General features: G+C 49.3%; 4 protein-coding genes across 4 annotated transcripts; 1 reads left to right on the top strand and 3 right to left on the bottom strand.

Moving 5' to 3' along the window:
* The first annotated feature begins 9,087 nt into the window (after window positions 1-9,087).
* LOC119100300 (glutamate receptor ionotropic, kainate 2-like) lies at window positions 9,088-47,121 on the top strand. The gene is made up of 18 exons (XM_037223406.1): window positions 9,088-9,196; window positions 19,958-20,113; window positions 21,592-21,776; window positions 22,315-22,475; window positions 25,973-26,114; window positions 26,641-26,784; window positions 30,188-30,334; window positions 30,766-30,984; window positions 31,714-31,917; window positions 32,260-32,344; window positions 33,353-33,396; window positions 34,650-34,744; window positions 35,057-35,194; window positions 35,559-35,613; window positions 41,436-41,578; window positions 42,179-42,411; window positions 42,672-42,787; window positions 46,951-47,121. The coding sequence occupies exons 1-18, from the start codon at window positions 9,088-9,090 to the stop codon at window positions 47,119-47,121; spliced, it is 2,547 nt and encodes an 848-aa protein (XP_037079301.1).
* A 7,877-nt stretch (window positions 47,122-54,998) lies between these two features.
* Window positions 54,999-57,069, bottom strand: LOC119101236 (F-box protein SKP2B). The gene has a single exon (XM_037224539.1). The coding sequence runs from the start codon at window positions 56,960-56,962 to the stop codon at window positions 55,559-55,561; it is 1,404 nt and encodes a 467-aa protein (XP_037080434.1). The 5' UTR covers window positions 56,963-57,069; the 3' UTR covers window positions 54,999-55,558.
* A 6,821-nt stretch (window positions 57,070-63,890) lies between these two features.
* On the bottom strand, window positions 63,891-81,977 carry LOC119101255 (uncharacterized). The gene is made up of 4 exons (XM_037224556.1): window positions 81,918-81,977; window positions 68,360-68,488; window positions 67,713-67,851; window positions 63,891-65,772 (listed from the first exon to the last, which is right to left on the bottom strand). Exons 1-4 carry the CDS (start codon window positions 81,955-81,957, stop codon window positions 65,412-65,414), a joined length of 669 nt encoding a protein of 222 aa, XP_037080451.1. The 5' UTR covers window positions 81,958-81,977; the 3' UTR covers window positions 63,891-65,411.
* Window positions 81,978-87,943: 5,966 nt separating this feature from the next.
* On the bottom strand, window positions 87,944-92,825 carry LOC119101766 (putative RNA polymerase II nuclear localization protein SLC7A6OS). Its single transcript, XM_037225184.1, has 2 exons — window positions 92,750-92,825; window positions 87,944-89,665 (listed from the first exon to the last, which is right to left on the bottom strand). The coding sequence occupies exon 2, from the start codon at window positions 89,589-89,591 to the stop codon at window positions 88,617-88,619; it is 975 nt and encodes a 324-aa protein (XP_037081079.1). The 5' UTR covers window positions 89,592-89,665; window positions 92,750-92,825; the 3' UTR covers window positions 87,944-88,616.
* Between the last annotated feature and the right edge of the window lie 26,864 nt (window positions 92,826-119,689).

Below are 119,689 nucleotides of genomic sequence, written 5' to 3'. Positions count from 1 at the left end.
CTGGAACAACGCTCTCGCATAGTTCTAACGAAGGGTAGCGTCCAAATGGACTGGCTGCCTCATAGAACAACTCATCATACATTAACAGGGTTGGATGTCGCATGGTACACGTCTGGCAGACCCAGGTATTACACTGCGCGCCTCCGTATCAGAGTTCCGAGAGAACTCAATGGTGCACGATTACCTCCGTACCAGACGCCTGGGAGAGCTAGATGTGGCACCGTACACCTCCGTACCAAATGCCTGAGGGAGCTGGGTGCTGTCCCGTACACCTCTGCGCCAGATGCCCAACGGAGCCAGATCTCGCGCCGATTCTGCCGTGTCGGAATTCCAATACAGCTAGAAGTCGCACAGTAGACATCGGTAGCCGCGGTCAGTAAAGGTCAGCAACGACTGGAACCCCGCTCCTCTTCGCCTGAATTCATTCCCTCCGTCACGCCCAACTCAAGCAGGCCCAAACCAAGTTGAGTAAGGGTAAAAACCGGCCAGCGAGTTTCGATTTGGAGATAAAGTTAAGAATGTTTTTAGAGAAGGGGTTTTAAGGGAGACTTAAAGTAAGTTTTAAGAGTTTAAAGTTTAAGAAACTGAGTTTTCGCCCAGACTCGTGGTCGGGGGAAGATCAGTGTACCAATCGTAACGCAATGCGCGCAAAGCTTCGTCCAGAGTACGATACTTTGCTGGGGAGTGGCGTGATGCGAGTGGTGAGGAAATTGTGGAAGATATGCCAGGGGAAGCGTGACCTACGCAAAAAACGAATAATTTGTGTAGTCGGGGGAGAACTAGGTCCATCACGCCATCGGCCTAGCACCTCGCCTGTCTGGTGCCATGAGCGCACGCAGGTGGGGTGAGCTGTTATCCAGGCACGGTACGCTGCTATATGCTAGACCGTATGATCTGCTCCAAATGGCAGTCGCTGTGGCGTTTTTTTCGAGCCGTCAGAACGATTGGATGTGTGGGAAGTCCGCGGAAGCGGGACACGAGACGTCAGACTATACTTCAGGCGCCGTAAAATGCGCACACTGGAGAGGGCCACCCGGCACGGACTCGCACCTGCCGTGCATTCGTGAAAGAAAAATAGATCCAATCAAAGTGAAAGCAGGCGCGACTTACCCAGAAGCCGAGAGAGCCTACCGTGATGCCCCACTCGCAGCCCCCACAACGTTGCAGCCCAACGGAGCAGGTCACTTCCAGGTGAAATGCCAGTACCAAGGGATTCCACGATAGCAACCAGATTGGGCACCTTGCATAATATGACTGTTGATGACTGGTCTGACTGCTTTCACACTTTCTCAGAGGACAGCGTATGAGTTTGAATCTCCTTAGTGGTGTCGGCAAGGAACTTACTGCCATAACACAGCTCTAAGCCGTTGTTGGACTGAATTTTATGTATCCCCCTGGCGAGCGTTAGCGCATAAAGCTATACAAAAGTTTGACATTTTCATTTTGTATTGATGGTAACACGCGCCCGGGTGGGGGTAATGTGGACCCCCAATGATGTCATATCATAATTTTCTAACAGCACGGCGTAGCCAAGCAAAGGTTTGCATAGCTGTACGCAATTGTATAGCAGATCTTTTGGAATAAACAAGTACATATACCTTGTAAGGTCACTGACCTATGGCAGGCCAAAGTCAGGCTGAGGCCGCCAGCGGAGGTAGTTTCTAAGGAATCATTCAGTCTGATGTGACAACGTCGTGTTAGATGAGGTCATGTATCTCTGATATAGCTTTTTCGGTAATAAAACAGTTCAATTTTGGATAACAATAAATTTCACTGACCTCGGGTGAGGTATGAAGGCCAAACCGAGCCCAAAACCAATCTGCTGTTCTATGTGAGAGCTTGCTATATGAGGCTGTTTCTAGTTTTCGTTTCAAATTTATGAATAACATGGACCACAACATGCATCTTCCATGCACATCTTAAATGTCAGAGAATGTCACTGGCCCAAAATACCCGGAGCAACACTTTTCTAGGAACAAACCGCCTGGCGTAATGCGTGCCGCTTATCAAATGCAAACGTTGAAACGATCTGGTAGGATTTTGGTGACCATGACCTTCTGATAGTCAAATATACTTCTTATCCATTTCTTATATTCGAACAAGGTCCCTGACCTTGAACGAACACCGGTAAGCTTTTGCATAGAACAGATATTTAGGCTCAAGGCCTTCGGGGTAGGAACAGGGGGACCAGGGGGCCATGCCCGCCCTCTTTTCAAGGTGGGGGAGCCAGCAGTGTTGACTGCCCCCCCCCCCCCCCCGACTTTTCAGATAATGGTTGCATTTAGATTACTTTTGCACCATATCTAACATACATGCTGATTTGCTTAGTTCACCAGTCATCTTCCTCAAGATGCGTCATCTTTTTCGTCTGCTCATTGGCCATCGCTTAGTGTCACAGCCACGGGCCGATGCCGCGCGGCTTATGGAAACTGCAACGCCGGGCGTTGCAGTTTGTCGCTATGTCTTGCGAGTCTTATCGAGTCTGTTGTCGCTATGACTTGCGAGCGCGCATGTTCAAAACCATGTTACATAGCTTTTTATCAGTAATCAATTCTGACTGAATCTTGAGCATTCTAAAACGCACATGGATTGGCCATGCTAATGCAAATTCGGGACCCCATTTCATCTACAATCTACGTGCAGAGTCCTCAATACCTCTGAAGAACACAGAACAACTTGGAACTGTAGTCTGCGTGATAATTATCGGACCACCTGCAGCCATCAGGAATGGTGTTGCGTCAATGAGGGTTTCTATGCCGATCCGGGGCTAACTGCGCGGGTCAGAATGCCTCCCGTGTCAGGGAGGAGACAATATGATATGATATATCCCTCTAATGACCTTCGGATCGACCAGGAGATTCCGCCCCGTGTGGCCAGAATGACAACCAGAAAACACTTCGCGATGGGACGGAGTGGCCCTTCAGCCCTTGACGGGAACCGGTAATGTACCCCTGGTGTTCTACTCAAGGAGCCCCTTGCCCGGAAGGAAATAAGGGGTCTCATTTTTGTTGAGTAAAATGGGGATCTCATTATCGCTGATTAGCGTGGAACGAAATGAATCTAAAAGAAAACGAACAAGGTCATCCCATGCTTGCCTGGGAACGGTCACTTCCTTCGGAATGGATTAGTGAAAAAATTACATCAAAAGTTGTAAACAGGCCCGCCCGCAACCTCGAGCGCAAGGGCAGAGATGGCCTTTGTTGCAGCTTCCGTGAAACCGAACAGCGTCGACCACTGCAAGGGCCACCAGATGACGGGCACCGTCTTAATCTGTCTTCTGGGCGGATAAATGGTGACAGAAACATGAGCAACAGATATTCTACCTTTACTCTTCCAGTTCCACTATCAGATGCCAGCACAACTTCGCGGCGCTTTAATGGCTTACATGTTCTTACCATCGGTCTAAAAGTCGAACACATGAAATAGGCGCCCAGACTGCCTTCTAAATGTAACATTTGATGTCCTGAAGCGTACAGGGGTACCTCTTTCAGAAACTTCACCATTTTCGCGCGCCCATTGGCCACGCCTGAGCATTAGCTGCTGGGCCGACGCTGCGCGGCCTACGTTGAGACTGCAACGTCTGACGCCGAGGTTTCCGTTATTGAGATTTGCGAACGCACATGTTAAAAAACCACCTGACATGAATTGTATCACTAATCAATTTAGACTGAATATTAAATATTTTCAGACAAACATGGCTTAACCATGCTAATATGCTTTGTTGACCGCTCGATATGCAACCAAATTTTCATCTTTAAATTTCGATCAAGCATATCGATCTACAATCGACCTTCGCGATGTCCGTAATGGCTGTACAACGCAGATAAAACATTCTTACAAAGCTTCTGAATTATATCGGTTTATAAAGAGCCCGCATAATCATTGTAAATTACGGACACATTACACACACATGAGGGCACACACATAAGGACACATAATACATTAAGGCGATTTATTCTGTGCGGTCGTACAACGCCTGATTTCTGTAGACATCAAAATACAAGCAGTATTGGTCTTGCGGTAGCTTTTGGTTTCTGCCCTGGTTGCTGGGCAAAATAACAGTGAAACGAAAAAACCGTATCCCTTGCTAACAAGTAAGCTATATCCGGGGATGTTTGGGGGCGTCACCATAAGAGGGGCTTTTGTCAACCCTGTGCTCCCCATTAGCAAGGCTCTGGCTACGCCCCTGCCTACACACAAAATCAGATAAATTTGTCTACGTTGAATGATGGGTAATTAAATGGCCGTTGGGTCAATTCATGCCTAAGGCAAGCAACTTACCGCAGGCTTTTTCTGGGGTGGTGAAGTGAAAGTGAAGATGATTTGGAAAACATATTGTTGCAGGTGTCCAACATGTTTTACACACCAATTATTACCACTGCTTATCCAGAAATATGCAACAAAGCAGTCATACGACCAGTTCGCAGCCAGTCATGCAGGGGACAGCCGGGCCTAGGCAGTGGCCGCCGACTGCGGACGGGGGCGCGGCCCAGGTAAGGAATATATGACAGAATGGCCTTCATTCTGTGGCTTGGTTGTTGAAGGAGATTCTCCAGTTGTATGGCTCATCGCTTGTCACATTTGTTTTGTCACATTCGTCACATCGTTTTTGGCAGTTTCAAGCTTCCGAATTTGTTTCTGCCTAAATGATGCGACAAGCCTCGTCTCCCGAAAAGCAGCCAGCAAAATGAAGGCGCACGAAAAATATGTCGCACCGAGAGCCATCGATTCACATTCAAAATTATCACCAGCCCATGCCCAGGCCGTATTTTGGCATCAGCCCTGTGAAGGAAATGTCTCCTCATTAACTCAAAATGCCTACCGCTCGTGGAATTTCGTGTCCCCAGGAAAGACAATGTTGAAATGTAAGATAATTTTGGAAAACTGGATAGCCTTATTTTCCATATGACATAGATGAGTTGAATAGGCAAGATCGAGCACGAGTGAGAAGCAGGTCTAGATGCATATCTAGCATAGCAGACATGACATTTGATTGAAGAGCGATAACAACCTCCATCTCAGGTTGTCAGGCGCCATGAGTGTCGTCCCCAATGTAGAGTATGGAATGAAGTTTGCAGCCTTCGAGATCTGAATCTGAATTGAACAACGGATGGTGCTTAAATACTGATAGTGAATCTACTCAACGCCACAAAATTGGCATTATAACGTCACTCCTTAGACCTGCCTTTAAGTATCGCTCTAATTGAACAGAATTACATTTGGAATTGGCACGAATCAGACAGATCTTGGTGAATAACGGTTTTCAAATTCCGACGATGAAAACGAAATATGACATATAACAAAGCACTTCGGTGACAACCCAAGACAAGACAAGCAGCCAACCGTCCATCTGGATCATCAAAATCAAATGATGTCTGCCTATAAACAAGACAGGAAAGCTTCACGGGAAATCCTCTCTCGACGTGTAAAAGGCAAAAACACTACCCACAAAATTGGCATTGCCACTTATTATCGTGATAGGAAAGTCTCCAACTTTCTTATTAGAAACAGCACTGACAAACCCAACGACCTAAAATACACCTAAGTAGTGAATCCCTTGAAATGCAATCCTGAAGGCTTCCAGCTCCTTTCCATACGCACACGTTTGGCACAACGACAGCGACACTCTCACTACGCTTGACAATGCACTCACGTGAAGGGGCACCTCTGGAGCACATGACAGTGCACTTACGTGACGGGGCACCTCTGGAGCACATAACAGTGCACTCACGTGACGGGGCACCTCTGGAGCTCATGACAGTGAACTCACGTGACGGGGCACCTCTGGAGCACATGACAGTGCACTCACGTGACGGGGCACCTCTGGAGCTCATGACAGTGCACTCACGTGACGGGGCACCTCTGGAGCACATGACAATGCACTCACGTGACGGGGCACCTCTGGAGCTCATGACAGTGCACTCACGTGACGGGGCACCTCTGGAGCTCATGACAGTGCACTCACGTGATGGGGCACCTCTGGAGCACATGACAGTGAACTCACGTGACGGGGCACCTCTGGAGCTCATGACAGTGCACTCACGTGACGGGGCACCTCTGGAGCTCATGACAGTGCACTCACGTGATGGGGCACCTCTGGAGCTCATGACAGTGCACTCACGTGACGGGGGACCTCTGGAGCACATGACAATGCACTCACGTGACGGGGGACCTCTGGAGCACATGCGACACGAACAGGACAGGACATTGATGAGACAACTGACGGAAAACACTGGTACTCTTCAGGTGTGCATTGACGGAAGACGCCTTCAGCTTTGGGAAGGCAAAGTAAAGAAAGAACTCTTTCCAGCCCCAAACAAACAACTAATTATTGCACAAACCTTGAGTCATTGGGTGCTGGGCGGCAGGTACTGTACATGTAATGGTGGCGCTGTGTCTGCATTGTCTTTATTATAGATGTATTGTAGATATATTCAGGCAACGATAAGAATAGTGGTTTGCTATTCACAAAAATATGTTTTTTATGATAATGATGCACACCTTTCATCCTTAAAAGCTCAAAACTTAATTACTGTTCCATTTGCATTTATCCGACAGTGATATAAGGTTTCGAGACGCTAAAATGAACAGATCGACGAATATATGCGTGATTTTGCACGAACAGTCTTTTACACTGGTACGTTAAATGCCTGGAAACTCGAACGATGCATCAAAAAGTATGTCGATGATCAACGATCGTTTTTAGTCACACACACACACACACACACACACACACACACACACACACACACACACACACACACACACACACACACACACACACACACACACACACACACACACACACACACACACACACACACACACACACACACACACATATGTATATATATATATATATATATATATATATATATATATAGCTTTATACCTTATACATGTATATATATATATATACCTTTATATATATATATATATATATATATATATATACCTTTATATATATATATATATATATATATATATATATAATGACATAAAACTACAGTTTGAAATATCATGTGCGTAACAACAGCAATCACACATGCAAGCCAGGTGGCTCACAGCCTCTTATGAGCGGACCTGATTTGTGAAGTTGACAGAGTGCACATCAAAAGATGCATGATGCAATGCATCATGCATAATGATGCATTGCGTATCAAAAGATGATGGTTGGGCATATTTGAGGGGAGACAAAACACACCGATTTGGTGGATAAGTTTGGCAACAAAAATGCATATTTTCATGTGGCGTTTGGTACCAAAAATGCCTTTGAATGAATTTTTTGTTGACGGCCACGACAAGATATTACAACGTACTATGCTCAATCTGCCATGAAATATTCATGGAAATGCATTTGGTACACAACATCAGCAAGCCTTTCCGTCAAGACCCTTCGCCGTACTCTATAGCACCTTATCGTTTGTTGGCTTCATCCCGATGAAGACGATGACAAAAATCCTATGATATCTAGTCGGTCGCTCGACTTACTGACAGGTCGGCGACAAATCAGTGTATTTTCTATGACGCGGCTGTTTGGCCGATTCGTTGACTTTGCCATCCAACTCTCAGTGTCCCAAACTAGACAGGAAAAAGTACCAAAGAAGACAAATATGGCGGTTCATTTGGTCGCAAGGGTATGATTCATTCATTGTGATGCGACTTGTATAAGACAGGCGGTGACTTCCAACGCACTGCGACTTTGCAAGCGGCCTTTGCATGGCAGCTCCCCTTGCAGTTCTCATCACACCTGCCCAGCTTTAACTTTCGACCACTTCTGACTTCATTGGCGATGCCGCGATTCAGCATCCTGCCCTTCTTCTTCCTTTCCAGGCAGCGTAGAAGCCCAGTTTAGGCCTGTATATATCGATTGTTGGGGCGCGGCAAAAGGCGCCCACAAGAAAGCACATGGGGCAGGATTGGAACATGCATGAGGCATGGTGGAGAGTGTGACGATGGTTGAGGTGGGGCTCGAGGTGCACACGTGGTTCTGATAAGGGGACATAGCTATCTCAATGAGGTCCTCGTATCGGACGCATCCCCAAGTTCCGCCTGTCACCGGGCCGACTTCTGTCCTGTAATCAGCTGTCCAAGCTGTCAATGTTCTCCGTAATCTTTTCGCGGTCGAGGAAAACAAATCCAACTGCAGATCTACATTAAATGTGAGATCCTGGCAAGTCCCGAAGGTGGAAGAGGTCTATTTTTGTGATTGGACCATCCCATAGTCTAAGGCCGATATACCTTCACTCTTAGTAGTAGCAGTGGTCCTGAGATTAGCTGAAACTTTAATGATATTGTGAAAATGAGCGTTTCGGTTGTGTGCATGACATTGACATTTACGGGGACGAACGGACTTTCTGAGATCCTCCGATTTCTAATGGCGCTACGGAACATTTCCTTCATAGCCATTTTATGTCAGATGGTGTCGCGTTACGTTGCTGGCGGCAGTTTTGCCAGCATAAATTTGGTCCATGACAAAAACACACTTTCCCACCCCTGCATAGATCTTTTCATCTTTGGCCCTTCTTTTATCCTTGCCGGCAGCAACGATCCCATTGTTTCAGTTTCCCCGTCGTTCTCCTCCCTCCAATCGCCAGTTTGGCACCCAGATCATCAGCTAGCTCACCAGCATGAAATCTGAGTAAAACCCAGATTTGCACTTCCCAATGTTTCTTGGTAGCAAAAATGTTGTTGCTTGAGGATAGTTGCGATCATGCACGATGCAGATGATGCAGCTGTAGTTCATGTATGATACAAATACAAATTGATGGAAGAACGGATACATGACTTCCGTAACAAGAAATTGACAGTATGACAGCGCTGTTGTGACCCGTTCGGGTACAGAGTGATAACGAGTCATACACGTCCACAAAGGCATCATTCGTGTGCGGTCGTGTTATCACACCCCCCAGAGACAGAGTCTGCCTGGTCGGTGCGTCAGCCGGCACCGTCCACCACCTCACGTGCGGAGGGCCCGGCCGGCTTGGTCCTCCAAGAGAGCGAGCCGGGCCTGCGCGCTGACGTCGTGGTTGGACCGGCCGCCCGGACGGCGCAGAGCGTGGGCACGCGCCGTCCGGGTCGGTCGGCATGGCAGCCGTCCGCGTCAGGCCTTCGGCACGGGCTCGGCTCTGGACGCGACTGTGGCTCGGGGCGCTGGCAGGCGCCGCTTCGGCCGCGCCGGACCTGGTGCGGATAGGTGAGCGCCTGCACCAGACCTGGTGGGGAGAGGTGAGCGGCCGCACCGGACCTGGTGCGGATAGGTGAGCGGCCGCACCGGACCTGGTTCAGATGGGTGAGCGGCAACGATGGACATGATTCAGATGGGTGAGCGCCTGCACCGGACCTGGTGCGGATAGGTGAGCAGCCGCTGTTCTAGCAGACTGAACGCGGTGCGTGGCGAGACGACCTGGGCAGCAGCAGCACTTAATGTCCGTAACTAAAATCAAGGCTTTGCGTAACCCTCATCATTGCCAAAAGCATGCTGCTACGAACCTATGTGGTGGGGTAGGGATAACACTTTTTAAAACTGGTTGGTGGGAAATGGCTGAGCCGATAAGGTTGACCTAACCTAATCCCCAAACCTGCTTTTTGTGTGATGAGGGCGCTGGCGCCATCTGCTCAAAATCACATGACAAACCTATGGGGATATCTGTCAGCCGGTCACCAGGCTCAGGTCGGTATAAACAGCACTTTATGCCAGTAAGGGTCAGTGACATCGCAACTTGTGAAAGGTTATGGTGGGAATGCGTCTCTTTCCCTGCAACGCGGTAGACGAGCACAGTTTTCGACCTCGCAGAAGTTGGGAGGACCAGTTTATTCTCGTTTCTCGGTAGCGGAGCCCATGTTTCGGTCTCACACTACCGGTTTACGAATGATATCATATGAAGCTGACGGTTGTCTTCACCCCGTACTCCTGACCAGGCGGTGCACCTGCGGGACATTCTTTACGGTGTTTTACTTCCTTACCCGTGGTCTGCCGATGAAGGCGTAAATCACCCATCGTTGCATGTCGCCCGGGCCAGGCCCCTTGTCTTCCAGAGAAGCTGCATAAATTGATAGACGTCTCAGCACCCCCGTACGATGCTCCCGCAGCCCATCGTGGAAACCTTTAAAGTTCAGCCCATTGGCGCCCGACCTCCATCGGACTGCGAGCTAATAAGGCCTGCCTATACGTTCGCCGCGGCCAGCAGCCGCCGTAAAATTCCTGCCGCTCTCCGCTGCGGGCTCGCGGCCAATTCTCTCTCGGGGGTGTGGGTGGGAGAGGGAGAGGAGTGATGCACGATATGTTTGCCGCAAAAGGCGGCTTAGTGACCCAAGTCCGACTCCCGCGAATTAAATTTGTGTCAGACTGACTGGAAGAAGCCAAAAATGTCAGTTTTCGTGGCCGTACTCGCATAATGTGATACAGGATCCGTACAACGCTTCCAGTCGGATAATGAACAAATATTTTTTCGCCGTAAAACCTGGGTGATGTGCCATAAAAGGTTCTTTCACATGGATCCGTTCTGTTGGTTGTCTAAGACACTTAACGGGCAACACACTGCAATCTTAATTTACATATTTAAACCCGTACAGTTTGAAATATTTTGGAATTGCTTATAACAAGTAACACACATTTTAATTATCTGAGTATATTTCGTGGCTTCTAACCCACATTTTAAACATCTGAGTACATACCGTGACTAGTAAGACACTTTTCAACATCATGGTACATATCTTGGTTAGTAAAGCACGTTGTGAGCGTTTGGGTACATGTCATCGCTAGTGAAGCACATTTCGCACATCTGAGAACATACTGTGACTAGTAAAGCACATCTCGAGCACTTGTGTACATATCATGACAATTGAGGTAAAAGTTGAGCATCTGAGCACATCGCATGGCTCGAAAAGCATATTTTGAGCATTTAAGAGCATGCCATGGCTAGTAAGGCACATTCTGTAAATATGAGTGCATCTTACAGCTAGTAAAGCATATCTTGGACATCTGAGCATACCTCATGATTAGTAAGACACATATGGAACATCTGAATACACATGATTGGCTAGTAAAGCACACTTTCATTGTGACGCCATCGTCGGTGTTATATTTCCGAGAGAATACACCCGTGAGTGCAAAAGTCTGTTCGGTCTGTGCTGACAACTTAAATACGCACGGTGATGGCCATTTCGGCTACGGCACAAGATGAATGCCGTAAGGGATCATGTATACTGACCATATGTGGTCAGGAACGTTTACAGCCGTCATTTTAGTCAGATATCTGTCATTCCTATCGTACACCAACCATGTGCAAAAATGTGCCTTCCATATGTCACTTTGTCATTTTTGTGTAGGTGTTATTTGACAGCATAAAAACGAGACAACCTGACTTGCAAAAAACATGATTATTACAAACAAACCATAAAGTCAAAAGCAGATGAATGAAAGAGGCGGATAGAAATCAAGAAACTGGAGCGCTGCATAGCACGGAGAGGATACCCTGGAGACACGCCATCAGAGGCGGAGGGGGGGGGGGACAAGGAGCATCTAGCGTGCTAGGTGTAACCATACATGCAAAAGTCGGTGGAGATGGTTTCAAGCCTTGAAATCGAAGGAAATGTGTCATTTTTTGCATATTGCTAACTTATTGCACGCGTTCGCCAATCCAGTTATTTATGCATGCATCCTAGGCTGTCCCACGGGTCTAATATGGGGTTGGGATTATAAAAAAACATTTCTTTGGCATATGTTCCCCGCAGACCTCATATCTCAGCATACGGATCCAAGACGCCAGTTGACAAGGTGCTTTAAGTCAACACAGGCCATCATTGCAAGATTACGAATATATTTGCGAGTTGCTGGTTCGTCTTTGTACCACCCACGTAGAATGCATTAATTATTTTCCTATTTTCTTTCTTACCTTGTTTGACCTTTCTGTGTGGCCAAAATCCATCCAAATGAGAACACAAGTGTGCGATTTCACAGCAATGGTGACCTGTAATATTTTGGTCAACGTTCAACCATCTGAATATGTAGCACTTGACTTTGGTCTATGGAAGCTGTTTGCCACCCTCTCCCAGCATTGAAACGCAGTGACCTAACGTAATTTCTTAACTTGAATCTGACTGGACTAGCCAGTTGTAAAGCCTAGCCATCTATTGCGACTGGACATGCATATCTTTTTGGTATTGAAACTACTTTTTGAAAAATGACAAGTCCTTTGAGGCTCCTTAGTCCTCGTTTGAAAAGCTGGCTGTTATCAGGACGTGCGGAAGTAACTTAACCCTCATTGCAATACAGCTGCGAAGGAAGAGATTGAACGTCTTTGTCATTCTGCTCGATGAATGGTTCTGTATCAAATATGGGGATGTTTTAAAAACACGAGGCTGGCAAACACCATAGCTGAAAGCATGCTGAATCGTGCACAGTTACCCTGAAAAGCAAAGAAGGTGCAGATGTTTTCCTGATCAGTAAAACAGGTGCAGAAATGCTCGTGATCAGTGAAAAATCGCGCAGTTTAGAGGCATGCTTTTAATAAAAGGTCAAAGTGTGATAGGCAAAAATACAGTAACTGTACAGAAGACGCGTCCATCCATATATGTGCACAAATAAAAGTGATGCGGAAAATCAACGGCACAGCTCCTTTTGAATTTTTTTTCGCCCCTGTAGATATAAGCCATTTTTGTTCAATACATGATGTGCAAAAGAGAGCTTGCTTCAGCGTGATTATCCTATTTGTGCCCATTTTTGACCAATAGGAAAAACAACCAGTGCAAGCAAATCCCACATTCCAACACGGTGAAAATGCGATGTCGCGTTTGTTGCAATAGATAGCAGTGGAGTGTTCTTGGTGTTTCAGTGGTGTCCAGATAGAAAGTTTGGTGTTTTGTATATGAACCACATATATTTAAGAACATCGAGAGGATCTGAATCCAATCAAGGTGAACAGACATCGAACACTAAGTGTGTCGTTAGCTGACCGCTTAGCGAAAGTGTACCAACTGTGGGGCATGTCTCAGAAAGCACGTTCTGGTGGCACCTCAGGTCCAGTTATATCCGATAAAAGTACTGGGCAGTGCCAGTAAAGCACCAACAAGGCACAAGGACCAAATTCATTTTTGCTATTTCTGAATAAAAGTTACGCGGTCAGCGCCTTGTAAGAAGTAGACTTCTTCCTCTCTTGGTACACCAATAATACAGCCTTAGTTCGCAACAGCTCATGACGAAGGAATCTGCTGAGAGCCGCCGTCATCTGGTACCGACTAGACGTACTTCTTTTGGGCTCTTTTAGTCCGTCTTTTACGGGTCTGCCGGCTTTAAAGTGGCACCTTTATTAGTAGGAATGATATCAAGGGAAATGCACACTTATTATTGATGCGGCGGGTGGCATAAGTCATTGACCGAGAAGTGTATTGGCGTAAGCTCGGGCCGGCGCGTCGCTGGACGATGTGACATGTCTGCTTTACAAAGCCAAAGTGTGTTTCGTTGATACCCGAAGTGTTAACGCCACAGGATGAATAGAGAAAGTTAAATCGAGAATTTCGAGAAAGCTGACATTCCGATGAAATCGGACGCGTCTGATCTAGCAATGCATGGAAAGTATAAAAATGTGGCATGATACCTTCATTGTACCGAACTGAGGCAACCTAGGCACCGGCAAACAAGTATTTCTTGTTAGACATCGAATGCGAATGTCACTGTTTTTCTGTTACTTTTTTTAGTTCAACTACCCTCGTAATACTGATGGGTAGGACCTAAAACCCGGATACTCCAGATAGCGTAGAAATACTGTCTCCTACCAAGACTTCGGCGAGACGGCGAATCTAGTAATCCCTTCCCTGGTGTCATAGTTTTTCGTTTAGCATTACACTTCAACACAGGAAAGCAGAGTATGAACCAATTCGGAATGTGCTTTTCTGACAATAAATGGTGTCTTGTATAACCGTTGAGTGTTAATCCTTTTTCCGCCTACTCATTCTGGATGCTATAAAACCAAGCGCGAATTAACATATATGGCCGCAATCTGCAACGGCGTTTTGCTAATTGATATGCGGCAGAGGCTGGCGAGCATTGGCTGCCCATGATAAGTAAAGGTCCCGCTCTTTTGCCAGGGGATGTATATTCCTTTGGTGTGGATCTTTTGAGTGGGGAACAGGGCTGCCAGCCAAGAATTCGGACTACTCGGACTGATTTCCCCGCCGAGCTGCCGTTTTGGATGAGAGACGGTGCGGGGCTGGCGGGCCCGGTTTCGGCTGCAGCCCCCTGATCATCGGATGGTCCGACCGTCGGCCGCCCTCGTCTGCGTGCCGTCACGCACGACTGAACGCCCCCGCCGCCACGGCCGGGTGCGACGAGCCGCCCGTTTTATTGGGCCGCCCGGCAGGCCCGCTGCCAGAAAACCCGGCCGAGTAAAAAGGCCAGCCGAGAACAGGTCTCTGGCGCTGCTGAACTGCAGGACTGGCAGGTTAGCCAAACGCGAATGTGTGAGCCAAACGCTGGGGGCGTCTTGAAGTTCAGCCCAGTTCCAAGTAAACGGCAGGCTTGCGATTGGTCGCAGCATACGCGTGCCAGAAAATGCTGTACCGCAGTATCCATGTGCTCCACGGTACAGTATATGCACACAGGTCTTCCGCTTGACACCCTGTCGCGTGGCTGCTTCCAAAATATTATCCCAAAAACATGAAGGCTTCTCCGCGGGTCGAAGGTTGGGAAACTTTCCATGGAGTTCCGAGGTTTTGTTTGAGGCAACGCTCACAGCCCCAATCAAAATATTCATAAAATTGAAGCTATGCCTCCTTCCTCGAAACCCATGCGGCTCGGACTCATTTTGATAGCATGACTTTACAAAAACTTTTAATGAATATGAAATGGAGCAGCGTCGCGAGGTTGCACCGTTTTGCTGTGGCGAGCTTTGATTTTGTTCAGTTTGAGTTATTCACTGATCGATCAGATAAAAGCGATATAATTCCGCACAGTTGTGCGCGTGCCACTCTTGTTGCTGACTATCCACACTGTGTTTCTTGAAAGATATAGTGTGATATTGGTAATTTTCACCACATTTGGGCGTCATTAAAGTAGCAGACAACTTTTCCACTCAGGTTTTTATCAACACCTCTTACACGTATACAAATACGTCACCACATTTATCCTGAACGGAAGCGCATCGAGCGTGAGGACGCTCGCAATTACGCGACGATGTAAGACAGTTCATACATCGTGACGGAGATTGAATCTTGCGCGCCACATACCGCGCTACATCAACAATTAACTGCATCCGCTCACATACGCCAATAGTATTGACGCTTAAGTCAATGGCATTGATATGACTACGGTTGTAGATGCTGTGAATGGAATATTTTTTTAGGTTTTTGATGGCGGTTCAAGTGTTTATGAGGCGAGTGATATGTTCCTTTGTCAACGTTGCTATTCGTGCACCCGTTGTTCACTAGTATTTATTTTACACGGCTCAGTTCAGCGTGTAAAAGCTCATAGTTTCAACACGTACGCAGTGCCCTACGAACAAGGCCTTTAACAACGCTCTTAAACAACGCTCTTTAACAACGCTCTTGATTCAGTTGGTTCAACCCGTTTAAGGAAGAGCAAGTCCTACGCCGACGATAACGGAAACTTAGAAGTCTTGAGTGCACTCCTTTTTATTTGGTGGAAGATACTGTCTCAGCCATGTGGGGTCCCCTGTTGGCATGATGGGACCTCCTGTCAGTGTGATGGGCCTCCTGCCGGCATAATGGAGCTTCTTGATGGCCTCCTAAAGCTTTAAGCGGGAATATTCTTTTCGCCCAGATGGCGCCGGCCGCGAAATGGTATCACAGGCCGGTTACCGGTAAAGCTGCATCGCGACATCTGGCACAAAGACCGCTTGATTGGCATGATAGGATCACAACCTGCATCAGCAAATCTTCAACTGGGCATACAATTGACATCAGAGACGACACCCGTTTGGTACATGGAATCAAATTGGTGGACAAATTTCATAGGAATCCGTACACTGAACTAGCGGGCAGAAGAGGACATAGAGCTGTTTTGTTTTAATACTCCCTCAGCAGCTTACAGCCCGGGTAAATTTTTTGAACTACTAACGCTGTGATGGGTGTAGAAGGATATATGGTGAATGAAGGATATATAAGGATATATATGTATGATGTATGTAGAAGGATACATTCAAAAACAAAATTTAAGCTAAAGACATGGCGTGTATGCACAACTTTCTGCTGAAAACCTAAGCCAGTAATCACTACTGCATGATACCAGCCATTTGCTATCACTTCCTCTAACTTTCACGGCCAAGTTGATGTGATGCAATCACGTTATTAGGAGGATAAATGTTCGGTTACCTTGCTTGAGGAATATAGGTTAATAGCCCATATCTGTCTTTATTTAAAGGGAATGTTCCACCTTGATATGGGGCTTTGAACTGAAATAGTCATCGTGGGAACCTTTTGATGCAGTTCACGGCCATGTCGTTTTTAAAATCCAAAGCCCTCTGGTTCCGGATTTACTCGCCCGTAAAAGTGGCAAAAGCTATATTGAGGGACTATTTTAAAGCCACCTCCGCAATGATGAGGTCAAAGAAACGTCATACGATCGCTGTGATCTTACAGGGTGTTTTCTGCTTATGGTCAAAAACAGCATGGCCGCTGATCCATTCGCAAAAGCGATGATGCAGCGCACATGGTACAATCAGCGGATTAGCTAGTTTATGGGTTAGCTAGGCCTTATAAATTTAGGGAACATCACAGTAATTTTATATATATATATATATATATATATATGTATCTATATATATATATATATATTGTTATATTGTTATATATATATATATATATATATATATATATATTGTTAAGTCTTTGACACACATTCCACGACAAATTTAAATTTTGAACAACAAATTGTGTCCCTCAAGTACAACCTCTTTACCTGCATTTCCATGAACCCCCCCGTTGGGACTTGGTTTAGAAGGGAGCTCACGGTGAAATGCGATGTTATGACCGGAAACCTGTGCAGAACTTGTGAAAAAACCTGCAATTTGGTAGTCTCGCGAGCTGTGCAAGTATGAAATCATACTTATTTTACAAAACAGTGTGAATCAGGGGCTTGAAATGGGTGTGATCACTAGTGGTGCGTGCCAGTGGTATGTATTGATTTTGATGTGATGGGGTGTGTGCGTGCGAGGTTTGTACTTCTGAGAGAGGAGCATTGTTTTGGTATTTTTTAAGTCTCCTGACCCCCAATAAAATGCAATATGTGAACACTTGCCTCTATCTTTTTGTTCGTGTTTGAACAAGACAAGGTGGTGATGCTTGCAAACTGAAAGAAACACTAGCACCTATGTTGCAGAGGTATGCAAAGACATTTTGCTACTTCATTATGACCTTGCCAATATTTTGCACCTATTGAAGCATTACAACATGTAATTAATCCATTGCATGCCATTATATTTGCAATTCATTTTGGCAGTAGGGGTTGGCCTGCACAGCTCATTAATACACATGCTTGGTATAAGTTCACATGATACAGCTATGCAGAATTGTCTTTCCCTTAAGAATTCTGAATTTTATATGCAGGCAAGCATTGCTTGTGAGTGATCAATGTCATAGTCACTGCAACTTGTGAGATGCTGGGTGCTGATAAAGGTGGAGAAGTATTGCTTTCGGTCTCGTGGATAGCACTTAATGACATCTTTATCATGAGCCTTGTGTGCATTAACAGCTTTACTACTTCCTCGCATTTCGCCGATCTAACCATAACTACATGCGCTTGCCATGTCTCCAGAATTTTGCAAGGTCAGCAGGTTTGCAGTGTCATTTCACATGTAATATTTTCCTGTTATATATGTATTATTACTTGCGTGAACATCATTTCTGAGTGAGGCAGCCTGATGGCTGCAGCATGTTGCATGGCTGTAGAAGCAGAAGACGTATTTGCATCTTTGTCACTCGTGTTTTGTGGATTTCCAAAGACGGCTGAGCAAGTGATGTCACTTATGTGTTGTGTGCCTTGCTGAAAGTGATTTGTTTATTGTATCACGTGTTGTGGCCAGCTCATATTTCAGATGCAGAGTTAATGCAAGAATGCATGCTTGACCCATCTTTTCACTATGGAATTTATTATGAAAACAGCAGGGATTGCAATACAAAAACCATATCATAGTTCATTACGCCATGCCCCAGTACAGCACTGAGGTAGTGTCTCAATGACACTGTTGACCCGTGTCATTACGCAATGTATCACATTGGTTGACTACTCTATGTCAAGTCTATGAGATAACAGCTTATTATTTCTGAATTACTGATAAGAACTGATTTGACAACGCCAAATGACAATCAACAGTGAGAATGCTCTTGCACCACATCGGTTATATCAGGGTTCACTAGGAATTGCATAAATAATCCTAAGCAAAAGAAAAACATTTTTGGTAACTCAACCCTACCATCTTTACCGTAGAAATAACAATGTTTTGGCAATCAATTCGTAGCAATGTTACAGATTTATTCCTTTTTTGCATGCAGCTGCATTTCCAGCTATGAATAATAAAGGAAGTAACTACTGTGCAGATCGCATGATATCAATGTCAGGACTACAGCACTGCAGGCAAGGATAAGTTAGGCAACACAGTATTCACATCCTCAACAGCCCTTGGCAGGTTTCGGCACGAGATTCATCACAGCCTTCACAGCATATTGTGCATTTGTATTAATAATCTGCCATAAAAGCTGGCGATCGTTACGTCGCGTATGTCAACCAGCCCACCAAAACTTCTCTTACGACCGGTACCAAGACAAAACATCCACAAACAAGCCATTCACTAATCCGCCGCTCAACACAGCACCCGTGACGGGAATGGCCTGTTGGCGTCAGCTTTCGTGCGTTTCGAGGTATTCTTTAGGTCTGGTTGCTAGATGCTGTCAGGTATTGCTGTCGTCACAAAATCACTCCATGAGGCCATCAAACAATGATGTAATGCGGCGCATTTTTATAAACCTTAAAATTTTGCTACCTAGGGTGTTTTTTAAAGCTTGAAAGCCTATCAATAATTACAAGTAAGCTTTTCCCGTCATATCTGATGCTCATCTCAATATCTCCAGATGTTGAACATTCTCTTTAACGGTCGCTCCGGCGCACTGCCAGAGAGAAACAGAAAACTGGGGTATGTGCTTGCGAAATATGAGCCTTCCGAATTTAAAGAAACCACGTCTCAAAACGCTATTTTGCTAGCTTAAAGAAAGTATCCCACATTTCCAGATATCAAAGGTATTGAGGCAGGCATGAGGTATTGTAGACGAAGCTCACTTATAACTATAAGTACCCTTTAAAGTGCAAAGGGCTGCTCTCAATAACCGAATTTCATAGTCTAGGCAATGAACTCTTCGATACAACACTATTTGAGTACGGCATGGAACGCTTTTCTGACGTTAAAGTCACCGCCAGACTGGGTGTTTGAAATTTTTCTTTGTAGCGGACGGAGCGCGTAAATGTGTATTACTGTGGTTATGTGCGTGCGTCTTGTCCATTTTTCATTGTAGTTTTGTACGTTTTTCCTTGGTGCCTAATTTTTTACTACCATCTGCATTTTTGATTGCTGCACTATTATCAATGCATTTGATTCTCTCGGCATGATGTCTGCCATAACTAGAAGTTGCCTAAATACCATTGTTTTAGTGCCGAAAAATTATGTTCGTTATTTTGCTGGTGATAGCTTTTGAAGGCATGTCACACGGTATTTAGCGTGGAATTTTGCATGCGCGTCCATCGCGCGTGAAAAATAAATAAACGTCCATATACGAGCGTTCCACATCTTTAGACTAAGCCTTTCACTGTTTCTATTTGTCATCGAACTGTATGTGGCCTTTCGGCAAACCCCCTTATGCCTCTAGATTTACCTGTGGCCTAACAATATATGCACGACTCTGCTGGCTCAGTTTCGTAGTTAAGCATGCCCGCCTGACGACGATGTTGCAGTGGGTCTGTTCGACCCGGGAGACGAACGCCAGGAGATAACCTTCCTGCACGCCGTGGATCGGGTCAACCGGGAGCCGGGTCTTCTGCCGGGCGTCCACCTGCAGGGGCTGGTGGAGAGGGTGCCCCTCCACAACAGCTTCCAGGCCACGCGACGAGGTCAGTGTCTTCAAACAGTGCAGTCGCACCCGGCTTGACTGCGATCTTTGCACTGCCCGTGAAAGATCGTCCGCAGAGTAATGTGAAATCCTCTCTTCACCGACGCGTGACGTTCACGCTACACGCAGGGCGAGTGATGTGATGGTCATCATTCCGCAAGGCTTCATCGGGACACAAGTGCCTGTATCAGACTTGTAGGGAGACCCTAGAGGCTTGATGCATTCCATTTTAGCTATGGGTTGATCGAAACCAACCCTCACCGAAGTACGTTAGAAGCATAACCGTCCCGCAGCATGCTTCTCCAGCTATCCCATAGGGTTCACGTGTGAAAGGCCTGCTCTTGGCACAGCTTAAACCGAGTATCATCAACCATTTTCCGTCCAGAGAAGCCAAACTCTCACAGCGTAGTGGACAGGCTGTACTGTCTTCATACACAGTGCGCCGTTGATGCTCCGACTTTCGGGACATACCGCATGGCTTCAATGCATCACGTTAAGTGCCGGAATTCAGAATTGAATGGTTTGCTCAAGGTTGTGCGGTACTGTTTGTTAGCAGCCGATGCATGCTATTGGTGCAATGCAGTAGACCATTCCTTGGGAGTTTCTTGCAAAAATTGTGGAAACAGCATTCATTTAAACTTTACATATCCTTCATCATTGTAAGTTTGCACCACGCTATCTTCAGGTGCAGGTTGCCGAACACAAGCTTATGTTCTATCAATCGGAAATATAGTAATTATTTAGAATTATCTGGTACATTTTTCGCATCACCCTGCAATTTACATACCAAGCTTCAGGCTACCGACACATGTTACGAGAATGGTCATTGACTATTGACATATATACATCATTGCTTTTCTCTACCAAAGTAGCTTGTCTTAACATGACATCTCCTCAAGGCGTTGCGCTTGCCCTGGCTTGGCTGGCTCTGCTCTAATTTGCCCCGACGGGATTGGCTGTGACTGAGGCTGTCCCGGAATGACCAACTTTGCCTCGCTCAGTCCGTCATGACTGGAAGCCTGCCCAAGTCTGTCTGTCCTAAGCAGCCGGCTCAGCGTCAGTCTGTCTGTCCTAACCAGCCGACTCAGCGTCAGTCTGTCTGTCCTAACCAGCCGGCTCAGCGTCAGTCTGTCTGTCCTAACTATCCGGCTTAGCGTCAGTCTGTCTGTCCTAAGCAACCGGTTCAGCGTCAGTCTGTTTCTCCTAGGTGACCAGCCCTGCTCTAGCTTGCCCTGACAGACCGAACATGTTTCAGTGTGTGTTGACTGACTAGTCTGTCTCAGTCTGGTTTGAACGATCAAATCTGTTTTCGTCTTTCTCGACCAACCGGGTGTGTTTCATTCTGTCCTGACTGGCCAGGCCTGTTTCACACTGCTCAGACTGCCCTGGATCGTTTTCTCCATCCTGGCTGACTGACTCCACGCCAGTTTCCCCTGACATGCCGAAAGTTGCCTGTTCTGTCAGTCTGGTCCGTTTCAGTCTGCTTGGCGCTGGAGCGTGGCGTAGCGGCAGTTTTCGGTCCGCAAACCGCCTCCACCTCATGGCACGTGCAGAGCATATGTGACGCCATGGAGGTTCCACATGTGGAGAGCCGCTGGGACTTCCGGCCGCGCCGAGCCGACTTCTCCATCAACATACATCCGCACCCGAGCACCCTCAGCAATGTACGAGCTGGCCTCCTGGTCGCGTATCTGGGCGCCTAAAATGGGTTGCGACCGCATATGGTTTTTTGTGACTGGTTTTTACCAGAAACTCAAGTGCAGTGATCTTTGCAGCTGGATTAGTAGCGACGTAGCCTGATAATTTGGGAGAAAATGAGTCTCTGATGCAGGAATTTCTTGCCAGTCGGTGTCCCATCTGCAGGCTCAACCACTTCCCCTCGCTTTTCCCGTGCTTGATGACACCTGGACCTGTCCTGCGCAAAGGGCAAAAACAGGCCGCAAACGTTCTGCCTCTAATCACACCCGGGCCTGCCCCACGCGACGGGCGAGAACAGGCCACGAACGTTCTGTGCCTGATCATACCCGGGCCTGCCTCGCACGATGGGCGAGAACAGGCCACGAACGTTCTGTGCTTGATCACACGCGGGCCTGTCTCGCACGATGGGCGAGAACAGGCCACGAACGTTCTGTGTCTGATCACGCCCAGGCCTGCCTCGCACGATGGGTGAGAACACTTTGACACCGCTCGGTTCTCGGCCAGGCGTACGTGTCGCTGATCCGCCAGTGGCACTGGCATGCCTTCACTATCGTGTACGAGGACGCCGCAGGCCTGCTGCGCCTGCAGGCGATGTTGCAAGCGCCGACACCCTCCGAGTTCAGCATCACCATCCGCCAGCTGCCCCCACAGTCAGACGACTTCAGGTAAGACCGGTCAGGCGCGCAATGGGCAGGAGAGGACCGAGGCTTTAGGTTCGGCAGGACAGGAGAGGACCAAGGCCTAGGGTTCGGATGGACTGGAGAGGACCAAGCCCTTAGGTTCGGATGGCCTGGAGAGGATCAAAGCCTTAGGTTCGGGTAGACTCGGGAGGACCAGGGCCTAGGGCTCAGACGGACAGGAGAGGAGCAATGCCTAGGGTTCGGATGGACAGTAGAAGACCAGGGCAACGATTCGTATTATCAGGAGAGGACGAAGGCCTTAGGTTCGAATGGGCAGGAGAGGGCCAAGACCTTAGGTTCGGATGGTCAGGGGAGGACGAAGGCCTTAGGTTCGGATGGTCAGAGGAGGACGAAGGCCTTAGGTTCGGATGGTCAGGAGAGGACGAAGGCCTTAGGTTCGGATGGTCAGGAGAGGACAAAGGCCTTAGGTTCGGATGGTCAGGAGAGGACGAAGGCCTTAGGTTCGAATGGTCAAGAGAGGACGAAGGCTTTAGGTTCGGATGGGCAGGAGAGGGCCAAGACCTTAGGTTCGGATGGTCAGGAGAGGACAAAGGCCTTAGGTTCGGATGGGCAGGAGAGGACGAAGGCCTTATGTTCGAATGGTCAGGAGAGGACGAAGGCTTTAGGTTCGGATGGTCAGGAGAGGACGAAGGCCTTAGGTTTGGATGGTCAGGAGAGGACGAAGGCCTTAGGTTCGCATGGTCAGGAGAGGACGAAGGCTTTAGGTCTGGATGGTCAGGAGAGGACGAAGGCCTTAGGTTTGAATGGTCAGGAGAGGACGAAGGCTTTAGGTTCGGATGGGCAGGAGAGGACGAAGGCCTTGGGTTTGAATGGTCAGGAGAGGACGAAGGCTTTAGGTTCGGATGGTCAGGAGAGGACAAAGGCCTTAGGTTTGAATGGTCAGGAGAGGACGAAGGCTTTAGGTTCGAATGGTCAGGAGAGGACAAAGGCTTTAGGTTTGGATGGTCAGGAGAGGACGAAGGCTTTATGTTTGGATGGTCAGGAGAGGACGAAGGCCTTAGGTTTGGATGGTCAGGAGAGGACGAAGGCCTTAGGTTCGAATGGTCAGGAGAGGACTAAGGCCTTAGGTTCGAATGGTCAGGAGATGACGAAGGCCTTAGGTTCGAATGGTCAGGAGAGGACGAAGGTCTTAGGTTCGGATGGTCAGGGGAGGACGAAGGCCTTTGGTTCGGATGGTCAGGGTAGGACAAAGGCATTAGGTTCGGATGGTCAGGGGAGGACAAAGGCTTTAGGTTCGGGCGAGCATACAGCAGGACGGTATCAAGAAAATTGATAAGTTGGTGGAGTTACATACAGTGCGCTGTCTGTATGCTGTCTGCAGGTATTTGTTTGTCGTTTGTTTTGCTCGCTCACTGCAGGGCAATTTAATGTGTCTCCGCTGCAAAAATTTCTGGACTGAGGTAGTGTGGTAAACGGGAAGTGTATTAAAACTACGCGCCTAGAAAACGTCTGGAAAACCAAAGGTATGGGGTTTAAATCCCAGCGGTGCCTGCACATCCCGCTAGGGTGAGAGGCAGGCAATGCCACATAGCCTCAGCAGCTCAGTGTGCGGTGAAGCCACAATGACCTAAATTACTGAATTTGAATAATTACCATGACGCAGAAATCAACGGGCCTTAGCCACGCTTGCGGTAGGCACACGCTCTTTGCTCCATATGTCACATCACTATATGCTCAGTCAAAAGGATATCCAGATAGCATGGATCGGTGCAGAAAACACCCGGTAACCAACACTATGCCGCCAGAGGTGGTTGCTCGTACTCAACACTACTTGCGCTCTCTCGTATCTTCAAATTGCTTTTCTCAGATATCCTTGCATTTCGTGAGTGCTGAAAAAGTTGATACCATTGCATGACACTCAGTTGTGTGGTGACCACAGAGGCAAATTCCATTACACCACAAGTTCCACACCCTGCGGATGTCAACGCCTAACACTAACCACGTTTTTGCTTTACTGCAGTTGGAGTTCTTCATCCTAGTTTCTTTTACTGCGTTTGTGTTTCTGTACGGTCATTTTTGCTCTGGCAACGGTACAAAACAGCCCTCCTTTCAGTGATTTGCCTGGTATTTCCCTTTCAAATAAGGAGCTACTCATTTTTAACGTTGACAAGAGACCATTTGCATGAGATGATGGTAGACTTTATTATTTATTGCCTACGAAATTTATGTTGGCATTTGGTAGTTGCGTAGGCCAATTTCTCTAGATCCAAAGCGTGGAGCTTTAATATAAGAAATGCCTTTTTGCACACAGTTTTATTTATCACAGCATGACCGGTCTTATTCCTATGTTGTTGTACACAATTTTGTTCGTCACAATGCGATTGGTCTTTCATATGGTCAATGCTTACCAAAGAATCCGTCGCGCTTTGCTCAGTGTTTAAGCCCTCTGTACTCAGGTTGTGCTCAATGGGTACGGGACGGGACTGCGGCGTCAGACCATGACTCTGAAAAATTCTGCGGCGGTAATTAGTTGTATCGATCCTTGTCCAGGGCCTGACGTCACCGCGCCCTTCTGGTGTGGCGCGTGTGACGTCATCTTAGCATAGCTCTGACTTGTTGACACCATCTCCTCATCAAGAAGCTCGTCAACATTTGGCTCCGTGCCATTGACGCCAGTGATACGGCCTATTCACGGCATCCATCCGAGTGACGTCACTTCTCGCAACCCTGACGCAGACGGCGTCGTGCCGGGCTGCTTGCTCCTGCTTGTGCGCGTCTGTGTTACCTGCGATGAAGAGAATATCAGCATGTCCCAGAAGGTAAAGACCCCATGGTGTCCGGGCGAAGGAAATAAAACGGAGCAAGGGCTACGAATGTACGAAGGCCCAGAAACTCGTGGGATAGTGCCAGCGGGTCACTTTACTAGACACAAGCGATGAGGTGCGGAAGCGCAATGTCTGGTCTAACGGGAGAAGGACGTTTGGTCTTCAGACCAGGACTCTGTAGGATGGCGGAACTGAGCGAGTCATTGGGCCAATCATTCCGAGGCTAAAGCACTTCCTTTGAACTCGCATTGGATCGTGTTCGCGGACGTCTTGCCAGGCGCACCGGTCTACACTAGTAGTTGAGATAGGTTAATCGAAATGCTTATCTTACGCGTCCAGTTAAATAGCCCACGCGTCAGCTTCATCCTGTTTTAGCCCTCTCCGTGTTGCTGTTTTGCACTTGGTAATTAACGGTGGGAGGACACCAACGAGTGTGACCGCTAAGTGCGGATGTCCCGCAATAATTCACTTTTCCACGTTGATGGCGTTACAATGTAGGTCCCGTGGCTCCATGCCGCCGTTACGATACAGTTCGAAGCATAACAACTCCGAGATATTAACCTGAGTATAAAGATGTCTAGCCAGCGTCTCCGGAGTACTGTGCTGTGACAGAAGCCATGTGCGTTTAAATCCCACGTCTGCTATCAGTTCAACCTGTCCAGCGAAGTGGCATGATATTCTTTGTCGGCACTGCAGACCGCTGTTGAAGCGGATCAAAAAGAACGCCGGCACCAAGATCCTTCTGGACTGTCGGCTGTCGACGGTGCCGTCTCTGCTGCGGCAGGCCCGAGAGCTCGGCATGATGAACCAGTACTTCAGCTACCTCATCACCTCGCTGGTTGGTGGCTGGCATCGTACGGCTGCTCTGAACGCCGCGGTGAAGCTGAACGGTAGAGTTAGAGCACGGTCGCTAACGCTTGCCACGTGGATGGAGAAGCTGCCGTACAACGACTTTCAATCACAAAAGGTCGGCAGCAGGTGCCGCCGCGTCTCCCACTCACGGCAATAAATGCAGGCGTTTCTGTCCACTGGACCGGGATTGTCTAGATATGCCACCAGCGCATGCGGTGTCGCCGCCGCGGTCCTTCAGATATGCATGGACCTAGTCGGCCTACAACCAAAAAGGTGATGTTTCAAACAAGACGGACAGGGTTGGTGTGGATTCGAACTTATGAGCGGTAGGCAGACACCAAGGTGTACAATTACGCCGAAATTTGCTAATGGGGGGCGTAACGAAACCGGAAAGTTCCCAGCGTTGCAATTGCGGACGTAAAATCCATCGAGCACCGCATTAAATCAATGCAGCATACCTCACACTGACCAACCAACGTACCGGCACTCAGCGACCTCTGGGCTGTTCTCAGGACGTGCACATCGTGGATCTGGACGAGTTCAAATACACCGGCGCTAACATCACTGCCCTGAGACTGGTCAATCCGTCCGATCCGGCGGCAGATGACGTCATCCGGCGCTTCATGACGCCGCCCACCGCGGCCCAAACACGCGAGGTAACAAAATCCGGGCTTTCTGTACAGGCTCTGCACCAAACAGGCCCTGACGACCCCTCACTGGGCGGGATAAAGGTGGGTGTGACGGATGGGTCCCGCGTGGCGCCGGGCGCGGGTCAGATCTCCCTCCGAGCGCGTCCGATCCGTGGGCGGTAGCTGTGTCCGGGCGGATTTCCGACGACGGAGAGGGGCGCGGTTGGCGCCGGTCCTGACCGCGAAGACGGCCGGTATTGTGTGGGCGGTGTGGCTCCGGCTCTATCAGCGAGCGGCTAGACAGTGTTGCGCCGTTCCTGGCCTTCGTGTGACTGCTGGGTGGATGGAGGGCCTGGATAAATGGAGCAACTCAACGCTTGAGCTCCGGCTGAGTTTACCTGACATGCTCCCGCACATGTTTCATGTTTAACTTATCATGAAACCGTTTCATTTCTAATGCGCTGAAAACAGTGCATCAAGTATCATCAGGTCGTCAAAATCCGCATGTAGCTTTATAAAAATTTGACCTTGACATTACAAGCTGGGGTCAATTATTTATCTAACAGCATCAAACTTGGTAACAATCGCGAGGATTTCACTTGAAAACAATCTACAGGGGCTTTCTGCTAAGCTCTATATTGATTTGTTTGGAAACGGCAGGCGGTTCAAGTGATCAATGACTAAGCTGGCCATCGCGGACGTCTACAAAAAGTAGCTTCCTTTTAGAAAAAAAGAGCTGAAAAATGCGCTCATATCCAACAAGCTCATTTGTGACTATCTATTACCTTATTTCTTACCACCTATTAGCTCATTTCTAACTACCTGTTAGCTGATTTCTGGCCGCTTCTATTGAGTCGTCACTTCATTAGCCACCATATTCCCATGTTATCGCTCACGTTCAATTTCGTATTTCAGACTAGTAATTTAGCAAGAGGACCGCACGTTAATGGCTCAAGGTTATTGGTGAGTAACGAGTTTCCCAGGCCTTGTAGCTTTTCATTCTATTTATATTTTGTTATTGGCGTTCGTGTCATGCATGATTAGGGTGCTAGAATGTTCCCTATGAAGTTTTTGGGGATATCTCTCTGGCATGTATGAAATCGCGCCGATATTTTTAGGGAACCTATGGGGCATCCATTGCGCATGCTTCAATACAAAAAATGTGTTTCTAGCTCTTTGGTTTCAGAGCAGCGGCGGTTTTTTAAGGAACGCTGTACAATGATCTGTTGCCTGAGCTGGCGGAGGGCGGTAACCGACGATGCCGTGGCACGCGCGTGGTGACCCGACATGATGATCTAGCGGAGCCACGTATCATACATGTATGCTGAAGCATAACAATAAACACCATGGTACGCAGAATAAACTAGATACACGCTTGCATAAATTTATCGTCGCTGCAAGGCACGGTCTCGTAGGCATAAGCTTGGGAGCTGAAAAAGTGCGAATTTCGAGGAAATTGGACCTTTGACCTGGAACACGGGATCCATTATGAACCCAACAACATATCATTTCTTATCAATCGCGAGATCTCCCCGAAAATCATCCACTGGTGTGGTTTCAGCTGGGCTCTATTATCAGTTCGCTGAGCTCTTCCACCAGTTCGCGTTATGAAAACCGGCGAATCAGAACGAGGATTAATTAATATGCGTGCATCCCCGGCGTGTAGAGCTCGTCCCTCGCATGCACAATGTAGCGTGTATAATTGCATAGTGCATAATGCCTTTAGGTATGTGAGTGGTTCGGAAGGAAGTGACTGCGACTGCACCTGGGTGACGGAACCAACACCGTCACGGTACCCATATATCCAGTCAAGGTAACTGAAGCAATAGCTCAATATCCTCTGAATGGCCTAATGGCTGAATATCCTCCGTGCTGGCACCGACGATGTGCTCTTTTGAACAAGTTTGTGAGATTTGTCCCATTGCTACCACCTGGGTCTCGGTTGTTCAGGTACGGACTATGGGTCTGCCTCTGCATAGGTATTGTAAATACCGTCCTATAGTATGGATGACAATAAGTCATAACAATCACGTCAGTCAATCATTGCCAACAAATCAGTCAATGATATCAATGTCGGTAGGCTGTGTCATTCAAACGACAGGCGTCAGGCACAGTTGACGCATGCATCGTCCGACATCTGGGAAGAAGGCTCGGCCCCTCCGGAATGCTTAACACGCAGACGTAAAATGTCTGGCGGCATACGCGCTTCACATACCTTTTACCATACGGTATGGCATTCATATAAGCCCGGTTCCATCGTAAGACCTTAGCCCAGCATTGACCAAGAGGGGGGTCTGCCCCCTTGTCGAATGCTCGCGATATTTAAAAAACACACTGGTATATTGGTGCGACAATATACCAGTGGTCATGGATCAATTCTATGCCTGGTGACAAAATTCGGCTTTGAGGTCATAATAGATTAAACGTGCGTGACGACGGAGTGACGCCATGTTTGCCAGCTTTTTACAAAACGGTATAGTCATAGGCAAATAAGTAAAATATACTCAGGTACATGACATATGTTGACGTAACACGTGCTCATATGTTCTGTTGACGTGTTGTTTTAACTTTGCACAGAGAAATCAAATAAATAACAAAAAATTGCTTAAATCAAATAACAAAAAATTGCTTAAAAGTGCGCTTATCATTTTTAACCTTGGCTTAAACCTATGACAACAGGAACAGAACGTTCTAACTAAGCCTTTGCAGAATGCCTGTACCTGGGCTGAACCAATTATCTTTAACAATGACTAAACTGGTCTTGAAACGCGTCCCTGCGCATGTTGCCCTTGCCTAGGTGGTCCCACACCAGCGGCAGCGGGCGGCAGGGCTCATGTCTGCTGCAGTGGCGCTGTGACGGGCGGCCACAGTTTGGAGAGCTCGTGGAGTTTGTCGTGTGGTCTGAGACCGTGTACCACGGCGCCATCGATTGCCTAACGATCTGTGTTTTCGATTCGGCTTAGTTGTTCTTTATATAAGCAGGGGAGGGGTCCAATCTGTTCCTGCCTAGCTAACAGTGTGCCACCGAGGACTTGTATACATTTCCGTCAATTGCAAGTGTGCACAGAGATATGCAAAATCCTATTTGTCGCGCACATCCAACACGAATTCGCTTACGCAGCCTGAGGTACAATGAAAGATAGGGGTGATGCTGTGGGTACGCTGAGGGGTTGAAGACTGCTATTTATGGCATGCGTTTAGAGTAAATCGCCCCCAAGTCATGTGAAAATGAGATGCGTCAACCCACTCTCATTTTCCCAGCTTATAAGAGTGATGATGATTATATTGATATTCTTCTGACTTCTGATGCCACCAGTCGATACCGACACTTCTCGTGCGCAGTTACGCTTCTGCTGAGGAGATCATGCCGCTGTCCAGCTCCCAGAAGCCTCTGATTTAGGGTGGTCTGACTTCATTCTGGTAACTCTAGACGGAGGTGGCGCTGATCCATGATGCAGTGCTGGTGTTTGCCCGAGCCCTCCACCAGTTCGGCCGGTCTCTGCACACGCAGTCGCTGAGCTGCGGCACCGAACGCGGATGGTCCCAGGGCAGCTCACTCCTCAACTTTATGAAGTTGGTAAGTGTTCTCTTCACCCTCGGTCTTTGCCTCCCCTGCCCTGGCTTCCGGGTGGTCCTTGGGCCACTCCACTTTCACTTTGTGTCTCTTCTCTCTCTCCCTCCTCTCATCTTCATGTTTGTTGGTCGTGCAGTCCTTGCATGTTGAGATGAGCGACGTTGATTTGCTCTGAGGGATTCAAAAATTTGTACAATCATCATACCCGCAGACTTCCTTAATTTGCATGAGCTGGCGTCAGCTGACAGGCTCACTGAAAACCCGGTGATATTTTACTGAGTGCGAACCTTGATCTGTTTAGAGATATTCACTGCATATGCACCAAACAAAACGATATGTAACTCATCCACAATGGGCGAGGCGTGGCTGCCAGCTCAGTCGAATTTATCCAATTTTTACAGGAGGGTGTGTGCCGTTCCTCTGTCCTGCTGCAGGTGCGTCTGCCTGGCTTGTCCGGACCCGTTCAGTTTGACGGGGAGGGCTTTCGCACCGAGGTCACGCTGGCCATCACCGAGCTCTCAAAGGACGGGCTGACCCGCGTGGGCACGTGGTCACCTGACCAAGGCGCCAACTACACCCGCAACTACGGTGACAAGATGCAGGAAATCGAACAAAGCCTGCGCCATAAGACGCTGGTCGTCATGACTACCGTGGTAAGGCTGGCTATATGGCTTTGATTATGAATCGATGGCCACTCCATATTTGACGTAGTTCTGTGTAATGAGCGGGCATTGCGAGAACGGCGTTGCTAGTTTAACAGACCCAAAAATATTTGCTGCTGCGACGCTAATTTCTGCAACAATATGTTAATCAGATGTGATACCAAAATAAATCTATTCAAGTAAATCCAAGTAAAATCACCGGATGTCGACGCCTGTCAAGCCAGGCAAATGAATGCAAGTTTGTTCCATGTTCGGCACACTTGTTGTCTCTTTGAGTACAGAACCCATCTGTGTATCGACTTAGACCAGAAACATAGCATTCAGTCAGTTTCCACGCGCCTAACGTAGCAGTTTTGTTTTGTTAATGCTCATAAAACCTCCTATTTGTTGCTTCCGAACAAGCGTATGCAACTGCAAACGCATCACGTCTCCTCTTTTGGTACGTAGCCAAGCGCTTCGGTATTCAATGCCATCAGTGTGTCGATGTGATTGCATGAGCGGTCATCGAGCCCAATAGGCACTTCAAACCGCCGTCGCCTTAAAAGACCAGGTGTCAGGCTATTTATCGACACATTCAATGCTGAGTTGCATTATACCTTCTGCCTATGTTCAAATACGGGACGATGGAAGTTCTTGCCTGCCGGGGCCACGACCGAACACACATCCTTTGATCCAAATTCTGACACCTTGTCCACTTGGCCACCCGCGCCCCTGCCTCAGAACGAGCCGTACGCGATGCTAGTGAACGAATCGGACACCACGCTGACCGGCAACGCCCGCTTCGAGGGCTTCTGTATTGACCTCGTGAACGAGATCGCGCGACTGCGCGAGTTTTACGTGCAGTTTGTGGAGGGCGGCAGCTATGGCGGCATCGATCCCATCACCGGCGAGGCCAGCGGCATGGTCAAGGAGCTCATGGACCAGGTAAGCGCTGCCGCGTGCTCGTGCTACCGGCAGAGGAGACCCTCGTAGGAGCTGCGCAAAGTGTTCTCTTTGCGGGAGGAATGTTCGGCCCTGATGAATGCAGCGCCATTAACGAAAGGTCATGGGGCGGGCCCGGAGAAAACGCTCGTGAGGCTTTGAGCGTAATCATGTGTTTCTGTATCAGGTATGTTGATGTTAATGTCGCCAAACTATCTTGTCTGTCTGTGGGGAGATACTAATGCTACGCCAATGAACTGTTTGGTTCCATTTGCCTCAGTAACTTATTGCCACAAACCGTTATCGGCTTGTCGTAAGAACTAAGAATAAGTGTATTTGTTTCAGAAAGCTGACATGGCTGTAACTGACCTGACAATTACCTATGAACGCGAACAAGTGCTGGATTTTACAATGCCCTGGATGAATCTCGGTAGGTATAACTTGGAGTTATCTCTCGTGGTACATCTCATGGTCACTGCTACTCGCATAACATTCCGCAAGGTATCTATGCTATTTTGTACCTAAGATATGAAAAATGTGCGCTATATTTGCTCGTATATGTTAGTACAACTTCCCATATTTTCATATCAGTTTTAGCGTGCAATCTAGAGCGTTAAATCATCGCGTGATGAGTTAATTTTCCGCCCTTTTTCCGTTTTTTCTGTTTTGTTTGGCCGTCGACCCGCCAGGAAAGGCGTTTGCTGTTATGAGCGCGGCGCCCAGAACCGGACGCCTGAGCGCGGGAGTGTCGTCGGAAGACAGTGGGTGGATTAAACGTGCGCTGGTGAGCAAGATCAGACCGAGGCGCTGAGTGCACTGGAAAGAAAGATTGTGTCTGGTTTGACAAAAAGATTCGTTGGAACCCACAAGCCGCATCCCTGGTTTCATCGTAGTGAGAGATCAAGTTTTCCACAGCAGCATGCATGAGGGTCACTCATTCATATCAAGCTGACGATGTGTTCATCATAATTTTTTTGTGAAATAGGTGGCTGAGTTACGTATTTTGTACCCGTTTGTGCATTGCTTTTAGTTGAAGCTGCTGTAGTGTGTCGGTTTACATTTTCTTTTCCGGGTTGATGTCTTAATTCAGCATTTCACGGCCATTTCAATGCTAATTTCCAGTCGATAAGTTTTCAACCCGTTCAATCTACGTGGACTGGCAGATTTTGAAATCCGGCCAGGTCCTAATCCATATTTTGGTGGAAGTTTCTGATGCGGCCCTATCCGACCCGTGGATTGATTTACAATTCGTGGATTGCTCCAACCTATGGTGTGCTCCGGTGTTCAGTCATCCATCATTCCAAAAACAGGTCCAAAGGCCGTTAATAAAAACGTCGCGAGCCCAGTATTTAAAACGAATCCTCTCAAACTCCCACGGCTCACCATCTAATGAGGTGCTCTAGTAAGCTGACAACAGTAATATTCACGTTTGTTTCAGGCATTGGAATCCTGTATTCGAAGCCTAAAAAGGAACCGCCTCAGGTAATGCAATCTTATTTCACTCTGGAGTTTATAGCGCTCAGCAGACGCCTAGCATACTAAGCACATATTTCTCTACCTGGATGACTCGTGAAATAATTGCTTTGCTTTACTGGCGGTCATGGTTTAACAAATGTATCGGAAATAAATGTCAGTTCATGGCATAACACAGACCACAATGTTGAATCGGCTGCCTGGAGCATGGAGTTTCCTGTTGAAATCTACAGATGACAGTAAACATATACTTAATTATATTCCACACCGGACCACGTAGCGCCGAAAAGCATGCCCACTGTTTTGTTCCTCGCGCAAGGTAAGTGCACGGCAGCATATGTGGACACCCGTGCGACCCGCTCTTTGCTCCGCTTAATTGAGACCGTTCCATGCTGGACATTGGTCTCGAGTTACCTTTCACGCACCAATGTTCATTTTACCCCGTGGACAAAGAGGGGGAGATGCGAATAAATTTTATTGCAGGCACTTAGAATGTACATAAGTTTCTCAAACCAGCAGGTTTGAAACTCCTATCGAGGCGTTCAACGTTGTTCAGTGTTCCAACCGCTGCCAGCTGTATGGTTCAACTGATATAAAACCTTTAAAGTTGACGGGAAACTCTGTTTCCGGCTTAAGCGGAAGCCTCGAAAACCCTGGGTGGGATCAAAACTGACACATGTTTAGGGTCATTTCGAGCCGTCCCGAAACCCATGTTCACACGCATATGTCACAACGGTGAGCATTCCTGTCAGCCAATGGGATGTCGGGTCCAAACTTGGCTGTTTCTTGCTTCAGATATTGTCTTCAGACGTTGCTTGTTTCTTTTCTTTCCCTTTGTCTTTTTCTTTTCTTTCTTCTTGCTTCAGATATTGTCTTCAAACGCTGGTTAAACAGCTTTGGTGAATGAAATGAAAGAAACGAAAAGTGCTCGTCTGAATACCGAAAAATGTAAGCGTACCAACTGTTCCTGTCGCAGCCCTATGGGATTTGGCTCGTATTAGAGCCATTTCGGCCAATAATGACAATGTCATAGTTTCTGAAAAAGTGGATGGATAATGGTGGGGCAAAACTGCATGCACCTGTCGGCTCTCCACTGAGACTTCGCCCGCACAGTGAACCCTGAATGGGATATGTGCCAGGCGCTGGGAAGATTTGAAGGCTCGGCTTATACAGCCGTCCCGGATAAACGGGGCGTCGCCAGGATGTAGGATGAAGCGAGAATGAGGGGAGCTGAAGTGTGACGGCGCACCATGTGTCTGCAGCTGTTCTCCTTCCTGGCGCCGCTGTCGCTGGAGGTGTGGCTCTACATGGCGGCCACCTACCTGGGCGTGTCCGTGCTGCTCTTCATCCTGGCCAGGTCGGTCGCGCTGTCAGGCTCGGCGGGACAACATTGGACAGTCGGCACCGCCAAAGCGTAATATTGAACCTTCCAACCCCAGACGGAATGTGTGCTGTCGGTTGTGAGTCGTGTTCATCAGAAGACATGCCCAAATTAGGTGAAATCATCTCCGATCGTGAAAACCTGACATCATTGGTAGCCTAGGCTAGCATGCAGTGCGCAGTCAGCTCGCCAGTTTTGCAGAGGCGCCTCAGCCCCTCCGTAGACTGCAGGAGGCGCGGCCGCTTTCAGGTTCAGTCCGTACGAGTGGGACAACCCGCATCCTTTCAGGTTCAGTCCGTACGAGTGGGACAACCCGCATCCGTGCCGGGAGGAGCCAGACGTGCTTGAGAACCAGTTCAGCCTGCCCAACTCGCTCTGGTTCACCATCGGCTCGCTGATGCAGCAGGGCTCCGACATCGCTCCAAAGTGAGGATCCCGCTCACCAGGCGGCGCCTCGGTCACTGACGACGGGGTAACTGGGAGCGGAGCAAGCAACGGACGTCTGTGCTCTGGCCATTTATGTGAAACAGAGAAGGACTTTGCCCTGCCAGATTTTAGAAGCGTATTCTAGTGACGATATGGTTAGAATAAAATAAAACTAGCTTTTAATCCCATTCTTCCACATTTGTGACTGATTTAGGAGTCATCCTGTTCACGGAATTATTGACAGCTGATATAGGTTGAGTAACTTCCTCTAAAAACGTACGCATCAAAGCGCAGCACGTTTTCCGATGTAACCCGAGGTCGTGACATGTCACGGAGATAATCCGGTGTAATCCGCTGGTTACAGGGCACTCTCGACAAGAATGATCGCCGGCCTGTGGTGGTTTTTCACACTGATTATGGTAAGCTCAGCCGAGTTGACGTAATGTAAAATGATATGCGCAACTTAAGAATGGACTACACGCCTCTTAGCATTTGGTACGAGGAGCTGCAGTTGAAATGGTCATGAGTAAAATCCGAAACATGTCGGCCTCTACCGTGCGTTAGACTGCGAATCGGGCAATAACTCAACATGCATTGGAAGCGCAGTAGTGAGAGCGCTAGTTTCATGCATCTCTCAATCACTGGAAGGTTCGGGTGTCCACAATAGCGGTATAAAACTGTTTCTGACAACCCACGGAGGGGTCGGCAATTGGCATTTTGGCATCGCCTGTGCCAACACGATCCCTCAGACCGGCGGTTCCATCGATATCAATACATATCACCTTGCTACTTACAGCTCAATCTTCTTAAATTTGGAACAAATGACTGGATCAAGTTGGAAAATGGAATTGGCATGAACGTTGATTACTCTATAGCCTATCAAAATAGTGTTGAATAGTATGGAAGTTTACCGACAGGGACGCAGCCAGAGCCTTGGTAAGGGAGGGGGGGGGGGGGGGCCTGATGTCGACAAGGTGCCACCGGATGGTGAAAGCCCCCCCCCCGCCCAAAAAAATTATCGGATATGACTCACCTTGTTTCAGGATACAATTGGTATTTTTGTCAATTTTCTTCTTACCTTATTTAACGGAACAAAGGCCAGGGGCTCCCGTAAGACAAGATTGTCCTGTTTGTATTTTGAGGCTATAAGCTGAAAATAGTGGACGTTAAATAACTACATGGAAAAATCTACCGACCCATTTAACCTAACGGCTGTTCAGCGGGCACTTTTTACGCCGGTAGAGCTCAGAGATTTCGCTATTTTTTCTGCGGATTTTACATTTATGTTGTCGAATCCGTGTAGGTAGATTGTAGATAGAAATGGGGTGACAAATTTGCATTACAATGACATACATGATTGTGTGGAAACATTCAACATTCAGTCAGAATCGATGAGTGGGAAAATCATGCAACATAGTTTAAAACACGCGTGAGCCTGAAAAGCGAAAAACGACGTCAGGCGTTGCAGTCTCCACAGACTGCGCGGCGTCGGCCTTGCAATTAATATAGGGTGGTGCTTAATGGGTAAACAAAAATGATGATGGATATAAAATAAACACTTCTGAAAGCTTTAAAACTTCAACTACTACGTTTAGAATGCAGCCAGGGCTTACATTTCACTTGTGCCATTTTGAGATTGATAATAGCCGTTTTCACGACGGATTAATCCGCTGAAAGGTTTTAAAAAGCTGTCTTAAGTGTTTTTACACAGTTTAAGTATGCACTTAACACTATCACAGGGAATTTGTTGTGTTTATTCAATGTCCTTGACATTCAATGGCTGAACCGCGTGTATTAATATTTGAATAAGCTTATAGTATAAAACGGAACCCTCCAGTAAAAAGGAACTCCACAGACATTTGTTTCTTCAGCCCGCGTCTCAGCTTACTTTGGGTTTACTTCATATGTGTTCGTGTTTTGGCCCTTTCTCGTGGCTCTCTTGTACATTTCCTAGTGATTTTAGTATAATGTTTGCTTGCATTAGCACTCTCGGCTACGACATTTAAGTGATTCGATTCTCAGTCTCATTTCTGTCATACCCAGTAACACTGTCCAAATATCTACATCACAAAACGCGTTTTGTGTATGAAATTTGCAGTTATCGCATTATGCTGGTTGAAAGCCAACTACTGTCCGCTGATGCCATGATTTGCACCAACGCGCTTCAAACATGAATAACTCGATAGTCCTATCTGCATTGCCCTTGAACGCAACATGGCCACAAGGCCAGGCGGGATTCGGGTTACTTTTCTATTGCGTCATGCATCTCCGGTTAGCTTCAAATTAGGTGGTGCGAAATAGCCTGTAAAAGGGTGCGTTCGCCTAGCTCAGAAGCACCTGAATGTGAATTTACAGCTATATGGACATAAGTGTGAATTGCAAGGAGTTATCTTGATAATAGCTTATTCAATTCCAAACAAATAAATGTGGAAAAGTCCCTTTAAAACGCATTTCTGACGATTTTTGACCATGGATCACCAGGAATCAGGGACTCAGAAATTTGATCCTGAAATATACGGAGCCATTACGCCACGGACCACAAAACGGACTGTGCACAATCAAAATAGACCTCTCCGTAGTCCCAGACCAATTCTGCCCTAGAACTTCCAACGTTTATGCATCCTCAGCAACAAGTTGCTGCAAAGTTGTTGCCCAAAGATGAATCAAAGCGTCAGAACAAACGCTTGTAGCTGGGAAAAAGCTGTATATTTGATGGGGGCCACCTCTATCGTGGCAACAGCAGCTAGGCAGGTTCATAGGGTGCTGTACAAAAAGGCGAAGGCGCTAAGACAACAAGAAGGAGACCTGAGAGGCCGCCGTGGCGGCGGCAATAAATGATCTACAACATGACAGAGAGCCGTGAGATAAGCTTTGCGAAAGGGCATAAGCTGACCTTTGCAGAATGCCGTGTAGCATCAGCACGATCAGGCGGCAAGGACAACTGCTATATGATTTGCGTATAGACTGTGAGGTGTGCTGATGCGTGCATTGATGTTGACTTACTATCGCTCCATTCAAATTTAACTCCCGTTTTGTGCTTTATAGGTGGAAAGTTACGTTACTTTCCGCTTCTTCGTAGCTCGGTAAACACATCTTGGCAACATCACATGATCCTAAGACCTGACATGTCACGTGAGCTTTCTTTCTGCGTCACCAACTGATGAATGAACTTATTTTCTTGGAAAATGATGCTACGATTGATGCTGAGACTACGCAAGGACAGAGCGCATCAAAGGGTGAGAAAAAGGAAGGTGAGAGGGTCAGCAACAATGGGTGTAAAGGGAACAAGTCCTCTAGCTACCATCATCGATTGATTAGCTTATTGATCACTTTCATTGTGCACGCTGGATTGCGCCTCTGTTTCCAAAATCTTAGGTCTTTGCTCGAGTATGTGTCATTTTCACTTACCTTAGGATGTTACATAACCCAGGCGGCTGTTCTCGAAAGATTTCAAGAATCATAGGGGATGGTGCAGGACGACTTGGGGAGGGAAGCAAACTACCCAAAAGGTATAATGCTCCATATTGAGTGTTACAGCATTGTGAGCATTGAGTGCTTCGCATAATTCCACTTGTGCCTTGTGAACTGTTTAAGAAATTAAACCATCGGAATGGGCATTTGCTCACGCTTGCAACGCATGTGGGTGTAACTCGCTCAATATTGCAAGCCGTTATACAACAATGAAATGATAAAATAGCCCTGGTTTTGGAAAGTGACCTGTTTTTCACGTGTAATGAAAGACAAATGGAAGCTCTTGATTTTTTTCTGTCAAAGATTCACATTTCAGGACACACTGATTCGTAAAACCTGGACAACAGCATGGTAGTTTTTCATGCTCACATATGAAAACGCACGTCTCATTGCACCACGTATTTTCATGGAGCGTGTGGTGCTGAAACATGTATATCGCTGCATCTGATCATATAAAATTCAATTAGATTGCGCTATGTCGGCAGGAAATCATTTCGGTCATCACCAGCACTGGACGGCGCATCCGCAAAATATTATGACAACGACAGTACAATAACAATATATGCATACACATGATAATATATAATTCCTTACATGATTATTTGTTACGTTCGTTAGGTCATAGCGTTATGTTGCATCAGTTTCGGCAAAGAGAAAAAGAGCTTTGCCGGGCTGCCGGGGCTTCGATTCGATTTTTTGTTTTGTTAAAGCCAATATTCTTTATAGCTTTTTTAACCTACATGGGACACTTTGCAGTCCATTCGTATTTGGTGTCAAATATTGGTCGTTAAATCGACATTCTATGAGAAAAGATATCCGTATGAGTCCAGTTCTGGGGTACTCTTGTTCGGTATTATTATACTGTTTGTATTACATGACCAGATGATCTATAGACGGATGCCTGTGCAAGCAAAGCTTTTCCCGCGCAGAGTCAATAGCAATACCACAGAGGGACGGTAAAATATTTTTGCAGAACCGATGACCGGCATCCTGAAAAAGCGACCCGAGTGTCATATCCGCCGATGCCACTAGATAGGCAATAGGCAACTAGATACCTAATGCCACTAGATAGGCAACGTCTATGCTGAGGTGTTAGCAGACATGTACAAATTGAAAGAGGGGCATCAACTGTAATATCTTATAAAACAAAAATAGCAAGAGTGTTTACGTATTGAATTTCTTTAAGAATCCCACTTACCTACATCACAAAATAGTTAATCATCAAATATTAGGGCCACATAAAACTATTAAACTTCAACCATCAAGTAAGTTTGACAGGGCTGCGTCAAAACGTCCAAAACAGACAGACTATTAAATGTATGCAGTTATTGCATTACAGTGCGTCTAGTCTCCCTTTTCTATCAGCCCAACGACTCATGCAAGGAATTCCACTCACGCATATGGCTCGTTGCTCATTTTTCTTTTGTTTAACGAATGTGCGCGCAATCACTTATGTTATCATCGTCGATGGAGGTTGGAGGAGGTCGACGTAATCATCGTCGATCGATGATGTAATATTCTATGATGTACCAACAATGTTCATATTGTTATCTGTGTATTTGGGTGTGTTGACGCAATCCTGGTGACTTGACCTGATGGTTAAAGTTGAACAGAAATAGTTAAACCGCGTCGGGTCGGGCTCGGCTCGGCTGGGAATACTATGAGTTATATTCTTCCGCTGCCCAAGACTATTCCATTCTGTATACGTGGCCATAATTTCTGCTGCCATGCCTTTCATTTAGCCGTTACATTTGCATAGTTCAAATTTATTTGACGTATGGGCGGTGCTTGTCGTCACAAGCTCAATAATTCTGCTCTACTGGCTGGTATACATAAGTAACCTGTAATGCGTCTATTGCATACTTATTGATGCAATAACATGCATACACTGAGTTTTTTACCTCCCTCACATCGTCTCAACTATCCGCACTAATCCACTTTTAGTCCGGGCTTAAATCCAGAATGTCTTCTGGGTTCAAACATTCCTGTCTGAGCGGGTCCACCTACCATCCCAGTCATGGCCATCCTAAAGCACCGTCATATTGTCCTTGCATGTTTATATCATCGGGCTATGTAGTGCCATGTGCAGACGTTGTAGCCACGTGATCTCACCGCCGGCCGAGAAGGTCGTATTGGCAGACGAGATGCCAAGATAGATGCCCCGCCACGAGGCTCGTTGTTTGGAAGAGAGAGCCCATCCGACCAGAAATTATCATTTCAGGGTTATGGGATGAAGGAGAATGGATAACGGTGGGGCAGAACTACATGCGCCTGAGGGATGGGGGGTCAACCGCCGAGCCTTATCTTGCGCAGGGATAACATGCGGGGTGTGCGCTAGGCACCCGGTGGGTGTGCCCTCCAGGGGGCCTCTCGGCCCACCCATGGCTAACGCGTGCAGCCTGCCACGGACAAGCGGGGTGTCGTGAGGATGCGAGATGAAGGGAGGTAGAGGATAAGAGAGTCCGATGCCCCCACCCCCCGCCACGGGGTGTCAGAAAAAGTTGGATATCAACGTTGCAGACGTCCGGACGATGCATTCAGTGAATGATACATTATGATGACGCTCTCACTGATGCGCTTCCAATGAATGTATTTTTATCGTCCAACTCACGGTTGAACGCGCGCTGTAGGCCAAATGCGGACCCTAGTCATGACCATTCCAACTGCAGCTCCCGCACGTCCTCCCAACCTTGCCATTTGAGCTGCGTCCTGCGCGAATTGCGTCGCCGAACATAAACGTGGCGCCTGCGGCGTCGGGATCGGCCCGCAGATCTCATCGTACACGGCGAACCTGGCGGCCTTCCTGACCGTGGAGCGGATGGTGTCGCCGATCGAGAGTGCTGAAGACCTGGCCAAGCAGACTGAGATCAAGTACGGCGCACTCGAGTCCGGCTCCACCAAAAACTTCTTCAGGTGAGTGGCGGCCAGGGGTGCGGGGCATTGCCTTTTTTGAATCAGTGAGGACAGTTTTGGTCAAACAGCCACTCATGGGTGGCTGTTTGACCAAAGCTGTCCTCACAGTGTCTCGCGTGCCTGACAGTGAACCCTTCAGACACGGAGGCTGCTTGCAGGCAAGGAGAAAAACGTGAAATTTTGAATTGAATTGAATTGAAAAAAATTGAAAAAACGTGAAAAAAATTCAGCTCCTGTTAGAGCTGCCAGCAAGCATTTTTCTTCATAGAAAACTCAAGCGACCACACTGTATCAGCCATCAATATCCGCAGGTCTGCGAACTCCCAGATACCACCATTTTGGTTTACTGGTGCTAGACATACTTGGGCTCGTTCCACTCCATCAGAATCAGGCACGAGTCAATTTTTAAGTACAGGTTTAAGTTCGATGGAGTCAAGCCAAGGCTCATTAATTTTACAGGAATCAGTTGACCCTGATTCCACGAAACTTTGGTTGAGCCCGGAGCCGATTGACTTGTGTTTTGCTTCATCAGAAGTCAAGTACAGATCTGGTACCGCGGGCCACCAGAGTGGCTCAGCCTCTGCCCTCTTCCGGTCACAGGGACTCCAAGATCGCCTCGTACCAGCGCATGTGGTCGTTCATGAAGTCGGCGAGGCCGTCCGTCTTCATCAAGAAGGCGTCAGAAGGTGTGGAGCGCGTGCGGAGCTCGCAGGGCCGCTACGCCTACCTCATGGAGTCTCCGCAGCTGGAGTACGTGGTGGAGCGCGACTGTGACCTGGTCCAGGTCGGCGGCCTGCTCGACACCAAGAGCTACGGCATCGCCCTGCCGCCCGGTACGGCCGGGACGGGACGGGACGGGACGGGACGGGACGGGACGTTACGGGACGGGACGGGACGGGACAGGACGGGACGGGACGGGACGGAACGGGCGGAAAGCGGGGTCGTGGGACGGGCGGCGTTGAGCGGGGCGAGGCTGTGGGAGTTGTTTTTTCTCGTTGAATGCAGTCATTTGTCAAATATGCATCCATGTATAATGTAAGGCTTAAGTTTGCCGCGTTCCAGGCGTGTACAATACTGTACTTTGTTCTTCCAGGTTCTCCATACACTTCAACGATCAGCAACGCCATCCTGATTCTGCAAGAAAACGGCACATTGCACGCGCTGAAGACCAAATGGTGGAAGGAGATGAAGGGAGGCGGGGCATGCAAGGTGACACTGAAAGGATTGACCTTAGTGTCAGGCAAATCTTCACCGAGGATCTGCCTTTTAAAAGGAGTGTCCCACCTTTTGAGCATATTCCAAAAGCGTACCCTGGTGCAACTCAGCACCATCTAGTTTAGTAATAGCACTGGGCAATGCCACCACACACCGACAACATAAGATGATAAGGATATCAATTCTAATTATTTTCTTGTCCAAACTGCGCTGGCAACGCTGTGTAACAGCACTTCACTTCTGCAACTGCAGATGTAGCGACCACCGTCGTCATGACGGCGGCCAAATGTGCTATGGGCCGTTGTCAGCTTTGGCGGGCTAAAGGTACCAGTTTTGAGCTGTTTTAGCCCGAACATTGTGGGCCTAGAGGCTTAAAGGCGGTATCTCGTATAATGTTTCGTTTAGTTTGCGGGATAATACCCCGATGTTTGCAGACCTTTGCCTCTAAAATAGGGTGTTTCAAGCTTCCGTATCAGTCATCACCCAAGGATTTTGACAAATTAGTGTGTTGCAAACATAGAACATAAGCGTTGGAAAGGCAAGGAAAATGAAATGCATCACTTTCCTAGGGGTGGACAGGGAGTTCAGTACGATATCTCCCGCAGGAAAAGTTAAAATTGAAAGTCTGAGCTATTCAGATGGATTTCGAGGCAGCTGGTATTACCGATCAAATCGCACGCGCCTGATCAACAACAAGAGAAAAGTACAAAAAAGTTGGTTTGCGTCTTTTAATGGAAGTGCTGATTTTTACATCAACCGATGAGGTGTTGGCGGCAGCACACGACTCAGGAATATCTGAATATTTGGCTGAATATCTGATTGGCTGGCTTCTGCGCGAAGAAAATGAATTTTCAGTCGAAATCTACCGCTGTCACTTATGCCGCATTTCCTGTTTGCTCACAGAACTCCTCCTTTGATAACAATTCGGTGCAACGTTCTGATACCTCTTTTTGTCGAAAGCAATGCGCATATTTAATTCGCTTGATAAGTTGCTGATACGCGTCTCATTAACGGCTTCAGCTACATCCATTACTTAATCACAGAGCAACATTGGCTGTCGCAGGCATGTCCGGAGCAGAGTCTGGCCCGACTGCCGAACACGGCGCAGTGCTCCGAATGTGATATATATATATATATATATATATATATATATATATATATATATGCTTGGGCCAATGTACTAGTGATCTTCAAGTTATTATGCCACTTTTGTCTGCCCACGACCACACAACGACGCAACTGTAGTGTCATCAACATGCAACAGTGTTGCGGCTGCTCACAGTCACGTCACCTCCGGGGACGGGAAGAGGTGGATGACCTTCCATTTGATGTTCACGGGTGGTGAATGGGTATGGAGGCAAACTAGTTTTGCTACCTCTGCGATGTTTAGAAACCTGCAGGAAAGGTGCAGTTTATGTCTCAGAACAAGGATTAGTTTGGTTGCTGTCTTATCTCCGTGCTGGGCACTCGGTACAATCGGCAGAAAATTAGTCGCTCGCTTTGGTAACCTGCGAACTCAACGCAAACAGCTTCTTGAGCAGTAACTACTGGGGCTTTCAGTTGGTGAGGTTTAACCGCTGCCGTCCGGGTAAGTTAACTTCCCCCTACGTTTTTTCGAGCATAGGTCAAAAACAAACGCTCGCAGCGACAAGAAATTTTCAGCATCTGTTCATCCATCAATTTGGCATCCTTTGTGCGAGATTGGAGTCTTGATCTACTAATATTAGTGACCCAGGCCAGGTCAAAGTGGTCAGCCTCTAGAAAATATGACCACACGCAACTTTTGAGTGGGTCACTGCCAATTATTAAAAAGTGGGGTAGTAGTAGAAGGTAATAGTATTGATCTATATTTCAGATCTTGGAAAAACGCAGGTCATTGACCTGAAGTCGGGTCAATTTTTGCTATTTTTCGTAAATGATGCAAATTTGTGCGCGTTTTTGCGTAGTTTTGGAGTTACAGATGAGGAAAAGAGTAATAACCTGCATGCGCCACCATCAAATGATCACAGAGCACATGGCCTTGGCCCAGATCATGATTTATGTCTGTGGGTACCTTTTTGGTAAAACACATGCTGAGCTCAAACTAGGCGGTTTTGCTAAGTAATTTTGGACGCAGAAATGAAAAACTTCACTGAAAACATGTTGATATATAATTGCAATGCATAATGTGGTTACAATAGATCATACAAGGTCATAGGAGGCTATCTAAGGTCAATGACTCACGTTACCAGTCGCGGAAAGGCTAGATGAATGAATGCGACCGTAAAACCACCTACCTTTCGTGTTTGTCTGTGAAGCTGATGGCGTCTAATTTTGTGCGCCAGCGTACATGCTCTCAGTCTATTACAAATATGTTTCGAGTGTCGAAGGGATTTGTGTAATACAGACAATACCTACGCGATCTTGAGCAGATATGAATGTCCCATACGCTGTTTCTGATCACAAAAAGTGCTATACTGGTCACATAGACCCAGTTGGCCCTTCAAAATGTTTTATCGGGATGGTATATATTTGATTTAAGTTGGGTTCAGCTGTTCTCTAGATCACCTGAAAATGGTATTTTGGTGTCTGGAATGCTATTATCCCACAGCTGCACAGAATAAAATAAATTTAACCAGACGGAGATTGTGAAGAAAGGCATCGTTCTTGTAGGCTACTGGTAAACCAATTTTGAGCGGTGATCTGATTTGACTTGACGCATGTGGGGCCATGTCGTTAATATCTATTGTAGTGTGTTAACCTAGGTTTTGACCGTCTGCATCGGAACGATCATCTGTGACCTTTCATCGCCTCTGGGACATTACATTTGGCCTAAGGTCAAAAATTTGGGATGAATTGTTAATGATTTGATGGGACCTTCAAAACGACATCTCTCTTTTTCTTATACGGCGCCTGGAAGTTTGAGATCCCAGGGGAAAGTCCCCCCCCCCCCCCCGGCGGGGCGCGGTTGTCTCAGACCCCCAGCCGGGCGCAGGAGGTTATTAATGACAGAACGCCGGTTCAACTCGTTCGTTGTATTTACTGTCTTGAAAAAATGAGCTGCAGCCATCGAATACACAACTTTTCTAGGCGGTTCGTGACCCATGTTTTTGAAAATAGCAACAAACCGTAACGCCTCTTTCGTCTGGTTAAGAAATGTTTAAACGCCATCTTTCTTATTGATCCTGGAGCGAGCTTTGAGGTACAGGTGGTTTAGGAGTGAGTGATCTACCTATTTATTTACTTCTTGGCATGTGATAAATTAATATGAAAATATCAATTTCAAGGATGTCCAAGTTTTCTGGTGTCTGGCTTCTGGCATATTTACTGTTACAAGGTATGCCAGAAACCAGAATTAATGTTTTATTACGCAGGGAGATCGACTCTTAACACGCGCACGGATGGCCGGCTAGATACCCTTCGCTCGGGTAGGAGGGTCAATTTGACTACCCCACCAAGATCTCTGGAACTAAGAAAGCTAGAGACACAAAATTTACAGGGTGTATTGGCCTGTACGTGAAATCACTTAGGTCAAAGTTTATGTTCCTTGTTCATGACATTCGGGCCAAAAAAGGTCAGACAAGGTCAAGTTACAGGCTGGCCTCCAAAGTGTCCCCAGAACCTAGATAACCGTTTCTAAGCAGAAAGTCTCATGGTCATTCAAGGTCACAGGTTTGTTTTGACCTTGGTGTGACCTTTATAACTGACCTTAGGTTGATGCAATCGAGATAACAATAACACAAATGAGATAACGCAACATACTGATCCAATAAGGTAGATAACTTGGAGAAAATCTCCCTGCGTCACAATGGTAACGATTGGGACCCGGTCCACGCACGCCCACGTACGATTACGATTATCACTCGGGGCTGCATAACATAGCTGTTTTCATGAAAACATTCCATTACATTATAAAGATCACTTAAAATGCGTAATATGGTGGAGATGTTTATGTCAGATGTGATACCGTTTGTTTGAAAGGATCCCTAATCACTGAAAAATAGCATATTGACCGCAGATGAACCGTGGTGTCTTAGGACCGTTGTCATGTAGTGATAATGTCCAACATTAGACACAGCTTAATAAATTACGAACTGTTCAGGGATGAGGGGCTCAACCGGAATCGCTTCCCTCCTGCTCACCCAACTAACCTGACCATCGGGTGGCCTGCCGCGCAGCGGAACGCCAAGAAGAGCTCGGCGGCGGCTAGTGAACTGGGTCTGGACCAGGTGGGCGGCGTGTTCGTGGTCCTGCTGGCCGGCATGGCTGCTGCCTGCTGCATCGCCATCTGCGAGTTCATCTGGAAGTCCCGTCAGCTGAACCAGGCGGCACATGTCAGTACGAGTTGAGGACCCGGGCAGGAGGGTGCAGCTTGATGGTGTCTTTTCTCGCCTGATGCCACAGGCGTAGGAAGGTTTCAATACGTGGGGGGCAAGCTCAGGGTGTACCTCAGCATCTTCCTCTGGAAAGCGAGCCCGATGACCTGGGGGGGGGGGGGGGGTTAGGGATGGAGATTGTTATCGCTCTTTATTCAAATGGCATGGCTGCCATGCTAGATATGCATCTAGAGCTGCTTCTCGCTGGTGCACAATCTTGCTTATTCGACTCGTCTGTCATTTGCCAAATAAGGCTATCCACCTTTCCAAGATCATTCGTCCACTTTAATATCGTCTTTCCCGGGGATGCAAAATTCCACCAGCGGGCAGGCATTTTGGGTCATCGAGGAAGCATCCGCCTTCACAGTGTGGACGCCAAAATACGGTCCGGATATAGGCTGATGAGAATTTTGAAAGTGGATCGATGGCTTGCAGTGCGACAGATGTGTCTGCTCCTTCATTTCGCAAGCTGCTTTTCAAGAGATAAAACTTGCAGCAGAATTTTAGTCGGAAACAATATCTGACACTTGAAACTGTTAGAAACAATGTTACAAAAGCCGTAAGACTGATGATTCTCTTTTAAGAACTAAGCCACATGATGAGGCCCATCTGTCATATGTTCCCTATCTGGACCCTGCTCCTGTCGCAGTCGGTGGCCACTGCCCTGGCCCGAATGTCTCCCGCATGGCTGACTGCAAACTGACCGTATGGCTGCTTTGCTGCATACTTTTGGATCAGCTTTACTGCTACATGGCGTATGAAACATGTGTTGAACACCTGCAACAGCATCTTTTTCTGAATTATCTCCCCTGACACCACACCATCGCAGAAAAATAGCCTCCGGGAAGTTGTCTGCCTTAGGAATGAATTGGCCCAACGGACACTTCATTGCACATCATGGAACGTATAAGACTTGATCTGCTTTTGCGTGTAGGCAGGGGCGTAGCCAGGGCTTGCCAAGAGGGAACACGAGGTTGACAAAAGCCTATCTTAAGGTGATCCTCAGAAATCCCGGGATATAGCTTGCTTGTTAACAAGCGACACCGTTTTCTTTGTTTTATGGTTGTTTTTGTCTTGTAACCAGAACAGAAACCAGAAGCTACCGTGAGCTCAATTTTGTTTGTGTTTTGACGTCAATAAACTGCAGAAATCAGGCGATGAACCACTGCATGGAGTAAATCACCGGTGCTCTTAATTTACAATGGTTAGTTGACTCTTTCTAAGCCGATATAATTCAGAAGCTTTGTCAGAAGTTTTTGTCCGGGTTCCACAGACATTGAGGACATTGCGAAGGTAGATTGTAGATCGATATGTTTGATCCAAAGTTGAAGGTGAAAATTTGATTGTAGATCGAGTGGTCAACAATGTGCATTAACATGGCCAAGCCATGTTTGTCTGAAAATGTATACCATTCAGCCAAAATCGATCACTGATACAATTTGTTTCACGTGTTTTTTAATACGCGCTCGCAAATCTTAGAAACAAGAATCCTGACAGTTGCAGGCGTCTTCATGGCCCGCTGACCGTTAGCCCAGTGGCTAACTTTTAGCCGTGGCCCCTCGGTGGACAAAAATGATGACGCTTCTGTATTGACTACCTTTAAACACTTTAATCGGCTAGTAATACCAGTTGTGTGACGTAATTTTGAGTATGCGCACTCGAAAATCCTAGAAATACAAGCCTCGACCCCAGGCGTTGCAGTCTTCGTAGGCCGCGCGGCGTCGGTCTAGCAACTAATACTAAGTTGTGGCCAACGGGTGGACGAAAATGACGACGCTTCTGAAAAAGTATCCTTGAACGCTTCATGACATCAGTTCCTACATCTAGAGGACAGTCTGTGTGCATATTTCACGTGTGCAATTTTTTGACTGACGAAAAGAACGGATTGGCCCTTAAAGCACCGCGAAGTGGAGCTGGAATGTGGTGGTTGAACTGAGAGAGTGAACGTAGAATCACTATTTTTCGTGTTTTTGCAGCCATTTATCTATCCAGAAGACATATTAACACGGCGCCCGCCGTCTGGTCGCACTTGCAGTGACCGAAACTTTTTGGTTTTACGGAAGATGCAGCCCAGACCATCCTTGTGCTTGCCCTCGAGGTTGCGGGCTGGCATGCTCAAGCCTTTTGATGTAATTTGTTTCAATAATGCATTCTGAAAAATGAATGTTCTCAGGCAAACATGGCATGACCCTGCTCATTTTTTAAGCTCATGTCGACCCACCCTATTCAACAATAATGAGACCCCCACTCTAATCAACAATAATGAGACCCCTTATCTCCTTCGGGGCAAGGGATCTCTTAAGTAGAACACCAGCGGTATATTAACGTTTTCGTTCAAGGGTTGAAGGGCCATTCCGTCCGATCGCAAAGTGTTTTCTGGCTATCATTCTGGTAACACGGAGCGGGATCTCAAGGTCGATCCAGAGGCCAAAGCACAGGAACCCTCACTGACGCAACAACATCCCTGATCACGGCAGGTAGTCCAATAATTGCCACATAGACCCCAGTTCCGTGTTTTTCTGTGTTCTTCAGAGATATTGAGTTCTCCCTGACCGTACCTTGTAAATGAAATGGGGTTCCTAATTTGTATTAACATGGCTAACCCATGTTTGTCTTAAAATGCTCAAGATCCTGTCCGAACTGATAACTGATACGAAAACTACGTAATATGGTGATGAACATGCACGCTTGCAAGTCATAGCAACAACAGCCTCGACGGCCGGCGTTGCAGTCTCCAGGCCTTGAGGCGTCGGCCTTGTCGCTGTAACACTAAGTGATGGCCAAAGATGGCTGGTGAACTAGGCAAATTGACGTGCGTGTTTATTGTAGTGCAAAAGTAAGCCAAATGCAGCCTTAATATGAAAAGTGGGGGGGGGGGCAGTTAATATTGCTGCTTCCCCACTTTGAAAAGTGGGGGGCCATGGCCTCCGCTGTTCCTACGCCCATGCCTGATGCATGTTCCTACATTTGTTTGATGTTCACACTGCGTAGGGCGAAGAAAAGCTGCAAATGGATGGCTGCAGCTGACTGATGTTTTTCGGAAAAATAGACTGAGCGACCTTATGACCTCTCGAACAATGGTCATAGTCACCAATGGAGTATGGCAGCATGCAGTTCTGCGCATGGAGGCCGTCACATCAGAGCCGCTCTCAGCCATTATATTGAGCTTTTGTTACATAACGTAGTGCGCTCGTTGCTTGGCCTTGAACGACTGAGCTCCGAACCGTAAAAACTGAACACCTGAGTTCTGAACACTGATAATTCAGCGCGGGTGTCAATCGACAAATTGGGTCTTCGCTCTTGGAGCTGAGTACATGCCATGGAGACTCATGTCGGATCGTCAACGCTCGGCTGAAATGTCTGAAAGAACAAATTACTCGACCATTACAGTTATGGCAACCGCAGCTGACAATCGAAGAAAAACAACGCTCCCTGCAGTATGAACGTGGCCGACTAACAGTTGTGGGGCTTGTCCACAGATGTCGCTGTGTGGCGAGATGGCACGGGAGCTGCGCTTCATGCTGCGCAGCCGGAGCTCCTCCACACCCATCCGGCGGCCTTCCCCGGCTATTCTCCCGGAAATCGATCTAAGCGTGCCATGCCCGTCTACCTAAACAACAGACTGCGCCCATCGCACCGGGCAGTGACAGTGCCGTCACATCACTGCATGCGCAGTGACGAACCAGACACCAAAGCCGTGTGCACAGTGACATGTACTTGCAACTTTGGAACCAATGAGATTGGTACACTGTGAGTCTGACCGATTGCAAGCGTTGAAGAAGAAGTGTGTTAGCTAAATACAGATGAAAGGTCGTGCCTGACGGCTTACTCCCCGTCTGCGCTCTCTCCTTTCAGTGGCGCCAACCTGCCTGTCGTCCAGCTCGTGCTGTCTGGTGCGTGGACGATGTTCTCATCGGTCGGGCAGGGAAGTCTCTCGAGCGATGCGGCCGTTTGGCACCGGACCAACGACGGACAGATCACTTGTCGCGTGCAAGTTGGTCCTTGGGGGCGAGCTCAGCGTGAGTTCAAGCAAAGATCGAGCAAATATGGAAGGCAGCAAACATTGCTGCCTGCCATGGTTGCAATTATCGAGATAACAAGGTTTCTCTTTTCACGAAACATTACCGATATTCCATGCAGCAATAACATATCGTACAAGATTCAGGGAGGATATACACTTACATATACGCACGACGATAACCATGCAGCAGAGATATCACGAACAGCATATTCCTGGACACAACATATGAATTCACACATTCGCACTCAAAGGTCCGGTTTCCAGATGTCTCCCATTGTATAACTCCGGTCATAACACCGCCATATATCACGGGAGCTAGAAAACCTGGACCAGAAATAGGCAAATGCATAGTGCATCGTCATATTTACCGAGACACACATCAGAGAAAACATGCCGCCGAGATTCAGGAGTATACATCATGCATCTAACCATTAAGTGTGACAGCGTTTTCGGGACGTCATCATGTTAGACACGTAAATACCTTTCTATCTTCGCATTGACCTGTCATGGGGTTTAGGTCAGCTGGCCCTGGCCGGTACCCTCGTTGTTTCAGGGACCACGATCAATGCAAGTTGGGGCCGGCCTTCTTCGTGCTTGGGAAATGGGCCCTCAGGGCTTAAACCGACATCTCGCCAAAATAGAAGCCCGCACTGTCCCGAGCGTCCTCCATCAATAAAAAAGGCCCTTGGCCTTACATTTGAGACTGCGGTCCTACGGCTGGAGGGGGAGGTGGAAGGGGGGGGGGTCCTTAACGCGACCCATGTCGGCCGCTTCCGCCTTCCAATCGAGCACTTGTTCTTCGGCCCTGAGGGGCACTTCGGCTTCTCTTCGGGCCTCCTGAAACAAAGCCCTAGACCAACCCGGGGCCACCTGCTGACACATGAGTCCCTGTAAGGCACTGTGGGCACCTGACCGACTCAGGACACCGATTACTGTTTCAGGGACTCATATCAATGCAAATCGTAGGCCCCGGCCTTGCTCCTGCTTTTGGGCACGGGCACCCAGGGTTCAGGACGACACGAAGCCAACTGCTCGGTGCTGGTGGTCTCTGGCCGACATAAAGGCCCTTATCGATTCAGGGGGTCCCTGAAGGTCGCAAAAGATTCTTAACTATCATTTGAGTTAACCCGATCCCGCAGGTCGGCGCCTCCAAATAAGAATCCAGTTAGTCGCCAGTGCCCTTAGGCCCGCCAATCGGGCCTTTGATCGTTGGTCCCGATGGACCCTCCAGGCTCTCTCCAGACCTCTACGAACGTCGCCTCTGGCCGAATCGGGTCCCTTACCAACAGTACCCCCTGTTTCGGTACTGTGGGCCCCTGATCAAAGGTGGGAGCCCCTACCAACATAAATCGCTGGCCTCGGCTTTGTCCCTGTGTGGGAAAGGGACCCTCAGGCACATGCCAACACGGAGCAGACTGCGGTGCCGGTGCTGTCTGACCGAAAGATAAGCGCTGATCAGCTCAGGGAACCCTGATTGGCGCACAGGGCTCTCTAGCTGGCATTGGTGTGCCCGGCTCTGCGGGCTGAGCCAGTGAAATGTGACCTCCAGCCGGCTTTTCGGGCCCTTTGGGCTCTCAAATCGGGCCCTTAATCACCGGTCCCGAAGAGCCCGACCTCCGACCCCCCCTCCCCCCTCGCATCCTGCCTGCACCACTGTACCGGACACTGCGATCTTGGACGTTTTGATGGCCCTCCGTTGTCTTTTTGCGGATCCTTGCATTGAGACTTGGTATGCTATGGTATGCTATGCTATGCTCATAATATTAATAGAATGTATGCTTCACTGCTTTCCGATCTATGTAACATAGAGACATCGCATACAAGCGTCACAATGTTGCAGCGTGAGCAAGCGCCCGTGTAAGACTGCATGTTTACCCGGTAGTCAGACCACACGTTCGACAAGGCACACTTACTGCTTTTGAAGGCGCCAGTAACAGTTTTTCGTTTTGTTTACACACCATGTATATGAGCACCGATCAGAAGCAGCACACCATCGCACCCACAAACATTTGAACTACCATCTTTCAACTGCCGTTTTGCTCTTACGCTGTCTGCAGCCGCAGACAGATCATCAGCTGACATCTGAAGGGAAGCCCTTTACTAGTACTCAACACCTCCACCAGGTTTCCCCATCCTTTGGGTAGTGCTTGATCCTTGTTGTGAAGTTTTGCTACACTCTTCTGGATCTTATATTCGCTGACAGTATTATTGCAAAATCCATGGACTCTAAGCGGGTTTCCTGTTTTGATGCCTCCCAGGTGTGAAGTAGCCGCTGGAGTTTAGGAACATGGCCATCCCTGAAAGTGGCGGGGTCCCTGGAACAGACAGTCCAGTCTATTCTGTCAGCTTAAAAGGCTCGCAAGACTTGAAAACATCCAACCTTGGACTCCCGAGGTAGGGGTGTCACTTTTTAAAATTAGTTGACTGGGGAGGGGAAAGCCAGCTGGTAAGGCCCACCGCAGGGGTGAAGTTCCCTATGCAGTTGGGGGAAGGGACAGCCCGAGGCTGGGGTTCCATCCCCCCCTCCCTCCAACTTTGAGCGAAATCGGGCTAAATCCTGGGAGAAAGCCATGTGTTGGTGAATTTTGGAGAAAGGCTTCATCATTTTTCACGTTTCGGCTCCCGAACTCATTTTGCGACACTACGCCGTTGGTTCACCCAATGACCAAAACCTGGGATTTCCAACGACTTCGGGAATTAAAATTTCCGTTCCAAATGTCAACTGCTAATTTTTTCGCAAAGTATTGAAAATAAAAAGCTATTTTGTGGAATAACTTTGTGCTTTTCTCCGTTGTCGTGTTTCCGTCTCATTTACTCCCATCGCATTTCTTATTTCATTCTCATTCTAACCCATGGAAAGCGGCACCTTGCAGCGAGATGATAATGCGGTCGCGCTGTCGTGACATTACAAGAGGTCAGAGTGCAATGAAAGAATGGATATTTCGTAAACTAAGAAGTACTGGAAAAGCGACGTCACCAAGCAAGCTATAGTGCAAAGGTCAATTAATGGGGGCGCATAGGGAGAGCTGTTAGTTTTTTCTCCGAAATCCCTCCTGCTAAAACTAGCGAACACAGGACTGATGTTCTTCGTTCGAAGAGCACTTCTTCGTCTTTTATTAAATGACTTCTAAATGACTTCCTTCCAAACGGGACAACTTGCCCCAGTCCGGGGTAAACCGCATCACATGGTGGGGACGGCCGTGCCTATGTTATTTTCGTCACAGAGGGTCGCACCATAAGCAAGCTGTGTGAGTTGCAATATGATAACCAAACAGGCTTGTCGGTGCTTTATCGCGACTCGTCGTAACTGCGTCACCACAAATGTCAGCCCTTTTTATTTATCACTGCTTATTTTACGACTACTGCCACCTCGGTCTCGGTTGCTCAGGTGTTTGACAATTCACCGGCTGTACATAGGCAACGCAAATGCCAACTTCTGGATTCAGTGGAAACTACGTCAGCCGATCATCGACAGATAGTCAGTGACATATCGTGGGTACATTGTATCACTGGTACATGCCCCACGCACAGGTGATGTGCATGTTTCCCACATGTTCCTCCCGAAATCCTGGAATGAAGTTCGCGCCACACCGAAATCCTTGGCAGGCGGACGCCAAACGTTTTGCAGTAAACACGACACGCGTACTTCCCCATTACCCAGTAAAGCAGACCAGTTTAATTACGCGGTAGCGTTCTGTCTCGGGACTAGTTATCTGCACATCTGAACATTTGGTAACCGAGCTTTCCAGCGAATGGCCTCTTCACCTTCATTCGGTGCTGTTTTGACAAATGGCTTGTGGTTTCCGAAACGCCTGAACGTTTTCACCAATGTACTTCAGCGTTTTATGTATTTCAACCCGAACATAGCTTTGCATCACGAAAGACTTCGTCGAAATGCGACATCAACGCAAAACTTAAAAACAGCGTCATGCGGATTCAGTTACACGGCTCATTTATTAGCCTTATTAATGGCTCAAATTATACCGTCCATCATTCACTAAAATAACCAGCCTACATTATAACTTATAACGGCCTTAATTACAGCCTCAATAACGGCCCAAATATTGAGCACGGGACTATGCCAGGTCTTCCTTACCGAGTGGTGTCGAGTTTGACATACAACGCCTCATCGGGGCACTGTCGCGGCGGAGGTCGCTACTGCTGAAGCTACCTGCTCACGAACTGTTGTACGCAACGCCACAGCAAACAAACGTAACAAACGCAAGCTGCCGCGAACGCTCGCGAGAGCTTGACCTTGAAAAATCTAGCACGTGACATGCCTGCTTTAGCAACGCTCTTAGATTTACAGCACTGAGATCTGACCAATAACAACTCGCAACATGGTCGCCGTCGGTGCGACTCGCCGTTCGCCCTTCACACCTCGGGACGTCACGCCGCGCCGTCCTCGTCCTCGTGCAGCAGCACGAAATCGATGGTGACGGGCACCTGCAGCTGGCGGTCGCTGCCAGCCAACTCGGCAGCCCAGGCCTCCATCTCGGCCGGGCGTGGCACTACCCGGTCGCCGTAGTAGTCGAGGGCCTGCAGCTGCGGCCGGTCTCGCACCACCCGCTCCACCACCACGTCCTGGATGTCGGAGCACTGTTCCAAGTTGAGGTAGCGCAGCTCGGGCAACCACTCAGGGATGCGGTTGAAACACTGGCCCGTTATTCGCACCACGCCCACCAGGTCCAGCGCACGCAGGAAACTGAGCCGCGAAACGATCTTCTCCAGGCCGACATCCGTGATGTCCCAGCACCAGCTGAGCGCCAAGAACGTCAGCAGAGGACAGTTAGCCGTGACCGCGTCCACCGTCGAGTCGTCAACATTTGAGCACTCGCTGAGGTCCAGGTGCAGCAGGCGCGGCATGTTCTCGTCTAGGAAGAGCCTAGCCAGCGCCGTGGCGCTCAGCTGGTGGCCGCGCCGGATCTTGAGCCGCAGCAGGCCCCGCAGGCCACCAAGCGCCGGCAGGCTGGCGTCCGTCATACCGTCCGCGAACGAGATGCATAGCACCTCGAGCTGCCGGCAGCCACGGCCGATGCCGCTGAAGGCGGCGTCCGACAGGTTCTCGCCGTCTAGGACCAGCGAGGTGAGCCGCGCGCCGCACTGCTCCACGAGGTCCAGCACGGCGCCGTCCGTCAGATAGCCGACGCCGTCCACGTTGAGCTCCTGCAGGCGGCGGCAGGCTCGCGCCAGCTCCGCCACCTCGGCGTCCTCCAGGCGCAGGCAGTGCGACACGTTGAGCGCCGTCAGCCGACCGAGACCGGTCAGCGCCGACATGCAGCCCGGGTCGTCGAAGCGCGAGCCCTCGAAGTTGATGCGCCCGATGTCCGGGCAGTGCTTGACCAGCACCTCGAGCAGTACGGAGCTGAGGCCGTTGCAGAAGCGGGCGGTGAGCGATCGCAGCTGCTTGCAGGTGTCGGCCACCTGGAAAAGAATCTTGTCGACGTGGCGCCGCGCCTCCAGCCGGAGCGATTTCAGCAGCGGGCTGAAAGACAGGACCCGCACCACCCCGTTGGTCGAGATGACATTATCCGCTTCGAACGACAGGTGCTGCCACAGCGTGGGGTCCTTGCCGATATGGTTCCACTCCTTGCACACGCTGAACACGATCGTGCACAACTCGCGCGGCGTCAGGAATGAGAAAATGTGCAGCTGGATCTCTAGCGGCAGCAGCTGAAAGGGGAATGGCTCTGCGGGTTCCGGCGGCGAAGGCACGCCGGCCGGCACCCTTGTCTGCAGCCACTGAACCAGCTGGAGCTTCTCCTCTTCGCTGGCGCCATCCAGCTTCATCATATCGACCGTGTGCCGGCAGAGCAGCTCCAATTGTGGGTCCACTGCGCTCGGGCCTGGCTCGGTCGCCGCCGGCTGGCTGGTCCGCGCCGCGCAGTCGGCGCAGCGGCAGGGAGGTGGCGGTGGCGGCGGCGGTTGTGCTGGCGGCTGCTGCGGCGGCTGTTGGGGTGGTTGCGGCGACTGCGGCGGCTGCGGTGGTTGCGGCGGCTGCGGCGACGGCTGCTGCTGCTGCGGCGGTGGCGGCTGCCGAGGTTGCTGCTGCTGCGGCGGCGGCGGTGGTGGCGGTGCGCAACGCGGTCCGGCTGCCACCTCGCCCTCCTCGGCGCGCGCACACTCGACACTCACGTCCTCGCCGACGCTGTGCTGGCCGAGACTGTGCTGGCTGGGCGTGGGCCGTTCGCCTACGCTTAATCGGCTGTGGGAGTCGCGGGCACCATCCGACGTCACCTGGCCCTCGCTCAGCACCCGCGAGGCCGGCTGCTGAGGTCGCGACGAGCTCACGTCCAGGTTACCGCCCGAGCCAGAGACGGCCAGGCCCGGGGAACTGGCGCGCCGGCCGCCAGCTCCCCCAGTGACGAACTCGGTGCTGACTCCAGCTGACGGTCTTTGTGGTGATGCAGGCGATCTTGCGGCGCCAGTCGTGGCATCCTCAGAGGCAGACAGGCCTTCATTTGCTTCCATGGATTGTTGTGAGATGGACCTAGCTGAAGCAGACCTCACCTAGCTGACACTTCACAGGTTTTGGTGCTGTTGCATGGGTGTTGACCTGGCTGGCCAGGTCAGCCAGGTCTTGGCTATTCATTGCTTCATGGCTCCTAACAGAAATGAAGTTGTTTTAATGCGGCACATCTCAATAATTTATCTTATTAGATGACTAAAACCAGGATGACACCTTGTGCAGCACTAACCAAACAAACTGGTCATGCGCCTGAACACTGTCATTATGAAGACAGCACCAGAAGCTAACAGGATAATGCCAAGCAATTCTGGCATATCATCTAAATGGGCATTGTTATCAAATCGTGAATCACAATGTCAATGTCAAAGTCAGACATCATACTTTGAAATATCTTACCCATCATAGTCTACAACACAGGTTCACCTCACAGGCAGCACCACTTGCTGATTACTGGGGAGGGGAGATTTGTTCACAATGGTGACTGCAAGCTTTAAAAAAATGGTCTACTGGAATGAGATATGATGATGCTTTTGCGTACACAGCCTCCACTAGATCCTGGTTGGTTCCATCTTTGCATTGACTCATTAATACAATGTGGCATCTGTATGCTGCCTGACTACATCAAGCACACTATCTTGCAGCATTATAGGTCCTGTGCTTGTAATGGCCCCATGACCACCTGTGCATATACCATGGAAGGCATATACAACCTGTGCTTAGTGCTATACCAAAGTTAGCCCTTTTGTGGACAGAAAAGATGCTTTTTCCAATATCTTTGGTCAGCTTATAAAGCTTGAGCAATAACAAACAGCTGCTCACAGAAAGCAATTTCAGCCTTTCAAGCAGGCACAAGAAAAAAATCAGGTTTTCACTCCTGGCTGGAACTTCATATGCATCACATGAAGCTGTTTCCAGCAACATTTCCTTATCATGAAACTCTACATGCTCATATTTTTTTTATAGGTCTCCTGTCATGATGTAGGAGGGTACTCAATAACCTCGGATTACCTTGCCTAGAGATAACCCAGCACCTTTGTTTGTAATATTCCATGAAACAACATTATTATGGTTGAATAGAACAATTAAGATTTCTTCTGACATTGTTTTAAATAATGTGCAGTGCTCAACATTCATGGACATGTTTGGATCATACTGATAATTCAAATGATTCACATTTTCCAAACAATATGCAAAAGACCCGGTGTCACGAGGGAATAGATACCCCAAGGGAATATCCCATGATGCGAAGCGGCTCAGCGAAACAGAAGATAAGAAATTAATACTTTTAAAACCAATGTATAGCCATGCAAACCCCAGTCAATCCCATTTCGAGGGCAATATCAGATAGAGCACAATACTCAACGCCCCAACCCCAATACGCACCACACTTGGTAACAAGGTAATAGGGCACTGCACAGCACTGGGCGCATAGCCTTCGCTGCGTGCTTCCCAAGGCTCTGGAGCTGGAAGTATAATCGTCTGGCCGTATTGCGCTGCTTCGGCTGATGATGTCACAAAAATACTCGGCCTATGACGGTGAACGGCCGATGCATACTTAGCCCAGTTGGCTAAGCTCTTGAAAAGAGTTTAAGGCTGCAAGCCTTTAAATATTTTTGGTCAAAATATAACTAGACTATTTATTCTCCGAGCAGGCCATACCACCAGTTCCAAAGCTTGTTTTCCTCCAGCCGAGCCTCTAGATGAAAATGTATACGTCTCGCGTTGCTGGCTAGCGCGCCGCGCCAGCCATCACCGTGAAATTCCACATTGCACCAAACGGCCGGACAAATGCATCATGGTTCCGTTCTACGAACACTTGCTGCCGTCCACTTCACGCTATGGGTGTGCGGGCCCGGAAGAGTTCGCTTAGCGTTCATCGCAGAGCAGCCTCGGCACAGCGCACCAGGAAGGGAGACATGTGCTCACTGCACATATATTTTATGTGTATTGCCTCGATCAAGCAGCACTCGACTTAAGCAGGCTACCGCCTTATCTTAAACCTAGTTACGTGTGCCTTGGGATTTCCTTGACCAAATGAACAGCAGTCAAGCATATTTTGCACGAGTCAAATTTCTGTGTGCAGAAATTTATAAAGACAGAGAAATTCATCGTAAAAACCGCGGAATCCCACCCTCTTTGATCCCCCCCCCCCCCCCCGAAGAGTCTACCGCAGAGAGGCGACGGTGCGGAGCGCCCCGAACGACCGAGCTCCGCAGCTTACGCTGGCATGAAACGAGCTTTTCCAATGCGCACGCGCACCACCCAGCTATAGCCCTGGAACATCTGATTCGAAGTTCTCCCATCTCTCAGTGGTCAGCTTAGGCCCAGAGGCGGCGTATCTGAATTTAGGGTAGGGAGGGGGGGGGGGCAACGACTTAACGAAGGCCCCTCAAATCGATGGGCCTGTACATTGTGGTACAGGCGTGCAGCCAGAACCTCGGCAAGAGAGGGGCACAGGGTTAACAAAATGTCCCTGATAGTACTTACCGCCCTAAAAAAATGCGGCCGATTTGTTAGTGAGGGCGTGAATTCGTGTCTTTAATTTTCACCCTCTATAACTGAAATATAAGCCAGAAGGTACTGCGAGATCACCTTTGCTTGAATTCTACAGATAATCAACTGAAGAAATCATACGTTAAACGACTTGATGAATAAATCATCGGCCCTCTTCGTTTTACAGTAGCCCAGTGGCCTTTTTTGCAAACTGACAGAACTAAGAAGCTTTGTTAGAATCTTACCTCGGCTAAAGACCCTGCGAATGTAGATCGAAATGGAGGAACAAAATGCATCAACATGGCAAAAACCATGCTTGTCTGAAAATATTTAACATTCAGTCAGAAATGATAAGTGATACAAATAACGTAACGTAGTATTGAGCATGCGCGCTGGCTAGGGCGTGGCAGTTTCCTTAGGCCACGCAGCGTCGGTCCCGTGGCTTATATCAAGCCGTGATAACAGGTGAACGAGAATAATGGCACAGTTGATAAAGGTACCTTCAAACGGCTTGGGACTGCAAACCGCATATTTAGAAGGAAGCCGCGCGTTAATGTCACCTGCGCGATTCTCAGATTAATGAATTAAATGAACTGGCATTTACAGCGCCGTGGTGCTGTGGAAGCCAAGGCCAGGCCAGCACCACTTCGTGCGTAAAGCGGTGTTAGAATCTGGTGATAGGACTGGAGGGTAAGGGTAGAATCTCTCCTTTACGTGTTGATCTAGCTGTTAATTTGTCCAGAGGACATTTTTAAAGCTGTGAAAAGGATTTACCCAGCCTAACCTTTGAACGGAGCGAATAGGTTTTCCAAGACATTCGAAAGTATTATTCCACGACGGTTGCTCTTGCGTGCAGGTCACCCGTCGCCTGGTGTTACTTGCAGTGATCGACACCGTTCGATTTTACAGAAGCTGCAGCCCAGGCTATCGCTGTGCTTACTTGCGAGACAGCAGTTGCGCAGGTTCAAACCTTTTGATATTTTGTTTCACTTGTCGATTCAGGAAAAGAATAAGCGTTCTTAGGCAAACGTGGGACGACCTCCCTCGTTTTTTTAACTCATTTCGACCCACCCTTTTCAGGACTAATGAGACTCCTTATTTGTTTTCGGGGCTGCCCCCCTTGAAAAAGAGTACCAGGGCACATTATTTTTTTCAGTGAATGGCTAAAGGTTCAATCCGTCCACCGCGGGATGTCTTCTGGCAGCCATTCTGGCGACACGGGACCGGATCCTCTGGCCGATCGGGAGGCCCTTAGAGTAATACATGAAATCGCATTGGTCCCTAAAGCGGGGGCCTTCTGACCTGCGCAGATCGCAGTTGATCCCGGATCGACGCAGGAACCCCCACTGACGTAACAACATTCCTGATCGCCGAGGGCGGTGCAATAATTGACGCATAGACCCCAATGCGGCTTGACGGGCCCATGCTGGAGTTGGGATGGAGGGCCCACCGTACGGTACTGGGGACCATGACTGGCACAAGACCTTTCCATTACCTCGAATGTGAACAATCACCATAAGCTGTCATGCTTTCTTTCATTGTCAGAGGGCCCGAGCAGCGCAAGAGGCCCTCTGCGCTCGGAGTTCCTTCCCCGTCCCTGTTGAGTACATCTTTTTCTGACCGATCCGAGGCCCCTCGTTGGCACAGAATACCTTGTTTGGCAGGGGCCTGACCGATGCAACTTGTAGGCCAGGCCGTGTCCCTGCTTGGCAAATGGACTCCAAAACTCAGAGCGACACGGAGCCGACCGTTAGGTATTGGTGAATTCTGGCCGGGACAGAGGAATACTCTCCTTCAGGAGTCCCCAATCATACAAGAGGCTTTATAACGGACATTAACGGACACGACTCTACGGGCGGGTGCCCTTAATGTCACCTACAGCAAGGCCTTTTGGCCGTCTAGCCTTCCAATCGGGCCCTTGATCTTTGGTCTCAAGAGACGCTTCGGCTCCTTTTCGGGCCCCTTCAAAACCGCTCCCGGCCCACTCAGGCCACTTGCCGCCACACGACCCCTGTTAGGCACTGCGGCCCCTGGCCGACAAAGGACCCCCTCATTATGTCAGGGGCCACGAGCATTGTGGATCGCGGGCCCCGGCCTCGTTCCTGCTTCGGAAATGGGTCTCAAATGTCCATCCGGACATGGAGCCGACTGTTTGGCTCCGTCCTGAGGCGTTATATAATAGAGATGGGTAAATAGAACTCCTATATAGAACGTATATAGAACCTATGTATTACCTATATAGAACTCCCATTCAAATTTCGACCCGCCGCCGAGTTGGGCCGCATGTCGGTGACCTCCAAATGTCTTCGCTACGGTGCCGCTGGCAGCCTCCAACCGAGGGAGCTGTGTGGGCGTCAAGTCAGAACCGGGTGGCAAGGAGGCAGGCGGTAATACGCTGACTTGTGCACCAGTGTCCACTAGCAGCGCCCGACCAAGCCGGCTGTCTTCGACAAAGAACAAGTGGGCTAGCGGCAGTTGGCCTTAAGTTGCGGGCGCGAGCGGCTTCAGGCCTGCCCGTTTTCGGCATCGGACTTCCACAAGTAGGGCTGAAGACAACGACAGGCTTCGGCCCCGAAGCGCTGGTGGTGGTAGCAGATACGGCCCACCGCCGGCGAGGCGCCGTCTCGATGTGGACCGCGGTTGGCGGTTCCAGTCAGCTGTGGGTCCGACCTGCTGCGTCCGGCTTACAGCGTTTTCCAATCGCCGATTCGACGTCTCCAGTCCGCAAACCACACCTGTGAGGCTGGCGATGGCTTTATACAGGTCTGGCTGACCGGTGGACAGCGACATGGGTGGCTGTGCGTCGGGTTGCAAAAGCAAGAAGTTGATGACGACGGCGGCTGCGGGGCGCGAAGCTTCGAGAAAATGATCGGCCACCTGAGCCAGATCGTCCCGGGATGTTGATTCTGGCAGTGATAGGCGCAAGGTCAGATCTTGCTTGTTTTGTGATCGATCTGTGTATAACATTGATAGAAAGTGTTGGTATGTGTTGATGATAGGTAGATATAAGACATATACATTCAGCTGCATGTTACCCAGTTCGAATTAACTATTTAAAATAAGGAGCAAATAAGTTATGAGCTATCCAAAATGCACGAGGGAATATTTATTTTTCGTACTAAACGTGTCTTAGCCCCCGCCCTGATTCGCCATTTTTCATGACGCGGACTGTTAAGGGAAGGGGAAGCATGTGACCCACTCCCTGGCGTTTCCAAACTAATGAAGACAGAGCTTACTGGAAACGCCGGTGGATCGGTCTCAACGAGACCTCACAATTAGCCCTAGTTTGTATGTGCTTAGGTCAATAATTGGTACATTATGGTAGGTCAAATGTCGAATTTCCAAATGTCGAAATGTCGAAATGAAGAAAATCGAATTTTTCAGCTTTACAGCATCACGTCTACGAAACCATGTGTTATGTCGACACGAAACTTAAACAGGTGTGTGCCTTGTTCAACTTGTAGAAAAAAGGTGGACAATTCATTTGTTTCAAGCACACATTTCTGATATATGGCCACAATATCGTCACGCCGCGCGTGTTCCGCGGCATCGTAAGCTGACACGCGCCGCTCGCGCCGGCCGTAGATCGCCGTGCAGTGTTTCTCACAAACCACCGCTGCTCCGGAATCAGATAAGCTAAAAATACGCTGTCGGTGTCAAAAGACGCTCAATAGATGCCTCATGTGATACTGAAAATATGGGCATGATTTCACAAAATGCCGGAATGGATCCTGAAAATACCGTGGGGGTTGCATCAATCCCCGCTCCTACCAGGGCGAGGGCTTAACTAGCCACGTCACCACCCGTTGCCGCCGTGTTGCGGTGTAGTATATTAACATATTTTAGTAGAGTTTTATGGCTTATCTACTAATATGGGACAAGCAAGCCTGCCCTCGATTCGGCTAGATAGAACGGCGCTTTGACAAGGCTTAAACAAATAATCACAATCTTAAAAAGTAAAAGACCCGTACGAGCGTGTGTGTATGCTGGAAAACGGGGCTTTAAGAAAACAAGATCAGGGAAGATAGCAATCCATCTTCACCTCGACTGGTTAAACAATGTTCAACTTGTCTTTCCCCCAGGGCCGTCCCCACACTTCAAACACTAGCTGCGTGCGTACATTGTGGCGCGTAAGACAAGACGACAAGTATTAAGACGTCTATATAACCTCAGCCCAAGTACGAGCATGGCGGGTTGGCGACAAACGTTGCTAAAAATTGGTGCCGAAACAACGACGGCTTTGTAAACGGGTTTGATTTCGGCATGATATTCATAATCATACGCAAAGAAGTGGCACAACTACCAAGCCAGATCACATTTTCGTCATGTTCTTCACTTTAGGCACGATAAGTAATGGTCTAGTCGTGTGAGTAGCCATACCCTGAAGTAAAGTTTCTCCTAACGCACCAGTTCAGGAGAGTAATGAGTAAATGACTTAAGTGCAATGTGGCACACGATTTGGAACGTCGCAATGTGATCACTTGAGTGGCGGCTCACCCGAGGAAGAGATCTGCTTGGCCGTTTGAAATTATATGAATCGCCACAGTGTGGGAAGGCTGTTTCAGAATGGTGAAAAGCCAAAACATGCCGCCATACCGAGGTCCGACAATCCATGCGATGTGGTCCTTTTATTCGATCAGTGGCCGTTTTCGGAATTGGAGCCTAGCATATCCATCGCTTTGTTTGGTGTGAGAATCAGATGGTAGAGTGACTTCTGCACCTCCACGCGTGTTAACAGCTCTATACGAGGCTGCGAGTCGGCTCATCCACCAACCCCGTTCCTTCGCGGCCCATTGTCGTGCGAGCCGGCTCATGCGCCTTCGTCGCTCTATCCTCCTGGTGCCCCAGGATGAATGCACCGACTTCCCTCCTAATTCAGCACAACCGCATGCTATTTTTAAGGCTGGAACTGCTGCGAGGCCGACAGCGTTGGCCCAAGTCCCACAGGTGCCCTGTATGGTGTGCCGCGTAGGAGAAATATGGTGGCGGTCAATACATGACAGCAACATGAACCTAGCCCCCAGACGTAAACTATGAGTATAGGACCGTCAAATGGGAGCTGAGCGACTGCACATCGAGCTGACCGGCGAGGACACGAAGAGACTCAAGACAGCAAGAACACGACGCTACCATAAAATAATCGAAGGTCTTAGCGCCGGGACACAAGCAACAAACCAGACACCTTTCGCTAGCAAGCGACACCACGTCTGGCCATGAGGACGCAGCCGACGGGCGCATCCTCCGCACTTTTGCACTTCTGTGCATTTGCCGAGCTGCCGCTCAGATCCGGCCGGCGGCGCGACCGGCCAGCGCGGCCAGAGCGAGCAGGGCTGGCGCGCCGGGGGTGGGGCGGCGGCCGGCGCCGGTGTGGCCGTGGTGATGGCTCAGACCGTGCTGCATCATCTCGCGCCGCCGCCCCATGGTCGAGTCGCCGCGCAGGCTGTCCAGGTCCTGGCTGATGCTGTAGATGCCGGCCTGCAGGCGCGGGTCGGGACTGTTGAAGTGCTCGGCCACGGCCGGGTCGGCCAGGTACTTGACAGACCAGGCGATCGGGTGCGTGCCGTCGCACATGGCCGGCTGGTACGTCAGCGCACCCAGCGAGCCCACCACCTCAAAAAACTCCAGGCAGCGGCAGCCCATTCTGCGGCAGGGAAAACAGCCGGTCGGAAAACGACTGACAAGCGAAGATCGTAGAACATGGGGGCACAGCATTTGCAATGAAGCTGTCAACCTTGCCATCATTAGTTCGAATCTCGCGCCATATACACTAACCCGCGCCAGGCCGGTCTCAGGCACCTTTGCTAAGTCATGGGGGGGGGGGCAGAGGAAGGGAGTCGTAAGCATGCCTCCTTACGATCACGGCGCTCTACATACGTAACACGAAAAAGTCCCGGCGGAAAGGGTTCACCGACGCACATCGAAAGCACTTAACCTCAGCTGTTTCAGTTGACGCAGATGATGCACACTAGTCCCGATGTTCCACCTGACGCTTTTGGGGGTGGAACTCAGATGTTACGCTTCACACTACACTTGACCAGCAAGTGTTTGACGTCAGGTGGACTTCGAGGTTACTGATTGTCATGGAAAATCTACGTACGTCTATGCAAAGTCGGGAATAAACAAAACACTTTAATCCGATCACAACGAATGTCAGCGGCAAACATACAATGCTAGGATTATGAGGAGTACCTTCACAACTGCCTTGAACATTCAGCACGTGTAAGGTAGGCCGACACGTTCCATCATCGGGCAAGTGCACAGATCCATTATTCTTATGGTCACATTTGAGATACTAAAGCGCTCATTCACACTTTATGTCACGATAAGAGCCGTGTGGTGCAAGTCGAGCAAGTACTTACAAAACACATACATTAGCCGGCAATTTGAAGCTCACCGTTGCATTATCTTGGTTTCTCAGGGTTCACGCAACGACTTCACCCCCAATTTTCACTGTGATCTCAACCTCGCACCACGGGTCCCTTTGAAATGACAAGATGTATTATGATCTCTGAACAAACTGGGGCTGAACTCCTTGGCAAAGCATATCAAGTGCGCAAAACACTGAGCAAAATTGGGCTGAACACCCTGGCAAGGCATATCAAGTGCGCAAAACGAAGTGATTAAGCCGCACAGATGGATTAGTGTACCGAATGGCATTTTAACTAAGATAAGTGATGTGTGTCTTTAGGTAAATTACCATTTTCGCGATTCACCTTAAGGATTGTTTAGCATTGTTTGTCTTGCAGCAGTGAGTCAAGACAGCAAAGAACTATCAAATGTGCCTCAAGCACACTGGGCGTTACTGATCTTGAATAATCGCTGCTTGCCTGTGTACCTTTCTTTGCGTTATATGAAAATAACACTTCGTTCCAATGGCGTGACATAATGATATTTTTGGCCGCGAATTCAGTTTCAGCGTCTATTTCTAACGCACAGAATGGCAAATTACTGATCTTGAGCATTCAGCTCACTTTTTATCTCGAACACAAAATGGTGGTTCATGACCTGGACTTAGGTCGTGGACATTGTCTTCATATGATCGGATCGTATATAAGAGGCCAGATGCTGACAATATCTGAGCATCAGCATCCTGTGAAAATCAGTTCAAATTGGGTCCAGGTCTCCAAGACGTGGTGAAACTGACCTGATCCGCGGTCCATGATACATTCTTTTTCAAAGAGTCAGGCATACAAAATTCGTAGAACCGGATGTTCTTTTGTTACCAAAAGTTTTGACGAAACCGTTTTACGTCAAAAAGTTTTAAGTGGTCAAATTTTTTTCTGAGTTTGACTGACTGTCTGAGAAATAAATATTCCCCCCCTGCGTCTTTTTAGTTTTGGCCATCGGCGAAGAACAGGGGCGGGACGACCAAATATCAATCCCCCACCCGGCGGTCCGCGGGAGATAATTTACCCCACGATTCTCGTCATCTGCACGGAGTCTTTGCTATAATTGTGTGCACACAGCACTCACTCATTTTGAGACAAATTGCATGGTGAAGCAAGCAGCAGCTAGCGGCACCGGGCGAGTGGTTTACAATTTTCGGTCGGCCCCGCGCAGATCCAGACCGATGCGACTGACCGTCCCAGAGCGCTGTAGTGGGCCTTCCTCCTGTCGCAGAACTGCTGGCAGCCGAGCTCGGACTTGTTGCGGCCCGCTTCCGCCGGGTGTTGGACGAAAAAGTCGGAACGCACTTCGTAGCAGAGAGCAGACGTGGCCACTGGAACGATATCATACATACACACACATATGCATGGTGGATAGGAGACCGAGCGTTTTTCCCCATATATCCTGTCGCTTCCAATGTTCCTGCTCCTCTTTTTCATGTTTTCGTAGATAGTTGATTTCCGCCTTCTGCTGTCCTATTTCCAACATGTCACGGTAGAAATCTGGGTAACTATTTGTCCTCAGAACCGCAGTGCTGCTTGCGAGTCTCCAACGAGCCAGACGTGTAATTAAGCATGCCACGAAATTTCATCCCCCCGCTATACATACACATTATCGTGCTGTATTTACCTGGCTGAAAACTTCCCTTCGAACGGCGCCACCGGCGGGGCAGCTATCCCTGACCTGGCTGCAGTGACCTGAGACCGACCGCGCTGACCTCTCATCGGTGCATTTCTCCCCGATCTGACTGCAGTGACCTGCGGCTGGGCTGAACTTCTCACCGGCGCAGCTCTCCCTGACCTGGCTGCAGTGACCTGCCGCCGGTCGGGCTGACCCCTCACCGGTGCACTTTTGTTTGTCATCATCGAGCCGCCAGCCGGGCAGGCAGGAGCAGGTGGCCGTGTTGCCGGTGCCTGAGCAGATCTGGCTGCAGCGCAGCTCGGTCGTGCCGCATTGCTTGCTCCATACACCTGTGGACCGAGCGGGGCCAATGACGACTATTGTCGCTTACAAGACGCAGGTACCGGCATCACCAGGTCAAATGTGTGGACACGCAGGTTGGCATTTCTTATTATTGAGGCCAGCTCAACGGCCAGTATGCCCTAGCGATGACGCAGTCCAGGTTTTGAGGGTGTGGTCACTGCCCCCCCCCCCCCCCCAATCTGGCATTTAATTCAGGAGCAGCAGCATTTACCGCGGTTCAGTATCTCCGGCCTTCTTAAAGTGTTTCGGTCTCCGGTAACTACAGCACACTTGGTGTGCTATTGCTAAGCGCACTTGGTAATAGCATACTTGGACGACTGCGGATAGAATGGAAATTAAGTGTAAAAACTCCGGCAGGTTTTGGACCCTAGGGCTTTCAACACCACACATTATGGCGACTCCGAGGCCAGATTCCATTGCTGGCTCTTCAAGAAAGCGGTGTCATTCGATAATTTGCCATAAGTGATCCCAGGTAAGACAAGGACGGGGGTGTTCGGTGAATCACACAACTGCTGGTTCTGGTATACGATTTCTTAACAATTCACCAATTGTGTTTCATGTGTATGCCCTTGGTATGTAAAAAAACTGTCCATAATCGTGCCAAGGACTCCGACGCTCCAACGCTCGTAGGGTAATCACCGGCCTAGAGATCATTTTTTTTTTAAATTTCATATGCAGAGTAACAACCAATTCCGTTCCTCTTCCCACCCCGCATCCGCCTTTGTAACTTTGATTTCATTTCAGCACGAACAGCATCCATGCAGATCTTGTGATTATTTACGCTGCAAAGCATCCCACAAGGGGATTCGCTTGATGAATTTCAATGAAGCATGGAAAAATGACCAAACGTGCATTCCAAAAACCTGTCCTATATTCGCATCTGGACAAGATTCATTGTTGAAAGTTTAACACAAGGTGTAGAAATGAAAGATAAAAAGATAAAAAATCCAAGGTGACTCTTTTAAAATTATAGGCATGCCTGGCAAACAGCTAGACGGGGAGGGGTGATTAAGCCACCCATACAGAGAACAGGTTCAAGGAGTGTCTCATCTTTCGGGGTACATTTAAAAACTCTTGTGAAATCTCCTAAGCATCCCGCACTCGAAAAACCGTCTAAACACGCTAAACTAGCTGGTTCATTTTTCCGCCTGGGTCACATTGTGTCTTACCTGCATGCCATTATAACCTGTGACGACACAAAAATGAATGAGTCGTCCTCCAAATGATTCCACCGCAGCCGGTTTGCAGCGAAGGGCCGCACCAAGTCATCACGTTGGCCGAAGGATCGTGCGCCCCATCACCACCATCAGTCAGGAGATTTAAACACTTGAGCATAGGTGTTGGACTCGTTGATCAGTGGGAACGAGACGTCTCCTTGCCTGACGGTTGTCTCCAGCACTGCTTACAGGAACAAACAGCAGGACCATTACCAGCAATTCTTGCTTATTCGCATGTCGTCCTTTTGATCAACATCGTATAACAAAAATCCTTTTACAAATTTATAAGTCTACATGCTATTCGGAGCTTCTTAAATGTTTAGCTTAAGCCTTTTGTGATCAATTTCCAGTATCAACACCCGCGCTAAGCAGTGTTTGTTGCGTGAACCCTCACCCCACTACCCAGCTGTGAAATGTTATACCAACGACAGAATTTGGGGCCGGAAGCTTCACGTGCCGCAGTGCTCGGCACGGCCTGTCCTGGCCTCTGACCTGACCTGGCCCGTCACCTGACCTCAAGCGCGGCCGCTACCACCGCACCGCTCGCACGCCTTTTGAGTCAGGGGAAAACGGCGAGCGCCCAAAGCGAGTCGAACACACCCAACCACGGTTGGGTAGAGAAAGAAAGCAGGATGCTCCAATCAACTGGCTTATCGGAACGGTAAATGTATCCAATTCTCTCCTAATCGAATGGCTGCCGGCTAGGTCATCTTGGACATCGACAGGACAGCAAGATTATGTTCGATCTGACCTGGACTGATGCCATAGCACTCCAAGGAGACCGTACTTCTTATCGGTCAGGCGGTAAATCGAGCCGAGATCATTATGAGCCTCCTAATGACACCACTACGGCAATACCAATCATCTGTGTTGTTCGTGTCCTAGCAATAACCAGTAAGTGGAATAAGTATGGATGTTTGAGGTTGAAGGTTATTTTCTTGCAATGGTCGTGCGCAACGAATGCGTATTACGCGTCGAGCATGCTGCAACAACAAGAGCACACTCCGTTCAAGAAATAAAACTTGAATCGCAAGGCTTGGGTTTGATCCAAATCTATGGTCTGGAGCGAGCATTAATCAGCGATTTGTTCCGTAGTTCCGAAAGGCTTGCTCTAGGCTCAGGCAACCGGAGTTTTTGTAGTATGAAATTAACCGACAGAGATACAGGTGAAGTCGTAAACGTTGAAATGATGAAATGCCGGCAGGACGAATTTCGTTAATATCATCACATACTGCCGCGCAAAAAAATACCGAAAGATGTGCTGTCAGTTGGCTCGACCATGGGAAATATTGTACACGTTTTGTCTACATGCAGACACGCAGATAGGTTATATTTTCAGAGGTAGATGTGCTCAGAAACACCAACTCAGCCTTCCCAAATTTAGATCCACACATGTAAAAATATGTCTTGCAACTTGTAGGTAACTATATTTTGCTTATTTAATCAAGATACGATGGAGAGCACACATACCGAATATCAGCGTAATCAATCGACTTTCCGTGCAATCTTTAGCTGAGGAACGTAGGAGCATGTAGAAAGCTTGTTTGACAGTCTCGCACTTCAGGCGCATGAGCAATAGGTACACCATCGGCCTGAACCAAAGCATCGACCGTCTGCTTTCGCTTGTGGATGCCGCTGCTAATGGTGTCCAGTGAAACCAGCTGAGCCCCATCGTGTTCGACAGGCCCTATCAAGTGAAAATCATCCCACTCCGTTGAACGTGTCCTCACCCAACTCCTCCAATTTTTACCAACACATCTAACCAGTTCTGGATCATTCCTAGGAAAGCTGAAAACAAAATTTCCCTCAAAGCACCCCACAGGCACGTTTATCTTTCCCGACTGACACGTCATTCTTATAAATGAGGTCGTTGCGGTGTTTGATATCCTTGTGCACTGTATCAACAACATTTAGATGCTTGCCCTTGCCACACTTGATGCAAAAAATCATACGATTTTGTCTGCACTGTAGCTTTTTCAAAAGACGACGTTTACGACAGGCAATCTCGCGTGTAGCCACGGGAAACAAAATGGGATCACCGATCGCCATACTTTTCCAGCATCCTCTAGAACTTGTGATCGACGCAATTCTTAGACCTGACTTTTTCGTTCGATAGATAGATCGTCTTTTTCGAGTGTGCACCTAAAACCAGGGGGATGGGCGATAGAACGTGCCGACCTGGTGGATAAGGTCGGAGGCAAAAATGTATATTTTTGCGCGATGCTTGAAGCTAAAAATGTTTTTGACCGAAGACTGTCTTGACGGCTGCGACAACATATTACAGCGCGTACTGCACAACCCGAGATGAGATTTTAATGTTGATACAGTTAATCCCAACACCACCAAGCCTTTCCGTAAACATCCCGTACCGCACACTGCGACATCATGATATCTTTTTAAGCTTCATCCCAGCCCGGCCACAAAATATCCCATGATATTTAGTTAGCCACTCGATTTGTTGGTAGATCAGCGACAAACCAGCGTATTTCCTGTGGTGCGGCAGATTGGCCGATTTGCTATTTTTTTTTACCAACCAACTCTCAGTGTCCCAAACTAGACAGCATAAAATGCTGAAATAGGTCTAGATATGGCGATTCATCTAGCCTTTAATCGTTGCGATGCAAACTAGATATGTGGGGTGGGTGGTGATGTTCATTACACTGTGGCTTTGCAAGCGGCATTTGCCCTGTAGTTTCATGAAAACCAGTCTAGGTTTATTTTTGGGCCTGGTTGACTTTATTGAGTGGCAGTTTAGGGAAGTCAGCGAGATGATCTGATCATGGTAAACATTGATCTTTCATTATCCAGACTGCTCTTCAAGGCACAGAAAAAGCTGGTGACCTATCGTCGCAGTCGCAAGCAATGAGCCTTCTTCTCTTTGAAAAGAACCATGGGTTCGGTTTTGGGCTGATGGCACTCCTCAGGGAAGTGAATGACAGGAGATGAATAGGGTTCTGAAGTGCCATTTTATGTCATTACAGCTTTAGTCCTGATTCAGCATGGTCACCAGCCAAAAACAGCGCTCGATTGGTGTCTAGCTCATATCCAGTTCAGGCCCCCAGCCCCTCCTCCCCAATTTTATGACCAGATATGCCAAAGCTGGCGAGTCAACCATATTCTTAGGGAAGAATACCTAATTTGTCACTGCTCGGCTTCCCCTCGTCTTTGAAAAGAACGCCTCTGCTTGAACTGCAATCATTTCACTAATTTTGTCTTGAATTGAAATGACATCTATTCCCATTTCAACAACTTGCAAGTATTCATCTTGACTGCTGGGAGCTGGTACGATCAGTAGTGGATGTAGAATTTTGTCATGGGGGCCACGCCACATTTTGCCCCTGCCCCCTTCATGGTTTGGTGTACCGTCCAAGAAAAATTAGGATTCTGGCCATTCAATTTCCAGATTTTTATACATTTCTTTTGTGCGGGAATCCATCTAACTGTGCGCAGCCTTAGAAAACTAGACGCGCTACGTATGCACACACAAAGACCTTGTTCATGTTCTCCGGACCGTGACAGATTCTGACATCTTGACACTCAGTATTTCGGAAAAATATTGCAAAATGAAGTGAAATTGGCTGCTGAATACCAACAAAGTCAAGCATAAATTTGATTCCCCGCTTATTTACAGCTAGCCGGCTAGTATATGTGAACAGCTGTTGGCGAATGACTGGTGCATAGTTCTGCTTTGACTCTTATGAAGAGGTGCAAAATATCTTTAGATTCAAACTGCACAAAGAACGCAATTCACTGGTATAATAAGTGTCACAAATTCAACAAGCAACTGAAATGACATGTTCGTCGTCGGCGGTGCGTAAAGATATGGTCGACAATTGCGCGTGAAAATTCATTGGCACGCAGCTGGCTGCTGCCCTCAGGCTAAAACACCGAGGTAAACAGTCATCCTGCAGTCTCGGACTTCTGCGCATGAAGTTATTTAGCCAGGCCCGTATACACGGGCGGGCGAAACGTTCTGGCGCTCGCAGCACATGTGGGAATTTCAGCAACAGAGTAGGGTTCTTCTGACTTCATCGGAGGAGCCCATGACCAGTCTTGAGGGTCCGGAGCGACGAGAAATGCCAGACCGATTAGGACTTAGGCCCCGTCAACGCGTAGGCCCTCCGATAATATGGGAAACGCAATGGCGACAGGGACGGGACCTGCGCGATCGGGCGAACGATCCGGTGTTATGGCAGGCCAACAAAGATGCTCCCGTCAACAGTATGGGGTCCTCAGAGCACGCAGGGAGAGCCCAAAGTCAACGTGATGAGCCCCTAAACGATCGGGGATGCCCCGGCAGGCTAACAGATAAAACCTCGGCCAAAGCACGGAGCGCTCGAAGCAAAGGGAACTTACCCAGCACCAGTGTGCGTGAATTAAGGCCCCTTTACAATTAAGAGTGCCCGGGCAGACTAACAGAATATACCCCGAAACGATTGAATGGTTCTCCGCAAGTGAGACCAAAGGGAGAGAGCCCTAGATCAATGCAGAGGACTTCTGAGCACCAAAGAGGCAGGACCCCCCCCCCCCCCCACACACACACCCTCTTGATCCACCACTGGCTCGAACGCTTTTACAGATGGGGCTCGACAAGAGCGTTGGGCGTTCCATTGAAATAGGAATTACCCAAGACCCAATGTGGCGGGCCCCCGAACGATCCAGTTGCCCGAATAGGTTCACAGAAGGGGCCTCCGGCAAGTGCGCAGTGCCCTTCATTCAAAAAGGGAATACCCAAGACGCAATGTGGAGGGCTACAGAACGATTGAGTGTGTCCAAGTAGACTAGCATGCGAGCGCTTTAAAAGAGCGTAGGATCCTAAGCAAGTGGCAGGAAATTGAAGGCGTCCTAGAGCAATGTAGAGCTGATGAGCAAATCGCAATTGTGTCGGTAAATTAACTGAGACCAGCGTGAAAGGCCCCTGGGCAATCGAGAATACCCGGCAGGTTAACATATGGGACCCTCGACTTAAACACACAGAACCTTCCGGACGAATAGAGGGAATTCATGGAAGGACCCTGGTCGACAGGACTGACCCGGCAAGCTGGCAGGGAGGGTTATGACGTCAGCGCAGGGCCCTCCGTGAAAATGCAAAGAAATCAAGGGCAACGTGCCAGGCACCTTAACGATTGGATTAACACCGCAAGTATACATGTAGGGCCCGGGAACAACGTAAGGTCTCTGGACAGTGTAATGAGCCCTAAAACATCCCAGCCACCACCGGTTACTGTTAGTCTGTTAAGCTGTTAATCAGTGGGGAATATCTTTGGCTGTTTGTGGGTCTTTCACTACCGCTTGCGAACGTTCGGAGCCTGGAGCACAAAGGCTCTTTGTTCAAAGGCCCGAGTTCTCTTTGGGCCTGGAGGCGAAACACGTCCAACTTTGTTGCGTTTTGCGTTAAAAAACTCCATCTGTGCGGCCGGCTATGGGGCCCATCAGAGCCTAGGGGCCCCTTTGGGGTCCAAGGGGACCATGGCCCTGTGCCCCCCCCCCCCCCTCTTCTGGACCCGCCGCTGGATATGGTAGCCAAGGATGTAGACAATGAAGAGGCAATGACAGTGGAGGAGTAAGGGGCTGTAGGAAATGTAGGCAACGAGGAGGGGGTTTAAAGGTTCTATTGCTATGTTCCCCTGAACCAAGAGGTTTACTTCAAGAAGTAGGTAGTTTGCGGGATTTGGTGCTATTATCATTGGAGTTAGAGCGAGTATTACACCGTCGTAGATGGTTTTGGACTGAAATACTTGTCTTGAAGATCATTCGGTGCACTTCACAGCCATGTCCTTCTTAAGACCTAGCTCTCTTCCCCCCCCCCTAGTTTCTGAGCTATACGCTCGCGAAGATATGCAAACTTTTTCGGAAGGCTATTTCAAGGTCATCCGGGCATCCATGACGCCATAATAACGTCATTCAAGCTTGACATTGCAATATCCATGCGGCAATCAAGGCCATGACGAATATAATTGTCGAGTCGTTCACGTCTGGCGTTCGTGAGCCCGATTTCCACTTAAAACGGCCGTCAATTGGCTTTAAATCAACGTTGTGGCAGGTGCGATAACTTAATGAAACAATGGCATATTGAGAGGCATATTTTCTCAAGAAAGAAATGGCTTTGTCTGGGGCAGCTTTTTCCACTTAAAAGTAATGCCAGCGGTTATAAATGAACCTATTTCATCATATTTGATGCTTGTTTTAGTACCTTCGAATGTGGAATATTCCCTTTTAGTAAAAATGGCATTTGGCCCTCTGAGAGTAATTTGGTATAGTTTCTGACGACAGTGCTCTTCTGTAACCGACATAACTCTGGAAGTGAGTCATTTGGCAGTGCTTATTGATGTGCATATTTTATTTGCACCTGTAAGCACGAAGTTTGCATGGCTGCAGGCGCAATATACTCATTTCTGCTTTTGCTAACATTAAAGTGAAAATTTATCTTGATGGAATCCCGAATATAATCACTATGCGCATTAAATGGAGGCGGAGAGAGCAGACAGCCTAAATTGAATAAAGCCCACACTGGTAGTTCAAAGCAGCATAGTTTGATACCGGTTGCGGCATCATACCCGGGGATGTCAATCTTTATGATAAAGACACGGGGAGCAAACCGTGGGCGCTTACAGCCCACCGCTCTAAATGTGGTTGTCACCAGATGTAGTCTGCTTTGTTATGAATTAGTATGTTGCTTTCTTGAGTACTGGGGAAATGAACAGCATTGAGGGGAACGAAATCGTGACTGGGGTCGGGCAGAGCCAGCAGATAATTTGAACTGGCGCTCTTGCATTATGCACAAGTATGACAGGTGAGCTTATATTTGTTTGCTGGCTGGTGCGCAAAGGGACATCTTAGTTTGCTGATTAAGCTGTTGTTGTCAGTGGGGCTTCGCGACGCACTTAGCTACTGAGGCTATATGGCTTCGTCTGCCTCTCACCGTGGCAGCAAGGGCGGGGACCACGAGAAATCGAACCCCGTATCTCTGGTTTCTCAGATGCGCAGTGGTTAACGCAGACGCGTTAATCACTACGCTGCCGGCACCTTTGCTGATTTGATTGGAGCAGACAGCAGATTGGAGAACAGATTGGAGAACGTATGCATGCTGATAACAAAGTGTGTGATTCCGATGTGCCAATTGATTTTTCCATGATTTGAAATGTGGCTTTTTACAACAGCATGTGCGAAATAATTAAAAAGATGGTGGCCAAAAGGGTCTACACTTGCCCTGACTTCCCACTTTTCATAATGCTGCCTCATAGGGGGTATGAGGCCCCTGCCGTTTCCAAACTTGAGAAGGTAGAACCTCACAAAAAGTGGTGTATTGCCAACGCAATCGTGTGTTTGGCAATATGTTTAATGTTACTCCTTGACGTCGCTAGACCAAGTCAAAGTTCAAATATCCCTGAAAGCCAAGCTTTTTTAGCTTTGCATGCTTATATGGACGAAGGCATGGCGGGTAGCAACATGGAATATGAATAAGCACATTCCTTGTTTAATTTTGAACGCAAGGGTTTGTAGTTTTGTCCGTTTTGAGCCCACAATAATAAGGCAGGGTTCCGTTAATGCAACGAGCGTCAGACATTCGCATGCGGTCCGCAGAACCGTCGGTTGCAGCCCGCCGTCCGCGCCCACCGGGATTATCTTAGAGTAGTTATAAAAACCTTCGCTACTCAAAAACCAAAATGCTAGAAACACGTTTTTAGTCTTAAAGCACGTATGACGAATACTCCAGGGACTAGCAAAAATGTGGGCACGACTACACAACATGTTGAACTTTTATCTTCAGAAAACCTTAGGGGGAGGTGTCGCATCGGTTCCCCCTCCTCCCTCCCCCATGTGAAGGCGAGGCTAAGATTTTTTGTGTATGTAGACAGAACTTGCAGACTGATGTGAAGCTATCAACAAATTTTAATGAAGCTTCCTTATTTGTGGCACCTGCTGCGTGACAATTTTTGGACTAGCAACCCAAAGTCAGGTGGCTAGCGTAACCTGACCTAACCTGAGCACATGGTGGCTATTGAGGGCTACGTCACCAGAGCGAATTAGTCATCTTCAAAGTCCTCCGGACGCTTGGGGTCCTTTTTAATTGCTCAGGGCCCTTTTGACAACTGCGAGGCCCCTTCCATCGCTTAAGAGCCCATCTTTCTGCTCGTGGGGCTCCCTGGCCAGTCAGAGACAAAGGCACTCAATGTTCATGGCTACGTGCCTGCTTAGAGCCCCCTGGTCACACAGGAAGCATGCTCTAAGGAGCCTGTATAGCCATGTTGGGACCACGTCGGTCACTGACATCTATTTCTGGCCGCTCACGATTCCCACTGAACTAGCCGTCAAAATCATCTAGCCACGACTAAGACACGACTGACACGACTCAAGTTTGAAGACACGACTGGAGTGCTCAGGGGCTTGTCAGGCTACCGAAGGACCATTCTCAGGCGCATGCTACTGAGATATCGAGAGTATTACTTTCAAAAGTGGTTCGATCCCATACGTGATCCCGTTACGGAGTCCCCTCCCGCGTAAAAGTGTACTGAAAGGCTTTGGCCCTGGATCGACCAAAGGGGATCCGAGTGCAGTCAGATAGGGCTCCTGCTTTTGGCCCCTTGGAATAGCAAGATGGTTGGATGGAGTGGTGAAGTTGAAAGCAGCTTCAGGCTCAAATAGGGACAGGCTCATAGTTTTACTCCTTCGATGCGTCTGAATCAACGAACGAACTGTGAACTTCTGCGTGCAAAAGGTAAAAGAGATGGTTGGGATCGGCAATGATTGGTCTGTGTCAAAATTGTGTAACCTCGTGTTATTTCATTGTTCAAATGGTGGAAAATTATTAAGCTTGAGTCTGGAATTTATTGTACCTTGGTACGCTACAACATGTAAAAGTCTTCTAAAATTGGACTGCAGCCGTTACCATGGTTTTTATTCTTTTCTTTCATTTTTTCTCGGCGCGAAAAGAATATGAAACAACTGGCATTTTTTCAAACAGTTTCGTGGTCTCATCTTCCGTGAACCCGATGTTTCCTTCTTCCAGCACGCCCCCACTGCCTCTTGCCCAGCATTTGCGCAGTCACCGTCACCTCAATCTGAGCCCAACCCGGAGCCCAATATATTGCTCCTTCTTTCAAGCCAGCCTAAAAACCAATTTTAAACCTGTTTTACAAGTAACTGGGGCGCACAGAGAGGCACTCACTAGGCCACACATGTTGCGCCACACTTGAAAACTCGTGTACGTCTCGAGTATGCCAAAGGTATGGTGGAGAGTAAGATGATGGATAGGTTGGGACTCGATGCGCACACAAGTTCTCATAATGAGACATGGCATCGAGGAGACACACATGTTCAATGTCGTCCCCCAGTACCGCCTGACATCGCCTGGAATTCTGCCATATATTCAGCTATCTTGGCTGTCGAGGTTCCCCGCCTTTTTTTCCGCGGTCGAGGATAGCAAATCAAACGGTAGATCGAGCGTAGGCGTGGGACTCAGGCAAGTCCGGAGCTTTGAAGAAGACTGTTTTTGCGATCGCATTGTCCTATAGTCTAGGGCCCGTGTGCTTGCATTCCTAGCAGCAGCAGTTATTTTGGCATTAGCTGAATGACGGTATGTAATTGAACGTTTCAGTTGTGGGCATGAAATTGGAAGTCGTAGTAGTGCGAGGGATATTTGGTGATGCGCCGATTCCTGATGACGCCACAGGGCGTCGACGTCATTGCAATTTCACGTTATATGGTATCGTGTTACGCTGATGACGACAATTTTGCCCGCGGAAATTCGGTGGAACGTTCCACGAACAATGAAAATGTTTGTGGGTCCAGTCAGCAGATCGGAAACAGACAGGCGCGCAGGCCAGGATCCAGCGTGACTCGGGGCGTTCGTCCACCGCCGTCGGTAGCCAAAATCGGCCGTCCGGCAGAGCGATAGGCTTGCTTTATCCGCATCGCCAGCTGCCGCAGCCCCACGCTCATCAGACACTGCTGACAGCGAGCAGCTTGCCAAGTCCACGGCAGGCGGTGAATCCACGAGTGTGGAGGACGCTGGGGCGCGATGCCCGCGGCCCGCGTAATTGTCTTGCTGTTGGCGATGACTGTCTTGCTGTTGGCGATGACCATGATTTGCGGTGCCGCGGCGGCACCAAGAGCTACCACAACTGGGCGACTGCAGGCTTGGGGCGCGCAGCAGTGACCCCTGAAGAAATTGGCACGTGGAAGACCGTGATGGCCGTGCCAGCTCCACTGCGCCACGTGAGGCGGTGAGCGCCGCGGCACGACTACAGTCCGCGCTCACAGCTCATGGAGTGTCGGTGCACGTGTGTGGTAGGGCAGTCTGGTATGCGCTGGTATGGCTGTCCTCCATGTGGTGTTTGGACGCTTTAGCCGGGCTTGCCTTGTTTGCTGTTAAATGCTAGGACAAATTCATCCCTCCATTAATGTTTTCCAAACCCTAACTGAGCGCTGTCTCGGAGCCCCCAGCTTCAGTCGAGATCACCAGCAATAAACCCTCTTCGTGCCTGAAATAAATTCATAACTAAATCTGGATACTTCTCTAAAATAAGTGCATGAAGCCATCAAAATGACTCTCATCCCCAGTGGCAAACAAAGACGAAATGGCATGATCAAAACGCACGAACTGGTCCAACGGCCAGAGCCAAGGACGGACTTCCGAGCCCGGGGAGCCCACTTGGACAGCCCCGTTATCACTCGTGATCATGAGCGCAGCTTGAGGAGTTGAGGATCGACAGTAAAGATAATGTTTGCTTGGTAACGTCGCGTAACCAGTACCTCCTACGATACTGAAGATCAACAAGTGTCAACATAAGAATGTTCACCTAATGGCGGTTATTACGATGGATCACGATTCGAAACTTTTAAAAACTTCTTTTAGAAAGACATAACACTAAGTTCAGCGTTTATTTTCTAGCGACACTTCTTTCTTATTGATCTTCTGCTATAAATGTGATGCGTAAAATTACAATCCTATATGTAAAGAGGCATATTTGCATAACATGCATACTACGACTTCGCTTATAGCATTTGGCTTGCTATAAACAACGTCATACTTGTTTACTACAAGTATGACCTCGTTTTTAGACAAGTCCATAGGCAAGCATAAGATCATACTTGTCTGTAAACTGGAATGGTGCCAGATCTCTTCTTACCAAAAATCGAAACTTTTTAAAAACATCCGGTGGCATGTCTGACGTAGGTACGACAAAACAAGCACATGTATTCCTGCCGCATCATTTTTAATAGGTGTATAGTGTCTACACAGTTCACATACGAACATCATCCACGATGACTGATCCTTGAATTAAATGATCCTCAAAGCCTGCCCTCTTCTACACGCCAATGTCAACAATGATGGTGCCAAGAACTCCCTCGTTGGAGTGTTAGGGATACATCAAAATTTCTTGGAAATATTTCACAACCTTTCCTAAAACTTTTCGGCGCATTCAATGCATTGTGGAAACGACTTATATGTCTCATTTTCTCCAACTTGAGTTACCATTGATGGCTTGATCCGGATGCCCCTGCTGACTGACCTGACCCTGTTGCGCCGGCTCTGGCGAGTTTCTGCCTGATCTTCTCAGGAGCAGACCAGCCCCGTAATAGAGCGAAAGCGAGTTGACGCTCGGCATCGGTTTGAATCACCGAACATCAATATCACCAGAATATATTGTAAGATACCAAGGAGTCAAATGTTCTTTCCAACAGCAATCAAGCAAAGATTAGCCGTGTGAAAATAAGGTTGACTGTTACAGATGTGTAGAAGCTTCTTGGAAAGGGGGGATGGACCGATGCCGAATTTGAACTCGGTTATCTCCATCCATCGCCATTGACCGTTCCCGGACATTTATAAAAAGAGGGGTATGACCCGCCTTTCCTGTTTCCCCACTCATGGGCCGCTCAATAGAAGCCACAGGGTAACACGTTGAGCAAATGAATATAGATGTATGCAGAAACTCGGCTCACGTCCACACACATTTAAGACTCAACTATTACCGTTCTTCATCTTCCTCCATGACGCATGCTTCCGTGAAATAATGTTGTACAGTCTCCTGTTAGAGTCTAACACTACATCTCTGGCGTTCAATCAAAATGTGATCATCGTCGTTCAAAACAACTATTAGCTGATTAACGTGAGAATCGTCTGACCGACCGCTGCCCCGCCAGCTATATGCAGACAATGGCCAAAGCCATATCAGAATGCTCCTCGCAAGCTTACCTGAGAAGCAAAGAAGCAGCACCGCTCTGAGGAGCTGCATCGCTGCAGTCACAACCGACGACGGGGGAGTACTGCGGCGTTCAAAGAGGCGTCTGCCTGCTGTGCTCTGCCTCGGAGGTCATCATTGGACCGGCTTGGGGAGGGGGCGGGGCACCATCAAACGGGAGTGGACGCAGGCAGACAGTGCAATATAGGTAGGTTTCGGTTTCTAGATTCAAAATGTACGCAGTGGTGATGTACGTAGGGTTTTGTCACCGCACGTCCCGTAGACAAAACGTAAGCATTAATGGATAACTTCATACAGAATCGCGATCGTATTATAGCATGGTTATCATTGCTAACTATAAAGGCTTTTGGCCTGGCAGCGCCTTAGACCTTTCAAATTAGAGCTTCTTCTTGGGGTGAATCGGCTTCTTATGCTTCCACGGGGCAAGGGAAGGTCCAGAGCCTTGAGGAAAGATGTGCTCTGATTTTCTAGGCAAAGGCCGCCCTGACCTTTTAAACGCCTCAAATTTTGCTTCCTTTTTTAAGGAATGCTCTTAAATAAACTTTCAATCCAGAACATCAAGTTGCCATCGTACCGATAACGATAACTGTCAGTGGCAGATGTATATGGCCAGCGACGCGATTGCGTCCAATTTGGCGACGAGTAAAATGGTGTGCGTGACAACCTTAAGCAGTCAGCCATTGCAATGCATTTTGATCCTACACGGCCTCGCACTCCTTGTTCGTACTGCCGCCAGTGGTGCGAGTGGCGAGCACGACGGGTCTGCTGTCTGCTGCAGTTAATTTTTGCGCTAGATCCGCCAGACGCCCGCCAGGTGTGCCGTGGTCGGGCCGTGTCTATCTTCATTCCGCCGTGCTTGGCAAGTGCCTGTGCATGGAGTCGACCGTGCTGGGTCTTAGCTGTCTGTTAAGTCACCGTAAATGTTGCCATATGCATATTGCGTTCTTGAAACGTTTCACTGCGTTGTTATGTTTAACTTCAAACTGGCATGCGGGTAGAATAATGAACAGCCAAAATAGGGTGCAGAGCACGACAAATGCATCTGTGATACGTTTATTTTCAGCCGGAATAACGTTAACTGTGCGGCCGATGAATCCCTGTGTACCGGCACATGAGTGGTAGTGCGCTCCAATGATTATATTGACTTCATCCCTGATCATAGTCTGTGCGGAAAGCACACCTACACAGAGAGGCAAAATGGCGAAGCAAACGAGCAGCATGTCCAAGCAAACGATGGGCGATGCGCGCGCTTGTGTGGACCTGGTCCATGGCTGGTTGTATTTGGCGTCGGTTGCCACTTGCTCAGTCTTCCGCCGCAACACAGGTGCCTCGTAATAGCTCCCATAGCACTGCGTCACTGCATCACAGCCAGCCATAACATCTGGTAAAAAAATGAAATAACGGTAAGACGGCAGGGGTAATGAAATTTCGCCGAAGTGGGTGGGGGGGGGGGGGGGGGCGGGAAGGCGCAAATACTTTGAGTTACTTTCTTCGTCAAGACCTGTGGAATGGATGTCAAATTCTTAGAGAGTTGTGGACCCATCCCTTCCCTAGTACCCGCGGCCTTGCATGCCTATGCGTATTCCATTTTCACGGCGATTGAATCTCAACAGCTTTGTTAAATATAAGTTTGCAAAGCACTTGTTTATACTTGCCACTTAATTCCAGCTGATTGATTGAGAGATATTCGCACTTGCTTGTAAAAATATGTTAGTTTTCGGTGAGGAAGTAGCCCGATATTCATGCTGCATATCTCTATCATCCTGATAGAGATATGCAGGGAGTGTGCACGTTTTCGCTTTTTACGCCGATTTAATTATAAACGCTAGGTATATTCACTTGTAAATAGCACAGCATCACATTCAACATCAAATTTCAAGCATTTGACCCCCTAGTCATATGCACCTATCCCGACAGCTCGTTTGATATCGGTACGAAGATAATCCAATATCCCAGCCACCTATCTCTGCAGCAGTCTTTGCGTAAGGGCTACCAATTTCAACACCGATTTCATTGGTAATGGTTGGCCGCATAAGCTTTCAAAGCAATTCTTCATTTTCTACGTTAAATTCTACGCGGCTGGCTTGTTGGTCATATGCACCTGCCATTGACAGTTTGTTCATTGTTAATACGTGGAGAACCCGTTGCTTTGGCCGTCTTTTCTCGCGTGATTCCAATGTGCACGTTTACACTTTTCACATGTCTTTGCATTAGATCAAACGGTCAGCCGCATAGGCTTGCTAAGCATATCATCCTATTCACCAATAAATTGCACGTGATCGACTTCCTGGTCATATGCACCTCACATTGGAGCAGTTTATTCATGATCTGTGCGAGGACATCCTATGTCCCGGCTGTCGCGCAGCGTTGACGGAAAGCAGCTGCGATACGGCTAGCGCCGCGCCGCATTGAAGTCTAAGCTCCAGTGATGTCACCGCCCTCTACAAAGCTTGAGAAAACCTGACTTTGGCAAGGCTTATGCACGGCATCCCTCTGGTCCCCCTGCATGCCCCAAGTAAACGATGAATTGGCATGCGGATTATTCATTAACTCAAAAGAATTAAGGACATGCCGTCCGTGCGTCCAAACTCCAGTATAACTATCGATGAATCTTGCCCTGAAAGTGGTTTGAAATGGGCTGGCGGCCAGGGGATTAGTTTCAAATTGGTATAAAAATATGATCGCCAGAGAAAATGATGGAATAGGTTTCTCATTACCATGCCGATTGCTGTCGATATTAGTCATCCCCAAACCGACGACATTAGCCTGGAGGCAATTTTTGCCAGGGCAGTTTTCCACAAATTTCAAAAATCCAAATGTTCACACCCTTAAAGATGGGCTTGTCACACGTCTACCCATTGCCAAAATCGTTTTCTACGGCGTTCTCCTTCGACCGATTTTATCTAACCAATAAATAATTTCTATCTGATTTGTTTAGGCTCGCCGACAGCCATGGCGCGTTCTTTTGATGACCGCTGTGCCTGAGTGCGTAGGGTGCATGTGTGACTGTGTGCGCAATGTGTATGTGTGTGTGTGTGGTTAGGTTTTTTGTTTGTGTGTGTGTGTCGTACGCTTATTGTCTTTAAAACTGGGCTGCTTGCGCAGTTGGACTTTGGCTGTGGACTGCGCATGTCCTAAATAACCAAACAAACAAGCAAACAACATTGTTCTAGAAGACCGCAAATATCCTGTTTTGTTAGATCAAGAGCACCAATGTCATGGAAATGATCGTCTACCTTAGATTTCACGGCAGCGATAGCCTCATTGACTGGTATATTTCATATAAACCAACAACATCTAAACTGAAAAAGGTTCTCTCATGACGTTTTCCCTGTGAATGATTAGAAGCCTTCCATAAAAAGCCTATGGTATCCCATAGACAACTTTCCCTCTGTGTTTGAATCTGTGGAGCTCGCCTTGTCTATACATCGCTCGAGTCACATCCCTCAGCTAGAATGTGGGCAGTTTTTGTGCTCGGTCAATATGCCCAAAACATGTAGTACAACAATGGATTATTTTCTCGTCAACGACACAAAACGATTTAAATATTCCAAGGAGATGGGTATAGGTGTGCTTTGCCACAAGCAAGTTTATGGTGTCAGCAAAATACGACTTTCTGCTGCTTTCTCGCTGCTTTCTGCCATCTCCATCAATATTTCAACTTTCGTATCAGGACATGTCAGTTGAGTGGCATTGCGACTTAGACATCGTCGTGAGCAATGTACTGCTTTTGCGTTTGAGCATTTACTATGTGGTTCGATTCCCCACAGTGCCCACCCTTCCTGCCAGGGTGAGAGGCAAGCGTCCCCACAAAGACTAAATAACGCCGCAAACCCTCAATGGCACACAACCATCCATGTAAGGCCATTGACCTGTAAAAGGCAATTTTCTGCTCGTTTCGTCGTCGTTTTAGTGATGATGGCTTGTCAGTCGAGTCGTGTTATGCCTGACTTTGATGGTAAGTAATTGCTTACGTAAGTTGTTGAGTGTATTTGCGAGGAGCATTATGCGTATAGCCGAGACAGTATTAATAGCCTTATTCCTCGCAGAATAAACGGAACAATGACCAGGTGTGGGAAGCAGTTAGATATCCGTTTGATACTGATTTCATATTCTATAATGCGATTACGCGCATTTTAGTAGTGCGTACTACGTAGTGGTATAATTTCTTATACGCACTATTGATATTCGTTTATATAAAGGCATGCAGCCAATTATATCATCTATCTCTCCACTTTCGTTTTCTTTCCACGACGAATAAGGAAAAGCATCATTGGAAGGATCCATCTCTGGAAAAAGGATGAGCGTGCGCCGTGTACATGCATATATTCACCTATGTCCATCCCTCCACGATGCGCAGAGGACGATGGTTTCTCGATTAGAAAATAGAGATCTGGAAATGAAATGGCCGAAATACCGGGACCTCTTGAGAGCGTGGTGTGATTGTGCGGGATGTGCGCCCTCGCTCTCGCTGTCTTCCGAGCCCTACATTTGACTGGGTGCCGGGGGGCGTCACGTGACCGCGGGTCTCCCGATTTGCCGGGGGTAAAGAGTCGGCCGCTGATGCGGCGGCAGGGACCCGACGCTGGCAGGCGCCAGTCGGTTTTTGGACGAGCCCGGGCGAACGCACAATGCGCTCTTTTACAGAAAGAGAGGAAGACTTCAAGCTTCAGTGCACTAAGCTCCAGTTCCACAGTGAAGCGTGGGCCCTTCCGTCACGAAATCCTAGATCAATACCTAATCGTACGCCTAGAAAATTGCAACGTTGTCTGTGGGTTCCACAATGGCTGTGGGGCATCCATTGAACAACCTGGGACTTGCGCAGCACGAGGCCGATTGCAAAGACGCGCCTGAATCTTACACTCGTTCAAGGTTGTCTGAAATGCGGTGTTACCGCTTCATCTCACCAGCGCAGCGCAAGAAACTTTTGAACTAATAGTCCATCACTTCAGTTTTGCCGTATCTCAGGGACACACATACATACATACAAGGACACATACAAGCATAACCTTGGATTTTAAATGCGCTTCCAGCTTGCCAAGATTTAAATTATCATCAAATATTTTGAAGAAGGGATAGGTATTGGGCGCCAGGTACCACACTGTAGAAACTCCGTCCAATATTGTGGGGACCCAGCGCAATACCGCGGGGCCCCAGCCCAACATTGAGAGTGGGCAGCTCAACATTGGGGAGCATAGCTGCCCGAAAGATACAAATTGTTCTCCCTGATCGCTGAATAGATCGCCAGCTTCGCGGACATGGAGGATTGCCTGGGCGTGCAGTTTTACGTGCAGGTTGTCTAACATTTGAAGTCACAGGCGAGGCTGCGGGGAGGAGCGAACTACAAACACAATGAAATGCCAGGATCACATCGCAAATGAGGGCTACGACCTACGTAGTGATACTTCCCAAGACGAGCTGTTCTGAACAATGCAACATCCGACGGTCTGCTTCATGCACTCCATACTCGCACAGCTGCAGTGGTTGAGACATCACGAATTACATTTGTGTTAGGATTAATGAAGACGTGGCGGCACATAGGGCGACGCAGACATAAGTGATGCAGGGTAGGACAAACTAGGCATAACTAAGGCATATGTTATGATTCCATCGAGCGATGTCTGAGAAGTAATAGCCTGAGGTGCATTGGCGCCTTCACGCCACTCCATCGTTTCGATGTAAAATGTTTGGTTATCCTTTTTCGTCGCCTAATCTTAGCTGCAAATGATACACGCATGCTACCTTCGCCTTCCCCTCAACAGTGTCCAGAATATAATCACTCTTACAAAGAGCATAAATTACCGATATCAAAATGCGTTGAACGTGACCCATTTATCACATATTTCCTTGCTGTCACACAGGCTGGCGTATGTGAATAAACACCTGTAAAGACGGCAACAGTTGTGCTCAGATGCGCAAAACTTCATCAAACACAAGATCTCTCAGCGACAACCTCCTGCCCAGATAAACCCCAGGAAGCAATATCGCCAAAATATCCAATCAGAAAGAACAGCGGATATCGTGCTACTTATCAGCTTATATTTCGGGCTGAGAAATACCAAGGCCACGATAAGCGTCACAAACTAAACCGGTTCAGGTCAAAATCCAAGGTAAAGGCGACGTCGAGACGCAAGATGGGCAGTCTTATCGAGCACCCACACCTGTTGTTTGTCACTTGAGTCCTTTGGGGTGCATGCACCTGGATGAGCACAGCACATGTTGATAAGCGTCACCAGTGTTATCAGTGTTGATAAGCGTTAACGCCATCTAGAAAACACTTGCATGGTCTTACCAGAACAGAAAATACAAACAAATAGCAAAAACATCCCCAAAGGACCAAAAATTGGCGAAACATCCTAAGACTGAGTCACAGCAACACTTCTTCGCATCGTCCACAGCTATTGCGCAGGGGCAGGGGTGAAAGCGGCACAAATGGTCGCGGAAGTCATCATCACACGGCGGGCGATAGGTCGACACCGTCACACGGCGGGCGATAGGTAGACACCGTCACACGGCGGGCGATAGGTAGACACCGTCACATGGCGGGCGAAATGTAGTCACCGTCACATGGTAGGCAAAAGCGGGTGCTACGCTGCATCACGCGAACAGCCTGGCCAGCGTCACTCCAACACATGTCACCAGCAGCTCTCAAATCAGCCAGTCACTGGCCGGTAGCCGAGCGCGCGCCGACGCTAGTCGTCGCCGCTGTCGTTGCCGTCGTCCGCCTCGTAGCCGGCCTCCTCGTCGCTCTCACCGCCGCCCATTTGGCGGAGCACGCGCGCCTTGTACCGCTCGTATGGGTCGGCCGAGTCGCCGTCCTCGGACCCGCCCTCGTCGAGCCCGTAGGCGAGGGGCTCGTCGCTGTCCGAGCCGAGCTCGTGCGCCTCGAGCCGGCGGATCAGGTCCAGCTCGGCGCCCTGCTCCGGGTCGAGGTAGCGCTCATAGTCCGAGTCACCCAGCTCGTCCGGGTAATCGTTGCGCCAGTTGTCCTCGGCGTTCGAGTCGTCGGCGTCGTCGGCGAACGGCGAGTCGCTGTCGCTGTGCCGAGCCTCGCGGTGCTCCCAGAGCAGCGGCTCGGAGCACGGCCGCAGCTCCAGCAGGTCGTCCGCCAGCTCGGCCGGCAGCGGCGCGCTCGACACGTACAGGTCGTACACCCAGCTGGCGTCGGCCGCAGCCACCCGCTCCATCACCTGGCCGTTACAAGTGAGCTGCGGCGCGGCGCCGGCGGCGGCGTCCCCCTCCGCCTTCGCCTCCTCCTCCTCCTCCTCCACGTCAATGAGGCCGGCGAGGCCGCCGGTGGCCGCAGCGGGCGACAGGTCGAGCTCCCCGCGCCGACGCGACACCACACGGAAGCGGCGCACCTTCTGCTCCTGCAGATGGCGCTGCCGGCGCGCCTCCTTGGCCTTCAGGATGGCCGCCGCCACCGTGCCGACGTCGCGCCGCCCGTCGGTCCGCTTCTGCTGCGACCTGATTGAGCTGAGCAGCGCCGCCGGCAGGTCAGCCTCCCGCGCCGCCATCGTGCCGACGAACTGCAGCACCGCGCCCTCGGCAGGCGCCGGCGCCGCATCGGCAGCGGCATCGTCGTCCAGGCGCCGGCGCTTGGCCGCCACCAGCGCCAGGTGCGGGTCGTCGCCCACCTTCCGCTTGATCCGGATCACAGACGACATGGCGCGCGACGAGTGATGCGTGACTGGCGGGTGGCGGGAGACACGCCGAGCGGGGCCTGGACGTCGAGGCAACTCTGGGGAAAGGCCGGTGAATGGGGTGGTAAAGTGAAACAACATAAGTTTGGGCGGCAAAATTTGACTCATTTTGCCGTTTTGGGACATGCACCCGCTGTTTCTCAGTTGAGCCATTCGGCGCACCTATACCAGGATAAGTAAAGCACATTTTGGCTTATTATGTTGGTTGCTGAGTGGCATTAGAATAAAAAAGAGACCGAGATGATGCATGATAAAATCACAGATCCTGTACATCCGCATTCCCTCCCATGCAGTTTACCCACCCCCAGTTCCACCCCACTGACAGTTCATTCTGGGGTACAATAAAAATTGTAGGTTTGTTCATATAGTCCTATCCATCATAAAACAATGGGTATGTGTCGTAGACATGCTTTTGGGAGCACTTGGAGGGCAGAGGAGTTCTGATATACTGAAAAGAACGGGAAGCACATTACTACATTATGTACATATTTTTTCGTTTCACATGCCACCAGCACACATCCAAATAAATTACATCACTTGCTTATAGTGCCAAACTTTGAAATTGGAAAGAATTCACAATAGACCCTCTGACCTTTTGCTTTTCAGGAGATGCACTGTGAGGGCAAACAAAAGCAAGGGTATTTAGTATACTTTGGTTCTATTTAGGGACAAATTAAGACTAAAAATCAAATTATTCAGCCATATCCATAAATCATGCTGATAAAATTCTGTTGCCCAAAGCCAGTGTACTTCAAAAAGGGCCAGTGAGCCAAATGGCAGTGAGGAAAATAAACACCATTGTATGATATTTCATTGAAGTTACAGGATGATGGTACTGTAATGGTGTATCTTTTCCCTAAATTTATCGTTCTGTGTTTTATAGCATCCATTGCATAAGAACCCAACAATACATAACAAACATAGACATAGGGTATTGCATGAGAACATAACATAGGATATTCCATGAGAACATAACATAGGGTATTGCAGACAGAATATACAGGTTAGAAAACCAGGGCAAATTGTAATTACTGCTTTCATAGTGATGAGTAAATTCCAGTGAGATTTTCCTGCTGGTGCAGCAACTTCAAATCAAAATTCTGAGCTACTTTACTTTGAGGAAATGTGCATTACCCACCAAATTTGACATAACTGGACTACATGACATGTTGAAGTATAATAAGGGTGGCATACTCTCTGTAATATAGACATGGTGGCTTTTCTAAAACATCCACTCAATTACACTGGGTATAAGTACACTGGATATAAATGGAACCAGACATTATCCAGGTATGCTTTTTTCATATCCCATTTTTAAGTTGTGTTCTTGTTTATCCTTACCAATGATACAAACTGAATGGCATTCGTTCCTTCAGAAATGGACAGTTATTAAACCTTAAGAGGGCAGAATCAGCTTCCCCACGCAGGTTAAAACAAATCACACAGGGTGCAAAGAAGTAGATAAATCACTACTTTGAATACTAAACCAGCTGGTGTCAGCAGGGGGGAATCTACACATTATTTACCGTGTGCATACATCATAAGTGGACTGTTCACAGAAAAGAACAGACATCTGTTGCATGCTTATGAAGCAGAGGATGTATTGTAGCAGACAGCTTAAAACCACACCCCTTGGTATAAACTGAGAATGGTGTCTGTTTTGAGCAAGCATGCATGCAGCAGTCAGCTTGAATTTGGCAAAAGAGGGTTCCCATGGTACTGAGCATAGCATGGTATGGCAAGATATCCACCAAAATGGGGTGGAATCATTTTGGGGGGATGGGTTTAAGGCTTTAACAAGTTTGGACCAATACCATCCATGGAAATTTCTTTAAAAAATGCATTATACAGCTGAGAAACTGATGCGCACTGCATACCAAAGACTCATGTTTCAGTTGGACTATCACATTCCTAAAATGGTCTTGAAGCAGCCTGAAAAAAATCAGGCAAACTAAGGAAGTTTACACAACTTGTGTGCACCTTGCTTATTTTATACCTTGCTACACAGATAATGCAAACATACATGTTTGTTCAGTTCAGTTTTCATCAGTAGATCCATAAGGATTTCAAAGATATCCCTGAAGCATTGTCAATTAATGGCAACAATCAATGAGCACAATTTTGGGATGGGAGACTGATTATTTTACAATGCCAAGTAGAGCCCAGGTTTGCAACCTTTCATAGCTTAAATTTTTGAGATGAACTAAATACATGACAATGGGAATGATGGGATAATGGGGAAATATAAAAATGAAGACCACAGAGGCTATGCCCATGCATTGAACCTGGAACATAGAGGATGTTGGCATTCAGCTTCTGGGGTGGCAGCGATGTCACTACTTTACCTGCTACTTCACCCCTGGCTTGGGGTTCACTGCTTGTTGCCCCACTCCCCCTCCCCCCTCTTTGTCCAGATTGGACAGTCAGCATTAGAAAACCCAGCACCTAGAGACAACCCAGCATCACGCTTAACCAATGCCTCAGGCTTAACCAAAGGGCCATACAGGTCAGATAGTGGATTGAGGCCAAAGGGCAGCAGATTCAAGCCAATAAATTGTGTTTAGGCATCTGAAGACAGGATTCTGGTAGCATAAATCAATATTTATGTCTACTACACCCTGCTGGATAAATTTTGGAACTTTATGAACATGAGTGTGTTAGTCTTTAATTTTTCTTTACTGGTGACACTTTCATAAGTTTATGCTTGAAACTACCTTTACAAAATCGAAATCTTTTGAAGAATTATTGGTGACATCCATGTGCCAACTCAGGGTGCCAAGGTTTACTGAGTGCACATGCTGAGATCAATGCCAGAGCCCAGAACATAGCCATCATGCACCCCACGCACAGCGTAGCATGCATTTTTGTACAGCCTAGACCTTCGCCTGCAAGTGGTGCGGATACTGTCCAGAAAGACCTCACTCACTTTCAGATCTGGAAAGGGCTTCAATTATACTATTTCTTGGAGACTAAAGGATATGCTACTTCAGGGATGCTGTGTCGGAAAATCATGGTAATTTATGCCGTATGTCCATTCATAGGCTGGTATATGTCGGTAATATCAGCGGTCGTCCCAAATTCCCGTTATCTAACCAACAATGCTGTTGATAATAGTCGCCTACCTGTATGTGCCCGGAGCTCTACGCCGTTGGCCGTCGATAACTGCCGCACGTCTTCTCGAGGAAGCACGAGTCGTGCGCGTACTTCAAATGGTCATAGCGAATCTTTGAACGGAAGCGTAAACGGACTGTCTGGGGAAATTCCGCATCAAGACATTTTCAAAAAAACACTAGCAATTTGGTAGCAGCGTTTGTGGCCGAGTCCGATCTGTCGTTGGCTTGTTTGTCAGCACCAATCATGGCCCAATATTTGTCCTATGTTATGTCATGTGAGCACAACGTAAGCTGGCCTGTGACGTCACACGCCGGCTGACGTTGATGCCAGGATTTTTGGTCGGCTGCGTGTATACACCCTCTAAAACGGGGGGGGGGGGGGGGGGGGGCGGTTACGCACCGAGCTTACACACCCTCCAAAACAGAGGGTGGTTACGCACCGGGCTTATACATCCTCCAGAATGAGGGGCGGCTATGAACCGGGCTCATACACCCTCCAAAAATCTTTCAGATGGTTGTGCGTGTCAAGCATATGCGGAGTGTTAGCCTTAGAGGGAAGCAAGTGCAAATATGCAGAATCCCGCGCGAAAGGTCGGCTCTATGCGTGGTAGGCATCAAACAATTACGAAATCCATCAACTCACTCTGAGCCAGTCCTATTCTGATCACAAACTTCCGCCTGCCGGGCCCGCATCTCCAGTGGATGGATGGTTAGCATCCTGCTCTCGCACGCGGCAAGCCCGGGCTCGAATCTCGACGGCGGGCGCTTTTAAGTGGGTGGATTCATGGTCTATCGGCCTGGCGTGATGGTGCCAACTCGGTTCATTTCTAAGCAAAAATGAATTATAATCTGTGCTTTTCATACCGGACAGCAGCGTAGTTTCTAATGTCAGAGAGGGGGCTAAAGATAAAGAGGACTCTTTCCCTCCTGGGGAGGGAGTTCACACCCTACAGAGATACTGAGCATCCCGTGAGGGTTGACCGTAAATCTAAATGAGGCAAACAGCTTGTGCAAGGTTCAACTAAAAATGCGTATTGTAATGTGCAAAAGGTGTAAATATCAATGAAAAGTTACGTGCACACGACACTTCCAGGCAATTGCTCAAAGATCATTCCATCCCAGCCCAGGGTGTCTACCAGCTGTCATTTTGGCGATATGGAGGCGGGTTCGCCTGATGGGTTCGTCCGGAGGCCCTCACAGATGTATGTCCTACATTGGTGCTCTCCCTGACGCGGAAGGACCTTTGGCAGCTTCTGACCAATGCATTTGACCCGGAAAAGGCGCAAGAGCCCTCAATGGGGCAACAAGATCTTTGATAACCGCAGGTGATCCAATAACTGGCACAGACCCATGTTTGGCCAGCGGACCCTTGGCTGAAAAGGGATAAAGGGTCTTGCAAGGGCCCCGGGCCACCTCTGGCCGACTCGAGGCTCATTCCATCATAGGACCCCCTGTTGGACACTCTGGGGGCCTGACCGCCAAAAGACCACTCCTTGTTGTACGGACTCCGACCAATGCAAATCGTGGGCCTCGGTCTCGTTCCTGCTAAAGAAATGGGGCCCCAGGACTCAGAACAACACGAAGTCAACTATTCGGTGTAGTGGTCTCCGGCCAAAATAGGTGTCCGCACTGTCACAGGGGTCCACGATCGGCGAAAGAGGCATATTGGCTGACATTTGGGATTACAGCCATACGGGCCAGGATGGCCTGCAGCCTTTCGACCCCTACGGCCATTCAGCCTTCACATCGGCCCGTTTATCGTCAGTCTTGAAGGGCACATCGGTCCCTCTTCAGGCACCCTCGTACACTTCCTGACCAACTCGGGGGCCCTTGTCAACACCGGACATCCGGTTAGGCGCTGTGTGCCCCTGGCCGACACAGGGGCCCCTAATTGGCTCGGGGCGCAATGACCAATGTAAATCGCGGGTCCTGACCATGTCCCTGCTTGGGAAATGGGCTCCCAGGCCCATGCCGGGGCCCAGTCGGTACAACGGGCCCTCTGGGGGGTATTTGAGGGTCCGCCCGCGCCCGCCCCCTCAATGGCCTTTAGCCAGCCCTTCGGGCCCCATATTGGATTTACGGTGCTCTCATTTGAGATTTCATCGTGGTCACCTGAGGGACACTTCAGGCTTAGGATCAATCACTTTCTCCCCACGACAGTCCCACATCAAGGATAAACTGAGTTCGGGTGAGGGGCAAAAACGTGGAAAATAACAAAAGAGTCCCCCAAAAAACATACGATAACAAACAGGGGCGGATCCAGAGAGGGGGCCACGGGGCATGCCCCCCCCCCCTTGAGCCCCGAAGGGGCCCACTGGCTCCGGGGGGCCCATAGGTGGACGAACAGGGGCAGTTTTTTAACACAAAACTCGACAAAACTGGGTATCTCCGGACTTTCAGGCCACAAAGAACAGCTGTAAGCGAAAGTGAAGGGCCTATGAGAAGTGCCAAAAATTACTCAATGATTGAAAAAGTTGTGAACTGGAAATTTTAAGCCCCATTACAGCGTCTAGGGGCCCATGTTGTTTCCGGGGGACCTATATGTCCATCGCGAGTTCATTTCGGTCGTTTAGGAGCATTCCGCGTTGTCCTTCATTTCTTTGCATTTGCTCAGGGGGCCCTGCGCTGTTGTTGGGGCCCTTCCTGTTAGCGTGCCGGGGAACTCTTGTCATTCACGGGCCCTTCCACGGATTATGTCCATTCGCCAGACAGACTCTGTGAGCGGTGGCCAGATTCCCATACCTTAACCTGCCGGGTATTCTCTGTTGCTCAGGGGCCCTTTCATGGGTATCAGTTAGCCTACCGACACACTTGCGATATGGCCAAGGGTTCTCTACATTGGTCTAGGGCGTATCCAATTTTCTGTCACTTGCTTAGGGCCCCACACCCTTGTCGGAGCCCATCTAATGGCCTGCTTGGGCACACTCAGTCGTTCGGGCACCATCTACGTTGGGTTTTTGGTACTTCTTTTCTGAAAGGGGAGCCTACGCTTCTGTGGGGGGGGGGGGGAGGCTATCTGATAACCTGCTCGGGCACATTCGATTGTTCGGGGGCCCTCTATATTGGGCCTTAGGCACGTGCTGTTTGAACGGGGCCCTACGCACTTGTCGGGGCCCCCTAGGTTTGCCTCCTCGGCCACGCTGGATTACTGGTGGGCCCTGCACATTGGTTCTCGGTGTTTGAATTTAGGGCCCTCTGCCCGTATCGGGGTCGTCTGATAACCTGTTCGGGTACGCTTCATCTTTCGGGGTCCTCCGCATGGGGTCTTAGGTACTTCTCATTCTGAATGGGGGGGGGGGGGCTTAAGCTCCTGTCGGGGCCCCCATCTGATAAGATGCTCGGGCCCATTCGATCGTGGGGGAACTCTACGCCTGGTTTTGGGTACTTCCTTTTCTAATGGAGTGCCCTCCGCTCTTTTCGGGGGCCCTATCTGTTAACCTGCTCTGGCGCACTTGGTTATTCGGGGCCTTCTACATCGTGCCGTGGGTAATTCACATTTGAACGGAATGCCCTACGCTCTTGCCGGAGCCTCATCTGTTAACCTGCTCGGGCACACTCGAATATCCGGGGGCCCACCTGAATGGAGGGACCTACGCACTTGTCGGGGACCCTATCTGTTCCCCGCTTCGGCCACATGGAATTGTTCGGGGGCCCCATATATTGGGTCTTGGTGTGTGAATTTAGGGCCCTACACTCCTGTCTGGGTCACCTGATAATCTGCTCGCGTATACTTCAACTTTTGGGGGCCCTCCGCACTGGGTTTTGAGTATTCCTTATTTGAATGAAGAGCCCTGCGTTCTTGTCAGGCTCCTTCTGATACGCTACTCACGCACATTACATCATTCTGAGGCCATTTACTTGGGGTCTTCAGTGCTTCCCATTCGAATTGAGGGTCTTACGCTCTTGTTGGGAGCCCTATTTGTTAACCTGCTCGGACACACTCGATCATTCGGGGGCCCTCTACACTGGGTCTTGGGTGTTTCCTATTTCAATGAAGGGCCCTACGGTTTTGACCGGGCCCTTAATGCTAACTTGCTCTGATACACTGGATCATTCGAGGGTCCTCTGCATTGGGTCTTGAATGTTTCCTATTTTAATGGAGGAATCTACGCTCTTTTTGGGAGCCTTATCTGCTAACCTGGTCTGGCGCACTCAATCGTTTAGAACCTTACACATTGTGTCGTGAGTATTTCTTATTTGAATGGATGTCCCTATGTTCTTAGCGGGCCACATTTATTCAGCTGCTCGGGCCGGTGGCGGATGCAGAGGGTGGGTAGGGGAGGCACAGGATCATGTCCCTTGGACCATGCCGAGGGAACCTTAAGGCTTCGAATGGGCTGATAACCGGCCGGACGGACGCAGTTTCGTTACAACAAAAGCACAACAAAATTGGATTTATTTGGCCTACAGATGACCAAAAACCATTACTAGCGAGTTCATAAGTAAAAGAAAGTTACATTATTCGCTGATTGAGAGAGCGTTGCTTGGGGGAAATTTTTGGGCTTATTGCGCCGTCTACAGGCATTACGCTATTGGCTGCCTGTCCCTATATGTCCACTTATTGCGTCGAATCTGATCGTTAAGGAGCTTTCCACGTTACCCTTGATCTCTTCCCATTTTTTTTCGTAGGGCCCAATGTGCTGCTGGGACGCTATCTGTCCCCATGCTTGAGCAATGTTGATCAATCGCGTTTTCCTCCACGGATTCTTTCCATTCGCCGGAAAGGCTGCATGCACTGGTGTGGTGCATGCACACATGCACCACACCGAGGCTGCATATGCCAGAGTACATTCAGTTGCTCAGGGGCCATTCATATAAATTTCAGGTACTTTCTACTTGCTTGAAGGGCCTTGTGCCGTTGCTAGGGCTCTTATAAGGTAAAGCACGGAGACGCTCGATGCTCAGGGGCCCTCTAATTTGATCAAGGGCTCTCTCCCATTAGTCTCATTTGCGGCTGACTTTTCACTCCTATCGAGACTCGTGTTGTTAACCTGCCCGTGCACTCCTGATTGCACAGGGTATCAATTTATAGTGTTGAATAATTCACCCTTGTTCGGAGGGTCCTGTGCTATGACCGGGGCTTCATAGGTCAGCCTGTCGAGGCACTACCGATCGTTTAGGGACCACCACGTTGGCCCACCACGTGAGTTCTTTTTGCTTGCTCTGAGTACCCTATACTTCTTGGTGGTCTCCTGTGGCACCCATGACCGCTCAGGTTCCGTCCCTATTGGCCTTGGTGCCTTCGCCGTTGAGCAGCAGTCGAATACGCGCCGATGAATTTTTACGAGCAATTGCCGAACGTAATTATACGTGCCTCTGCTGTCGTATGCGTTCATTTCCACCGGCTTTTTAGTGTGTCACAATCATTTAGATTTACGGTCTACCTTCACTTCAACCAATCTCAATATATCTGTATGGTGTGGACTTCCGCCCCGTAGCATTAGAAACTGCGGTGCTGCCTGATATGCAAAGCCCTATTTAAAATTTGTTCCGCTCAGAAGTGAACCAAGTTGGCATCATCACGTCTCACCGGTAGACCATGAAGCCACCCGCGTGGACAATGGCCGTCGTCGAGATTCGAACCCGGGTTTACCGCGTGTGAGACCAGCAAACTAACCATCCATCTACTGGATACGCGGGCCCGGTGGCCGAATGAGATTAGAATAGAAATGGTTCAGAGTGAGTTGATGGATTTCGTGATCGTTTGATGTCTATCACGCAAATAATCGACTTTTCGCACGGGATTCTGCATTTCTGCACTTTCTTCCCTCCAAGGCTGCCAGTCCGCGTGTGCTTGACACGTACAGCCATCTGAAAGATTTTTTGAGGGTGTATAAGCCCGGTGACGTAATATACGCACTGCATTTTTGGTCACCCCGTCTGCATGAGAAAAACGATACCAGGGCCTCGTTCGATCTGACGCCAGCACGGTTGTCAGCAGGAATGCGCGACGTCGTGCGTGCTGACGGAGAGTTCGATGTGTGGGCTGACGGGAAAGTTTTTTAACTTCTCTTCCCCTTCTTCCTTCACCTTTTACTTCATACCTTGCACTAGCTTTTGTGTACCAGCGACCATGACACACTATCTATAAAGTGGTGTCTGAAAGTATGGCTCCTGCTCCGAAATTACCATCATCTATCCCATCCGTACGTTGAGTGCTTTCTCCCATTCGCAATACATTTCAGCTTCTTCCCTCCCATTTTAAGTGTTAATATATAGCGCTATACATTTACTGTGGAACGCAAACACGCACCACACCAATATCAGCTATTGCTTGCATTTTATGGCTACTCTTCGTAGTTTGATTCCCTTCTTGCCTAAAGGTAAATATCGAATGTGACGAAAGATATATCTTTCGTCGCATTCCCCCAACGTTAGGGAGAAGTGCCCCATCACACCTAACGTACTCGGCCGCGTTCGATCTGTCGTCAGCACGTTTGTCAGCACCAATCACGGCCCAGTATTCGCCCTGCGTCATGTCACGTAACCAGAAAGTCACGTGGCCTGAGACGTCACGCACCGGCTGAAGATGATGCCAGGATTTTTTGTCACCTCGTCAGCATGGAGAGAAAGCGCTACCAGATTGAACAATCACTTCGTTTTCACAATCACACAATTCACAATCACAATCACCGCGGGAGTTTTATTTGGCATGCCTTGCGATGGCGAGTACTCTGGTTGGAGCGGGGGCGCTTGTCTCTTATTTTGAGGGAATGCAGCGTGGGACAGAGTTCAGTGAAAGGACGGGCTTCTGCCAGCACAAGGAGCAGTGAAGGATCAATGGCCCTTTTCCACTCAAAAAAATGAGTGAACACTTGTAAGCGAGAGAGGAAGACATTGAAATGAGATGGGAATGTAAAGAATCACTCAACTTACTGATGGGACAAATGGTGGTAATATCAGAGCAGGATCCACAGTTCCAAACGCCACTTTATAGGTAGTGTGTGATGGCCGGTCGTAAGCCAGAGCTGGTGTGTGGTGTGAAGTAGTTTCAAAAAGTGAAGAAAAAAGGACCGGTAAAGTTAATAAGCTTTCTCGTCATTCCTACCATCGTTTCGCTCCGTCAGCACGCGTGACGTCACGCATTACAGATGACAATCGTGATGACGACAGATCGAACGGGGCCAGAAAATCCACCGAAATAGACAAATTTTTACCCGCGCTCCCGGCATCTATTGTTGCATACACAGTACCGGTACTCAAAGTAAAACGTATGTCGAGCACGAAAGGATATGGGTGGCACATCTGGGCCATATAGATATATGTAGTGCCGGTACACAACGTAAAACGTACGTCGAGCACGAAAGGGTATGGGGTGGCACATCTGGGTCATATAGATATATGTAGTGCCGGTACACAACGTAGAACGTATGTCGAGCACGAAAGGATATGGGTGGCACATCTGGGCCATATAGATATATGATGAAAACGGAACGGGACCGGAACGAGTCAGTGCTTCATTTCTGGGCTGTCTTGAGTGCCTTCTGACCAAAAAAAGAGCAGTTCTGAGTCTGCCCGAGGACTATTCTTGCCTTTCGATGCCTATTCTGATCTGTAGATGGCCTATTATTAGCGGTAAAGAGCCATTCTAGCCTGTAGTAAGTTTGCTCTGACCTTAACAAGGTGTATTCTGGCCTATATAGGTTCCATTATGACATGCAGACCCGTTATGACCTGTAGTACTGCAGAGGGTCCATTATTTACTGTCGAGAATCCAACTCCATTTGGGTTTTTAGAGCACCCATTCTGGCCTAAGGGGCTTACTTCCTAATCCAAGAGGGCCCATTTTTGCATTTTAGAGCTTCCCTCCCCCCCCCCCCTCCCCAGCTTGCACATGGTTCACGTGCCCCTGCATCAAAATCCGTCTTGGCTACATCGCCGCCGATTGCATGCGTGACGTGATCAGCGCGGCGCTAGGTAGTGCACCACGGGGCTGGGGTGCGGCCGCGGCTGCAACTGCGGCTGCGGCTGCGGCTGTAGCTCGGCCTGGGCCTGGGACTGCTGCTAGGCAGTCCAGTAGCAGGCATGTGACTGTGACTGGGCCTGGGTCTAGGACTGCGGCTGGGCCTGAGACTGGGACTGGCAGAGCGGCTGGTTCTGGGCCCGGGACTGGGACTAGGCCTGGCAATGAGGCTGAGGCTAAGGCTGGGGCTGGGGCTGGGGCTGGGGCTGGGGCTGGGGATGGGGCTGGGGCTGGGGCTGGGGCTGGGGCTTGGGCTGGGGCTGGGGCTGGGGCTGGGGCTGGGTCTGGGTCTGGGGCTGGGATTGGAGCTTGGCATAATATGTTAGGCACGGTGAATGTGAGGAAGTCAGGAGGCAGCTCCCCCTGCCAAATCCAGGCAACATTTAGCATGGCGGCAGTACACTTCACAAGAGGGGCGAGCTAGGTCAGCGGCCCTCCCTAGTCTCCACTGAGATGGCCACCAGACATAGTATAACGGGGCAGGATACAGGATGGGGAGGGGGACAGGAGGCAACAGAACAGTGCAGAGCAGGTCAGGTCAGATCCACAAATGGGGCAGGGTGGAAATATACAGCGTAGAAGAGGCAACAGGATGGAACGGGGCGGGGGATAATGGCACAAGGTAGAGGAGCAGATGTAGCACAGGGCAGGAGACGGTAGGAAGACAAGGCTGGGGGTCGGACTGATGGCTGAGTAAAATAAGGAGGAGCTTGTCGTATAAAACAGGCTCTAGGTACACAAGACATGTTTCAGAGACGACAGAACACGTCAAGACAACAGAGCTGAAAACAGCATACCACAGCACAGCGCAGCACATAATGTGGCAGATCGAGGCGAAATTTGTCAAAGCATTTAGCTGAGCTACCATTTCAAAAGATGTTTCCTTCACTTCTGATGGAGGTAAATGCATGAAACTCGTCTCTTGCACATCTTGCATGCACTCGTTTTGACCATTTGACTAATTCATGCGAGCTTGAAAGACAACACCGCGCTGGTCGCCCGAACGCAGCGACATCTGTTGACGGCGGTATGGATGATTGGTTGAGATTAGTTGTCGCGGCGTCATGCGTGATTGGTTGAGATTAATTGTCGCGGCGGCATACGTGATTGGTTGAGATTAGTCGTCGCGGCGGCATGCGTGATTGGTTGAGATTAATTGTTGCGGTGGCATGCGTGATTGGTTGAGATTAATTGTCGCGGCGGCATGCGTGATTGGCTGTGACTGGTTGTTGCAGTAGCATGCGTGATTGGTTGTGATTGGTTGTTGACATGAAAATTATATTTTGAATTGTAATATCTAAAAAAACGAGCAATCTGCAGGAAACATTGGGGGATCACACACACACGTGGGCATCAACGCACATCTACAGACGCGCACTTTTGTAGATAGTGTATCATATGGCAGCCTCGTTTGAACATGAAGGAACACGAAGCCAGTACAGAAATGTTGCGCACCTCCATATTGTAGTCGGCCTCATCCTGCAGTCGGGTTTTAGCATGGCTCCAGTGAAGTTTACTTGATTCTAACTAAAACAGATATAACAGCAGGCAAATAGAATTTAGGAACTGGAGCGGAAGTGCACAGCTATCAGCATGGACAGCAAAATTGAAAAAGAAATCAAATTTTGGTTTTATATCACTACAGAAATTAGACTGTTCTCCCCCCTCCCCTTCCCCCCCCCCCTCCCCCCCCCAATGAGTTGGTCACGCAAAGGCTACCGCCAGCGAGGGCGAAGTAGTTGTCCTTGGCAACTTCCCTGAATATTACTCTCTCCTAGCGGAAGGCGCGGCCTTAGGCTTCCATTGCGACTCCCTTCAGTGCATTGTGCACCCATCCATAGCATACTGGCGGGAGGAAGGTATGCTGTCCCATCAGACCTCTGTTTTATCTCTTACGCTGCAAAGCAGTGTGACAGTGGTGTTACATGACGGCGTTACCACCCTGGTTCATGCGTTTCTGCGCAGCTTGTCCTAGAATTTCGTGCTTTAGTGCCCCATCTTAAAGTCATTATGTCACGGAATGCAGTGCCGTATCGCACACAATAAGGATTCACGTTATCAATGTGTGCGAACAGGCGACCGACATCAGGTTGCCCTGACATTGACATTGGTAGTGATATTTGTTGTCACTCCATACGGTAACAGGGAATGTAACGGCATCGAAGGCACAGCTAAACATGCCACAGAGCAGGATAGCCTTAGGTGCACCCACGACCGCCCTATGCTGGTGGCGGAGAACGTGACCATCTATCGGAGGAACTGGACAGGGCAAGCATGTTCATCTGAGTACATGGGCAGGAGGCGAGGGTCGCGACCTACCCCACCGGGTGCTTTTCAAAAGTCACCACGGTGAAGGGCGCGCAGGGCTTTCACCAGTGACACCGACGACTCCGAAGGCTCACCATCTGTCAAACGAGGTGGGACGTGTGGTAACAGTGAGACGGTAATATATGGAAGTGAGCACACCGAAACAAAATGTGTAGCCAAAAGAGTCAGATTATCACATTAGTTGGTTTACAGATGAGCAGACGTTCTCATTGATGCCTTGTATCGTATTGTTGTAGGGATACTTTCGTGCCAGGTCACCGTAGCAGGCTATTGCAATCGGCTCATAGTGATACGCCATTCGTTACATGTGCAGCTTACGCGCTAAGTGATGCGGCGGTATGTGCTGTGTGACGGGCAAGTACGAAGAAGTAAGTTTTTTGTTGAAATAATCTGATATGTTGTATCTTCATGACATGTAAACCTTCATGTAAAACCGTTTGTTTTTCAATACAGTGGCATTCATTACATACATTGTGTGAGCGTGCGTACGCGCGTGCGTGCGTGCGTGCGTGCGTGCGTGCGTACATGCGCGTGTGTACTGCATATCACATCGATATATTATATAAATTTATATTTTGCAAATTTTACCGCTCTAGAACCCGTAGCCTGCAACATCTGTCAGCTCCGGTAAAATGGAACCTAGGTACCAAGTTGGGATTTAGATTGAGGTTTTCAGAAGAGAATTGATTTTTAAACTAGTTTTAGAAAGGAATTCCTTTTCTGGAATTTTTGTTCTTTGAAAAACAGCATTGCAAATGTGAAAATGTTCAAAAGGAAGGCGTGCTTTGGGTCACGAGGTCACAGTTTTTAAACTTGAGTAAATGAGAGCTTGAAAATATGATAACAACGAGATAAATTGTATCATTGTAAGTTGAGCGGTATAAGATTTTGTGCAATTATGAAAGCTTGGTTGAATGAGTGGCCCTTAAACATACCTTTGCTAGTTGTCCTAAAAATGTCCGCGGTCATAACTCCTCAACCGTTGACCTGATCTTTCTCAAAATGGCAGTTAAATTTTGTGTGTGAGGTAACCACATTCTCACACTTTCAGCGAAATTGGAAATGTGGGGTGTTATTTTGGGACTTACACCTATCGATTTACCTAAAATGCCCCCCCCCCCCCCACACACACACACCATCTTGGCCATTAGTTCGACGTTCCAACAGCCTTGTAGTGACTACCATGATTCACGAGTACCACGTACCAATATCAGTACCAGTACCATATCAGTACCACGAGTACCATCAATTTGTATGACGCCTGAACGCCCAGGACGCCAGTTCAGACACTCACGGCCTGCACCTCCGACTGCTGCCTGCGAGCCAGGGTCTCCCCGCCGGTGTTCGTCGGCGTCGGCAGTCGCGGCGTCCGTGACCTGACCGCTGGCGGCCCGACCGACCAGCTTGACCCGGCACCGCGGCCCGCCGCCGGTTTCACAACGTGGCCTGCGGCTGCTGGCCGTCTCGGTGCGGCGTGTCCCAGACCCGCCCTTCAATGGCCCGACCACGCCCTCTGAGCGGCGACGCCTGGCGCGTGCCGCTTGACTGCGGCCCGGTCCCGTCAGGACACGCCTGACGGCAGCGGCTCAACCCCGGTGAAACGCCACACCACACACGCATCACACACATATCCGGACTGCGGCCCTGTCCCGTCAGGACACGCCTGACGGCAGCGGCCCAACCCCGGTGAAACGCCACACCACACACACATCACACACATATCCGGACTGCGGCCCTGTCCCGTCAGGACACGCCTGACGGCAGCGGCTCAACCCCGGTGAAACGCCACACCACACACACATCACACACATATCCGGACTGCGGCCCTGTCCCGTCAGGACACGCCTGACGGCAGCGGCCCAACCCCGATGAAACGCCACACCACACACACATCACACACATATCCGGATATACGAGTATATAGAATCGATATCTGAGATTACAGCCCTACAGGTGGGGGCCTCAATGTGATCTACAGTCAGACCTTCGGACTCTTAAGTCTTCCAATCGGTGCCTGGATCTTGGGTCCCGAGAGACTCTTAGGGTCCCACTTCGGGCCCCCTCAAACACGGCTCCTGGCGTCTTTGGGCCGCTGTCGACACAGGATTTACTGTCAGGCACTGTGGTCCCTGGCTCGTGATTAGGCCCGGCCTTGCTCGTGGTTGTTTCGTTTCGGTCTGAGCCCGCAAAGTTCAGACCGATATTGATCCAGCTGCTCGTCGTTGATGGTATCTAGCAAAAAGAGAGCCCCGCGCTATCCTAGGGGTTCCCGATTGGTGCAAGAGGTTCTCTGACTGGCACTTGAGGTCACAGTTATACGGGCGCGGACCGTCCTTATTGTAACCTACGGCCAGTCTTTCGAGCCCCTCGGCCCCTTAAGTTTTCTACCGAGACATTGATATTTGGCACAGCGGGGCCCTTCGGTCCACTTCGGGTCTCTTTAAACAAAGCCCGTGACGGACTCGAGGCCCTGGGAAGTGAGCCCTCTGGTCCATACCGACACAGAGCTATCTGTGTGACACTGTTGGTGTCTGACCGCCACAAAGGCCCCCACCAACTCAGTGGGTCCACCATCAGCGCACAAGGCTCCCTGGCTGACATTGGAGTGCCCGGCCTCGCGAGCCAAGACCCTGAATACGATATCCAACCAGCCGGCGTTTCGGGCCCTCGACTGTCGATCCCAAGAAATCCTTCGAGCCCTTCAAAACCTAAGGAGGGGACGCGCCTGCTGTGTCCCGCCTGCCTAGGTCACTGTGGAAGGTTAATGTTACTAGGAAGGTCAATGCTACAGTGCTGGCCTTCCGCACGCGATAGGTAGATCTGACTGTTGTTGCCCGCCGCCGACCGCGCCGACCGCGCATCGCTGTGCAGTGGGCCTAAAATCCGTCACTAGTCGGGACTCAGAAAGGCTGGGGGCGCTGAGAGCGCATGGGAGGGGGGCTCGCATCGCCCTCCCCCCCCCCCCTCCCCCTCCCCAGTCTGATCAAGGCGAGGTTTAAGGTTTTCCTTTGTTGTTAAGAATTTTGGCATTATTTGCAATGAGAAAAAGGCAAACTTTACGCTGCCCAAATAATGTCCTCCCTCCTTTCGTTACTGTTACGCTCCATTAACCTTCCGGAATAAATTTCATCGTCACCCTCCCTCCACGCGTAACGAAATTTATGGACGGCTCATGAGAATAGTTGTTACCGGTAGATTAGAGCGAGGACAATGCCCACATAGATGTGGCTATTTTTGATAAGGCGTTAGCTGAGATGGACGCGCATTTCTGGGCTCAGTCCATTTGGCAATTGAGGAGCCAGCGGAGCGGAACATTTCCCTGGGATTGCCAATATACCGAAGTTCGCGAGGGTTGTAAACAAAAGTGTACGAGGTCACCTTCTCAGCATGAAAGAGTGACAACATGCGACCACTTGAGTCAAACAAAAGCAGGAACGTAGCCAAGGTGAGAGAGTCGGAGGCTATATGCAATTAACAGAACTCAGCTGCTAGTTAAAGATAACTGTTTTCAGCTTAGAGGAGGGTTGCTGTCGACTGATCACACAGGATAGTTGACGAATTTCTGCTTTCACGCCACGTAAAAGTCACACATCACATGCAAGTCAAACATCGTGTCAAACATCGTGTCCTCACGTCACCAGTACAACCAATAAAGCTTAGCTGTAAGTTAAACATCATTTCCCACAACTCTGAAGTGAGTGCCTGGCAGCTGAAAAGTTCATCTGGGTGATCCACACATTCGCAATAAGAAGCCACATCTGTTAACCTGTTCAGGCACACCGGATCATTCCGAGTTCTCCATATTGTGTCTTGGGTACTTCTTATTTGAACGGATGGCCTGTGTTCTCGTCGGGGCCCCGACTATTAAGCTTCTCAGAAACATGCCCCCTTGTGCCCCGAGGGAACTGTGATCTCTGAAGGGGCCCATGATCGGTCAGACGGACGCAATTTTTAAACACAAAACGCAACAAAATTGGACGTCTCTGGGTTTTCAGACGACCGAGGAAGGTCGCGAGCGAAAGTTGTAAACTCGAGCAGATAAAGATAATTCTCCGTTGATGGAGAGGATGGTTATTGGGGGAAATTTTGAGATTCGTTACACAGTGCAGAGGTCTTACACTGTTGCCGGGGCCCTAAATGTTCACTTGCCAGATTAATGCAATCGCTAAGGAGCCTTCCACGCTGGCCTTGGTCTCTGTGTTTTCTCGTAAGGCCCTGCGCTGCTGTTAGGGCATTATCTGCTAACATGCCTGCGCACTCTTGATCGGTCAGGGGCCCTTCACGGTTTCTTCCCATTTGCCTGAAGGGCTCTTTACACTTTTGCTGGGGCCCCATATGTCGGGGTACACTCAGTGACTCAGGGAGCCTTTATATTGGTTTCGAGTTCTTTCCACTTGCTCGGAGGGCCTTGTGCTGTTTTTTTGGAGCCTATGTAAGGTAAGGCACCGAGCCACTCAGTGCTCTAGGGCCCCCTACACTGCTCTAGGGCTCTTTCTCCTTGATCTCATTTGAGGAGGACCCTTTCTTCCTATCGGGGCCCTTTCCGTTAACCTGCCCGGACACTCTTGATCGCACAGCGGCATTTATTCACGCACGCTGGTAGTGGGTGATTTCCTTTTGCTCCGAAGGCCCTGTGCTCTGGCCGGAATTTTATATGTAAGCCTGCTGGGGCACTCTCGAGTGTTCAGAAGCCCACTACGTTGGTCTTTGGTTCTTCTCGCTTGCTCTGAGGACCCTACGCTTGGTGGAAGCCTCTCTGTTGGCCTGCCGCGGCACCCTCGATTGCTTGGGTTCCGTTCCTATTAGCCTTGGTCCCTTAGCCTTAGAGCAGCAGTCGGGCATGCACCGATGAATTTTTACGTCGTATGTGTCTTTTCCTAATCAAACTCGTGGCTTATTACACCATTGCACCACGTTCTTAATAACTTTGAATGTCAGCATATTTTGCACTTCATTCTAACAAACCTTAAACTCTGCATAAGTAATCAGCCATCAGTTGATCACACCGACTAGCCGTCTAGACGAAAATAATTTCGAGTCAAGTTCACGCTCCAGTTTGGTGGTATTTAGCAGCCAACTCTACTTCATTTTGCCATGTTTTTTCCCACAGACATAGCGTCAAAATGACAGGATTCACCTTGGTCCGGAGAAAATGAATAACCCCATGTGTGTGCGTGCGTAGCACGCCTAGTTTTCTAGGGTTGCACACAGTTAGATGGGTTCCCGCATGAAAAATATCAAGAATTTGAAAATTTTCAGACCAGAATAAGGGACTTTTTTGGAGGACCCAAAACCCTTGAGTGCTTTGTGTACACGAAGCCATATAAACAAAGCTACATGCATGCGAAAAATGGAATGGCTAGATTCACATAACTGTATTATCCATGTCCATTCTACAAAGTGTGGCAGATGTTTGTATGATCCGATTATGGTAGGGTTGTATCAAACATCTGAAATTTGGTAAGCTTTCTGAAACAGTTGTGCATAATTTCCATTCATTTGTGTCAGTCGTTAGTACCACCAGGGGTGTAGTTTCATGTTGCTGGGCTACCTCAGCCCTCCCAACTCTAAGAGAAAAAGTAAGACTGGGTTAAGCCATTTTCCCTGTTCGGCCTCTGAAACAATGTCAAAAGATCGTGTCCCTGAGTAATATCCTGCCGAACCTTGCAAATCAAGTCTGAGAGGAGTCTCGGATCAGACTTTAGTTCTTGCTGCTTTCATTAGCATCAATCCAGGCTGGAGATTGATTCGTACTGGACGTCAGCTTAGTCCTGAGCCGTCTCTCGGTTCTCGTTGGATCTCTACATGTCACTGCTGAATCTTGGTTCCTGCTGAATCTCTTGACAGAATGTGAGGTTTGATTTTGGTTCTTACTGGATCTTTCTGGATGATATTAGGCTTGATCTTTCGCCCTCATACGAAGCTAAATTCTGGTTTTTTTCGTTCTTTCGCCTTAATATGAGGCTACATCCTGGCTGCTGCTGGACTCCTCGGCCTAATACCAGACTCGTTCCTGGGTTCTTCCTGGTCCCGGAACTAGAAACAGGAACCGGAATCCGGAACAAAAGCTTGTAAACCAGGCGCATGTCACGTTCGTTAAGTTCGTTACATCTATTGCAGTGGCAACAAGTTTCACGAATCAACTTGCAAGGTCAACGCACGGGGTAACGTCGCATTGTCAAGGTATGGTGCAAGGCGTCATCAGAAAGCCCGTTGTCGATTTCAGTCTGGGCTTCCAGAATCACCAGAGTCCAAGTCAAACCCCAAGGTCGAATGACGAGGTAGCGTTGCAATGTCCCTGTATGATATTGATCTGTAAAAAGCATCATGGGAAAGCCCGTGGCCGATTTCGGTTTGGGATAACAAAACATAAAACTTTAGGGCTCATTGTAGTGGTACACATGCTTGAAATTAAATTTTCAAGGTCAATGGACGGAGTAGTACCGCATTGCCGCTGTATGGCACACATTTCTGCCAATAAGGTGCCATCACAAAGCCCGCTGTGAATTCAAGCCTGGGCGTCCAGGTCAAAACCCAAGGTCAAATTCAATGTCAAAGTACGGGGTAACGCTCCACTGTCGCTGAGTGCGACTGGTCTGTATAAATGGGACATCATTAGAAACCCCGTGGTCTATTGCAGCCTTTTATATCAAAACGTGAAACCTCAAGGTTCATTGTAGTGCTAAAAAAGCTATAATAGCAAATTGCTATGGTCGAAGGACGAGAAGCGAGGTCTTGCCGCTATATGGGACGGATTTGTACAAACAAGGGTTCATTAGACCACGATATTTGTAACGGTTCCTCATTTATACAGATCTATTCCTCATTTGTCCAGATCGATCCCTCACATCGGCAGCGCGGCGCTTCCCCGTCCTTTGATCTTGGACTTGACCTTGGCTTTTTACTTTGACTCTACTGTGGTCAAAAGCCCAGTCTGAAATCTAAAACGGGCTTTCTAATGATGCCTCATTTGTAAACATAAATCACATGCAGCGGCATGGCGGCGTTACCCGTTCTTTAACCCTGAATTTGACCTTGGATTTTTAGTTTAACCATAGTGTTTTAGAAGCCCAAGCTGAAATTGGCAACAGGCCTTCTAATGACGCCTTGCGTGTCATACAGTGGCCATGCAAAGTTACGCCGTCCTCTGGCCTTGAAAATTTGCCTTTAGAACTTTTTACCACAATAATGAATTTTAAAGTTTGACGTTTTGATATCCGAGGCTGAATCTGGTGACTGGCTTTCAGATGAGATACTATTTTAAGATATCAATGTCATATCGTGGCAGTACGACGTGCTGGGTTGAAGAGGCCGTGCCTCTGAAGGTCAGTTTGTTTGAGGTAGGGGACATGGGACCTGGTTTTCGTTATCAGCAGTTTGTGTTTGGCGTTAAATCTTATTTTAAGCGGAATTGGTGCAGATGGCAACGTCAGGAAACATACCGCGTCCCAGACAAGTTAACAGACCATTTCAAAGTGCTACAATGAATGACGTGCAGTTTTACTGGAATATTGTGATCGCAATTTCTAAGCAGATAATACAATATTGTTGATCCTGACCTACGCTTTGTCGAATCTCAGCAAGGAACTAGATGATGTATATGACATATGGTATTGATATGCTATATGGATCTACACTAATGGGTCTGCGTTGTAGGTGCCGGGGTAGAATGTGCCCACATAGAGCTGAGACTTGAGAGAAATGGTTGGTATCAGACTACAGGAAAGGTACTGTTTGCTGCACTGCTTGTCCTCGGTTCAAACTACAAACTTGATGCAAGGCTATTTGTACTCGTTTCATTATTATATTTGAATATATATATATATATATATATATATATATATATATATATATATGTATATATATGTATATATGTATATATATATATATGTATATGTATATATATATATGTGCGTGCGTGCGTGCGTGCGTGCGTGCGTGCGTGCGTGCGTGCGTGCATGCGTGCGTGCGTGCGTGCGTGCGTGCGTGTGTGTGGGGGGGGAGTGTGTGTAAGTGTGTAAGTGTGTGTCGTATGGTTACTGATAGTTATATATTCCATATCATCATCGAGTTAACGACGATGTTAATGAGCCATAAGTAAACGAACCATAACTGAGTCGGATCTTTGATCTTGCAAACCGTGTAAGTCGTGACCCAAATGATTCAACGCAAACAATGAGTCTGAGCTGAGCTAAATAAAAAGATGAAACGGCTATGAGTCATGAGCTGAATCGGATCTCAAAATCAGTAAGCCGGTCCTCAGCCGGCTTGACGAATTTGATTGGAATGCAAGCCTGTTCAGGACTGGATGATGTTTGGGTTTCAGCCACATACGCGCGTCACAGCCCGAACTCTCTCCTTTGGATTGCTTGGATTCCAGCCAGGGTTTTCTGATTGCAAGTTCAGTTCTTTAACAACTGGGCTAACCGGAAAGAGAGGAGAAATGGGAAGGTCCTTCCCGGCTGGCCCAGTCGGAGCACAAGACTCATAATCAGAGGACCCTGGTTTGAATCCAAGCAACTCCAAGCGGAGAATTCGGTTTGTGGCATGGTATTGAGCGTACATGGCTGAAAGCCAAACATAACCCAGTCCTAAGGGCTTCATTATACCTGATGACGGGACTCGACTGACCAAAACGTTGTATGCATTCACCACACGAGATGAGCACGATAGTCTGAACAATTATCCCATCCGTGATACGAGATGTTCCTTTGAGCGGTGGATCTGCTGATCATTGGGACTACGTGGAACACACTTGATTCAGCCAGAATTTGCTTGAGTTAACTCAAAATCGAAATTGTTGCCTTTTTGGTAATTCTGACAGACAATTCCATTTTTTTCGACACATGGCTGGCCAATTAAGTGGAATAACTTATCAACAATATCCATGACGGCGACATTTCAAGTAACCTGCCTCAACCCTTCCGAAATCTGACCTTCGCCATTAATGGCCGAGGCCCGGTCTTGGTTACGCGCACCCCACGTACCACTACGCGGCCCACGCCCCTCAGCCGGTCCCCCAGGAGGGGTGGGCCTTGTGCGGTCCACCTGGCCAGCCCGGCTGGGCGCCCCGGTCGGCCGTCTCCCCGACTCTCACGGTCGTTAGCTCACGCGCCCTGCCCTCGGTTCCAATGACCCCGGGTCCGGCGAGGGCACACGCATACGCACGCGCACACGCACGGCGGGGTCGCGGCCGCGCGCTCGGCCGTTGTCCGACCGCCAAGAATAGTTCCGTCTAATTGGCGGCCGGGAGCGTGGCGGCGGCGGCCCCCGTCGGGCCGCGGCGCCGCCGCCGAGCCCGGCACAGGTAGTCGGCCGGTCGGCGAGTGCGCGCGGGACGGCTTGTGCGCCAGATCCTCCGCCCGGGAGCGCGCCGCGCCCAGTCACGCTTCCGAGATAGGTAAGTCGTCAGCCGGTGTCTTCAGGACGGATCCAACGGCTTTAGCCACGGTGGGATCGGTTATTAATTACTTCAACATGGGCCATGTAATGATGAATGCATGATTACGCAGAGAAGGTATCGGTGTTGGATGCTCCAGCAGCGTCGGAGACGCATTTCAGGCTGGATTTATATGGTTAGTGCCGACTTCTATTATGCGCTGACCGGCTACGGTCCAGTTCGCTCGAAAAACAACAAGCAGATCGGAGTGGTGAGAAGAGAGGAGGGAGAGAGAGAGAGAGAGAGGGATAGAGAGAGAGAGAGAGAGGAGAGAGAGAGAGAGAGAGAGAGAGAGAGAGGATGAGAAGAGAGAAGAGAGAGAGAGAGAGAGAGAGAGAGAAGAGAGAGAGAGGAGAGAGAAGAGAGAGAGGAGAAGGAGAGAAGAGAGATAGAGAAGGGGATCCGGTGTAGCATGCACGACATGGGATTAGGGCTAATACGTCTAAGCTCACCTTGTCCAGACAGACTGTCGGCGAAAGTGAATCAGTGCGTAACGGCTCATTCACACCATTTAGGCATGGCTGGTGGTACGACAGAACGCGGTTGAGATACTCCCACGAGGCAATGCATAAAGCGAAGTCACAGCAATGAAACGGGGATGCACATGACAAACCACTTCGTCGATGTCATGTAATGCAGCGTCACATCACGGCCGCCCCCGTTACACACTCTCGCCATTTTGGCCATTTGCCCGTGAAACCGTCAGTCAGTTCACGTGAACGCGGTTTCTGATACGCCATTTCCTATGCCCGCTGCGCCGTGGTCAGTGTCCGACGCACACAGCTGAGCGGCGCGGACGGAAGCGTTGCTGCGTTAATCTTAAATCATATAAGCTGATATTATTTGTAGCCCGCACGGTACTCAACGGAGTTTGACAAGCACAGATTCGGGTTGCATTGCGAGTGCATTAACGACGGCTGCCTTGGCCCGGCCAAGCCAGGCCCACACGTGCCGGCTGTCTTGGCCCGGCCAATCCAGGCCCGCACGTGCTGGCTATCTCGTCCCGGCCAAGCCAGGCCCACACGTGCCAGCTGTCTTGACTTGGCCAAGCCAGGCCCACACGTGCTGGCTATCCCGGCCCGGCCAAGCCAGACCCACACGTGCCGGCTGTCTTGGCTTGACCAAGCCAGGCCCACACATGCTGGCTATCTCGGCCCGGCCACGGCCAGGCCCACACGTGCTGACTATCTCGACCCGGCCACGCCAGGCCCACACGTGCCGGCCGGGTGGGCCTGGTTGCCCCAGGCCCACACGTGGCCGACGACCGCCCGGCAGATGCACTTCCGCTGATTTCCCAACAGCCCTGCAGATGGGAGTTTTTATGGTGCCGAGTTCTCCTTCTTTGTCTCATCCCTGCTGCGTATAGTGCAGTTACTGCGTTCGGGTTGGGCGGCCGCTAAACTGGCTGTGTAACAGCTGCGTCCACTGGCACGTAAACGGCGGCGAGACGCTGGCTCGCGGTGACAGGATGAGTGCTGCTGCTGCTGGTTCGCCGAAACCCTCTGCGCACGCCTGGCTGGATGATCACCATTATGTCCACTGGAGTGTATCTCCCCCGCTTATCCATGTTCTGTGGCTGCCCGGCCTGCTCCTGCCCGCGCCAGACCGTGGCAGTGCGGGGAGTGCAGGCTCCAGCACCGAGTCTGACTCCGGGCTCCGCCGAGTGCGTGTTATTCTATCCAGGCCGCGAAGCGCGGTTGCGCCGGCGTGCAGGGTCATTAGCAGCCTCAAGCGGTGACCGGCAGGGCAATAACTCACGAGGGGCAGCGCACTCGGCACTGACTGCTCGTCGCTCCAGGCGAGCTGACGCATATCATTATCGGTTGCCGGTGGCGCCGTCGGCATATCTTTCCATGAATTCAGTGATGTGCAGGCCGTTCTGGGCAGAGTAAGCGGAGAAGGGGTGCCACAATATTGTACAGGTGTGCATACGTGTGAATTTGGATGGGAACATGTTGAGAAAATATATGTTGGACCTCAGGCTACATCCGCCGCCCGCTGATCGGTGCCGTAACAGGTTTGGGTTGTATGTTTCACTGGACTGGTATGCTTGCAGAGCTTTCGTTGCGCACACATTTATTCACTTCAGAGTGAACCCAGCAAGTTGATATCCTGTCTGGCTGCTAAAATTGTTGTTTTCCACGTATCCACATGCAAACTCTCTTAATGTATGTATGCCATTGTGCAGTCCCGACAGGCCAACTGATCCGATCTTTGCTGGTGAAACTGCTTGAGAGCGATGGATGGCGCTGCCAAAAACAGCCGTGTCAGACTCCACAACGTGTAATGTGCAAATAGGACGTCTGCGTTTGAACACAAGGTATCGTTAAAGAAATGTATCGCAGTGAAACAGCGGTGTCCATGTCGGTACGCTTTCTTCAGTGCCCGGGCCCCGGAGGACTTAACGCTCTATTCACTGTCCTAGCCCCGGAGGACTTAACGCTCTCTTCAGCTCCCAGTCCCCGGAGGACTTTACGCTCTCTTCAGTGCCGGACCCCGGAGGACTTAACGCTCTCTTCAGTGCCCTAGCCCCGGAGGACTTAACGCTCTCTTCAGTGCCGTAGCCCTGGAGGACTTAACGCTCTCTTCAGTGTCCGGTCTCCGGAGGACTTTACACTTTCTCCAGTGCCCCAGCCCGGAGGACTTCACATGCGGAGCAGGCTGCAGGTGTATCTCGCGCCGATCGGGCGTCCGATAGGCGCGAATACGGCGCCTGTCTGTCCGCCACGGTGGCCGAGTCCCGCATAAGATCCAGTGCGGTCCCCGCGGGCGCCAGTGGCCTTCGCGGCTCGTGGTGCGAGGGGACAGCCTGCCTCTGTGAAGTCACTCCCATTGTGATACAGCCCGGGACCTGTCCTCAACTGTTGCGCCCCTCTGGCGAGATTGGGGGCCCTGATACCGAGTAGTAAATTCTGGGCTTCCGATTGATGCAAGCACCGAACGCGTTTTTCAACTGGTAATTACGAGCGTGGGGCTTTGACGCCGGTCGTGTTCATGTATAGGCGAAACGCGCTGAACACGAGGCTCTAGTCCGCGCCACGTTTCCGCGCCACGAGCCTGCTGCGCCGTCGGAAGTGTCTGCGCTCTCTCAGAGCGCAGGCGCGGCGTGAGTCATGCAGAAAGTGTGACCACTTCGGCTGCCATCCCCGGCGTGTCTCCCCCCCCCCCCCCCCCTCCTCCGGCCGGGGGATGCCTGGCGTGCGTGGCGCCGCTAGATCACGAGGTCCCGACACGACTGCGTCACTCAACCTTGAGGCGGCCGCCTCGAAGGGCGAGAAGACAAGCCGCGGGCGAAACTCAGAGCGTGGCCAGTTTCCCTGGCGGGCAGCTTTCGCATTACCCGGCCATCGGTACGCGTCATTCCTGCTCAGAAGCCCCGCCCGAATCGGTTCGGGGCGGCGGCCAGGCCGGCCGGGCCGCCAGGAAGTCCTGGACGGCCGGGCGGTGCCGCCATCGCACAGCGACGGCCATTAGCGGTGGCCTTTCTCAGGCGCGCGGAGAGAGAAAGCCGTGACGCGCGCCCCGCGCGCCCGCGATTCGCCTCTCTCCTCGGCGCGCATCCGGCCGAGCGGAGGTTAGCGGCAGCCGGCGGCCGGCGCCGGCGCATGCCTCCCCGGACGGCGCCCAAGGTTAGCCGCGGCGTCCTCGGACGCCGGCTAATGTGCACGGTAACGCCGGCATCGGGGGGCGCGCGGCCGGCGTCTCGGGCATGGCCGACCTACGCCCTGTCCTGCTGGGTCTGACAGCAGCCCAAGGCCGGCCGCCCGGCACCGGTGACCCAAACGCCTGCTGAGGCGACAGCGCGCTCTCGGGCCAACTTTGAACGCGGGTCAGAACTCGCTGGCTCTATGGCGCTGAGGCACGTACCGAGGTGGCTAATGGACTCTGCCCGGTACCAGCCTTCGTGGGGACCGGTTTAAGGCAATAGAATATTGATAAGCTAGGTAACCGGACGGGAGCAAGTTACCAGGTGCGAAATAGCATCACGCGTGCATTTGCTGCTAGCAAAGCTGGCAGATGGAAGAGGAGGACAGGACGGTCCTTTCCGGTTAGCCTCAGTTAGCTCAGCTCAGTTGCCTGTTGCTCAGTCGGTTAAGCACTGAACTCACGATCAGGAGACCCTAGTTCGAATCCCAGCGCCTCGAGTTGCGACACGTACATGGCTGAAGCCTTTTGCTTCTCAAGACTCAATAACACCTGAACAACGACAGCAGAGTTAAATTGGGTCGAAACGTTGTGTATATGCTAACACACCAGACCAGGACGTCCGAAAACGTATTTCATCCGTGATCCTAATGCTTCGTTTCAATCTTCTTGTAAAACTAAAACTAGCACGTTGGTACTGTGTCGGCCCTGCTGCTCTCTGAGCTATATCAGGCTCGATCTTCAACGCGGGGATTTCCACTGGTTTCGTTTCCACTCGCGTGCTCTTAGAACAACAGGAACCTCGGCTGCGACATGCACTCGCGAAACACATGAATCAGACTGTCATGGGACAGCGGTGGTAATTATGTTCTGGGGGTGGACTTGCTTACCTACTGCACCCCTCCCCCCATGTGACCTTCAGTAAAGCCGTCGCGTTAGGTGAAGCGGTGTGCAGAAACGTTACCATTGATCACACATTGGCGTAAAGGCTGTTGCGTCACGCGTCCATGGGCGTTGCGATTCAGTGCAGTTAGGTTTATACTTTGTTAGCGTCGTAACAGGCATTATTCCGGCTTTTATTTCGTCTGCCCAGCTCTTCAGTCGATGATCTATAACACCCACGTCAGCGCTTGAACCGTATAGAGAGCTTGTTACTATGACGTGAGGCCACAGGTCTAACGCGGATCAAAAGTTGAAACAGACTGAGGCAGTTGGATGATTTTTTTTCAAGGCGTTTTCCCTTTATGTAATGGCATAAGCGTATTGCTAAAATCCGGAAAAGTTGGTGCCCTCCCCCCCCCCCTCATGCTGCGGAGTTCATGAGACACAAGTTATTTGCATAAGCGGGGGTGGACATCCTGACATCTAAGCGTCCAAGAATCGCATGGTGTTTATACCATCAGTCTTTTTTTCTGTCATGATATCTAGATTTGTTCAGCCTGTGAGCAGGTGCTCTTCCTCCTTCCTTCTTCCCGTCGCGACCCGCCGGGGCAGGATTGGCGCTCTCCTGCACCGCTGTGTCAAGGGAGTCCCTCTGTGTCAAGGAAGTCTCTTCACGCCCTCACAGGTCCAGCCCGAGCCAGGTGGTGGCCTGGACAGCTGCTCCAGCGACCGTGTATCCGTCCTTCCCCCTCCCCCCCCCCCCACCCCACCCCCCTGCCGTTCCCGGTGAGCCTTCTCGAGTGAGTAAGGCCACGGAAACCCCGCGGCCCGTCAGAGGCTCGCCGAGCCGGCCTCGTCTGCACAGCAACCTCGAGGGGTTTCATCAGAGCCGATTGTGCGTCGACTGAGGGCGTTAGGTATTCAGCGCCGGCTGGCTCCACGCCGGGCTTGTGGCGGGAGAGATGAGCCGGGCCGCGTCGGCGGAGAGCGGAGGCTTCGGAACGAGGTCACCGCGGCGACGCCACTTTTCCCGCTCTGCCGCCACGCAGGGTATAGTTGACACTGCCCAGCCTGGCCGATCGTATGAGCAGCTTGGTCTGGCATCAGCCCGTGTGGCTTGCTCCGAATTTCAGGAGACGTTTTTATTTGGCGCTATGGGTTGGTAAAACTGAAAGTTAAAGCTGAGAAGACCGGGCGGTGATAAATTTTCACCGACTTCCATGGACAAGGACTTCCAGGCACTGGTCCGAGACGGTGGTCCCGCTGCCTCTAGACTGGGCAGTGGTCAGTCAGCTGGTCTAGCCGTCGTGTGTGACCTCCATCAACGCTGTCCAGTGACCCCGGTGAGCCGGCGCCGGCCGCCACTTTCTCTGACGCTGTTCGTGGCCGGCTCCAGCTGGCCGCGATTTTTGGCCGGTGTTTCACGGGCCATGACACCGGCCGCTGCCGCCACCGAGCAAATATTAAACGAAACGGACCAATCCTGGCGCGGCTAGCGCGCGGCCAGCATCGCCGTCCCCGGCTCATGGGGTAGGGCTCCAGAGCGGGGGAGGGCGCTCCCACAGCAACCAAACCCATGAGAAGCGGCGCGTCGGCATACGACTCCAGTTTATCCAGTTTATGGAAAGCTTTTGATTGTGAGCAAGGTTGTAGTTTTTTGCAGGGGGGGGGGGGTGGCTCAAGTCCCTGAACTTCGGATAGGGAGCTAGCCAAATTAGGGGCCAAACCCGATTTTTAATGTATTTTTTTAATGTTCAGTGTAGGTTTTAGTCAGAGCGTAGTTCGCTGTTCCCCTCCCCCCCCCCCCCCACTTAGCTTGCGAAATTACGCCCTCGGCGTCTATTGACTGCAACTAACAAGTAGCTACCAGACTGTAAGCTATTGATTTCAGACTGGTTATAGGACGGTACACCACACCGCAGGGTCAAGTGCTCCGTAATGCAGCTGTCTTTGTGTAACATTCGGCACAGCCCAATCGATGCAATGTCTTGTTGAACACTGAATGTGTTGGTTGAATGTTAATGGACCAGGTTGAATGGACTAGGTAAACCAATATTCCCACCCTAGATCTGGATGCATTTCACACTATGGTCACACGAATCAGCTATGAACCGCCGAAGGCTATAGCTGTTGAAATCTCAGGAGGTTTCAACAGCTCTACAGACATTCCTGGCAGCACTGTTGGAATTTCTGGACGCTCATTTTGTTCTTTCATCGTGGATTACCAGCCACCTCACGAGGAGCACTGACGGGTGCGTAACTCTGAAACACTTGTCCTACCTTTTCTTCTTTCCCACCTTAAGTGCTGCACCCATACGCATAGGTTGTGAATGTCTACATATTGTTTTGTTTTTCTATCGGTTTTCATACCGCTTATACTTGAGTGGCCGTTACCGTGAGCTTTTTAGCCGATTCATGGTTATCCATGTCTTTTCCGCGGATTTAACTTCTAGTCAATAAGGACCATACAGATTGATTAAACAATCATTTTTGGCGTAGATCCAAAGAAACTTTCTACATGTTCTTGTTCAGTTAGAATTCCTTTCGCAAGAGAGCACTCAGTGCGCTGCAATGAATGCTAAGACTTGGCTTTAGCGTTAGCCCTGCCGGCGAAAGCATCGATGCCTTCAGATGCGGCAGCGCTTGACGTGTTACTCTGAAATATGCCAGTGTTTGGGGTACAGCGTAAAGG

Source organism: Pollicipes pollicipes, unplaced genomic scaffold (genome assembly GCF_011947565.3).
Source record: "Pollicipes pollicipes isolate AB1234 unplaced genomic scaffold, Ppol_2.1 Scaffold_4881;HRSCAF=5763_pilon_pilon_pilon, whole genome shotgun sequence".
Taxonomy (NCBI): domain Eukaryota; kingdom Metazoa; phylum Arthropoda; class Thecostraca; order Pollicipedomorpha; family Pollicipedidae; genus Pollicipes; species Pollicipes pollicipes.
Note: the sequence above shows the minus strand (reverse complement) of the source record. Positions and strands in the feature narration are given on the sequence as shown.

Coding starts and splice junctions, on each gene's coding strand:
- LOC119101766 (XM_037225184.1), bottom strand. CDS start 89,591: ATGTCGTCTGTGATCCGGATCAAGCGGAAGGTGGGCGACGACCCGCAC.
- LOC119101255 (XM_037224556.1), bottom strand. CDS start 81,957: ATGCAGCTCCTCAGAGCGGTGCTGCTTCTTTGCTTCTCAG. Junction 68,489..81,917: donor GCTGCTTCTTTGCTTCTCAG/GTAAGCTTGCGA, acceptor CTCGGTCCACAG/GTGTATGGAGCAAGCAATGC. Junction 65,773..67,712: donor CACTACAGCGCTCTGGGACG/GTCAGTCGCATC, acceptor TCCCTGCCGCAG/AATGGGCTGCCGCTGCCTGG.
- LOC119101236 (XM_037224539.1), bottom strand. CDS start 56,962: ATGATGAAGCTGGATGGCGCCAGCGAAGAGGAGAAGCTCCAGCTGGTT.
- LOC119100300 (XM_037223406.1), top strand. CDS start 9,088: ATGGCAGCCGTCCGCGTCAGGCCTTCGGCACGGGCTCGGCTCTGGACG. Junction 32,345..33,352: donor AATGCCCTGGATGAATCTCG/GTAGGTATAACT, acceptor CGTTTGTTTCAG/GCATTGGAATCCTGTATTCG. Junction 42,788..46,950: donor AGGGAGGCGGGGCATGCAAG/GTGACACTGAAA, acceptor CCTGCCGCGCAG/CGGAACGCCAAGAAGAGCTC.